This window comes from Hibiscus syriacus, unplaced genomic scaffold (genome assembly GCF_006381635.1).
Source record: "Hibiscus syriacus cultivar Baekdansim isolate YM2019G1 unplaced genomic scaffold, ASM638163v2 tig00110548_pilon, whole genome shotgun sequence".
NCBI lineage: Eukaryota > Viridiplantae > Streptophyta > Magnoliopsida > Malvales > Malvaceae > Hibiscus > Hibiscus syriacus.
The window spans coordinates 4990831-5107654 of NW_024062775.1; the positions used below are offsets into that span (position 1 = coordinate 4990831).

The following is a 116824-nucleotide window of genomic DNA, read 5'->3' on the forward strand; positions in this document are numbered from 1 at the left end:
AATAGCATTTGATCACTGCTTCTTCTATACATAATCTCTCCATCAAGAAAATATCCAGCATCCATTCTTCTCAAGGTTCTTTTATCAATTTCCGATGCATTTGGTGGATAACTTTGATTTTTGATATATTGCAAGATATCATGATACCATGGTTTACCATCTACTTCTTCTTCCACACTATAACAATGTGCAGGAATTTCATATACTTGCATTTTGATTGGCATCATATCAACTTTCTTAGTTGCCTGAAACATAGCAGCTAATGTAGCCAAAGCATCTGCCATTTGATTTTCTTCTCGAGGGAGATAATTGAAGGTAACTCTCTCAAATTCTTTCACTAATTCGAGGGTAAAATTTCGGTATTCCAACAATTTGGGATCTTTTGTTTCCCATTCTCCTCGCAATTGATACACCACTAACGATGAATCTCCATATATCTTGAGAAATTTGATTTTTCTTTCTATAGCTGCTTTCAATCCCATGACACAAGCTTCATATTCCGCCATGTTATTGGTGCAAAAGAACTCCAGTCTACTTGTAAAGGGATAATAAACATTTTCTGGAGAAATTAACACTGCCCCGATTCCTCGTCCCAAAGCATTAGATGCTCCGTCAAAATAAAGCTTCCAAGTTACAAATTCATCATTTGTTCTGACTTCTTCATTCATGGATATGCACAACAAATCTTCATCGGGAAAATTGAAGTTCAAAGGCTGATAATCATTTGATACACGACTGGCCAGAAAATCAGCTATTACACTTCCTTTTATCGCTTTTTGATTGACATATATAATATCAAACTCAGATAATAACATCTGCCATCTAGCCATTCTGCCTGTCAAAGCTGGTGATTCCATTAAGAATTTCAAAGGATCAAGTTTTGATATCAACCAAGTAGTATGGTATAACATATATTGTCTGAGTCTTCGAGTAGTCCACACCAAAGCACAACATAATTTTTGTATTGGTGGATATCGAATTTCACAATCAGTAAATTTCTTGCTCAGATAATAAATAGCTTTTTCTTTTCTTCCAGATTCATCATGCTGTCCTAGTACACATCCCATCGAATTTTCGAAGACCGTCAAATAGAGAATTAATGGTCTATCAGGCATCGGTGATACTAAAATTGGGGCATTGGATAAATATTTCTTAATAATATCCAAAGTTTCTTGACATTCTTCATTCCAGACTTCAGGATTGTTCTTTCGAAGTAATTTGAACACTGGATCACATTTGTCAGTTAATTGAGAAATGAACCGAGATATATAATTTAATCTTCCCAAAAAGCCTTAAACTTCTTTTTTTGTATTGGGTGGTGGAAGATCTTGAATTGCTTTTACTTTATCTGGATCAATCTCGATTCCTTTTTTGCTGACCACAAATCCCAAAAGTTTTCCGGAAGTTACCCCAAAAGTGCATTTTGCGGGGTTGAGCTTTAATTGATATTTCCTCAATCTCTGGAAAAGCTTTCTCAGATTTTGAATATGTTCTTCTTCAGTTCGGGATTTGGCAATCATGTCATCTACATATACTTCAATCTCTTTGTGCATCATGTCATGAAACAAAGTTACCATGGCTCTTTGATACGTTGCCCCTGCATTTTTCAATCCAAATGGCATCACTTTATAACAAAATGTGCCCCACATGGTTACAAATGTTGTTTTTTCCATGTCTTCAGGATTCATTTTTATCTGATTATATCCTGAAAATCCATCCATAAATGAAAACCATGCGTGCCCTGCAGTATTGTCCACCAATGTGTCTATGTGGGGTAATGGAAAACTATCTTTCGGACTAGCTCTGTTGAGATCTCTGTAATCCACACACATTCGGACTTTCCCATTTTTCTTTGGTACGGGAACAATGTTGGCTACCCATTCTGGGTATTTAGATGCCTGTAGGAAACCTGCATTGATCTGTTTCATTACTTCCTCTTTGATTTGCAACAACATTTCTGGCCTCATTCTTCTGAGCTTTTGTTGGACCGGTTTATATTCTGGATTGATTGGAAGCTTGTGTATCACTATATCTGTGCTTAAACCGGGCATATCTTGATAAGACCATGCAAAGATATCTTTGAACTCCTGAAGGAGATTTATCAATTCTTGTTTTATCTGGATTGTCAGAGTAGTACCAATTTTCACCTCTTTCATCTCTTCATCTGTTCCCAAATTCACAGTCTCAACCTCTTCCTTGTGGGGTAGAATTTGTTTGTCTTATTTTTCTACCAATCTTAATAGTTCAGTAGGAACATCACATTCCAGTTCATCCTCACAACCATTGATTTCTTCCAGACATATAGGATGCTCTAAATTTATCACCGGATTAAATTTAGGAATACACATGCTATTAACACGGTGACACCTGCAAATTTAAGTCGGACATATTTCCGAAAGAATATAGTAAATTTATGAAATATAAGAATGTAATAAAATGTAAAGAATGATTGCCATCCGAAAATTTTAAAGAAAATTTCTTATATTTAACATAATTTGTTTTACAAGATAACAAAAAGTTTTCATATTTTTGAACTAAACATAAAGATTAGTTCTGAATATTACTCTGCGTTAATATTAAAAACTATAGGAAGATCTTCAGTGGTCCAATTGTTGAGTGTTTCTCCAGGAAAACATGGGCGAATCCTATCCAAGTATTTGCCAGTCTTGTTGTCATTCATGATCATGTTGATAAATAATCCATTCATAGCTTCTTCAACTATGTCTTGATCTTTCGTCAACTTTTCTTCTTTAAAGGCTTCAACAAGCTGCTGTTCTACATTAATAGTTCCCCCTGATCTGAATGTAGTCTTTAACTGTGGAAAAAACATGTGTTCCCAGATGATTTCTTTCCCTTTCAATTTTGCCTTTCTGTCTTCACATCTTCTTTTCATCTCTTTGTTCTTTTGCTGAAAATTGGGCTTAAATCCAAGCCCAAAACGATCTTTCTTCATCTGTATATTGACAGGAACTGAAATCCCTTGAAGATTCTTTCCTAACCCTTTCCCAGTTTTAGCTCCGATGCCTAAAGTTTGTTGTACCGTCATCTTGGTGCAATCAGACAATCTGGGATATGGAATTTTGCTTCCTTCTGCAATAAAGGTTGCATTTACAAATTCAAGAGCTCGGAAAGAGCATTCAAGAGCATCATCATTGGTGTCAATATATGGAACATCACTTGTTACTGACGCAATGATTTCTTCTTCAGCTCCTACGCATATTAGTTGACCATCAACAACAAATTTCAATTTCTGATGTAATGAAGAAGGAACGGCTCCTGCTGAATGAATCCATGGCCTCCCTAATAGACAATTATATGTAGGGTGGATGTCCATCACCACAAAGTCAATATTATACACGACTGGACCAATTAACAATGGTATTTCCATTTTCCCAAGCACCTCTTTTTGAGTTCCATCAAATGCTCGCACTACATTCTGATAACTCTTCATGTGTGATTGATCCACAGGCATTCTTTGAAGTGTGACTAGAGGCATCAAGTTGAGAGCGGATCCATTGTCAATCAATACTCCTGGCAACACATGACCATGACAATGTGTTGTGATGTTCAAAGCTTTTACTGACCCCATTCCGCCTTCCGGTATTTCATCATCCGTGAACGTTATGTAATTGTCAGCGGCTATATGTCCCACAATTCTGTCAAGTTTATTGAGGGATATATCTTCGGGGATAAATGTTTGATTGAGAATTTTCATCAAAGCATTTCTATGTGCTTCTAAATTCATCAATAGATCAAGAATGGAAATTCTCGCTTGTTGTTTGTGTAGTTGTTCAACCACACTATACTCACTATGTTTCAGGAATTTCAAAAATTCTTGAGCTTGTTTTTCTGTCACAGGCTCATTAAATGCTGGAAGGGATTCATCTTCAAATACCTTCTGAGGTATTGCCATGGCTTTTCCTTTTGTTTTCACTTGTTCTGAAGCATTAGATGTTTCGGGAGAGTAACATCTCCCACTTCTTGTAAAGAAACCGACTTCGTTCACTGCTTCAGACTTCGATGTTGTACCCAAACTCTGTATTTTCTCTTCTGTTTTTTCTAGAGAAACATATCCTCCTACCATTGAAACATTGGTAGTATAATTCCAAGGTACCCTACGGGTATCTTTGTATGGAAATGGTATAGGAGTGGTGATAACTACTTTCAGCTTTATTGGTGCAGGAATCACCGTAGATGATTTCACATTAATGATCACAGGATCATTTATTCTTTGACTTGGTTTAGAATCCTCTGATGAGCAAACATCATCTTCTTTTTTTCCTGGTCCTTCTTCAAAGAATTCTATTTCTCTATTGTTCATCAATTTTTGCACCAAATCCCTAAACTCAGGACATAGTTGAATTTTATGCCCTTTCTCCTGATGATATTCACAATAATTCTTGCCCTCATTTTGCTTTGGCCTGAATTGTTGTGGAATTATACCGGCTAAAGAGAGTTGTTGGAATACCCAAACAAACGGAGATTTAATTTCAGAAATGTCAGTTTTTGCTTTCTTTCTGTTCTCTTCCTGAATTGCATTCACGTTTTTATCTCCATGATTTGGCAATGGATGATTTGATGCAGATGGTGTATTGAATTCCAACTTCCCAGTGTTGATCAAATTTTGAACCACCCTTTTGAATGCCAAACAATTTTCAATAGAATGACCCGTGATTCCTTCATGGTAAACACAGTGTGCCTTTATATCATACCAAGGAGGGAATGGTGGTTGCATGGGAACCAAAGGATAGGGTTGTATGACATCTGCTTTTAACAGTGAATCATAGATCTCAGCATATGGTACTGGTAAAGGTGTAAAAGAAAACCTTTCATTTTCCTTTCGAGATCCTCTGGAATCTGCTCGATTAGTGTTTGTTTCCTCTTTCTTAACCCTTGGCTGGGTTATTGTAACACTTTTCGATGAATCTTTGTTGTAAGAATTTGCATTGTTGACTTCATTCTCCTTTTTCTGGTACATAGGTCTTTTGGAACTAGACCCCTCATTTGATTCAATTTTGCCACTTTTTAAGACATTTTCAATGAGCTCTCCAGAAATAACCAAATCTGCAAAATTTCTAGTTGCATTCCCCATTAGATGATTTAAATAAGGAGCCTTCAATGTATGAACAAATATTACTGTGGCCTCTTTTTCTGACAAAGGTGGTTGAACTTGGGCTGCCGTGTCACGCCATCTTTGGGCATACTGTCTGAATGTTTCGTTAGTCTTTTTCTCCAAATTTTGGAGAGTCCATCTATCAGGAACCATGTCTGTTACGTGGCGATACTGCTCTAAAAATGCTTTAGCCAGATCTTTCCAGGATCTAATGTTGGCTTTGGTCAATTGAGTATACCATTTTAAAGCTGGTCCTGTCAAACTATCCTGGAAGCAGTGAATTAACAATTTCTCATCTTTCACATACCCTGCCATTCTGCGACAAAACATTGTAATGTGGGATGAAGGGCATGTAGTACCGTCATATTTATCAAATTCAGGAGCTTTGAACTTGATGGGGAGGATTAGGTCTGGAACCAAACTCAACTCACTAGAATCAAACCCATAGAATGATTCTGTTATTTCCACGGATTTCATTCGTTCTTCTAAGCTCTTGATCTGTCTGGTCAATTCTTCATTTACTTTTTGTTTCTCATTCAGCTCATTCAAATCTGGGATTAAATGCTCAGTATTAAGATCCCCTATTTTCACATCGGATATAAGCGGATTTTTGCTTGAAGATGCAGGATTCATTTGTTGATCTTCATGTAGTTTGGCTTCTTGTAATGCAGATGTACGAGCATTGATTTGTATAGGTGTAGTACCAGAATGATAAATTGGTTCTGGTGGAAAACCTAGAGGATATATGGGTTCTTGGTCTAAAGATACAGGATTTTCAGGCATTTTTCCAATGATAGCCTGCCTTTTAAACATGTCCTCTATTTTCTGCATCATACTGTTTTGTGAATTTGCAATACTGGCTTCAATTTTTTCCAGCTTCATTCTCATTTCTTCTTGTTCTTTATGATGCTGTTCCTCAATACGCTGTATTTTATCCTCCATAATTCTCTTAGTAGCTTGTCTAGTACCGTAGTGATGTTGTATTTCTCTTTTGGCCAGAATGACTGCGATTGAAAAATCTTTTATTATTTTTTTCAAATTTTAATTAATGAATTTTATCTTAATAATAAAAAATTATAAAATTATTCATAGAGAAAATTATGAAATGAATGATGAATGTATGCAAAATGTATGTATGCAAAAAGGTATTGATCCCAAAAAGTTAACTGTCATAGAACAACTTTCATCGGCATACAAAAGTTTCTTTATAATAGTTCAAAACTACAGATAAGGCGTAGCTTTCCTATTAAGCTCTATAATTTCTTTCATTAACCATGACACCTTCTTTCCGCACTTAGAAACTAGATCAACGTGATGCTCAATTATTTTGGCTTCAACAGCTAGTTCCCCAACATATCTAGCAACTTCGCTCATTTGTACCATGGCCTCGAACACCATATTACTTCTTTCTTCACTTCTTTCAACTTAGAACTCAGTTGACTTTTGCCATTGTTCATTTGTTCATTCAAGAGTTTGCTCTAACTCAGTGATTCTGACTTGACAATTGTGCAGAATTTTTTCAAGATCTCTAATGCGTCTTCGCAGTGAAGCATTTTCCTCATTACTTTCTTTGAGATCATTAGGCCCTAGACGAACCTTTTCTTGAAACAACGATTCCTCAAGTTGCAAAATGTAAGCATTAAACTCTGAGTTTTTGTTTCTAGACTGATCCAGATCTTCTTCAAGTTTTGTTCGTGCTTCTTGTGTTCTTTGATTAAGCTTCTGGATTTGAACATCTTTGTTTCTGCATCTTCGCATCCAATTTCTAGCCACTTCCTGCTCTACCTCAAGTCTGGTGTTGAAATTTTTTCTTTTCAGCTCCCATTTTTCTTTTTCAACATTGGATTCTTCCATCTTTTGGCCTCTGACTTCAAGTTCAGCAATCAACTGGTTCATTTCAGATTCAAATCCCTTGAACATGATATTTTTCTCACCTTCAAACTTATTAAAGATGTCATTCTTCATTTCTTCTAAATCTTTGGCTCGATCTCTTTCTCTTTGCATTTCATTCATGATCTCGCGATGCTCAGCCTTGTGTTTTATAATTCGCTCTCTTCTGTCGACCTCAAAATCTTCCATTTTTTGCTTTCCTTTCTCAAGGCTTTTGAGTAGACGGCTATTCTTTCCTTTCAGATCTTCGGCTCGTCTTTTCTCGATGTTCAATTCTCTGGTCATCTGTATTGTTGTTTGGCTTGATCCTGATGCTTTCCGGGATTTATATAACTCCTGATAATTTTTCTGTAATGCTCTGAATTCATCATCAACTTTTTCTTTATCTTTTCTCAACATTGCACATTGTGATGAATGAAAATCAATGTCAACACCTAACATAGCTTTATCTTGTCTCATTTGCTCTAATTCTTTCGACCAGCCTTCTCTTTCTGCTTCAAACTCAGCTCTCAAGATTTCAATCTCTGACGGAACCACCTTAATGCGATCTTCCATAGAGATATCCTCATTTTGATCTGGTAGAGGAATATTTTCGTTTTTTCTGATAGATCTCCATTCTTCATAATCAGGAGTTAGCATTTCTTTTGCTGCTTTAGCTCGGATACAAAAAGTTGTTTTCCAAGCTGTAACGGCTTCCATGATACTTCTTTTATAATTTTTGCTGTAGAATGCGAACTCAGATGACTGTAATCCAGCAGTGACAGGTACAAATTGACGACCTTCATACTGTCTTATAACCAGAAGTGGTGCATATCCAATTCCTCCCCATAATCCGAGCAGCATTATCCAGTTGTAATCTCCACATTTGTAAAAGAATTCCCTTTGGATTTGCCACGGGGCTCGCCAAATCACGTCATTGCTCTGTAGATTTCGAAAGGCATTAATCCACATATCTTTCTTAATTTCTTTCGGCCATTCCTGCTCCAGAAATTCTTTTAATGGTGAGTAATCCGTATTAAAGCGTCGGTATGACACTTTTTCTGTCCTCCAGAAATGACTACGGATCCAAACATATAACAACTGGGTACACCCTGAGAATCGTCCACCTCCTAACTTTCTACAAGCATTTAACGATCTGAAGGTCTCTGCTAGGATTGCAGAAGCAGGATTAATCTTTTTCGGTAGCTGTTCAAACAAATCTACCACTGCAGCTTCAACATATCCCAATACTTTTGGGAAGATGACCATACCATACATACCCAGAGCAAATAAATCGAATCGTACTTTAATATCTGGATGACTCTGAATAAGTTCTTTAATGTTGGTCCAAGCAATGCCTTCGCTTTCGCCTTTTTGTTTTGTACGGGATGCCACCCATTCTTCTCGTACCCCGGCAATCTTTGCTAATTTAACTCGAAAGGGTTGAGTTTTAATTGACTTTGAATAGATTCGATTCTCCAAAGCCCCATCTATATGTAGCAAAGTTGTGTATTCTTCAATAGTAGGGACCAAATCCTCTTTATTGAGAGTGAAGCAATTGTACCCTGGATTCCAGAATTGAATTAGGGCTCTGAGTAATTCATCATCAACTTCTACATAGAGCAAATATGGGATGTCTCCGTAAGTCTGATAAAACTGCAATTTTTTGTTTGAATCCCAACTTTCCCAAATGCTTCGCAAATCTTGCATATCATTTCTTTTTAGTGAAACTGGAGCATAACTGGCCAAGTCAGATACATAATCATCCTGCAGACTGTCTCCTTCTTGTCTTTGTAAATCCTCAGCCCACTGTCTTACTTCTGAGTTTAGAATTACTTGATTTGAACACTTTTTATCCATAGATGAAGGCTTTCCAATGAGACAATTAACACAAGGATCAATGTCTTTTATCCTGTATGATGCAATGCAAACAGAAAAATAAAGAACACACAAAAAGAAAATAAATTAGTTTACATAAAAAAAAATTCAATAATAACATTTACATAAATATTTTTTATTTAAACATGCTTTTTCTAAATTTAAATAATTTAAATATACATGTAATTTAATCATTAACGAAAATAAATAAACAAGAAAGTTTAAAATTCATTTCTCCTATGTGTACACCTATTTTAGACAAAATTTCGGCATGACTTCGGATTGGAAGAGTTTCTAAGGTTTTTTATATGCAGGGTTTCAGATCTAGGAGTAAAGGTACTCGAATTGTCCATGTTAGTGCCTCCTTAGGCTGCTAACCCTCAATCCTAGTCCATCACAGACTAAAGTGGATCGAGTTCAATTCGAGGGGATACATTTCTCTATGCCTGACACGGAGAATAAATTCTCACGAAGACATAGAGCATATGAACCCCGAAAGTTACTTGCTAGGTCTGACACGGAGAATAAATTCTCACGAAGACGTCGCTTTCACTCCCACTTAAAAGGGACAACTCAATTATAGAGCTTTATGTAATGCAATGCAAGTGTTGTGTGTGAGGAGAAATGTTCAAACCTTTGACAGAGAAATAAATAATGAAATAAAATATTTGCAAATAAAATAAAACATATAAATATTATGAAAATATAAAAATTTTGAAAAGAAAAAAAATTAAAAATTAAAAATATAAATTTTTAATTTTTAATTAATAGAGACAATTTATAATTGATTTTAAAGTTTGACTTGTCCCTAGCGGAGTCGCCAAGCTGTCGTAACCGGTTTTCGTCCGGGCACGAAATATTTATTTTGGCGAGAAAATCGATATGAATAAATGGTTTTGAAAATAATTTGGGGAGTCGCCATCGGCCTTTTGGGTCAGGTAGGTCGAATACCTAAAAATTATTTTTTTAAAAGAGTTTTAAGAAAACATCAATTAAAAAATTGAACTGATCTGCGTTTATAACCAAAAATTCATTCTTTTTAATAATAAAAAGGGATTCGTGGTCGGTTACGTTTAGGGAAGGATTAGCACCCCTACAACGCCCAAAATTGGTACTTTTTAATTATAAATTGTCTCTTATTATTAAAATTTAAAAATTCAAAATTATATAAAAAATATTTATTTATTTAAAAATATCAGAAAAGAACTTCTAGGTGCCTTAAGACAGCTCTTTTCTTTGATATTGATAAATATTAATTTAAATAATATTGTTTAATTTTTAATTTTAAAATATCAGAATAGGACATCCAGTTGTTTTAAGACTGTCCTTTTCTTTGATATTGAAAACTAAATATTAAAATAATTTATTTAAAATAAATATTTATTTATTATATACTTTTAACAATATTTAAATATATAACAAATAAAAATTAAAAAAATACGATTCTAACTATATATTTAAAAGCAATAAAAATACTTAAAATAAATAACTAAAATATAGTAAAATTAAAATCGAAAAACCTAATTCATAATTAATCAGAATTATAGGGATTAAACATGCTATTCTCTTATTTAATAATTTAGTGACTAAAATAAAATAATCTAAAATTCGGATATTAGAATAAAATAAATTAAAAATATAAACTAAGGATTAAAATATTATTTATTAAAATTAAAGGATTAAATCTGTTATTTATCCTAAATATATTATTTTAATATAAAGGACTAAAATAAAAGAAATTAAAATTAAAGATCTGAATTAAAAGTATTATAAAATCGATTTAGTGACTAGAATGTAAAAATTACAAATTGGAATGGCTTCGGACGGGGTTTACCCTTTGTGAAATTACAGAAATACCTTCCCCAAAACGACGTCGTTCGGGAGAGGGTATTTATAACCTAAACCGGCTAGCCCTACGGGCCAGCTTCTCATTTCCTTTTCTCTGTTCTCTCTCTAACAGAGAGAGAACAAATTTCTCTCTGCCCTCTCTCTAGCTTCCCTCATCGGAGGGAAGCCGGTCACCGGACGGCAACCGTGTGCCGCCGTGACTGTCACCGCCGGCCACCGCATCCGGTGGCCGGAAAAATTTATTTTTACACTAATAGATAGATCGGACCGTCCTAAGGACGGTTCCGGTGTTATTTTCTCCTAAAAAGCTCCCAATCGGAGCGAATCTACAAAAGTACCTTTGGTGTTTCGAAGGTTCCGGTGAGATCCGGTGGTCGGGGCTTCCTCGGTAAGTTTCTCTTCTTCCTTTTTCCTTCTTTTTTGTTTCTTTGCTGCTGAGATCGTTGGTAGTATCTTGTATATATATTTTTTTTCTCGGTTTTGTCTCTCTGGGATCTGTTTTCTGTCTTCTTCCTCCTCTTTTTTTTTTTCAGGTTCGGGTGGTGGCTTTTATAGCCACCACCAGTGTGGCCATCGAACCGGTCCGAAGAGGGGGTCTCGGTGAGTCACCGGACTACCAGTGGTGACTCACCCCGTAGCCATGGCGTGGACGGCTGGCGTTGGAGCTTCTGGAGCCTTCGGTTGGGACGTGGCAGCGGCGGAGGCGGCGAGAGTAGCAGCGGCGGCCGCGTGTCCCTAGGGTATCAGACCCTAGGGTTTCCATCTGGAGCAATCTGGACCGTTGGATCGTGCCAGATCCAACGGTCAGTCTGAGGCGGCTGGCTAGATTAGGGTTAGGAAACCCTAACTGAAACCCCCAAATGTTTAGGGTTTATGGTTGGTCTGGACCGGTTCTGGTTTGTTTGTAACTGGGCCGGTCCAGTTGTAATTGGGCCTGTAATTAATTATTTATATATGTATTTAATATATATTTAATAATAATAATAATGATAATAATAATAATAATAATAATAATAATAATAATAATATGGGTAAAAAATTAGTATCTTCACTTACCGTCAAAGAATTTGGTTAAATTTGGCATCAGACTTTCTTTTCTTCTTAATGATGAATGAATTTGATGAACTCTCAAGTATTGCAGGTGAGGCAGATTTACGGGGCTTTGCTCTTCGTGATGGGGTTGAATTGCCATTGCTTTTCGTGGATTTAACTCTAACCAAGGGTAATTGCACGTTTGGTGAATCCACATATTTCTTTGCTGAAAATGATACATCATTCTCCTCCTCTACTCTCAATTCTCAAAGCTCCCTATGAGCCATTTCGGTTTTCATCAATATCTCCCTCTCACTGGCCTTGAAAGCTTCGATCCATGCCTGAGCTGCAGCAACCTTTTTATCAGCGATCTCTTCAGCTCCAACTGCGTGTCCAGTTAAATACTCATACTCAAACCTTGAGACAGTGATTGTGGAACTATGGTTAGATGCTGAACCTCTAGATTGCATTGTGGTCTCTATGAGAGATCTTAACTTTTCTAGAGCTAAAGCTTCTGATGACTTAACCGCCTCAAGTTCTTGCACAGCTGCCTGCAATCTTTCTTGGTTACATCTGTTTCGCTCAGTTTTCTGGATTTCTGCCTCGATTGTTGCAATGTCTTCAGTGATAAGCATTTTCTCTTTCTTTGATGCCTCCAGTTCAAGGGTGAGGGAAAAGTTCATCTCGGTCGATTTAGCCTTTTCTTCAGCTGCAGTCACTGCTTCCAACTTGGATTTGGCTCTCACCAGCTTCGAATTGAGGCTTTTAACTTTCGAATCCGCCTTTTCTTCAGTTTTCTTCAACTTTGCTGTTTCTTCTGTAACATGTTTCAGCTCATTTCTTATGATATCCATGGAGGACATATACTGAAACCCTTCATCTTTGATGGAATCCAATTCTTTCTTAGCTGCCTCCAGTTCTTTCATGACCGACTCCAAGGAAACTGAAGGTTCCACTCTTTCAACACTATGAAAACTATCATCTTGTTGCTTCAAGTCATCGTCATCACCTCTCGGATACACACTGTCTAGTCCCTTAACTTGCTTCAGCTCATCTTGTAAAAGGCTAATGTCAGACAAAGTGGCACCAAATTTTGTTTCCAACTCTTTGGACTGATCAATCTCTTCAGTTATGTCCTTAACTTTCTTCTTTGTTTCCCCGGTCCAAAACGAGAACTCACCGGCTTCTTTCACTCTTTGAGCTTCAATTTCTCCAGCTTCTTTTTCGGCCTCAATCTGAGCCAATTCAACTAGCACATGTTCCTCTTTAGCTGCCTCAATTTGCTCCTTAAGTGCTTCGACAGTGGCACCATTAGACTTCATTTTAAACCTAGAGACTTCAAATTCCTTCTCTGCTCTTGCTTTCTCTTCCATAACAGATGCCATATAAAGCTTTAGTTGACTCAGTTCTTGCTTCACCAATTCCAATTCTCTCATTACTTCTTCATACTGATAACTTTCAATACTCATCTTGACAACTGATGCGTTTTTCTTAGCCTTAAAATTTGATTCCTCGACCATCAAAGCCGGATTGTTAACTGTTTCCCTTGGACCGAAAAGCTCGGATTCTGCCATAGCCTTTGCCGATTCTGCAGTTCTTCTACTCTCTTTGTACCTATCCGTGCCCCTTCTTGGCCTGTGAAGCTCTTTTACCCTTGAACCAGGCTTCTAAAACAAAAGTTACCCCAGAGATTGCAACTTTGTCAGTCAATTTGAAAACTATAAAATCCCAACAATTTACATATAAACAAAAGGGTTTTCACTAGTCACAGCTGTAGTAAAAATTATACCTCTGGAAAATCAACCGGGGGTTTCTTCAGTGAAGAATTTCCATCCAAAATCATATCTCCACATATATTAACAGAAGCTTTAACTGACCCAATTCTCCTTCTGTTTTCATACTTTTCCCTGTCCATTCTTAAACTGTTCCATTGACAAACCAAATCAGAAAGTTGAAATATATCGATAGAAAAACCTGAAATTCCCAATCCCATAAACCAAAAACAAAACTACACATCGGGAAATTCCCATGAACTGTAAACAGGTTTAAAAGAAAACGAAAATCGAAAGTGGATACTGTAGAGTGAGAACATACCAGGAAACTGTAGAGATGGGTGGAAATCAAGAGCAGAAATGGGAGAAGGAAGAGTTTATAAATACAAAGGTCGTTAAGTACTAAAAAAATGTCCTCAAATACCAAGGAAAAGGGATAAAGGAGAAAACAAAAACAAAATAATGAATCTTTTGATGATCGGCTAATAATTATATTATATTGCCTTTTGGACTGTCATTTTTGTTTGTGATGGAATTAAGCATGTTTAATCTTCTAATTTTAATTTTATTCTTAAATTTTACGATTTTTCTAGAGAATATATCTCTCTAACATTTTAAGCATGTCTAAGAGTGGTTACCTAAATCAAATATAGGCTCACTATTGGTGAGTGACATGCATAAGGGTAAACAATGAAGGAAATGATTCTTTTTGGCTCCTCTTGCATTCCATGAGGTTGGCCACCTTGCATGACCATGTCCATGCACAGATGAAATGTAGTTTTCTCCTAACCATCCTAGATATTCATACCAATGTTTGGGAATGACACCTCAGTTTGTGCATCAGTTGCTTTTAATTGGCAACTGTTTTGCAATACCTGGTGGGCTTTGTAGGATTTCAGGACGTAAATTGAGCATTGTAGGATTGTTCTATTTGTGCATGCTTTTATCATTAGTTAGCCACCATGCTTCTGGGACGAGTAATTTCCTTTTATGTTGTATGAATATGTAGAATCAAGTGTAATCAGTACTGTAAATCATGCACCGGAAATACATCGGCAAAAGCGAGATGCTCCCTTTACTGATTTAGGCCCATTGAAGGCAAATGAGCGTAAAGATGCTCCCAGGCCTTAGAAAGTTACAAAGAAGAAATAAAATCTTTGCAGATGGAAGTGGAAAGATTAAAGGCAGAGAAAACAAATATTTCGGATTTAGTTGATTCCAGCTCTGGTGAGAAAGAGTCAATACAGACAGAAGAGAAAGTCGTTGATATGGATGAAAATAGAACTCTAATCTCTGATCATACTGAACCAACATAAATTGTAGACAGAAATGCACTGTTAATGCCAATTCAAACATTTGACAGCAGTGTTCATAAGCCTGAAGAAAATTTGCCAGAATCGGTTATGAATCCTTCTAACATTACTGATGGTTTCCCAGATGGTAGAATCCCATCTCAACGAGATGAGAAACCACCATCAGAAGATGATGGGTTGCATTTAAATTCCGAAAACCTTGGTGGTGGAGCTCTTCCTGAAAATACGGTAAGTTTTTGAGATATTATATCGTTATCCTCAAGGGTGGTAACAGGGGTTTTTCTGTCTCTGGATTTAGTGGCTAGATTGAGGCTCTAATTCCATATGAGTTTCTTCACGTCTGTTTAAAATTTGAGTGGTTTTCCATTTGAATATCATAGTTTATCTTAAAACTATACTTTCCTCCCACTCCTCGTCCACCACCCTTGAGATTGTTCTCCATGTCTGCTCTATTCTTGTGCTTCCTATTGAAGAAATTCAAGTAAACCTATCATCTCTGATGCCAAGTTCTTTTATATAAATTAACAGGGTTTAGCGACGATTCAATTCCTTGCAGATTCCTTACCTAAGATTGTACCATATGTTTTGATCAATCATCGGGAGGTCAGTTTCTGACTATGTTAGGTGTTAGGTGCCTATCTTATTTATTTGGATCCCATATTTATTTTACTCATCTTCAGGAGCTTCTTCCGCTGATAATGTGTGCTACTGAGAGGAATCCAGATAGCAGCATATCGAGATTCATTTACACACACACTCTTCAATTTGATTAAACGTCCAGATGAACAGCAGAGGCGAATTATAATGGATGTATGTTGCAATTCAAAGAATCACATTTTAGTATCTGTTATAACCATTTTTTTTTGTAAAACAATTAAATATTATTTTAAAAACGATTATGACTTTAATTAAAAAAAAATTGGTGATTATGGATTAATTAAAATTAAATTGAAAATGAGTCACCATCGACCTTTGGGTTAGGTAGGTCGAATACCTAAAAACGTCTTTTAAAAACAATTTTAAGAAAAATAGTTTTATAAGACAAAAATTTGATCTACGTTACCAAAGATTCATTTAAAACAGGTTCGGGAGTCGGTTACGTGTGGGGAAGGATAAACACCCCTACAACGCCCAAAATTGGTACTGTGTCGCTTACACACCATCGTAAATGATGGAAATTATAAATCGTATATAAAGTTAAAAATGATCTATTTATCGAACATTGATTAATTTGCTTCGAATTAAATAACTAGAGAAAATTCTTTAACTCGAAAAGAAATATCAAAATTAGTAATCCTCCATCGGGAAAGCTAACTCAAATATTTCTTATCAGTTAAAGAATATTCCCTCCTAATTAATATTTAAAAACGTGAATCGAATACAAAATGAAAATTTAAAATTTACATTCACACAAAATAAAGTGAGTGTCACTTAAAATACCACACATTGCATCATTTTAATAAATTAATTAGTAAAATATAATCGACTTGTTGTAAGTTCCTATGTCGTTAAAATGCCGTATCGGATCGTACCACTTCGACCAAGTAGTACTTTCCACGCCCAATCTACGCATACGTGTTCTTGAAAATATAATCGAATATTTCATACATATATAAAAAATATAATGAAAATAAATGTAATTAGAAATACAAAGATTTACATTAAATTAAATTAAACACATTATTTACACAATACAAATAATTAACTAATGAGTAAAATACACATCCATACATAAATGACTAAAAATAAAAAATAAATAACATTACAAACCAAAATAAGATACCAAAAATAAGTAATTAAGGGATTAAAATATGATTAACAGAAATTCAAAGGACTGAATAGTAAATAAATAAAAAAAGTAACAGGACCAAAATAATAAAAAACAGAAACATAAAGAACTAAAAAGCTAAAACAGAAAGTTAGAGGACTAAAATGGAAAAATAGAAACTTAAAGGGCCAAATAGAAATTAAACCAAATACTAACAGTGACTAAAATAAAGACTTTACAAATGTCATGGCCAAATTAGGATGTCAATGAAAATGAACAATACACTAGCACAGTGACTAAAATGGAAGAATTAAAAATATCATGACCATATTCAAGCAATCACAGAAACATGTAAGATAAGTGACTAAAATAAAATTATTACAAATATGGTGACCAAATTCTAATAACGCAAATAATATAAAATACATGGAATCAGTGATTAAATTGAAATTTTTTTAATTTATTAAAACCATTATCAAATATAGACAAAAATGCCATAAAGCATGGATAGTGACTAATATGTAACAGTGAAAAGATAAAGGCTCAAAGTCAAATAAAATGAAACTTCATTCAATGGCTAAATCGTGAGATTACAAAGCTCAAGGACCTACAGAGTAGTTTACCCATATCACGAAAACACGGAATTCCTCCCCCTGTTAAACGTCGTCGTTTCGGTTTGGAGATATAAGCCCAAAACCGGCTTATTTCCTTCCCCATTTCTCATTTGGCTCATCTCAACAAAATAGGGAGAGAGAGAGAGAGCAGAGAACTCTCTCGCCCTTCCCTCATCAGGGAAGGAACAACCGCCCTACACCGGTGGTGGCCACGGCGGCTCACGGCGGAGCCCATGGTGGCCGGATAAAAAAAGGTCCCAAAAGACTCCCTCACTCAACCCCAACCCGAAAAACAACCCCACCTAGCCTAAAACCAAACCTAAACCTTTAGATTTAGGATAGATTACCTTCGAAACACCGAGACTCTGACGACCTCTCGGATTCCACGGTGACTTTGGGGCTCCCCGGCTTCGAACCTAGGTAAATCTCTCCACTCTCTTATTTTTTCGGTTGTGGTTTTTGTTTCTTTTTTTCTTTTTTTTCTCTCCTCTTTTCTGGAAACCCCAATGGTCCCCTCATCATCTCCTTCTCTTTTCTTTTATGTTGATCTTTGTGATTGGTGACTGATGGATGGCTGAGTTCGTAGGGAATGATATCCCTATATTAATGCTGATAACTCTTGGAATTGATGAGATTTGTTCCCATTTTTTATATATTTTTTTACTGTGATTTGTTTTGATTGATGACCTCTGTCACTGTTGGTACTGCTCAAGGAATGCTCGGCGTCGGCGAGGGGAAACTCGGCTCAAGCGATGGCTGATATGTCGGTGGAAGCTGAAAAGTCAAGCTGCGGCGGCTGGGAGACCAAGCGGCGGTGGCTTTGATATTTTTAGGGTTTAAAACCCTAACCTGGGGCGATCTGGGCCGTTCATTATCCTCCAGATCTGACGGTAGATGTTGGAGGCGGCTGGGGAGATAGGGTGAAACCCTAGCAATGTTGGGTCAACTGTTTGGGCCGGTTGTAATGGGCTTTGGCCTGCCAAAATATGTAAAAATATAATATTAATAAAATAATAATATAAATATAAAAATAATAATTAATAATAATAATTTAAAAAAGGCCCGGACAAAAATGGGTGTCTACAGCTGCCCCTCTTTGCGCATTCTTGTATTAACAAGAATAGGGCAAAGATAACAAGACAACACGTTTTTGTCTGGTTCTCTCCTTTTTGTCTATAAATTGGATATGTGGTTGTTGGGGACGACACTGCTCATACGTGATGAAGAGTTTGGGTCTTCTAAGGGTGACTCGGTTCCTACGTGATGAGGAGATTTGGTCGGGGATGACACTACTCATACGTGATAAAGAGTTATTGGCCATCTTTACGAAGGTGATAACACGGCTCATACGTGATGAAGAGTTCTGGTTATCAAAGGTTGACACGGCTCCCACGTGATGAGGAGATCAGGTCGAGTGATGAGACGGCTCATACGTGATGAAGAGTTCTGGCCATCTAAAGGTGATAACACGGTTCCTACGTGATGAGGACGACTGGTTATCTAAGGTTGACAAGGCTCCTACGTGATGAGAAGATCTGGTCAGGGGATGACACAGTTCCTACGTGGTGAGGACGACTGACCATCTTTAGGGATAATGGTTTCAAGGGAAACTGACTCAAAGATAAGATTTTGATAGAAACTGTCTCATGCGAGATAAAATTTGTTTTAATAGAAACGATCTCAAAGGTGGGTATTTTCAAAAGAAGTTGTCTCGAGAGACAAAATTTTGTTTCCAAAGAAACATGCTCAAAGATGGATTACGTCTTAAGTGAGACGAAATTTGTTTCAAAGGAAACAATCCCAAAGGTTATTTTTTCATTAGAAACTATCTCAAGAGAGACAAAATTTGTTTTTAAAGAAATATACTCAAAGATGATTTTCAAAAGAAATTGTCCCAAGAGAGACAAAATTTTGTTTCCAAAGAAACAGACTCAAATATTTTTTCAAAAGAAACAACTTAAAGATTTTTTTCACGAAATTGTCTCAAGAGAGACAAACTTTTTTTCAAAATAAATAGACTCAAAGATTTTTTTTACGAAATTGTCTCAAGAGAGACAAAACTTTGTTTTAACAGAAATAGACTCAAAGATATTTGTTTCAAAAGAAACAACTCAAAGATTTTTATTCAAAAGGAACAGACTCAAAGATTTATCTCAAGAGAAACTGTCTCAAGAGAGACAAAATTCGTTTTAAGAGAAAAAGATTCAAAGATTGTCGATATTGTTTCTAGGGAAACAATCTCAAAGGTGTTTATTTTTAAAGGGGAAACTGTTTCACGCGAGACGAATCGATTTTGAAAAACTCAAGTGATATTAATTTTGTTTCAAGTACAACAAATTTAAATTTGTATCTCAGAGAAAAAAATGTCTCAAGCGAAACAAAATTTGTTTCGAAATAAACAACAATCTCAAGTGAGGTTAATTTTGTTTCATGTGAAGCAAATTTGAAATTTGTATCTCAAAGGAAAAATATCTCAAGCGAGACGAAGTTTGTTTTAAAAGAAACAACAATCTCAAGTGATATTAACTTTGCTTAATGTGAAACAAATTCGAAATTTGTATATCCAAGGGAAAAGGTCTCAAGCGAGACGAAATTTGTTTTTTTAAAGAAATTATCTCAAGCGAGACAAAATTTGTTTTTTAAAAAACTGTCTCAAGCGAGACAAAATTTATTTTACAAAAGAAATTGCCTATAGTGAGACAACATTTTGTTTCGATAGAAACAATATCAAAGGATACTGATAGTCTGTTTGTTCCTGCTGGCGGATGAAATGTCCTAATTGTTGACTTCAGGAAGTCACATCTGTGGATGTCATTGTTTCTTCAAGTTAGAGACATATGGTCATTTTCAAGCTTTGATTTCCTAAGAGATCAAAATGATGCATTTTTGACTGACTATATTGGATGTTACGATGGATGTCAAGATGAAATTTATTTGATTTTTTTATTGAATTTGTCCTCAAGAGAAAAATGTCTTTAATGCACCTGATGATAAATGTTTAATGCAACTATGCAAAATCATGTAACATGCATGTATGTGTTGATGTATGTATATATGTATGTATGAGTTGATGTATGTTTCTCAATCTGTAAGGAGAATGGCTGCGAGAGCAGTCTTCACTCTATCTTTGATTCGGTTTGTCTTCATTTCCACCAGGGTGTACTCTTTCAAACCTTGACCCGAGACAATTTGTTTTCTTTGCCCCATCAAATTTTGCCCCAAAATAGCTTCTCTTGTCCAGCTTCGATTCTGAGCTTCGGAGATATATTTGTTGAATTCCAAGATATTTCCGGATAACTTATCTTGTTTGAAAATGTTTTTTTTGAATTTTCAAAATTTTGAAAAATATTACCTCCTAATTTTCACAATTGAAGCAAATCATAAAACATGAATTCATTGGATATCAAAAGAATCAAATACTATTTTAATCATTGATAGTTACAAATCTTTGACAAATACCAAGATTGACAGGTGGGTTTAGAGGTTGGCTACCTAAATTCTAAGGTGTGTTTCCTCTATTTGGTCATCGTGAAGATCGTGGCATGTCCTTTTTCGTGGTTTGACATTTTGATCAGAGGCGAACAAAATGACACAACTAGCATAATCAAATGCTAGACTCTTTAGAACACTTCTATTTCAGTTCTCTAAAATCTTTCATTTGTTCAGGCTTCGTAGGTTCACCTAGTCAAGGTAGTGCAGAAATATCGGTCTAAAAATAAGATTCCTGAGTGCTCGTGTGAGTTCGACTATAACAGGTGTTCCTCAACTCCCTTAGTCCATATTCACCGAAACTCCTTATTTTAGTAAATTTGATTTGATTTACCATTGTTTGGCTAGCTGAATTCAGCTTTACTGTACATATATATTTTATAATTGCCTTTGTTCGGCTAGCTGAATTATTCATGTCGTCACAAAGTCTTCGACTTGACAACCACAGTGGAGCATACACCAGATTGCCAAGTACCCGATCAATGTCATGGTTTGAATGTAATCTATTCATAAAGCCAGGGTTTTCGAGTTTCCTCTATAACCAATTGCTTTAGCGGAATAGCTCAGCTTTATTGTATACATAAATATGTTTTTTTTTGTTTACGGATTCCATTTCTTAAGCTCACTGAGGAAAACCTGTTATAGTCTCGGTGTTTGTTGAAGGTCAGAAAATCTCATCGTTAGAGTTCAATTCCCAAGCAACTGACCTAAACTAGATTCACCTACTTGACCATTCCATCTGAGAAGATCATGATCATCATTGAACGTCACTAACAGAAGTAAAAACTAATTTGCTTTGCAATTTCATGTGCTAGTTGCCCCATTTTGTCCGCTCCTAACACATACCTGAATGCCAAGATCGTTGATTGTTCATGCGAGGAGATGGTTAGATTGGTTCCTTCAAGGGAAGGGTATTTGCTTTGATGTATGATTGATTAGGATCAAAGGGTCTTTATTTTTCAAGGGTTCAATCTTGTCATTTGTCAAAGATTTACAACCTCAATTATTAAAATGCTTTTAATTAAAATGATATTCAAAGAATTCAAGATTAAAATTTGCTCATTGTTCATTTCCTAAGAAGGAAGCATTTTATTGAAATTGTTCAAAAGTCAAGTGATTTACAAACATTTAAACATAAGAAGAACAAAAGAAAAACAAATTCAAACAAGATGTCATGCATGAGAATGCAACAAAATCTACTGATGGATGCCCCCAGCCGACTCCCGATCAGAATGTCTCGTCATACATTGAACGTCAATGCCCCCTGAATCAATCAGATCTTGGACCTTGTGCTTCAACGCCCTACAATTCTCAGTGGTATGTCCTGAGATCCCAATGTGGTAGCTGCATATGGCGTTAATATCATGGCCTTCAGGATATGGGTCAGTTCTTGGTTTGGATTGAACTGGAATCACCAGGTTGTTCTCAATTAGCACTGGGAGCAATTCCTCATATGTCATCGGAATTGGATTGATGCATGTCTTTTTACGAAAAACATTATGAGACACGGTCCCCATACTAGCTAAATCCACTAGACTGACCTCAGCTCTTTCCTCAATGTCAATATGGCTAGTACCACATATCTGGCCATTCTTGATAGCTCTTTCAATCGTTTCTCCACACATGACGATGTCAGAGAAACTCTTAGTGGCAACCCCTATCATGTAATCAATATAAGGAGACTGTAATGTATCTATGAATAGAGTGATGAACTCTCTTTCAGTCATTGGTGGATGCACTTGAGATGCGACATCCCTCCATCGTTGAGCATATTGTCGGAAACTCTCATCACTCCTCATCTCCATATTCTGCAGCATTATTCGATCAGGGATCATATCAATCATGTGCTTGTATTGGTTCAGAAAGGTACTAGCCAAATCTTTCCAAGAGCGGACTTGAGCACGACTCAGTTGGTTATACCACCTAGAAGCAGGTCCAGTCAGACTGTTTTGGAAGCAGTGGATCAACATCCGATCATTTTTAGTGTATCCAGTCATCCTTCGAATAAACATCGTGAGATGGACATTAGGGCAACTGGTTCCATCGTACTTTTCAAACTCAGGCATCTTGAATTTGGGCGGGAGCACCAGGTCAGGAACTAGCACTAGTTCTATTGCATCCATCCCGTTGTGAGAGTTTTGTCCTCTCATTCCCTGGAATGTCTTTCTGCACCACTGTTTCAGATTCTCCGGGATCTCGTTATTGACTCTTTTCATTTGGCGGCTTGGAAGCTTATGGGGTGAAATAATTATTTGGGGACTAGCGTGGGCTATCACACATTCGGAGGTTCCTCCGGTCGAGGAAATCTTCTCTTTGCTTCTTCCTTGGTTGAGCTCAGCCATTTTTGTTACCATTTGGCCAACTAGGTCTTTTTGGTTTTGCAGGATACGATCCACAGTGGTCTTTTGCATCTGCTCCATTTTAACCTCCCACTCAACTTGCATCTTTTGCAAACTCTCGTTCAACTCTTTCTTTAATTCCTCAAATTTTGCATCCATTCTCAGTACTGTGTGAATGCAATTGCATAGTTAGAAGTGCTTCCTCAAAGTTTCCAGCAAGGTACGATTAATGCATGTAAACCTGCTTAAATGAATGTTGTGCAAAATGAAATGATGCAAATGCAAATGCATAAATGTTGATCCCAACGATGAATATCTTAGAATAATTTTCACCAGTGATGAAAGCCTTCACATCACAAGACAATCCACTTTACAGACATGCATTCGCTTAGATGCTGAGTCTGAAATAGATCGCTGCTTCGTCTCGGATCTTCGTCTTCGAAAACGATGCCCCTCAAGCGTTTCTGTAATATGACTCCGTTAATGCCCCGACGATGCGGAAGTCAGTGCGTCAATCCTTGATGACTAGAGATGAAATGATTGTAAATGAAAATCTACTACTGGAGTATTCTTTGGCTCAATTGATCATCATTTCAGTCTCGGATGCTGCACTATCTTCGAGCGAGTCTTATTCTTGTATTCTGGACTTCTTTTAGCCCTCAATGCATGTCTGTATATGCGACTACTTGATTGAAAACTTTCATCTCTTCTTGTGAAAATTTTCTCTCGAATATCCCCTTGCTGATCAACATTTTCGCATTATGTTATGATGATGCAATGCAGAGAAGAATGAAAAAAGACACAAACAGCATAAAATAGATAAGTTAGTGCACGCAAATAAAAGAAAAGAAATTAGTTAGTACATGTAAAATAATTGATACGGATAAAAATGTTATTCAGAGATAAATATAACACCTACCCCATCATGATATCTACCCGAACATGCCTTCAATAGATAGCAATCCTACCCGGACATGCTTTCTACCCACAATTATCTATTTTCAAGAAATTAGTCCTAACCGCATGATATCTAGTTCGCATACTTTTATTCAAAAAGAAAATAAATTCTACGAACTTAGCAAAAGATAAGGGTTTAGAAACGCTCCTCCTTGGTGTACACTTAGTTTGGGTACCTACTGACGGACATAGGTTCGATATAGCTATACCTAGGGTGACCGTTCTACAGTTCACTATATGCATGGTTTTGGCTCTAACGGGAAAAAGGGACTCGAATTGTCCTTGATGTCGGTGCCCCATTGGGCTGCCAAACCCTCTATCCTCACCCATTACAGGTTTCGAACGGAACGAGTTCAATTCGAGGGGATTCATTACCTTATACTCGTACGAGGAATAAATCCCTACGAAGGTATAAGTTATGTATCCCATGGGTTATTTGTTAAAACTCATACGAAGAATAAATTCTTACGAGAGTAAAGCATTCACCCCGACTAATTTGGATCGAAGCTCGTGTCTAGAGCTTATGTTATGCTAATGCGAGTGATGTATGTGAGGAGGAACATACCTACCTTCGACCCAAAAGGAAAACAAAACAAGGAAAAAAAATGATAAAATCTTGCCAAAGCTGAAAGCCAAAAATAAATGTTAGTATGACAAAAAACGAAGCAATTAAAAATTTCAATAAACGGATCATAAGTTAACTATGTACTCAAACTTATAATTTCCACTAAGACGACAATGTGTAAGCGACCTACAGCTTGACTCTCTAAAAAAGGTCCCCAGCGGAGTCGCCAAGCTGTTATAACCATTTTTTTTGTAAAACAATTAAATATTATTTTAAAAACGATTATGACTTTAATTAAAAAAAAAATTGGTGATTATGGATTAATTAAAATTAAATTAAAAATGAGTCGCCATCGACCTTTGGGTTAGGTAGGTCGAATACCTAAAAACGTCTTTTAAAAACAATTTTAAGAAAAATAGTTTTATAAGACAAAAATTTGATCTACGTTACCAAAGATTCATTTAAAACATGTTCGGGAGTCGGTTACGTGTGGGGAAGGATAAACACCCCTACAACGCCCAAAATTGGTACTGTGTCGCTTACACACCATCGTAAATGATGGAAATTATAAATCGTATATAAAGTTAAAAATGATCTATTTATCGAACATTGATTAATTTGCTTCGAATTAAATAACTAGAGAAAATTCTTTAACTCGAAAAGAAATATCAAAATTAGTAATCCTCCATCGGGAAAGCTAACTCAAATATTTCTTATCAGTTAAAGAATATTCCCTCCTAATTAATATTTAAAAACGTGAATCGAATACAAAATGAAAATTTAAAATTTACATTCACACAAAATAAAGTGAGTGTCACTTAAAATACCACACATTGCATCATTTTAATAAATTAATTAGTAAAATATACTCGACTTGTTGTAAGTTCCTATGTCGTTAAAATGCCGTATCGGATCGTACCACTTCGACCAAGTAGTACTTTCCACGCCCAATCTACGCATACGTGTTCTTGAAAATATAATCGAATATTTCATACATATATAAAAATATAATGAAAATAAATGTAATTAGAAATACAAAGATTTACATTAAATTAAATTAAACACATTATTTACACAATACAAATAATTAACTAATGAGTAAAATACACATCCATACATAAATGACTAAAAATAAAAAATAAATAACATTACAAACCAAAATAAGATACAAAAAATAAGTAATTAAGGGATTAAAATATGATTAACAGAAATTCAAAGGACTGAATAGTAAATAAATAAAAAAAGTTACAGGACCAAAATAATAAAAACAGAAACATAAAGAACTAAAAAGCTAAAACAGAAAGTTAGAGGACTAAAATGGAAAAACAGAAACTTAAAGGGCCAAATAGAAATTAAACCAAATACTAACAGTGACTAAAATAAAGACTTTACAAATGTCATGGCCAAATTAGGATGTCAATGAAAATGAACAATACACTAGCACAGTGACTAAAATGGAAGAATTAAAAATATCATGATCATATTCAAGCAATCACAGAAACATGTAAGATAAGTGACTAAAATAAAATTATTACAAATATGGTGACCAAATTCTAATAACGCAAATAATATAAAATACATGGAATCAGTGATTAAATTGAAATATTTTTAATTTATTAAAACCATTATCAAATATAGACAAAAATGCCATAAAGCATGGATAGTGACTAATATGTAACAGTGAAAAGATAAAGGCTCAAAGTCAAATAAAATGAAACTTCATTCAATGGCTAAATCGTGAGATTACAAAGCTCAAGGACCTACAGAGTAGTTTACCCATATCACGAAAACACGGAATTCCTCCCCCCTGTTAAAAGTCGTCGTTTCGGTTTGGAGATATAAGCCCAAAACCGGCTTATTTCCTTCCCCATTTCTCATTTGGCTCATCTCAACAAAATAGGGAGAGAGAGAGAGAGCAGAGAACTCTCTCGCCCTTCCCTCATCAGGGAAGGAACAACCGCCCTACACCGGTGGTGGCCACGGCGGAGCCCATGGTGGCCGGATAAAAAAAGGTCCCAAAAGACTCCCTCACTCAACCCCAACCCGAAAAACAACCCCACCTAGCCTAAAACCAAACCTAAACCTTTAGATTTAGGATAGATTACCTTCGAAACACCGAGACTCTGACGACCTCTCGGATTCCACGGTGACTTTGGGGCTCCCCGGCTTCGAACCTAGGTAAATCTCTCCACTCTCTTATTTTTTCGGTTGTGGTTTTTGTTTCTTTTTTTCTTTTTTTTTTTCACTCCTCTTTTCTGGAAACCCCAATGGTCCCCTCATCATCTCTTTCTCTTTTCTTTTATGTTGATCTTTGTGATTGGTGACTGATGGATGGCTGAGTTCGTAGGGAATGATATCCCTATATTAATGCTGATAACTCTTGGATTTGATGAGATTTGTTCCCATTTTTTATATATTTTTTTACTGTGATTTGTTTTGATTGATGACCTCTGTCACTGTTGGTACTGCTCAAGGAATGCTCGGCGTCGGCGAGGGGAAACTCGGCTCAAGCGATGGCTGATATGTCGGTGGAAGCTGAAAAGTCAAGCTGCGGCGGCTGGGAGACCAAGCGGCGGTGGCTTTGATATTTTTAGGGTTTAAAACCCTAACCTGGGGCGACCTGGGCCGTTCATTATCCTCCAGATCTGACGGTAGATGTTGGAGGCGGCTGGGGAGATAGGGTGAAACCCTAGCAATGTTGGGTCAACTGTTTGGGCCGGTTGTAATGGGCTTTGGCCTGCCAAAATATGTAAAAATATAATATTAATAAAATAATAATATAAATATAAAAATAATAATTAATAATAATAATTTAAAAAAGGCCCGGACAAAAATGGGTGTCTACAGTATCCAATAGCTAAGTTTTGTTATGGTACTAAATCCCTTCTGCTCGTTCAATGCATGTGTTAGCCTTGCTAAAAATGTCGGTGAGATGAGAACAGAAACAGAATTACTCCCCCAGTGCTGGGAACAAGTGAGTTTCTGTACTGCTTTTTTATTGTTTTTCTCAGTTATATCTGCCATAGCCTGATATCGGTCTTTTCCTTTCTGGTTTCCTAAATTCAGATAAATCACATGAATGAGGAGCGCAGATTGCTGGTTGCTCAATCATTTGGAGAGCATGCTGAATTTGTCCGACCTGAGATTCGTGATTCTCTTATTTTATCTATTGTGCAACAACTAGTAGAAGATCCTACAACGGTTATTCGAGAAGCTGGTGCACACAATCTGGTCTTGCTGCTTCCGCTCTTTCCGCATATGGATAAATATTTCAAGGTCAGCTTCATTAAATATGCTTCGAGGCAATCATGGAGAAGAAATTCTGACTTCACAGAATTGGCTGCAGTATAAGCTCTAGAACAGGTTGATGACCCATGGTCTAGAGAATGGAGCCTTTTGAGTTTTGCCCTTAGCATAATATCATATCATGACTTGAAAGAGAGAGTATAATGTATATAGAAAGGTTCTACAATGCCTTATTTGTTTATTGATAGGTTGAAGAGTTGATTTTCCAGTTGGACTATGATCCATCTGGAGGGCAAAACTCACGGTATAATGCTTTCAAAATAAATAATTTACGAGATAATGCACTCCCCATATTATTTGCTGAAATAGGGTGAAATCCACAGTTGGCCGTAGGTCGCCATGCCTTCCGGGCGACCTACTACGTCGCCATGGCTTCCCGGCGAGCTGCACACAGATAATGGACGTTTTAAACGTCTGCATGTGCCATGAACGTCCCCAACACATGGCCAACACAGGTCGCCATGCACTCCCAGCGACCTTGTAGGTCGCCATGGACGCCCGGCGACCAACGTTGTGATTCCAGCTGCTGCTCTGCTCCAAGCTCTGCTTTGGTGCTTTGCATGGGCCATGCGTGGCATGAGATAGGTCACCATGCATGCCTATGGTCTGCTCTCGCTGCGCCTCTGCTCCCATGCAGCGTGAATTCAGCTGCATTATTGCAGCACTTATTGCTGCATTATTGCAGTCCTTCAGCTCACGTGAATGACAATTTGAGGGTGAATAATTGAAGCAGACGAGGTGGGTGGTTGTATTATATATTGGATGGGGTTAATAAGTGAAATATAAAAGAAAGAAAGGGAGAAGAGAGCAAGGGAAAAGAGGAAGAAGAAGAAAGGGATAGCACAACATCGAGGTAAGTTTTTTAATTATTTAAATTAGTTTATTATTTTAAATTATTAGTTTGTTAGTTTATGGCTTAAGGTAAAACAAAATTTTAGTTAATTAGTTAGTTAGTTTAAGGTAAAACAAAATTTTAGTTAATTAGTTTGTTAGTTTAAGTTTTATTATTGTTAATTTAAGTTATATCATACATAAATATAAAATTATTTAATTAGTTTGTTTGATGGTTATATATTAAAAAAATAATTAATTAGTGTGTTAGTTAGTCTAATATTTAATTAGTTTGTAGTTAGTTAAATAGTTAAGTTATATATATTTTGGTTGTTGAATTTATATTATATAAAAAATTAGTTAATTAGTTTATTAGTAGTTTAAGTTTTATTATAATAAAAAAATAGTTTATTAGTTTAAGTTATATAAAAGAATAATTATTTAAATTAGTTTATTGTTATAAATTATTAGTTAATTAGTTTATTATTATAAATTAGGGTAAAACAAAAAATTAGATAATGAGTTTGTTAGTTTAAATTATATTATTATTAGTTTAAGTTAAATCATATATAAATAAAAAATTATTTAATTAATATGTTTGATAGTTACATATTAATAAAAATAATTAGTTAGTTTGTTAGTCGTTAGTTATATATAAAAAAATATGTAATTAGTTTGTGTTAGTTAAATAGTTAAGTTATATTTGTTTGTTGAATTTATATTATATAAAAAATTTAGTTAATTACTTTTTTAGTAGTAAATTATAATTAAAAATCATTTATTAGTTTAAGTTATATTAAAGAATAGTTTATTAGTTAAAGTTATATTAAAGAATAGTTAAAGTTATATTAAATAATAGTTTATTAGTTGTTTAAGGGAAAATTTACGTTTAACTTATATTTTAAAAAGTTTAGTTTGTTATTTTATTAGTTTAATATATTATAAGTTATTATATTAAATTTTTTTGTTGTGTTGTAAATTAGTTAGTTAGTTAGTTTATATTAGATTATATTAAATGATTTTTTAAATATAGTTGTTTAATTTTTTTATAGATTCATTCCAATGGTTGATCAAATTCCACTGCTGAGACTTGACAATGAACATATTTCAAGTCATTTGGGAATAATGGTGAATAAAATATTTGTTTAATGAATTATAATTAATAAATATTTGAATATTATTTTATGATTGTGATAAACTTTTTGAAATATTTAATTGCAGGAGGACGAGCAGCGAGTCCTTCGTCTTCGGTTACATAAAGTGCCCAAGCCACACCCATTGATTGAAGAAAACTTGCAAGAGGATGGATTTTGGTATGTAACATTTGTGCGAGATTACAAGTTGGTCCCAGGTTTGATCAGTGCGTTGATTGAACAATGGAGACCAGAAACGCACACGTTTCATTTGCCGTGTGGCGAATGTACGATAACTTTGGAGGATGTGACAATGCAACTCGGGGTCCAAACAAATGGGATGCCGGTGGTAATGTCACATGAGTTTAATAATGTGGCACAACTTTGCAGCTTGTTTCTTGGGAAAGCGCCCGTACCACCAGAGTGTAGAGGGTGGCGTGTGAGATTGTCATGGTTGAAGAATGAATTTCAGCTTCAACTAAATAGTACGGAGCACGAAATTATATATGCAACACGAGCATAAATATTATAGTTGATTGGGGGAATTTTAATGCCTGATAAATCTGGTAGTTATGTTCACACTCAGTATCTTCTTTTTTTTAAGAAATTTTGAGCATAGTAGGCAATATAGCTGGGAATCGGCGATATTAGCGTTCTTGTATCGTGAGATGTGCAAGGCGTCATTAGTCGTGAATGATAATAATACAGCAAAAATCGGTGGATGTCTGTTGCTGCTACAATCATGGGCTTGGCATAGAGTTCCGTTTTTGACACCGATTAGTCGGACTGCGGTTGACTTTCCACTTGCCGGAATGTAATATGGATCCTCTATTTTAATCTAAAATATTAATTATAAAATGTTTATTTTGATTAAAATTATTGAACAAAATGGCCATATTTTTGTTTTGATTGATATACAGATGGAGCTATAAAATTGAAGGCACGAGGTTGGTGCACAATAACATTAAAGAGTTCAGGCTGAAGATCGATATTAAGGCCAAAAAGGAGATATGTATAATATGTTATTTTTAATTATTATTTAAATTAACTATATTATTTGATTTAAATAAATTTTATTATTTTTGTAATTTTACAGTTTAATTGGAGACCATACATGAATGAAGAAATACTTGCGTTGATATCGCACGATATTTTAGATGGGTTTCAATATTAGTGTGATGTTACACCATTGATCAATTTTGTTTTTGTTGAGATTCAATTTGGGGATAGAGTGTTGAGGCAATTCCACTTCCACCAACCTATTCTGCGGAGTCCATGGGATCATGACCTCCTCCAAAACTTAGATGGTCGTCGTCAGGTGAATTGGGTTGAGACGCATGACGACCTGCACATATTTGATGGTCATCGTAAAGAAAATGTTAATTGGGTTGAGAAGCATGCAACCTACATTAATACTTGGAAAAATAGGGCTTCATTCATGCCAAATCTTGACGACATTCAAGACATCGACTTTAATTTTGAGACATCGGCTTACCTTGCTTATTTTTGGGATAATGGAAAGCCGTTCCTGACAACAATGGTAGAGAGGCGATAATTTTTGAGGTTTAAGAAAAGATTTGGTAAAGCTGAATACTCTCTACCGAGTGGGAGTGGGAGTTCATCTCAACAACCTGAAGAGGAAATGACCGATGTGAATAATAGCGCACCACAACCGTTCAACGATGCGGGATCGTTGCATCACGCAGTTGATGATTCTACTGTCTCGGCATACATACCAGAGTTTGTGCAGCCTGAGGCACCCATCTACTCTCCCATGTTTTCGTCGACGTATGACTTTGAACATATGACAGTTCAAATACCCCCAATGAATGTGGAGGATGAGTACCATACTCCTGAGCAACCGCAACGACCACAACATATCAGTCGTCCGCCCTGACATTATCATTCAACAACACCCCGACATCGACAACAATTGTAAACTCGTTTGCTATTTGTTACAAATTATATATTGAAATTAGACTAGTTTTTTTTTAACCTTAACAATGATTTTTAGTATCAAATCATTATTATAATTTCATTACTAGTAATCATTAGTAAATCATTAATATCAAATAATTAAATATTAATAATAAATCATTATTAATAATAATTAGTAAATCATTAGTATCAAATAATTAAATATGTAAAAATCATTAATAAATTCGACTATGTATTAATTTAAATTCGAGTAGTCCACACTAATACACTCATTTGTTATTATTCCATAATTATTAGTAATAATTATTAAATCATTACTAAATCATTATTAAATCATTACTATTAAATCATTATTATAATGATTATTATTAAATTATTATTATCATTATTATTAAATCATTATTATAATGATTATTATAAAATCATTACTAAATCATCAAATCATTAAATATTAAAGTCATTATTAAATCATTATTATAATGATTATTACTAAATCATTATTAAATCATAATATTAAAATCATTACTAAATCATCAAATCATCAAATAATAAAAATCATTACTAAATCATCAAATCATTAAATATTAAAATCAATATTAAATCATTCTTATGATTAATTATTAAATTATTATTAATCATTACTATCAAATCATTAAATATTAATAATAATTTCATTATTATTAATCATTACTACCAAATCATTAAATATTAATAATAATTTCATTATTACTAATCATTACTATCAAATCATTAAATATTATTAATAATAATTGCATTATTACTAAATAATTATTATAATTTTAAATATAAATTCATTATTAAATAATGATTAGTAAATCATTACTAAATCAAATCATATCATTATTACAAATCAAACAAGTGTTCAGTATTAGTTATGTAACGAAAATGGCGTTAATTGAACCACACGTCCATTCAAATTTGTTCAAGTCCTCGAATTATAAATCATTACAAAATTAAATCCGGATAAATACATAGAAATACATATATGATTACTAATGATGAGGCATATATCTTGATAAATTAGGACAATTATTTTTTGAATGGCCTTCACCCCTACATAATCCGCATCTCTTTGCTTGACCTCTCTCTAGCATGGAAATCCATACTGGTATGAATACGAGTGGACTCAGGTCGACCCTTTGGACTTCTGTGAAGCATTGGATTTGACAGCCATTCATCATGATCTTTTTTTGGGCCAATATGATTCATTCAGGATCTGTCTGGTATGCTTCTCGTCTCATACTCTGCTGTTACAGATGTCCCTCCGACTTCATTTACACTTTCCAATAGTGCCATAAAACTGTTCGGAAACCTGTATGTCGGCTCCTCAAACTGACTATATAAAGTCATTTCAGATGGATTTTGAGCCACACCTCTTGATGACCCAGGAACATCACATATGTTACGCACATCAACAAATAACTCAATAACTGTTATATTGGTTGACTCATGTAATCCAACCATGGTTCCAATATCATCATCTTCTTCGAGTGGAACTGCAACATATCTGACTGGGTTGAGGCATATCATAAACCTATACCTCAAACCATCAACTACAGCTCAAATTTTTCTTTCTATCTTATGCTTCATTTCTATAAATGTGATGTCTTTTTTTAACATCATATTTATTGGTTTTTCAGACTGAAAAACTACTCAGACCTCATTTTCCATAATCTGTCCATTATAATAGACAATCGTGAAAAAGTTGTTGCTCATTTTCTCTACAAATAAAAAAATCAATAAATTTAGATTAAAAAATTATATAAGATAATTACATAAATCATTAAATAATTAAATATAATATAATATACTATTATATTAACGATCAAATAAAATTTGTTATTTAACTTGATTGTTTGATTACTAATATTACTAATAATGATTTAATAATTATTATTAATCTAATGATTTGATATTTAATGATTTAATAATAATATGATTTAGTCATGATTACTAATAATTATTTATTATAAATATTTAATGATTTATATTTGATACTAATCACTTAATAATGATTACTAATAATAATAATATTAGTTTGATAATATTTTTTATTTTTTTAAAATATCAAACACATTTGTTAGGTAAAACTGTCGAGATAATATTCTCGAAAGAATTATTTCACGAGATAATCGATGGCTGGATTATTTCATTCAATTAATTTTTACTCCTTACTAATTTACACATATAATTTAAATTAAACAAAATATTTTTTAAAAAAAACTAAATATTTTTAAACACAATATTTTTTTAAACGGAAATTATCTCGCACAAATTATCTAATATAAACTTACTAACTAACTATTTTACACATACAGAACAACTAAAATGGACAAAAAAATAATAAATTACCCGCGTATTTGTGTCTTCTTCCTTTCTTTTCTTTTCCTTTCTTGTTTCTTTCTTCGAATCAATCTGTACATAGGCAAATGTTGTGGAATAATGTCTTGTATGTGTAAACAAAATATTTCTTTAAACAACAATAAATTAAACAATTTAATTTTATATAATCTAATATATTCTAATATAACTTAAACTAATAAATTATTTCTTTATTATAATATAACGTAGTTAAACTAACAAACTAATTAAGCACTAATTAATTTTTTTTATAATATAACTTCAACAAACAACCTAATATACGTTTAAAGATACTAACAAATTAATTAATTTTTTTATATTTAATAACTTAAACTAATAAACTAATTCACTAATTTTTTATATAATATAATATATAACTTAAAATAACAAACTAATATAATATAACTTAAACTAACAAACTAATAATTTATACTAACAAACTAATTAATTAAATTTTAGTTTTACCCTAAACCCTAAGCTAACAAACTAATAATTTCATATAATAAACTGAATTAAACAATAAAAAATTACCTCAAAAAAGAATGTTTAAGCCTTTATCTTCTTTTCTTCTTCTTCCTTTTCTTTCTCTCGGTAAAGTTTTTATATATGCTGCTTCTACTTCTGCTTTTACCCTAAACCCCCATATCCTCTATATAAAGAAAATGAGGGTTGGAGAATGTCATTAAATTTGACTGTTGAAACAAATAATATTGAGCATTGAATCGTGTAACTATTGAGCGTTGAAAGGCTGCAATTCAACAGCAATATTTGTTGTATTTAGCAGCTAAATTAACGCTGCAATAATGCAGCTATGGATGCAACACATGCATGAGGGAACAGAGGGTTAAAGCTTGGCTACAATCTCCCAGCTATGGATGCAGGAATCTCCCAACTATGGATGCAACGCATGCACGAGGGAGCAGGGTTAAGTTTGGTCGCCAGCTTGGTCGCCGGGCGTGCATGGCTACCTACCATGTCGCCGGGACTGCTTAGTGACCTACACAAAGAAAATTCGACGTGCATGGCCATGCACTGCTCCCTGGATAGCTCGCACTCACTCCTTGGTGCTCCATGGATAGCTCGTTGGGCGTGCATGGCGACCTACAAGGTCGCTGGGAGTGCATGGCGACCTACAAGGTCGTTGGGAGTGCATGGCGACCTACAATGTCGCTGGGAGTGCATGGTGACCTGTGTTGGCCATGTGTTGGGGACGTGCATGGCACATGCAGATGTTAAAACATCCATTATCTCTGTGCAGCTCGCCAGGAAGCCATGGCGACGTAGTAGGTCGCCCGGAAGGCATGGCGACGTAGTAGATCGTCCGGAAGGCATGACGACCTACGGCCAACACTGTAGATTTCACCCTATTTCAGTAAATAATATGGGGAGTGTATTATCTCGTGAATTATTTATTTTGAAAGTATTATATCGTGAGTTTTGCCCATCTGGAGTGGTGGTTGAAACAACACTAAAAGAACTACTTCCTGCAATAATAAATTGGGGTAACAAGTTAGACCATGTTTTGAGAGTTCTGCACTCCCATATCTTAGGCTCTGCTCAGGTAACATTTTGCCATTTTAAATCTCATTTATGATTTACCAGCCGATACCAGCACATTTCAAGTTTGCAGTGCCTCTATGTTTCAAGATCGTTCCTCCTAAATTTTCAGCGTTGCCCACCTCTTTCTGGTGTTGAAGGGTCTGTGGAGTCTCACCTTCTAGTTTTAGGTGAACAAGAGCGCTGGAATCTTGATGTTTTGTTAAGAATGCTGGCTGAGTTGCTTCCTTTTGTTCATCAAAAAGCAATTGAGACTTGCCCATTTTCCTCTGTTTCGGAGTCTAATGGGACAATATTTTCTAGCTCGGTACTTGAACTATATGCAGGGTAAACGCTTGCTCTCTCTTTGTTATTTTTACCAGGCTTGCGTTTCCTATCATATCTGACTTTTGGATGAGTATATGAATGATATTTTATGGCTTAGTAATGAGCAGATTTGATGTTCATAGATCTTAATATTCTACTAGGGGACATGTTGAATGGCCTGCATTTGAATGGGTGAATGTCGATTGCTTTTCTTGTTTGCTACTGCTGGCTTGCTTCTTACCCCAGAAAGAAGATAAATTAAGAAACCGAATTACACAGGTATTTTGTCAGTAATGCATTTTTAATGGGACCTTCTACTTTCCATTGCTTGTTTATTGAAAATAATGTCTTTGTTCTTGTTTCCAATCTATATCACTACATTGCAGTTTTTGTTGACCGTTTCTGAATGTTTTGGAGATTCTTATTTGACCCACATAATGCTACCTCTATTCTTGGTAGCAGTTGGGGGTCAAGCTGATTTGAAGTTCTTCCCTCCCAACGTTCATTCAAGAATCAAAGGTACTGGATCCATTGAATCTTGTTAACCTTAATCATTGCATGTTCTTTAATTGTTTCTTGGTTGCAGGTTTGAGACCAAGAACAGCTGTGGCTGAGAGACTTACTATTCTAGGCATCCTGCCGCTTCTCTTGGCGGGTGTTCTAGGATCTCCTGGTAAGCATCAAGAACTAGCTGATTACTTGAGAAAGCTTCTAGTGGAAGGTGCCACAAAAGAGAGCCGTTCTGCAACACACAACATGGATATTGTTGATGCTGTTCGCTTCCTTTGGTTTGTAATTGCAACAACTTTTGTCCTAATTTTCTTTGCAGCCATATTATTTCTGATTTCTTGTCTGTAAATTATGAAGATATTAATGCTGCTTGATGGAAACACATATTCTAATTGTCGCTTATTTTTATTTGAAACAGCCGACTGAGTGTAATACATATGCAGACATAGATGCAGCATACACGTGCCTTAAGGGACGGTATGGAGTCAAAGATGAAGATTTAATATTATATGGACAGTCTGTTGGTAGTGGACCTACCGTTGATCTTGCTTCTCGCTTGGCAAACTTGAGAGGCGTGGTTCTACATAGCCCGATTTTGTCTGGCATGAGAGTATTGTGCCCAGTCAAAAGGACCTACTGGTTTGACATTTATAAGGTAAGTCTCTCTTATTTACCCCTATTTCTATTTTCTTGGTTTTTTATCTTGTATGTTGCGGACCTTCATTATTTGGTTTTTTACCATTCTAATTTTCAGAATATTGACAAAATTGGAGCAGTGAACTGTCAAGTCTTGGTAATTCATGTAAGTGTTGTTCTTATTGTTATTACTATAATGAGCTAAAGCAACTTTCAGTCTCCCAACTCAGTCCTTGAACTTTGTTTCGGTCCATGTTAATTCATGAACTTGACAGATTTTCCATTTTAGTTCTTTTGATGATGTAACATTCTGAGGTTGTACCACATGGCAAACTCGCATTCTGCCACCTCATTAGAAGGACTAAGAATGGGTCAAAAATCCAAGTTCAATGACCAATGTGGACACGAAAATGTTCAGGGACCAAGTTGGGTAAAGTTGTCAAGTTCAGGGACCAAAAAAGTAGTGGCGAAGCTCATTTTTTTCTGTTGGCAGGGAACAGCAGACGAAGTTGTTCATCACTCCCACGGAAGCTTTGCAAGAATAAGTACGAGCCTCTGTGGGTAAATGGAGGAGGACATTGCAATCTGGAGATCTACCCAGGATTCATTACACATCTGAAGAAATTTGTACTATCTTTGAACAAATCAAAAGCATCAGCTGCTGCTGCAAATGGTTCTGAAAAAATAGTGGTATACCCTGAGAATCAGATCAAACCATCCAAGGGTGGGACTTCCGACACTTTCGAATTGAGCGCTGACCTTCCAGAAGTTTCGAGAAACAGTTTGGATAGCCGACTCGAGAAGTCTCGGATGAGCACCGATCGTGTCGACAGATTTAGGAGGAAAAAGGGCTTAGTTTGGTGATGAGTTTACAACTCGAATAAAAAGGATATGCGGATGTATTCCATAGTCCCAGTCCAGTTGGGGAGGTAATTGTACTTGTCTATTTGTAATGTTACTTCAGGGTCCGGCATAAGTCGTCAGATTTTTGTTATAAATATGATTTTTCTGTCTATATTTTAAGAAAACAAGTGAAAAAGTATTCTGGTGGTTTCTGCCATTGATATTGAAATCTTTAATTTTGCATTTCTCGTAAACCTGATATCATTTCATGCCAAGTTGAAAAGAAAAGACTTAATCTTGAAACAGTTCTAACTCAAAAAAGACCTAACAAATTTAAGATTTGAAATAATCCAACCCGAAACAAACTCAACCAACCTATTTGACAGTGTCTTTCTTTTGGCACAATCACTTCTGTTGTCGTCTTCTTTGATGCAATCAAAGCTTCTTCTAAAGAGACTTAAAAGGGTTAAGCCCAACTTCGTCTAGAAGCCCAGCGATTGGTGCTTAATAACTGGAAAATCATCCAAACCACCAATTCTAAAACAAAGCTTCAACTTCCTTCCCCATTCTTGTGTACCCTTATTGAATTGAAGCATCCAAAGTGAAACAGGTGAATCCCTTAATTTAAGTTGCTGTAAGTCTATCTTAGTTACTCTAAAGTATCCTCCTTTTTTTCCTGGGTATCTCATGTCTCTTTGCTTACGTTTCACTGTATTTTCTATTCCGTAGTAGTAACTGCTCAATCTAAATTGTGGGTTCTAGCTTAAGTTGGCCATGGATAGGAAATTATGTAGAAATCTGAATGAAATGTTTCAAAAAACTGAATTTTGTAAGTTCTCCTTTCTTAAATTATTCTCTTAAGAGAAAATTACACTAAAAAACTGAGTCTTTTACATAAAGGAACTATAGGTGACAGAGTCCCCACACGCTCTTCTTTATTTTATTATGAGTAAATATATTCTGCTACGTTTGTTCTAGGTCAATGTTGCATGCAATCTCTGTTCCAAACACTTGCACTTCGTATCCGAGAAGCTGGTGTTTGGGTCAAAGGAATCGAGGATCAAGAAGACTTTGTGTGCGAGCTTCTTTGCCGGATAATAATGGCGGATTTAAAGTGGAGTATACACCCTGGTTGATGGTTGGATTGGGTAACCAGGAATTAAGGTGGTGTTTGTTTTTGCAGAGGTAAAAAGTCTACAGTTTGCGGACTATATCTGTAGACATCTGCAGCAGAAGAGGTTGACTAAAAATCTGCAGTCTGCAAGAAGAAAATTGTTTGTTTTTTAACGTCTGCAGACTGCTAAAATGAACTGAAATATAAATAAATTGATTTTTTAAACTTAAAAGAGTTTTGTAATACTGAGATTTAAATAATTTTAGTTTTACAATACTGAAATTTAAATAATTCATACAACTACAATAATAAATTATTTAAAATAAATCAATCCATATTTTAAAATAAATCAATCTATACTAATACATTATTTAAAATAAATCAATCCATACAACTACAATAATAAATCAATCCATATTTTAAAATAAATCAATCCATACTAATAAATTATTTAAAATAAATCAATCTATATTTTAAAATAAATCAATCCAAACTAATAAATTATTTAAAATAAATCAATCTATATTTTAAAATAAATCAATCCATACTAATAAATTATTTAAAATAAATCAATCCATACTGATAAATTATTTAAAATAAATCGATCTATATTTTAAAATAAATCAATCCATACTAATAAATTATTTAAAATAAATCAATCCATATTTTAAAATAAATTAATTCATACTAATAAATTATTTAAAATAAATCAATCCATACAACTACAATAATAAACCAATCCATATTTTAAAATAAATCAATCAATCCATACAAATACATTATTTAAAATAAATCAATCCATATTTTAAAATAAATCAATTCATACTAATAAATTATTTAAAATAAATCAATCCATACAACTACAATAATAAATCAATCCATATTTTAAAATAAATCAAAATTTTTATTAGTTGACCCTTATTCCCATATGTAATGGGAATGGGGTAAGGGGAAGGTATGATAGTAGGCTACCCCCAACATCAGGTTGAGAGCAGCTTCCGTGGGAGACCTCCGAATTATGAATTGTCCACCGTGTGACACTAATAAATTATTTAAAATAAATCAATCTATATTTTAAAATAAATCAATCTATACTAATAAATTAATTAAAATATATTATTTTAAAATAAATAAATCCATATTTTATAATAAATTATTTTAAAATAAATCAATTCATATTTTATAATAAATTATTTTAAAATAAATAACTTTATTAAATTATTTAAAATTATTTTAATAAATAATCATATTTTATAATTGTTCTTGAAGAGGTTTGAAGACCTTTGAAGACATAAAACCATGTCTGCACCAAGAAGAGCTCGCGCAGACATTAGAAGAGCTTCTGTCTTCTAAAAATCAAACGGTCTGCGCGTGGTCTGCGCGGCACAAACATAAGAGATTTGAAGAGGTTGCACAGTTAAAACAAACTAAGCCTAATACCATGGAACTCGGCACAATGTAATAGTTTACAAATTATGGAGCTGAGAGCATATTTTTCTTGTGGTTTATATGGTATTTACGTTGTTCTATATATCAAGTTGGTTTCGAAATGATTGATCAAATTTCTCGATCGGAAGGATTCTGTTGAATACTATACAGTCAAAAGCTCTAATTGGAATAGGTATACATTTTGTATTTCCGTTGCTTAGGTCTTTCGTGATTCTCGGTTATGTTTGATGGTTTATGCAGATTTCTTTTCTGATCACTACAGGTGCCATTGGAGAAGTGCCAATTTTGTTGGCAAAACCTCAGGCATACATGAATTTCAGTGGGGAATAAGTCAGTCTTACATTTTATTTGTCCCTTTTCCCATCTCGATTCTACATAGCAGGCTCTCAGTTATGCATTCACATGTCCCTTCTCACATGTGGATGCATTTGCAACTAGCATGTAACTGGACACCTACAGCATAGGGTGTTTAATGTTTGTGTAGTTCATTGGCCATTAGGGCTCGTTGGTTTGACCTTTTCATCTTGTATACATTTCTTATCTCGTATCCTTTTCGTTATATTTTAAATATCATTTTGCTGAATCATTTATAGCCATTTTAATCTCTTAACGGTTCCAAACTTTTTGTTTTCGTTAAGGTCGGGCCTCTTGCTGCCTATTATCAAGTTCCCCTGCGCCACATTTTGTTGGTATGCACTCTTTTAACCGAAATTTTTGTTATTTCTGTTTTCTGTGTTGGGCACTTTGACTTTGAGCTTTCCAATGTAGGTATATGATGAGATGAGCTTGCCGAATGGTGTTTTGAGGCTTCAGCCGAAAGGAGGACATGGCCATCATAATGGGTATGTTCCATCGATATTACTAGTAGCATAATCTCTTAGTCTCCGACTCTCCGTTTGCACGAAGCTGGATTACTTAAGATTCATTAGCGATTTGAAAACATTGACTTATGCTTTCTTGTTGCAGAGTGAAGAGTGTGATGGGCCATTTGGATGGAAGTCGTGAGTTTCCTCGGTTATGCATAGGTGGGCTCCTCGAATCACATGGACTTTTGCTTAACCGTGAAACATTTGCAACATAAGCGCACATTCTTATGATATGGTGATTCTAAAAGAGCTATTTATGGTACAGGCATTGGAAATTCACCTGGTGCTATGGACATAAAAGCTTATCTTCTACAAAAGTTCAGTCCTGTGGAGCGGAATCAGGTAACGTTTGCTTCGGACATGGATACTCCAGACTAAATGAAGAGTCCTAGTAACACAGGGTAGTTTGAGAGATGAAAACAAAGTGTGTTAATGGGGTATTTCGACAGATCGATGAGGCGCTGGAGCAAGGAGTCGAGGCATTGAGGACACTGGTGCTGGGTGGGTTCAGCCAAAAGATCACAAGATTCAATTTAGGGCAGAAGTACAAGCATCACAAAGTTTGACCATATCCATATCAACCATTTCATTACACTACATTACATGTATGTTACCTAGCCATGGATGACATGGCTAGGATGTATAAACATATTTAATCAGCCTTTTCTATGACAAAGGTTTTAACAGTTTAGCAGGCGTCTGTTCACTTTTCGTTTCCGGCAAATCTTCGGAATCTGTGTAATGGAAATAGATATTCACGAGTTCCGGCGAGTCGGAACTCGATTACAAAGGATTTGTCGGAAAATAGTGTTGAAGTCTTTTTGTAGGAGACATGTCCATTAGCTTTTTGACCTATAAGAGTGGAAAGAATTGGAAAGAGCCTATATTCCATACCTTTTATCTTCCCCGCCATTTAAGTTCAAACGTACATGGTTAATTAATAAGTTGACTCCTAAACTATATTCGATTCACATTTAGGTGCTTAAAAATTTTGTTCTATTACAAGAATTCTTAAACTATCAAAACCGACAACGTTATAAAAAAATGATAATTAAAATGATTATTTATGTCGAATATTATTTATTAATTTTTTTGAATTAATTATTGGTATTTAGATCTATTGATCAACTAATCTAGATCGGGTATTACAGAGGTGAGGTGACTCTCCCAAACCAGATTTGCTCCATTCGCAAATGTCAGGATTAGAACCCCTGACCTTAATTGAGGGATCTAGTGCCTCATCCCAATAGATCAACTGGTTGTTAGTATTATTTTAATCAAAATAATTAAGTCAACTAATCGATTGAATTTGATGAATAAATCCTTTAAAGCGAAGTGATTCCCCAAACATTATGAATAAATCAGGACCCACTTCAAAATAAGAACGTTGGAAACATGTATGAACTCGATAATAATTAAAGCAAAAGACTATCTCCTTCAATTAGACCGTTGCAACTTTTAATGCCGAATCCAAAGCACACAACGTATTATAATATATCCCATTAATCTTACTCTTTTCTTTAATCAATTCCCTCTTCTTTGCTCATCAGAACAGAGCACAAAACAGAGTAAACCTTCTTCAAGTTCCATTAAAAATGGAAGAGACAAGTGAATGTCAGCCAAACCCAGATTTTTTTCAAGTTCTTGACCCAATTTCTCTTATTCTTTCTCAGAATTCAAGCCCCACCAGCCCATTTCCTTTAAGGCTAACAACAGAGAGTTCTGTAATGGAAAGGGGCCCCAGGTACGGAGCATACGCAGAGTTGAGAGAAACAAAGCTGAGGATGATGCAACGAGAAAAGGAACAAGTCGAAATCAAACAAACACCAACGAAGAAACAAGTGAAGTTCGGTTCGAGCGTGGGGATTTCCAGGAAAGGGTCTTCTTCTTTGGTGGCTCAATCGGTGCCCGATTTTTCAGCGACTTTAAGGAAAGAAAATCGAAGGCCCCCGGGGATTGAGTTGACGCCGCCGCCGACGGGGAAGAATTGGTCGAAAGGGAATGAGGGGTGGTCGTCGAATTCGAGGGGGAGTAAATCTGCAAATGCGGGGGAGAAAAAAGGGAGGATGACGATGATGAAAAAGAGTTTTGCATCCGTCGAAGATTTGAAAGGGATTTCATTAGCTGCAGCCAATGCTATTAATGGTGAAAACAGGGGAGGGAAGACTAATGGCCGAGGTTTCGCCGGTGCTAGTAATACTATTTTGAGGTATCGGCAGTTCTAGAATTCCTTTTGGTAATAAAAGGGGGCTTGAATATCAGGTTGGTTTTCTGGGTTTCTTGATTGGGTTTTGTTTACAGGGATCTGATTACATGGTACATAGATTTGGAGTTGTATTGTATGTATTGAGAGATTGTTCATCATCCTCTGAATTACTCCAATAAATTCAATATTAAAAATACCGGAAGTTATATCGCGCGGCACCTTAATATAATGTTAAAATAAAGTGATATCCATTTTATTATTGTTTAAATAATAAAATAGATAAAAAATTATCTAAAATATTATTATTATTACTTAAAATATTAATTTTTTGAACATTTTCGATAAAAGTAACTAATAATAATAAAATCGGTAGTGCCTAATAATATTTCTGGTCATTTTTATCAAATCCGGTAAAAAATTCAATAATAATAAAATCAACAGCACCTAATAATATTTTCATTTTTTATCAATTTTATTATTTAAACAATAATAAAATAAAACCGATAATACTTTTTTTAACCGTATATTAAATATTTAGCAGGTGAGCATTTCCTTGAAAATACAGAGACCAAAAGAAGGATTCGTTTTCTCCTATTTGGAAACCGAACTTAAATCATGGTAAATTACATCCATTGTCACTTAATTATGGGAATCACTTCTTTTTTCCCCATAGATCGTTTGACTAATAGCAGTTTTAATCCTTAAAACTTGTATAGTTTATTATTTTGGTCCTAATCTAAAATAATTCCATAAATTTAACTCTTTATATTTAAAAAATTTATCATTTTAATCTTTGTTCTTCTAAATTGTTTGTTCTCCCTCAAATATCATCTTTTTAAATGATTATAAGAAATTTTCTTAATTATATGTTTATTTTACGATTGTAATTTAAGATATTTATTATTTTGAATAAAATTAATTCATTCTATCAAGAAAATATAATAAAGGTACCAATAAAGCCAAATTCTTAACAAAAGAAAAAAATATCAGTGTCGGTAGGTCGCAGTTTTTGAAATTAAATTTTTAGAGATGAATTGGAGTGAATGGACATTCTGAGCTGTGACAGTGAAAGAGGAGGAGGAGGCAATTCTTATCAAAATTTCTATCTTTATTTTGGCTCCTCCATAAACGTAGCTTTCCTTATTTTGAAATAGAAAAATATAAACGGAAAATATAGTCCACTGATTATCATCCATTAGAAAAAAATTTAAAAAACTTGAAATGATTGAATTTTAAGGTCCATTTATTTCACGTAAAACGTTTTTCAGAAAAATATTTTCCTCATTTTTCATATTTGGTTGGAGAAAAATTAGTTGGTCAACGTAAAACATTTTCTTAATCAACATAATTTCCTTTGTGTTTTCTGGAAAATGACTTAGGATTTGATTTTCCGTAAGTCGTTTTCCGAACTTTTCACTTCAAAGAATAAATATTCAAAATAATTTTATTTTATTTTATGAATTTAATATTAATAAAATATTTTAATATCATTTTAATCAAAATATTAATTATTAAAATATTTAAAATATATTTATTATTAATATTTCTAATAATATAATATTATATTTTTAATATTATAATAAAACAATCAGTTATATTATAATAATATAATATAATATAATATATTTTTATTTTAATGATATATATAATAAATTATTAATAAAATTTATATTATTTATTAATTTCATAGAAATAATATTATTAAATTATTAATAATAAATAATATTATTTACATATTTAATATTAATATAATAATCTAATAATATTTTAATAAAGATATTTAAAATATACTAATTAATATTTTTAAAATATAATATAACTCTATTACTTTAATAAATAATTAATATAATTTATAATATTTTTATTTCAATAAAATATACCAATATTAATATTTTTATTAATAAAATTATAAAAATAATATTTTAATAATAAATAAATTATTTTAATATTTTAAAAATAATAATATTAAGTTTTATGATAAATAATATTATTTATTGTATTTAATATTTGTAATAAATAATTTTTAAAAAATTCATCAACTAGTGAAAAAAGCGTTTAAACAACATATTACAAACATAGTAAAACGGTTTCCAGAAAATGTAATTCATTTTACGGAAAACGTTTTTAGTGAAACATACGGACCCTTAGTACAGAATACCTACATTAGCGTTAGTGTTTATTCAACATTTTATGTTAATCAGATCATTAAGCTTTTTTTATTAATTTTTCTTCACCAAACCAATGCATACAAATCATGTTCTTCATAATTAATTATGTATGTTTAGATTCATAATTTTAAAAGTTAGTGTATAGAAGTATAGAAATTTTTATCATCTTACTTGAAACCAACACCACCCAGACCCAATTTATTTGTGTAGTGTTTTTTTAAACTTATTTTTATCATGAATTTCAAAGTATTTGAAATGGAGAAAGACCTTCATTTCATGAAATTAGGCAACAAACTGCATTTCATCCATATTAGTTCTCATGCCATTCAATCGGAAATACGAAAACGAAACAAAGAACCCAGAGCCAATGTCTCAAAGAAAATGACAAACAGGAAGTGAAATAAGTACAACTTTAAAAACAAATGGCATTCCCTACGAGGGAAGGAACTCGGACGTCAACAGCTTAATTAGAAGCCCTTGGGCTTGTGGGCGATGAAACTGATGCACTGCACTTGACGGACGTTGTCGAATCCGATGATTCTAACGAAAGAGTTGGGGTATTCCTTCTTGCACTCTTCCAGCTCAGTCAGGACCTGGGATGAATTTGTGCACCCGAACATGGGGAGCTTCCACATGGTCCAGTAGCGTCCGTCGTAGTACCCTGGCGACCTGTGGTTCTCACGGTACGGGAATCCATGCTGCACATATCACAACATAAACAAAGACGAACGCAGTTAAAGGCGAACCTAAAAGGAAACTCCCATTGGAAGTGATGCAGATAGTTGATGCAATGGAATAGTTTATAGAGAGTTTAGTGTTCGAAAACACCTCTAATTCGAATTCCAAGCAAGGAATCCATTTAGAACGGAGAAGGTAGTCGATTTCCTTAGCCAATTCTTCGGTTGTGAGATCGGGGAGGTATGAGAGAGTCTCGAACTTCTTCTTCCCAAGCGGAGGCCACACCTGTACTCAAAAAAAAAATCGATTCCATTCGATTCAAGTAATTTATGTTGGAACACAAGCTAATGACCAAGTACCTGCATGCATTGCACTCTGCCACCGTTGCTTGCAATGGAAGTGATGTCCTTGTTGGCCTTCCTGGTGCCGGGGAAAGCAGAGGAGGATTTGAGGCCGGTGAAGGGGGCGACCATGTTGGCCTGAGCTGGGGAGGAGCGGTTGACAGTGGCAATGGTTGCCGATGAGATCATTGAGGAAGCCATTGCTGGTTAGTAATGTAGTATGGTATAAGCTAGTGTTATTGCGTTGGTGCAATAACGTATGTATAGTGGATAAAAGAAATTATGGGTTTATGGTTCGTTACCAAAGGTAGGAAAGGGCATTTATAGGAGCTTTAAGGGCTACATGACCCTCTCAATCCACTAACTTACAAAACATTGCCCCTTTTTCTTTTTGTGTATTTGATTTCTTCCCTTAACCCGTAGATTGGAAATTTGAGGCTAAGACGTAAAACCTAAATGCAATGGTTGAGAATTTTCTCATATGTATATCCTATAGTTTTGAATAACTACCATCCAATTTAGTAGAATAGTTTTATAAGAGCCTGAAAGGTTATCTCACTGGATGATAATGGGAATTAGAAGAGGCTTTTAGCCCCAACTAATTGAAAAATTAACATTTAGTCTCTTAATATTTTTATAAATTTTAATTCGGTTTTCAAAGAATACCAAATGACCTTGGTGGTAAATGATTGTTGTTGTTACTTATGATCTCGAGTTTGAGTACTAAAAATATTAGAATATGAGCTTTTAATGTCAAATAATTGTTAGTTATATTTGAAAAAAAATATTACATTGTACTTACTCTATATTAATATAAAAACAAATCTCTTGGCTCCACATTTTGGACACCGTAAGAGCAAATGTGACACCCGTCGTTTTCTTACAAAATACTAATTTATTTTTCTCAATATTTCATTGGAGGAATTATTTTGGCTATTTTCTCTCAAACCTTTGAATTTTTATTTATATATATATGAAATATTTCACTAACCTACAAAATATTAGCTTTTTTTTTCTTTTCTTTTTTTCAATTTGATTCATTTTATTAATCTATAAATTGAAAATTTGAGGCTAAGACATAAAACCTAAATGTAATGGGTTGAGAATTTTCTCATGTATATCTTATAGTTTTGAATAACTACCATCCAATTTAATAGAATAAACATCTAAAATAAAAACATATTGCATTGTTACTTCTCTAGCATTTAACGTTAGAGAGATGAAGGATTTATTCAGATTTGTGATAAGTTTAGCGTTTTAGATTAATTATTAGTATTTGATCTATTAAACTGATAAATACGAATTGTTTATTCTAAAGATATATTGTAAGATAGTTTTTTTAATTTAATTTATTTTATTCATAACGTCAATATTTGAATATTTAATCTTATTCAAATAATCTAATATTTTATCGGGCTAAACCAGTTATTTATCAATGTGGTAAGTTTAGTTTTAATGAGATTAAAAAACAATTAAGTATTGACTCATCAAATACTCTTAATGATAAAAGAGAATATTGTTCTTCCCATAAATCTTGAGTTTGAGCAGTTGCGTAATCATCCCAAGCTACAAACATAATTACATGAATTTTGTTCATTTAATTAAAGAAATCTCGGCATTTTATTTAATTTCCTTTTTTTAGGGGTTCAAAATTATTATTTTTAGACATGCATTCCAGTGAATGGAAGCTTCAAAGTTGTGACTAGGGCCGTAAATGAGACGAGACAGATCGCGAGTTATTCGAGATCGATTCGATCAAGGCTCAATAAATACTCGGATCGATATTCGACTCGAAAAGCTCGTGAGCAGCTCAAAAATATAATATGTTAAGATTTTATTTTTTTTTAAAATAAATTATTAATAATATTAATATTTATGTATTGATTTTTTTAAATGCAGTAAGATTTCATATATTTAAGGTTCATGTTCGAGATTGAGGCTTCAATCGAGTTATGTTTAAGATTTTTTTTTTCATTTTGAGCCTTTTCGAGCTGTTCACGAGCTGTTCACGAGCTTCAGTTCAGGATTTCGAATTCGAGTCGAACTTGAAAATTTTAAGCTCGTGAGTTTTCGAGTCGAGTCGAGCTCAGCAATACTTGACTCGGCTTGTTTACACCCCTAGTTGTGACAGTGAAGAGAAGGAGAAGAAGATAATTCTTATCTAAATTTCTATCTATGTTTCGGTTCCTCCACAAATGTAGCTTTCCTTAACAACAATAATTATTTTTCAATATGTATATAAATGGAAAATACAGTCCACTAGTTAATAAGTAACACCATGCCATCTTTCATGTTGGGTTCATTTTCTTAAAGGAAACTAAAAAATTTTGTATAAAAAATAAATTAAAAAAAAAAAGACAATCGTAATGAATCAATATGGTATCATATATCGTTTTAAATTTATTATTATTTTTATGTAATATTATAATGTAAACCTAAAATATATTGAAACTAGTTGTTTGTGATTAGTTCGAACAGTATAAATACAGTAGCAGCTGCTGTGATTTTCAATATCATTTTGTGTTGTTGAAATATGTAGCTGTTGAATATTTATGTATTCTCCATAAATCTATGAAAGAATGTAGAATTATGAATCGTTGGACCTTCAAAATTATAAACCTTTCTTAAGGTGTGATCCAGTGATAAAGATAATGAGAGTATTGCTTGTCCACAAGAACTTTATCCCGTCTCCTTTTAAACCACCACCACACAATCGCCTTTTCTTTTATCCATACAATGTTAACATGAGTTTCGAAGCATCCGTCATGAAGAAGAAAATTGATTCATGAAACTTGGCAAGAAACTACAGTTTATTCATATCAGTTCTCATGCCATTCCATTGAAAATCCAAAAACAAAGCGAAGAAGCCATAGCCAAGACCTCGAAAAAGGACCAAAAGAAATAGAAAAAGTCTTTTTGAGAGCTTAATTTAAGTACAACTTTAGAAACAAATGGCATTCCCTACGAGGGAAGGAACTCAGACGTCAACAGCTTAATTAGAAGCCCTTGGGCTTGTGGGCGATGAAACTGATGCACTGCACTTGACGGACGTTGTCGAATCCGATGATTCTAACGAAAGAGTTGGGGTATTCCTTCTTGCACTCTTCCAGCTCAGTCAGAACCTGGGATGAATTGGTGCACCCGAACATGGGGAGCTTCCACATGGTCCAGTAGCGTCCGTCGTAGTACCCTGGCGACCTGTGGTTCTCACGGTACGGGAATCCATGCTGCACATATCACAACATAAACAGGGACGAACGCAGTTAAAGGCGAACCTAAAAGGAAACTCCCATTGGAAGTGATGCAGATAGTTGATGCAATGGAATAGTTTATAGAGAGTTTAGTATTCGAAAACACCTCTAATTCGAATTCCAAGCAAGGAATCCATTTAGAACGGAGAAGGTAGTCGATTTCCTTAGCCAATTCTTCGGTTGTGAGATCGGGGAGGTATGAGAGAGTCTCGAACTTCTTCTTCCCAAGTGGAGGCCACACCTGTACTCAAAAAAAAAAAAATTCGATTCCATTCGATTCAAGCAATTTATGTTGGAACACAAGCTAATAACCAAGTACCTGCATGCATTGCACTCTGCCACCGTTGCTTGCAATGGAAGTGATGTCGTTGTTGGCCTTCCTGGTGCCGGGGAAAGCAGAGGAGGATTTGAGGCCGGTGAAGGGGGCGACCATGTTGGCCTGAGCCGGGGAGGAGCGGTTGACGGTGGCAATGGTTGCCGATGAGATCATTGAGGAAGCCATTGCTGATACAGCCTGTTACTAGTAGTATACGCTAAGAGTTATATAAAAGACTTGGTAATCCCTTAGTAGTGTTATCTCCTCGGGGCAATGTCCCATATATAGTGATAAAATTTGGCATTCACATATCCTGAGGTCGCAAAATGATGAGATAGACTTGGGACTAAAGGTAACCGTTGGATTCAAAACCAGATAACGTAACACCATGATAACCACAAGAGGTGGAAAAAAGCTTTGAATGGTAGCCTCAATGCCTTATCTTGGGCAACATGCCACGTGGAAGAAGCACAATGATCTTATCTCATCTCAACCAATGGGAGCCCAAGATGGGTGATTTCTCGTTTGTCATCTTCTGCATTTTAAATAAAAAATATGTACGGTCCCATTTGGAGGTTTTCCCGTTGGAAAAAAATCTAAGACCACACCTTGTTTGCTTGGCCATGCTTTCCTTCTACGTTTTACTTGTCGCCTTATCTTCTTCAAAGATAGTTACTCGGTAATGAAATGTTACCTCTTTCGTGTGAATTTACAGGGATAGGTTGTTAAAATGAGAATATAATAGTGGATGCCATTGGAGAAGGGTAATTGAGTAGATATTATATGGCAATCAGTGTGTTGGGGGCATTAAATATACAGTTGCAGCAGATTTTGACCCAGCAAAGGTTAGGGCCCTGTATTCAATTCTAGTGGAAGAGTGAGCAATAGCAGGTTGTTTCTGCCCCATTTTAATAAATTGGATAAGACCCTTAAATCATTGAGTTGCCCTTATTATAGTTTGGTTAATGGGAATGAAACGGTTTCACTCACACTTTTAATGCAAGTGAAGAGCCGTGACCGATGAAAAAAATCAACCGTGGACCGGTATTTTTATGTTGCAGAGGTTTGATCATGAGGATGAGAAAGGAGGAATGAAGGTGATTGTAGAAGGTGTCATCCCCTCATCTGGTTCTGATTGGGGGTATTTTACAGCCTTTTTTAAATCTGTTTCATTATCTTCATCATTGAGCTTTAAAAGTTGGAAATCGTCTTCGATTTCTCTCTACTTGCCACACATAAGTAACCATAGGCCAACTTCAATACTGTTGAAAGCAAAGATTTCCTTTTTCAACTTATATTTTGTTCAATTCATAAAACTTTACGTAGTTGACAAGTTTACAAAACACACGAAGAAGTCTCACGTGCAGTAACCTTAATATACGGTTAAGGAAATATATTATCGGTTTTGTTATTATTACTTTAATAAAACTGGTAAAAAATTACAATAAACATTATTATTTTTACCGATTTTATTATTATTGGATTTTTTACCGGTTTTATTAACATATCCGGTAAAGCTCTACCTAAAATATTATTTTTTTCTACCAGTTTTGTTATTATTGGACACTTTACCGGAAATGTTAAAAAACATTAATGTTTTAGGTAAAATAATAATGTTTTAGGTAATTTTTACCGGTTTTATTTAAAAAAAACCGATAACGCATTTCCTTAGTCATATATTAAAGTTATCGCACGATAAAACTCTCCCAAAGCACACTTTCAAATTCGATTAAAGAAGTCACGTTGAAAAAATAATTGATCACCTGCCTTTAATCTCTCCGAACAAAAATTATATACTCTATCAATAGGCAAACAATAACCTTATTATTTAATTTAATTTACATTTACGGTGATGCTTATAAATCTTTATTATAATATTGAATATTTTCTATTTTTAATAAAACTAACTGCTTTCTATTGAAACAATAACCTTATTCTTTATTAGCGTAAAAAATATATATTCAAACAATTCAAATTGAACCATATAATAAGATATATGTTTTGATTAATATACAGTTATAATGGTAAAGTGAAAATAAAATATGATTATTGAAAAATGTTCTAAACTCGCCTATTAAAAGTTATAAAATGGTCCTCCGACTATAGAACATTGTTTTATTGAGTTGCCTGACTATTCATATGTTCACAACTCGCCCTTTTCCGTTAAAAAAGTAACATTCATCTAAGTTGGACATTAACATGTTAACTAGAATATGCCAAAATCGGTGTCTACCGACACCACTGTTTCTTTTCAGTATTGTGTCGACGACATAATGTTTCAAGCATTGGCTCGAGAACATAATGTAAATAGAAAATCAATCCACAAAATACAACTTAAACAATTTTAAGATTAGATTTTATTATTTCTCAGTGAATATGTTAACATCCAACTCAAATAACAGTCAATTTTTTAATAGAAAATGACGAGTTTAGAACATATGAATAGTCAAGTGACTATTTTGTAACTTTTAATTGTCGGGGGACTCGACAAAGCATTGTCTTATATTCGGAGATCATTTCGTAACTTTTAATAATCAGGCACTCAACAAAACATCACCCTATAATCAGGGGATCATTTGTGTATTTTACCCTAAATTACAAAACTTTTTAGAAGAATTATTTACCCCCACATTCCTAAATTATGATCCTCATTTTAAATTAATCATTAAATTTTTTAATATTTTAATTTCATCTCTAAATTGTGACTTTTCTTTTAAATTGGTCCTTGAACTTTGAATATTTTAATTTCATTCTCAAACTACGACTCCTAAATTACCCCTTAAACTTTTGAACAATCCAATTTCATCCCTAAATTATAACCCTTAATTTAAATTGATTCCTAAAATTTTAAATGTTCTAATTTCATTCTCAAACTATCTATGTTTGCTAAACATGTCCTCTAATAATAAAATTGTTAAAGAAGCTGATGAATGCCATGTCAATAATGATATGTATTTTGTAATAATATGTTGTGGTATAAACAATATTTAATATTGTATCACTTCCCTTGAAATCATTATTTATTTTGCCTGAAATAGTACTGATATTGTTCAAGGAAATCATACTATAGTGTAGCAAATTGCATACTTAAATCATTATTTTTTTGCCTTAAATAGTACCGATATTGTTAAGGATATATATATTGTAATTTTCCGATTTTGAGTAAATTTCGTAAAATATTAATTTGATGAGAAGAAAGAGAAGGAAAATGTGAACATTTTTATATCAATTTTGTCGCGAATGGTGAGCGATGATAGATGACAATTGAGAGCCAACAATTGAAAAGGCTCAATGTCTAAAATTGAACTAATTTTAAAATATAATCGCAAAATTGATACATTCATAAAGTTTATTGACAAGAACAACGTCATTTTAGACATCAAGAAACACACTAAAATGGTGTCGTTTTGTCTACATCCCCACAGTAACAGAAAAATCTATTCACATCGTTGTGTCGTTAAAATTTAAAGGTCAAGTGTTATAATTGAATCCAAAGTGTTGTAATTGAATAAATTAAAATTTTAATATTATTAATGATATATCGTCTAAAGTTTAATGATATCATGTGAAGTTTACCCTTTAATCTATAATTTTTTTTTGTTGCTAAAATAGTTAAAAGAAAACAGGTGTCACTCTCTAAAACTAATAATAATTTAAATTCTACACATTAACACAAACTAATATGATAAGATAGAGTTTAAACCGAAATATATTCATTAATTTACTGTAATAGGAGATAAAGCTCGAGCTTAGCTATCATCCCATTGGTTGAGGGTCTTGTAGTAGTGCGCCCACGGTCCCGTCTTCCCAAAACCGGAAACCAGTCACTGGTTTTCGCTTACCCTATCGAAAAGCGGTTTTTGAGCTCACACCAACTTACCGAAAACCAGGAGCTTTTTTTTTTAAATCACCAAGAGGTTCCCGTAGCCCATCATATCTCTCCCTTCCACTGATTTTATGTAGCGATTCGACAGCACTCTGGCACCGAACGTGCCTGTCACGCGCTGTTATCTTCCTTTCTCAACATTTGGAACTAGGGGTTCAATCGGATCAAATATTTTTTGATTTAACCCATTAACCAATCGAATAAAATTCAATTAATCATTCTATTAATACTAAAATTTAAACACTCTTAAGGCTAAGTAATATATTAATATTATGTGGGTACACTACGCGAATAATCTCTTTTATCTTGATACTGTCTGACTTTGGTTATTAATTTAAAATTTAAGAGTAAACGACCTCTAACATTATCGATTCGTTCAGTTTAAATTTCTTTACCGTTAACTCTTAACGAATATGTTACATAATTAAGAGACTAAAATCGAACGGATCAATAACGTTATGGATTATATACCCTTCATTTTTTAATTGGTGGCCAAAATCGATCAGATAAAAAACAAATAATACTATTCATATAATTTACTCATTATATATAATATATTAAATATTCAACATTCATACATTTGATATTCATATTATTCGAACCTAAGATCAACGATAATTTTTTTACCATTAAAATAATTTGATTTGTACGTGAAATCTCCGTTTTGTTATCGTAACTAGGATGTATTTTTTATAAACGATTGTAAATTAGATAAACAATTAGTGGTAATTTAGTGTACATAGTTGTTTTCCCCGAAGTGGGTGTTTCGTTTCTGGCATATTTTTTTGAGTGCCTGGAGAACTTCAGCAGGAGAAGTTGGTGAAAGGTTTGAGCACCTTGAGGAAGGTTCCACGCGAGTTTGCCAAAGCAATCAGCTACCCCATTACATTCACGAGGTGTATTGTTTGAGTTGTCGTACCCAGGAAGGGAGTACAAACTTTTAGTACGTATCCACGTCGATCCTTGAAGAGAGCGACTTACACGCGCGTTAACTGAAAGTGGTGAAAAATCAAAGTGTCTAGCTAGTGGCTCCTTGCATGTTGAAACCATGTTTTTGGAAATAAAAACAACTGCTGCATACCCTGAACCCTGAAAACCAAGCGGCCGCCGCCTACTTTTTTTTTAATTTTTTTCTTCCCTTAAATACTCTCTCACTTCTCTCTTTCGTTCAGTCTCCCAAATTTCCTTCTCTCTTGTCCAATTCACCTGCTTTCAATCTATTTTCTCGTAAACAAATCCAGACATCAATTACTCTGATTTGATATTAGTTTTGATCTTTTCTCCTGCATTCTGGGTTTTTTCGAACCATTTTCAAAATGCGATTGAGTTGCAATGGATGTCGGGTCCTGCGCAAAGGCTGCAGCGATAATTGTAGCATTAGGCCTTGTTTGCAATGGATCAAAAGCCCTGAATCCCAAGCAAACGCCACCTTTTTTCTCGCCAAATTCTACGGCCGTGCTGGCCTCTTTAATCTCATCAACGCCGGCCCCGAACACCTCCGTCCTGGTCAGTACTCTCAAATGTTTTCTATTTTTGCTTTTAGATTATGGAGTTTTATCATCTGTAGACTTACGGGGGGGTTTCTGGGGTTAATTTTCAGGGATTTTTAGGTCGTTATTATACGAGGCTTGTGGTCGGATTGTGAACCCAATTTATGGTTCGGTGGGGTTATTGTGGTCCGAAAGTTGGCAGCTTTGTGAAGCCGCCGTGGAAGCCGTGCTAAAAGGTGCTCCGATCAAGCCTATCGCCACGGAAGATGCGGCGGATGGTCGAGGGCCGCCTCTAAAAGCATTCGACATTCGTCATATTTCCAAAGAAGAGAATTCCGATGATGTTGATCGAGTAAAGAATCGGTGCCGAGTCAAGAGAACTGTGAAGCGGAAGGGGAATAATAAGAAGGTGGTAGAGGTAGAGAGCCGAAACGCGGAAGCCAAAAGGGAGCCGCGTTATTGTAGTGACGAGGGGAACCGATCGACCAGTCACGAGTCTTCACTGAGCCATCAGTCCGAGTTGGCAGTTATGGACGGGGAAAGTAAAGAAACCGAGAGCATGATCTCGGAAGAAACGACTCCGGCGTCGCGACTGTTTCCGGAGGAGCCGGAGTTCGGAGGAAAGGTTTCCGAGGAGGGAAGCGGTGAGCTTGGGCTGGAGTTGACGTTGGGGGTTCGATCGGCGATTTCACGTGCATGTCCTCTAGTGGTGCCGGCGAAGAAACGGAAATTGGAGGAATACGACACGGGTGAGAACGATGGCACGTGTATAGTAGAGCTGGGGCTTGCTTATCCGGCTTAAAAGATATCCTCCTTTGGTCCAGTTTTGGCGGCTCGGTTTCGGCTTCTTTCTGACTTTATACATAGATTAGTGAAAAAAATGTGAGATGTACAAACATGAATAGAAATTGTACATTTATTTATGGTTAATTAAAAATTAGTTTTCTAAACCATATTATTTTTTAGATGCGTTCAAAGTTTTTTTTTTAATTCAATATAGATATCTAATGTTTTTAATTTTAGTACGTGATTCATTAGTCATAAATTAACTATCAAACACTTAAAACATTACACGTGTTATGTCTATAATTTTTTTAGAAATTATTTTTTAAAAAAAAATCAAGATTTTCTTAAATCTAGAACACTTCAAAACCTTATAAATTCATAAAGTTTTAATTTCAATCCTTCTTACCATGGAAGAACTCCATTTTATCACACCCTTAATACACCTGCGCAGGAGAAATCATCGAACCCCGAATTTTATCGCCCTTGTCCCAGCGGGTGAAAGTGGCAGTGTTGACCGTAAAAGCCAAGGATTTCGATCGATGAGGATCGTATAACATTGAGATTCGATGATGTTGGTGGTAGTTAACTATGGTAAGAGGGATTAGATACAAGGATAAATTATGTATTTAGTATCTAAATTATTAATTTTGATATATTTTAATACTTAAACTTCTAATATTTTTAAAATTAAATCTAAGGTGTAGTTTTTGTTTCATTTTAATATCTCATTCAAAATTTAACGCTAAATTTTAAAAAAATAAAAAATTTAGACACTAAAACGGATCAAAACATATAGTTTAGGTAATAAATATGTTAATATTTTAATAGCGTGGTACTAAAATAAAACAAAAACTAAACATTAAGTATGATTTTAAAAAATTAAAAGTTTATATACTAAAACAAGTCAAAGACTTTTCAAGACTAAATGCATAATTTACCCTGAATTTAGTTATGGGAAGAAGGACTAAAATTAAGAATGTTAAAGAATTTTAGAGATTTAAGATATATTTTTATAATTTTAGAGAAATTTGAGATTTAAAAAAAATAATTTTAGTTTTTAATTACTTTTTGGAAAAAAATAAAAACACGACAAAGTCACTTTTCAAATAATTTACTGTTAAAAAAGGTGTAATTACAGAAAACGTGTTCCAACTATTTTATTTATCATATAATAAAGTTTACAAGACTAAATCCTTTATATACAGCCCATCAACAGTTACTAGCCTAACTAGCAATCTAATTAATTAATAACAAACTAACTAACCAAATAACTAAAAACTAATACTCCCCCTCAAGTTGGTGGTTAAAGATGTTGATTAACCCCAACTTGGAACTCAAATATTCATGCTGTTGAACTCCCAAAGCTTTTGTTAGAGTGTCTGCTTGCTGATCTGTTGTCTTCACATACTCTGTTTTAATTATTCCTTCTTGAATTTTTTCTCGAACAAAATGGCAATCAATTTCAATGTGCTTTGTTCTTTCGTGGAAAATTAGATTTGCTGTTATTTGAAGAGTTGCCTTGTTATCACACATCAACTTTGCTGGTCATGTGTTTTTAAACCTAAGTTCATTCAACAAGCCTGTTAACCACACTATTTCTACTGCAGTAATTGCCATGCTACGATATTCTTCCTCTGTAGATGATCTTGCAATTGTGTTTTGTTTCTTGGACTTCCAAGATAGCGAAGAGTCCCCCAGTTTCACACAAAAACCTGTTACTGACCTCCTAGTCATTGGGCAAGTTGCCCAATCTGAATCACAAAAAGCTTGAAGTTGACATTGACTTCCTGCACTTAACAACACTCCTTAACCTGGACTGCTTTTGATATACCTGACAACCCTCAAAGCTGCATCCAAGTATAATTTCCTTGGTTGTTGCATGAATTGACTCAACAATTGTACTGAATAAGCAATGTCAGGCCTTGTGTTGATGAGATAAATCAACTTCCCAATCAACCTTTGATAACTTGTCTTGTCCTTTAACAGCTTATCTTCTGAAATCAACCTCTTATTCTAAAGGAGTTACAATAGGCCTTGCACCCCCAATCTAGTTTCTTCAATTAACTCCAATGCATACTTCATTTGACTTATAATTATTCCTTTTTCTGATCTAAATATTTCTAAGCCAAGGAAATACCTTAATTCACCAAGATCTTTCATTTTGAAGCTTTTATTCAGAATTCCTTTGAGTTCTTTAATCAACCCACTGTCATTTCCAGTTATCAAAAGATCATCCACATATATGAGCAATATGACTACTTTGCTGCATTGTGACTTAGTAAACAAAGAGTAGTTAAACTTGATTTGAGAATATCCTACCAACATAAGAGCCTATATGAGTTTCATGTTCCACTGCCTTGAAGCCTGCTTTAATCCATATAAGGATTTTTGCAGTCTGTGTACCCTAGTCTCCCCCTGACAGCAAAATCCTTCAGGTAGGGACATGTATACCTCCTCAACTAAATCACCCTGGAGAAAAGTATTGTAGACATCCATCTGAAGAAGAGGCCATTGATGAATAAAAGCAAGAGCCATGACTGTTCTAACAGTAACCATCTTTGCCACATGAGAGAAGGTCTCAACATAATCAACTCATTCTCTTTGAGTGTATCCTTTAGCAACAAGACGAGCTTTAAACCTCTCCACTTCTCCATTCGAATTATATTTGATGTGATACACCCATTTACTTCCAATGGGAGTCTTATTAGAAGGCAAGGGTACCAATGACCAGGTATTATTAGATTCCAAAGCTAAAATCTCCTCATTCATGGCTTTAATCCATTCAGGATTTTGAATGGCTTCAGTATAGGTCTTAGGCTCAACTAAATGAGATATAGAAGAAAGGTAAATTTGAGTTTTAGCAGTAAGATGAGAATAAGAAAGAAAATTAAAGATTGGATAAGTACCTGGAAGAGAGGAAGATTGGTAGAATTGCACATAATCATGTAACCAAGCAGGCCGTTTTTTGACCCTAATAGACTGCTTAGGGGGGATAGAAATGCTACTTGATGAAGAGCCATCAGAAATAATTGGCTGAGGTGAAGGTTGAGGTAAAATGGAATCATCTGTTGAAGCTTGAGGTGATGCAGAATGAGGTGAAGACCCAGAAGGTATAAAAGATTGGGTGTGAGGGGGCATGACCAGAAAATCAGAATCAGAAATTTCTTGAATAGGAAAAAATAGAGAAGAAGAAGAAATGGGAAATTATAAGGGAAAAATATCCCCATGGAACTTAACATCTCTATTAAAAAAAGGTTTTTTTTCAAGATTGAAGAGGAGATATCCTTTTTTAGTGGCAGAATAACCCATGAAGACAGAAGGTATTTCTTTTGGGGAAAACTTATCCTTGTAATTTGGTTGGGTGGCATAACATAAATAACCAAAAACTCTCATATGAGACAAATTGGGGGATTTACCATAAAGAAGTTCAAAGGGGCTTTTACCAGCTAAAGAAGAAGAAGACAGCATGTTAATGATATAACAGGTTGTAGTGACACATTCCCCCCAAAACTTAAAAGGAACTTGAGAATGAAATTTGAGGGCTCTAGCTAACTCTAACAAATGTTTGTGTTTTCTTTTAGCAATGCCATTTTACCGAGGAGTATGAACACAGGAACTTTGATGAACAATACCCAATGAAGAAAAAAAAAGAACAATCATTAACAAAAAAACTCATAACTATTATCACTTCTAATGTACTTGATTGTGACTGAAAAATGATTTTTACATAGGCAAATAATTGTTTTAAAGAGAGGATTACATCACTCTTAAGCCTCAACAAAAAAATCCAAGACATCCTTGTGTGGTCATCAACAATGGTGAGAAAAGATCTATAACCACTATGAGTGAAAATCCTATAGGGTCCCCATAGGTCAATATGTACCAAATCAAAAGGCGCAGAAGCTCTAGAAACACTGTGTGGAAAAGGTAACCTAGATTGTTTAGCAAGAGAACAAATTGAGCATTTATGGATACTGTCAGCATGAAACTTATGAGATTGTAAATATGGAATTTTATGTAAACTAGAGAAAGAAGAGTTTCCTAAACGAGCATGCCAAAGCTTTGTGTATTATTGACAGTTGAAAGATTCATACAATTTGAAGAACCCAAGGCAGAACCACAAGAAAAAGAATTACAATGATTAACAGAAAAAATACCATAATCAAAAAGTTGAAGAATAAAAAAAATACAGCCCACGAGACTCCCTACCAATCCCCTTCATCTTTCCAGTGGAGAGATCCTGTAAAATGGAGAAGTCAGGGTAAAATGAAACGGTACAATTAAGCTCTTTGGTCAGCTTAGAAACAGACAAAAGGATATGTGCAAAATTTGGAATAAACAAGACATTCTTAAGGGAATTATTTTGGTCAAGAGAAAAAGAACCTATATATGTTATGGGGGTTGTTTGGCCATTAGGTAAGTATACAAATTTAGAGGATGATGTGCAAGGAACATGAGATACTAGTTTTTGAAAATCAGATAACATATGGTCAATGGCCCCTGAGTCTAATATCCAATTGAAAGAAAGACTAGTAGTGGCAGATTTAATACCTGCAGTATTTGCTACTGCAGTTGGCATTGTATCCTCAGAAGGTGCCTTGTTCAAGAGGCAAAGTATTTGATCATACTGAGCCTTTGTAAACACATGAACACTGGAGACAGTATCCGGCTGTGACTCAGAACTGGACTGGTTGTGAGAACCAAGAGGAGATCGAGTAGAGGCCATAACAACCTGGCCTCCTTTCTTCTTTGAGAATTTAAAATCGACAGGAAATCTAATCAACCGGTAGAAATTCTCTCATTTATGCCCTCGAGCTTTACAATAGTCACACACACCAGAAAATCTTTTTTTATCAACAGTCCCAGTAGAGGTAGAGTACAAAACCGAGACCTCAGAAATTGGAGAAAGGGCAGAAAAGTGAATCCTCTGTGATTTCTCCTGGACCAGCATCGAATACGCCATATTGACAGTCGACAATGGCTACATGAGTAGAATTTGGCTCAGAACAGCAGTGTATGTCTCGTTGAGACCCATGAGAAATTGAAATAATTTCTACTGTGCATAGTGAGCAATCGTTCGTTGTGAAAGAGCACAATCACAAGGGGAAATGGGAGCCAAGGCTTCATACTCATCACAAAGTGATTTAAGTCGAGTGAAATAGACTGAGATGGAGGAATCACCTTGATTCAGGAGTGCGATTTCTCGGTGAAGGAAAAAGGATCTAGAACCATCAACTTTGGCAAACCTTTCCCTCAAATCCTGCCAAACCGAGGCAGCACTGGATGCGAAAACAATCCCAGCGAAGAGCTCTTTGTTGATTGTGTTAAGAATCCAAGACAAGACGAGAGCGTTACACCTCTCCCATTGAGGACGTAGAAACTCATCGAAATCTTCTCGTCGGCAGTCACCAGTAACAAATCCCAATTTATTTTTCGCAAGTAGGGCAATCTTCATCGACCGACTCTACACACCGTAGTTCTCAATGCCGAGAAGCTGAAACGAACAAGAAGGAATCCCAGTGCATCGAAAGCATGCAGGAACAACGGGTGGTTGAAATCAAAGGCAGAATTCTCCATGGCTACGAAGGAGAGAAAAGAGAAGAGAAATCCCTAATTTTGACCAAACGAAGCAGAGTCAAGGGAAAAATTAGCTAACTTGTGATACCATGTTAAAAAAGGTATAATTACAGAAAACGTGCTCCAGCTATTTTATTTATCATATAATAAAGTTTACAAGACTAAATCCTTTATATACAACTCATCAGCAGTTACTAACCTAACTAACAATCTAACTAATTAATAACAAACTAACTAACCAAATAACTGAAAACTAACATTTACGATTTTTTAACAATTTATCTAGGTAACACATCAACATCTTAATGGTGAAAGGAACCTCACACCTATAATTATCCCAAACCTTCCCCACCACCTCCTACTTCCTTTAAACGAATCTTAAGCTTGTCCGATAACACGATCATCCCAATTCACATGAAAGTAAAAATATCTAGAAAAAAAGGTATCATAAACCAGTGGACTGTTTTCTGAACTTCAAAGCAACTACAGATGATCCCAAAGCAACAGCTTACTTGAATGCTATGCCAAATGTCCAGGCAAGAAAGCATCTATGCTTCGAATGCCGACACTGGTATATGCTCGCTTTCTTCACGCAGTTGAAGCATCGTATATTTGTATACCGTTCTCATGCGTGAACGAAGAGTTTGGAGATCATCGGTAAGCAAGCATTACATTAACAATGAAGCAAACTCACAGCATAGAGATATTCGTTGAATACGACAAAGTGAACAACAGAGATCATCATTAGCATTAATCATCATCCTCTACAACAACTTCAAATTCAAAAGAAAAGATTCGAAGCCTCTCAAGTACAACTACATTAGATTTTTCTACAAGAACACTTCAAGCTCACACACACAATTCTCACACCAACAAACACCCTGCAAATTTCACAACAAACAAACACGAGACGTAAAGTAAAATAGTAAGCACTACTACAAGTTAAAAGCCACTCTCAATGTTCAACGCTCACTTCAGTCAATGCTGAAGCCTTGACCTTAGGGGGACGTCCCCTCGGCCTTACGGCCAAGGTCGACATCATAGTCGTGGAGCTCCCACCTATTCCCCCCTCGGGTCGAGTCATCTTCCTCGGCCTTCCACGTGGTTTCCCACTCCCGGAAGGCTTGGGGGACCTAGGGGGAGCATTGGGGTCCTTAGGAGGGCGGCCCCGAGGCCTTCCGGAGCTTAAAACCATACCAGGTGGCAATGGGACCTTGGGTTTTGGAGGCCTACCACGGCCACGCTTTGGTGGGGCATTGGGATCGGCTTTCATGTAATTGTTTTTCCAAAACACAAGCTCTCCGGTTTCTTTCAATCTGTTAAGGTGGTGAGAAAGGAGAGTGGAATGGCCTGTGGGCAAATCTCCATACTTGGACTCTATGTATTTGGATATTGAAGTCTTGTTTGAACCATTCTTGTCGTCCAATGCTTCAATGGCGTTAATAATTAGCTGCATGATAAAACCTTAGACGAGTTATCAAGCGATTTTAAACTAGCATGTAAAATTACAAAAGAAAAATAAAATTCTCATGTGGTTGACAGAAACTTCGCTGATGAATATAAAAAACTGCAGTCAGGAACAAAGAAGAGATCAACATGAAAAACATACAGGAAATCCAAGTTTTATGACAATTCTGAAAGCAACTTGTCCTTTTTTCATATAAAAAAACATCAGAAGAAATCAGGGGAAAAATCAGTGAAATGAAGCAAATTTATACAAGTAAACTGAATTGAAGATGAGAAAACAAGAGAAAATCGCTTTTTTAGAAAGTTATTGTACTATACAAGTATTAAATCAGCAAAAATAACATGAAATTGCATCAAAATTCATGAACTTTGAGGTTGAATGAAAATGGGTTTCTTTCATATTCCATCAAAAATCAACTGTAAACTATAAAAAAAAGTTAAAGATCAAATTTTGATCATTAGTTAAAAAAAGGAGATTAATTTTGAGGAGAGAGTGGAGAGTAGATGCACCTGTGGGTAACAAGGAAGTGGAGGAGGCTTATTGGCCTCTTCAGTAGCCATTAAATTTTTGCACACCCAACAATAAAATCAGCGAAAACGAAAGATTCAATTCCTTCAACGAAGCTTTGAACTTCAACCTTTTCTCTTTGGTTTTCAAAAAATTTCCTCACAAATTAAGTCCCAAAGCCAAAACAGCTTTAGATACTGTTTGATAATCAGTTGCAAAAAAAGGATAAAAATGAACGGATATGATTCTATTGACGGATATAATCGGACGCTTAGAAAAGGGGTTCACTGGGATTGATGACGTGACGGTAGACATTTTAGGTTCTATTTTTTTTATTGTTTTTATAGGGGAATCACTAGGCCTATCCTTCATTCCATTGTCTCTGCTCTATAGACTCGTCCCACTTTGCAAGTTGTCTAATTTGGGTAAACTACATATTTAATATATAAATTATTAATTTTAATATGTTTTAATATTTAATTTTTTATTTTTTAAATCATATATAATATTTAATTTTTATTTCATTTTAATACTCGATATTAAAACTTAATGGAGGAGCTCGTCGATTGCGGCGTTTACAATCTTCTGTCGACGCATATGTCAGTTGATGTAGCTCAAACTTTCCAGTTTGCACTTTTTCGATCCCCTAAACGCGATTTCAATCTCCATATCACAGAAAACGTTTTAATATCTCCAAATCGATAATGGACTCTTCAATTTCTTCATCATCAGATCTTCATCGTCAATCATCTTGTGGGCCTGAAACTGACGATGAAGATGATTGACGATATCCCTATTCTCCATACCGACCATAACCTATTTATTTTTTCGTTCTTAGATGTTGGTTTAAGGGATTGGGTCCTGGATAATGGACCTTGGCATATTCAGAATAAACCATTGTTCTTGAGGAGCTGGTCACCTGGTATGCAAAAGCTTAGTTTTGATCTCACCTTTGTCCCAATTTGTGTTCAACTATACAATGTCCCATTAGAACTCTATTCCCAGAAGGGCTTAGTTATCTTGCTAGTGCTTTAGGTAACCCATTGTACATGGACACTATTACAACTTCAAGAGAGAGACTCGAATATGTTAAGGTGTGCGTGGAAATTGAAGCTGGTGTCACCATCCCAGAATCCATTCAGGTTATCTTAAAGGATGGCTCCTATGTGAATGTTAGAGTTCATGTTCCTTGGTTGCCCAAATTTTGTGCTAAGTGTAAAACATTTGGGCACCATGTCAATTCGTGTATTGATGTCAGGCAGCCCCATCAGAAATCAAAAGAGGTGCAAGTTTGGAGGAAGAAGGATAGTAAGGGCACAGAGACTGTTAGTAAGGGTAGCTTGCATGTTACTGTTATTACTGACACAGGGACTGCTAATGCACCAATTGAGATTTCTCAAAGCTCAACATTGCCTCCCGATTCTATCTGCAACCCTAAAGGATTACTTGTGGGAAATACTGTGGAGAGAATAGTGCTTGCTTTACAAGAGAACAATATGCCTAATTTGATGAGAGTTAGTAAGGATACTGCTAGTCTTCCACGAACTGCTACTGAGACATAGAAGTTATCAGATGCTTCTGTGTCACTGGAGCTGTCAGATTCTGTATCTACAGTACATGAGAGGGTACCTACTGATGGTTTCATTCATACACAGAGCACTGACCAATCTAGTGATTTCCCAACCTTACAGGATTCCTTGAAGAAGAAGCAAAAGGGAAGGAAAAAAAGAGGTTATTGGTTCTTCAAGTAAAGTCAAAGCTGTAGCTGAGGGCATTAGGAAAGCTCGTGTGGCTTCTTTGGGGGTTGTCATGCTGTTTAATGAAATAAAACCAAAAAGAAATATCACCTTGAGAAAGCTAGAAGTTTTATGGTGAATTCGAGCATAGGGATTAGTGCTCAGGTTGCTTCTTTTTTATGATTGTCAGCTTCTGGAACGTTAGGGGGATTAATAACCCCCGTAAACAACTGAAGGTGTTAAAGAGGTTATTTTCTTGTGAGGTTGATATATTTTGTTTGATGGAGTCTCGTATTCGTAGTGTGAATTCTGTTAGCTTTACTTCTGCTTTATCTGATGATTGGTATTTTGTTGGAAATTATGATTTTATTGAAGGAGGTAGATTGTGGGTCTTTTGGAGGAAGCACATCTCTTTCTCAGTTTTGAGATGATGTGACCAGTCCATATCTATCACTGGGTCTGTTGATGGGCATGTGACTACTATTACTGTTGTTTATGGCAGTAACCGTGGTGTTGCTAGAAGAAGACTTTGGGAACACTTGGGTATTGTTGAGAAGGATATTGGCCCCTCCTCTTGGCTGGTTGGGGGGACTTTAACATCATTGCCAAGGCTGAGGAGAGTTCTGATTTTGACATCATGGGGATTCACTGTACCCTTGATATGAAGGACTTTCAAGACTGTTTAGAAGACCTTGAGCTCATGGACCACCCTTTCCTTGGACCTTTATTCACTTGGTCCAATAAGCAAGAAGGATCCTTCCTGGCTCGAAAGTTGGACAGAATCCTTGTTAATGATCAATGGATGGTTGATTTCCCTGACTCGTTTGTTGAATTCAAGGCCGAGGGAGTATCTGACCATTGCCTTGGAATGTTGTGGACTCATAAGGGCATTATGGCTAAGAAGCCTCGACCATTCAAGTTTTATAATATTTGGTCTGGTCATGAAAAATTCCTTGATGTTGTTAGGGATTCTTGGCAGCACCAATATGGTGGGGATGTTATGTGCTGCTTGTTCAACAAGTTGAAAAGACTTAAGCATGTTCTTAAGCAATTTAATTCAAAATTTTTTGTTGATATCTCTGGTAGAGTCAAAGCCAAGAGGGCAAAATTGGAGCAGATTCGGATTTTCAATCTAGCTCAATTTAATCAGAGGAGGATTGAAGAAGAAATGAAGGTTCATACTGACTTAGTTGACTTGAAAGTTGCTGAAGCTGCTTTCTATAGGCAAAAAGCCAAGGTCCATTGGCTAAGAGAGGGTGACTTGAATACAAAGTTTTTTCATCAAAGGGTTCTCTCCAACAAGAAAAAGAATTCTATTAGGGTCATTAAGAGTGAGGATGGTCAATGCCATGATTCTTTTGAAGGAATATCCTCTGAGCTAGTGGGCTATTTCACTAACCTCATTGGCTCCCCTGATTTATCTTGTTAAAGGGTGTTCAGCTGTAGCTTTGAAGGACCTGTTGAACTACTCCTTGCCAGAAGATGCAGACACCTTACTAACAAAGGATGTGACTGATTTGGAGATTAAAGAAGCTCTTTTTAAGCAAGGTGTGTACAAAAGCCCATGTCCTAATGGTTATACTTCTGGCTTCTTTAAATCTGCCTGGAGCATTGTTGGCAGTGATTTCATTGCTGATGTAAGGTATTTTTTTCACTTTTCCTAATTGTTGCTTGCTTTTAATACTACTATCATAGTTCTGGTCCCAAAGTCCCTAAATGTATGTATGGCAAAAGAGTTTAGGCCTATTTCCTGTTGTTCAATTGTTTACAAAACAATCACCAGAATCTTGGTTAATAGGCTTACACCTTTTTTCCCTGGCATGATTTCCTACAACCAGTCAGCCTTTGTTAAGGGTAAGAGTATTGTTGATAACACCCTTTTAGCCCAGAATATTGTTAAAGATTACTCTAGGAAAGGACTTTCTCCTAGATGTGTTGTTAAAATTGATATACATAAGTATTTTGACTCAATTAACTGGGATTTTTTGCTGACTGTTTTTGAGGCTATGGGCTTTTCTGAGGTTTTCTGTCACTGGATCAGGGTTTGTATTACTACCCCAAAATATTATGTGTGCTTGAATGATAGTTTGGTGGGGTATTTCAAGGGGGCAAGGGGGATTAGACAAGGTGATCCATTGTTTCCTTATCTTTTTGTCATGGTGATGAATGTTCTTTCTGCTATGTTGAACAAAGCTGCTAAGCATGGAATTTTTAAATTTCATCTTAAATGTAGAAGAATCTCCCTAACTCACCTTAGTTTTGCTGATGATCTCCTTGTATTCTGTCATGGCTCTCTTGAATCTATTCTTGGTGTTCAATGTATTCTCGAAGGGTTTTAAGATATGTCAGGTCTCAAGCTTAATGCTCTGAAGACTGAACTTTTCGCCTGTGGGCTAAGTGGGAGTACCCTTGATCAGATTCAATCCGTTATCGGATTTAGAGTGGCTCAGTTACCTGTTAGATACCTTGGAGTGCCCCTGGTCACTCGGAAACTCACTAGTAAAGACTGTGCCGCTCTTTTAGGGAGAATCAAGGACAAGCTCTCTCAATGGTCTAGCAAGAAGCTTAGCTTTGAGGGCAGACTTCAGCTGATCAAGAAAGTGTTGCACAATATTTTTAATTATTGGAGCATGCAACTCATTCTCCCTAAGGGGATTGTTAGGGACATCGAGAGGCTATGCATGTGGTTTTTCTGGAAGGGCAGTGACTCCCCTGCTAAGGGAGCTCGTGTTGGATGTAATCACATTTGTTCCTTGAAGTTTGAGGGTGATCTGGGCCATAGAGACCTATCCTTGTGGAGTAAAGCATGTTGCTTACTGCTAATTAAAAATATTCTGGCTAATGAAGGTTCTATTTGGATAGTTTGGATTAAAGAATATTGTTTTAAAAATGTGAGTTATTGGGAAGTGATATGTAAAGGCCATTTCAGTTGGATTATTAAAAAATTGTTGAATCTCCGTGAGGTGGCTAGAACTTTGTTTCTTCTTAGTACTGATTGGAGTCTAATTTACAGCAAACAGATATGGGAAAATATTAGAACCAGCAGAGAGAAGGTTAGTTGGCACAAAATCATTTGGTTCCCTGTTCATATCCCGAAATGTTCTCTCATTTCGTTGATGGTCATCCTCAATAGACTGCCTACTAAGGACATGTTGATTCGTTTTGGTTTTGAAATGGATAATGGTTGTATTATGTGTGACAATGGGCTGGAAACACGTGACCACCTTTTTGCTAATTGTTTCTTTGCTAAGGAAGTTTGGGACGCTGCTCTTGTAGTGTGTGGGATTCGTTCTGGTCTGTACAGCTGGGATGAACGAATGAACTGGCTGGTTGAGAACTTGAGAGGTAAGTCCCTCCGAGTTCGATTTTTAAAGCTCGCATGGACTGCTTATTTGTACTACATCTGGGAGGAGCGTAACCACAGGATTTTTAGGAGATATTCGCGTTCAGTTGAAGCGATTGTTACATTGATCAAAGAAACAGTTCAATATAAATTGTATAGACACTCTACACATAGAAGAGATGATGTAAATATGCACTTGTATATGAGTTGGGGACTGATATAGTGTTTTCTGTTGTTTTGTAGCAGCTTTGTTGCTTTCTTTGGATGAATATAAGTTACTTATCAAAAAAATATGTGATTATACAAAAATATTTGATTTTTGTGGTGAGTAGTTACTTATCAAAAAAATATGTGATTATACAAAAATATTTGATTTTTGTGGTGAGTATATTTTAATTAAATAAAAAGGATAATGACTATATATTATATTCTTAAAATCAGTAAGAAAAAAAATAAAATACAAATATAACTGGTTAATCACATAGTTAACCCAAAAAGTAAACGACTATGTTGCTTCGGAACCATCTCCCTCCCTGTAGATCGGAAAAAGAAAAAAGAAAAGTAAGTGAAATCGAGAATATTAACCTTTTTCTTTTACACCACTCTAATCAACACTTTTCTTTTTCCCTTTTATATACAGATTATATTGTATTTCTCCTTGCCGGTAACATGTTTCAAGGACAGTCTTAAATCTAATATGTACTTTATTGTCTACTGATTAGATGACAACTAGGCCACTGCTTCTTGTATGATTACACAACTCCATGGACCATATATAATATGTTGGCTATCATTGTTTCATTCAAAATATTTTCTACCAAACAAAGTATATTTTTAAAAAATATTTTTCATTGTTTGAATATTACGATGTAAAATGTTTTTTTGCTGTTTAATTGATTTTTCTAAAAAAAAATTTCAAAATTTATTTTCAATAAACAAACATACATGTTTTATGAATTTTCTTATTCTTTAGTTTTATTGAATTGCTTTTATTATTATAAAATTATATTTTATAAATTTTTGAATATAAAGTATAATGCTTTAAAGTTTTGAATATGTATCGTATGTGGATAGTACCATAATAGGTGTATATGCTACTATTTTTTCTCATGACAAAATAACTTTTTGTTACTGTAATCGAGTATGGTTATAAGCCATTACAATCAAAACCAACAGTCTTGTCTTGTAGGACCTCAAAACACTAAGATCAGTTTAGATTCACACCCAACGAAACAAACAATTTTGTAAGCAAAAACTGAATCAAGGAAAAAAAAAACTACAAAGGAAACACCACCAATTGTTCTATCATCTCATTAACTCAATACTATGCTCTAAACGTTTCTTTCTTCGTCTTGTCCTTTTCTAAAAATTTCATGTTGTTGCAATGCCGAAGCTCGTAGATAAATCATAAGTTTCCCACCTGATTAACTATGCGTAAGTAAATACGTATATGCAACCAACTATATAGCACAACACAAGCAAATCAAATACATTGCAAAAATCTGCTTGAGCTAACAACATATGGCTGGATATTCTTGGACGCTAAAAGAAAGTTAGAGTGCGGATTGTAAAATGATTTACCAGATTTCAATCGGTAAGTCATTTTTACAGGAAAAATGGGTAACTAGGAAAATATTTTTCGTAAAGTGTTTTCCTTCAAACAAACACACCTTTTATTTATGTTATTTCCACTTTTTATTCTTAACAAGTGTCTACAATTAGGTCCGTTCCTTCTGTTTTGAATGAGAATTCCATCATTTTAGGTTACCCTACATGAACAAACCAGGTAATTAGTTTAGTGATACCTGTGTGAATGAAATAAATACATAAAATCAATTCCATCATTTTTGGTGACCAAATTATAAGAACTTAAAAGTTCAGAGAGTATTAGTGAAATTAATCCTAATTTCTTAGTTAACGTTGACTTTATCAACGCTCGTTTATGCTAAGCTAGAAAACATTTTCTGTCTCTTTCACAAAGTCAGAAACGGAAGTCATAAGTACGACGTGACAAAAGCAACGGTGGTTAGCGTCTGCTATTCTTTATTCTAATCACAATATGATTATGCGGCATAAGTAGAACGGAAAATATACATAAAGAACAAATTCGTGAGCATATAAAAGATAAATACAGAGTTATTTAAATATCACGGTTTTGTATTAATTATTGTTATAATTATGGATGTATGTTTTTCTATACATAGATACACCTCATTTTGAAAGGCATGGTTAACCAATACGAGTTGTTCAGGTCCAATTAATTTTTTATTTTAATTAAATATATAAATGAATTAACAATTCTGTACAATTACATCAGCAACATATGTAGCTGGTATGCAATCGTCTATAAAAACATGCCCCTCCGCCTACTAACGTCAACAAACGCAATTCGCTACACAAAATTGGTAGTTCCATGGAGTCCACCATGGATTCCAAGAGAAGCCAAAGCTCCCGCGGTGAAGAAGAAGAATTAATCTCAACCCTTCACAAACGACAAGGTTTGAATTCATTCAATTTGAATCTCGTTAAGTACCAAGGCTTTTGGTACGCGGACATGTCGTTGGTGGCCACAACCATCTCAGCTCAACGACACTTCCAAGCTCAACGTTCCGATATTTTCGTTTGCACCGCTCCGAAGACTGGCACAACTTGGCTGAAGGCACTCGCTTTCGCCATTGTCTCGAGAACAGCCGTCGACGGTGATTCCACCGCCGACCCTTTCGTTTCCAAGTCGCCGCATGAATGTCTTCCCGCCTTGGAGTATGCTGAAACTTTCGCCCCTTTCCATCGAGATCCTCGGAACCCTCTAATAGCCACCCATGTCCCCTTCTCTTCATTACCGAAATCTGCATCAGATTCCTCCGGTTGTAAAATTGTTTACATTTGCAGGGACCCCAAAGACACCTTCGTTTCCATGTACCACTTCTTTGCCAAACTGGCGGCGTCGAGGAACATGGAACCGGTCCCTCTCAATAAAGCTTTCGAGTTTTTCTGCGAAGGAGCATCAAGTTTCGGACCGTATTGGGACCATGTTTTAGGGTATTGGAAAGCAAGTTTGTATCAACCAGACAGAATCCTGTTCTTGAAATACGAAGACATGAAGGAAAACACAGCTTTCCACGTCAGGAAATTGGCCGAATTTATTGGATACGGATTCACGTTGGAAGAAGAAGGAAACAGGGTGGTGGAAAAGATTGTAAGAATGTGCAGTTTCGATCATCTAAGTAACCTCGAAGTGAATAAGAATGGAAAGATTGCAGAGAACACGCCATGGGAAATGGAAAATAAACTGTATTTTCGTAAAGGAACCGTGAATGATTGGGAAAATCATTTGACACCAGAGATGGCGGCTCATATGGATTTGATAACCGAGAAGAAGCTCAGTGGTTCGGGTTTAAATTTGATCTATGGTAAAAAATAATTACATTCATCTCTCGTTTAAATACTCAGAGATCATTTGAATAATCTCTCCCTCCATACCTATCTCCAGTTCCCCGGGACTGGTATTCTCTAAACTCTCATCTATACCATGTAATGCTTGAGTTTGGATTGGCATTCAAACATTCCAAACACATTTTGCTATTAATGTTTCGATCTCCTCTCATGAATTCTTTTATGAGATTGTTTATAAGTATATTGCTTATATTTTCGAATGAATGTTTCTTGTCATTCGAATTCTTGAACAAATATTTTTTAGCTCCTCAAATTTGAGAAAGCTCATAAACCATTACAGCAGGGATCGACGTTAAGATTTTATGTCAAAACTCAAAAGTATGAACTCAAGAAATTATATTAGAAATTTTAATGGTGCGAAAATATATTATCAATATTAAATATAAAATAAATATCTAAATTACGCGAAAGTTTAAAATTTTTAAGGGGTGTGATCCACCTCAACACACTCCCTGATCCGTGTATACCCAAAATGATATATTCAAATGGCTGTCCCTTGTTCCCATATATAATGGGGTAAGGGAATGTAAGATAGTAGGCTGCCCCCAACACTAGGTTGAGAGCAGCTTCCATAGGAGACCTTCAAATTATGAAATGCCCTCCATAGGACTCAATCCCACGACCTCAAGGTTAAGAAACCTTGTACTCTACCAACTGAGCTGGATGGTCATTTCACCCAAAATGATATATTATTGTATTTAATTTTATGAGATTTAAAAATATTTTTGAAAATTTTAAATGGATACAGTATTTGAAGATAATTAGATTAATTATCGGTATTTAAAGTAGCTGTGAAAGTGTTGAGAATGTCTATTTACAATGACTACTGAAAATGGATGGAAAAAACTCTAGTGCAAGTTATAGAATTTGTCACTTTCGTTTAAGTTTTGTATTTTTTTCTTATTGAATTCAAAAAACATAATATTTGATTATTTTTGTCTTTATTTCATTAAGATAGGGTCATGTTTGTATTCATTTAATTAAGACGTGATCATGTTTATTTTTATCTGATTAAAATGTCGTTACTTACATTATCGATTTTTATATGTTTCGTCATTAAAATTTTGACTATCGTTACTGAGAAAAGTTGAAGAAAATTAAACAAAAGTGAACACATCTTAATTAAATATAAATGAAAGTGATCAAATATTTTTTTAATTTAGTGAGGAAAAATGTACAAAACTAAAACAAAATTGATCAATCCCGTAGTTTACTCAAAACTCTATTAGCAGTTTCAATTTTAACATTTTTGGCGGCCGAAGTATAAGAGTCTTAGAAGTCCAAGGAGTACTAGTGTAGTTTACCCTAATTTGTAATAAATTTGAATATGTCAACGCTGTTATTCTAAGCTAGAAAACATTTTCCGTCTCTTTCACGAAGTCAGAAAACGAAAAATATATGTTTTTCTATACATAGATACACCTCATTTTGAAAGACAAGGCTAACCAATACGAGTTGATCAGGTCCAATGTAATTTTTTTTTATAATTAATTAAATATTTAAATGAATTCACAATTCCTTACAATTACATCAGCAGCATGTGTAGTTGATGTGCAAGTACGTATAAAACTATGTCCCTCCACAAAATTGATAGTTCCAGACTCAATTTGCTTTCCGTCCATGGAGTCCAAGAGAAATCAAAGTGCTCATGGTGATGAAAAGGAAGTAACCTCAACCCTTCCCAGACGAGCAGGCTTGAATTTATTCTACCAAGGCTTTTGGTACTCGGACGTGTCTTTGGTGGCCACAACCATCTCAGCTCAACGTTCCGATATTTTCCTTTGCAGCTTTCCGAAAACCAGCACGACTTGGCTGAAGGCACTCGCTTTTTCCATCGTCTCGAGAACCACCGTCATCGACTGTGATTCCACCGCCGACCCTTTCGCTTCCATGTCGCCGCATGAATGTCTTCCTGCCTTGGAGTACAGTGAAACTTTTACCCCTTTCGACCGAGATCCTCGGAGCCCTCTAATAGCCACACATATCCCCTTCTCTTCGTAACCGAAATCTGTATCAGGTTCCTCCGGTTGTAAAATTGTATACATTTGTAGGGTGTCGCAACCGTCTCTCGGTTGGGCATTAGAATTGGGCTTCGACTTGAAAAATATGGATTGGAGTCGCCACTGACCACTTTAAAACGAATTTAGGTGGGTCGAACACCATCTTATATGATCTGCGTTGTACCAGAAACGTGTCGGATTCGGGAGTCGGTTACGGCCAAGGAAGGATTAGCACCCTTGAACCGTCCTTTCGGTACCAATTAATTTATCGATTGTCTTAGTTGCGAAAATTAAAAATTAAAATTGAAATTTAAAAACCCGATTCGAATAGTTACCTTTGATCAATTAAAAAAACCTAAAAGTAAAAAATAAAAAAAATAAATAAACATTAAAAAAATCAAAGAGAAAATAAAATAAATTAAAAATTAAAAATTTTAAAAGTAGTAAGATAAATGAAATGAAAAAAAAAACTCAAAATAATTGAGGGACCATGGCGAGATTTTACCCAAAGTTTACAACCACTTCAGATTTTGTTTAATCTCACGCAATAGGAGACCAGAATAATGGCTTTCCTATTCATTTGCCTTATCTTTGAGATTTCGTTCTCTGAATTGGTTGGGAATATGGGGCCGAGAGAATGATTTTTCCAGACTTCTTCAAATTAAGTGGGTTACACCCTGGAATAGTTTGGCACGTTCAGTTGAGTGTGAGAACCAAAATTAAGAAAAATTGGTTCATTCATTCTCTTTCTCAAATCGTGTGTGTGAGAGAGAGAGCTTTCTCTACACTGGTCTGATTTTCGGAAGCTGGGGCTGGAGCTACCACGACGATCGATGTTGGTCCTGGTCCGCCGCTCATTGTCGACATCCGTCACCGCCGTACACTGATTGCCGTCGTCGGCCAAATGGGAAGACTCCTTCCCTTCTATTTGTTTCACGTTCTGTTCTTCTCTCCCTCACTAGGCTATTGCTTTTACATGTTGATCTTCACTATTATAAAAAAATATGCAAACCAAAATTGTACCAGAAGAAAGAGATTGAAAAAAAAGCTTTATTGATTCTTTATTTGTCGAAAATACAGCAGCGTTCTTCCTCTCTATTGTATAATACTCTCCCCTGTTTTATCTCGTATCGAATTGAATATTTCCTCCCCCTTCCCCCCTGTTTGTGTTCGAGATTTATAACAACGAAATAGGCTATTTTTGGTTCCGAATCTTCAGTATTTTATTTGGACTAAAATACTTTCGGTGGTTGTTTTGCTTGAGCCGAATGCTTCGGAGATAGAGTCGTGTTGCCGTGAAACTCGGATGCTAGGGTTGACTCCATGCGGCGCAGAGAGGAGCAGGGAGCATGCGGCGATAGGGTTTCTGTTGCTGGGTGGCACGGGCTGCTCTACTGGACTTGGTTCACTGTTGGGCTTGATACAAGAAATATAAAAAAATGTGTTAAACATACCATATAATATAATTATAATGAGATAAAACACTATATAAATATATTATACTAATATGATCGTAATAATATGAGGGCAAAATTAGGTGTCTACAGCTGCCCATCTTTGCTCATTTTTGTGTTAACAAGAATAGGGCAAAGATGAAAAAGACACAAATTTCGGCCATATCGAATATCCTCTGTCGTAGAGTTGAAATCCGATATTGAAATTGGTTTGTCAAATTGAACTGAAATATGGAGTGACTCCCTCGTCGTGAGGTCGAGTTGAACTGGAAGCTTCTGAGCACGATATCCTTCGTCGTGAAGTTGAAATTGAACTCAGAACTTTTGGCAAGTGGCCTCTAAATCGTTTTCTGGCTCAAGATACTTCATCGCGAATGTGAAACTTGACCTGAAGACTTTGGTGTTGTGGTGTTACAGATGACTCATTTGTCGCGAAGTTGGGTCAATCCGTTTGTGAAGTTGGAATTGTATATGGCTCCTTCGTCGTGAAGTTGAGCCTTGGATTTGGATATCCTTCGTCGTGAAGTTGAAATCCAATGTAAGTTAAGTTGTTTCGAGGCCAATATCTTTCGCTATGAAGTTGAAATTGGCTCCAAAATTGGGAAATTGTTTGTTGACAACCAGCAGTCCCTTCGTCGTGAAGTTGAACTTGCGTTGTCTGGAGTCCAATATCCTTCGTCGTGAAGTTGAAATTGGCTCTGAAATTGAGAAGTTGTTTGTTGACAACCAGCGGTCCCTTCATCGTGAAGTTGAACTTGCGTTGTCTGGAGTCCAATATCCTTCGCTGTGAAGTTGAAATTGGCTCCGAAATTGGGAAATTGTTTGTTGAAAACCAGCCGTCCCTTCGTTATGAAGTTGAACTTGTGTTGTCTAGAGTCCAATATCCTTCGCTGTGAAGTTGAAATTGGCTCTGAAATTGGGAAGTTGTTTGTTGACAACCAGCCGTCTCTTCGTTTGTGAAGTTGAACTTGTGCTGTCTCGAGTCTAATATCCTTCGCTGTGAAGTTGAAATTGACTCTGAAATTGGGAAATTATTTATTGACAACCAGCGGTCCCTTCGTTGTGAAGTTGAACTTGCGTTGTCTAGAGTCCAATATCCTTCGCTGTGAAGTTGAAATTGGCTCTAAAATTGAGAAGTTGTTTGTTGACAACCAGCGGTTCCTTCGTCGTGAAGTTGAACTTGCGTTGTCTGGAGTCCAATATCCTTCGCTGTGAAGTTGAAATTGGCTCTGAAATTGGGAAATTATTTGTTGACAACCAGCGGTCCCTTCGTCGTGAAGTTGAACTTGCGTTGTCTGGAGTCCAATATCCTTCACTATGAAGTTGAAATTGGCTCTGAAATTGGGAAATTGTTTATTGACAACCAGCAGTCCCTTCGTCGTGAAGTTGAACTTGCGTTGTCTGGAGTCCAATATCCTTCGCTGTGAAGTTGAAATTGGCTCTGAAATTGGGAAATTGTTTATTGACAACCAGCGGTCCCTTCGTCGTGAAGTTGAACTTGCGTTGTCTGGAGTCCAATATCCTTCGTTGTGAAGTTGAAATTGGCTCTCGAGCAAAATGTGATGTTTCGAGAGAAACTTTCAATCTGTCGAGTTGGTCGAAGTGTAGCTTCTTACTTCCGAGTTAATCAATCACCATCCTTCTTTGAAGGCGCTTGAGAATCGAGTATCCTTCATCCTGAAGTCAAAACTTGACTCTAAAAGCTGCAAAAACGTGTATGCTAAAATGATGAATGTGATGCACCTAAGTATGTTTAATATGCATGCAATATGAATGAATTATGTGTTATCTTCTGGATGGAGTTTCGTGCTTTGTCTGTCAATCAGGTCCTTGGAATGGATCGTGCCCCATTTGCTTCCCGAGCTTTGGCTTTACAGACCTTTCATATTTGAGACTGTTCTGCTTGAAAATGTTTTTCTCCTTTTTCTTGTTTTAGGAGAGAGACATGATAAAAATGTTGTAAAATATTGTTCGCAATTGAATCAAATTGTAAATGTGAGTTCAAAAAATATCAAAGGAATCAAGAGCTCTTTTAATGCTTTCAGAGTTACAAATCTTTGACAAATGTTCAAATGGATGAGTTGGCTTTAGGTTAGCCTCCTTTCTAAGGTTTTGGTAACCCAAAATGTCATTTTTTTTAAATATCGAAATATGCTTTGGCATTTCATTTGGGTGCGGACATAATGACGCAACTAGAATGACCAATTACTAGACATTTTATTTCGGTCCTCTGAAATCTTCCATTTGTTCAAGCTTTGTAGGCTCCTCCAACAAAGGCAGTGCGAAAAAATATCGGTCTAAAAATGAAATTCTTGAGTGCTCGTGTGTAGTCGACTATAACAGGTGTTCCTTAACTCCCTTAGTCTAACATTACCGAAAATTTCTTGCTCAGATAAATTTGATTTAATTTTCCATTGTCTGGCTAGCTGAATCCATAAAGTCGGGGCGTTTAACCAATTACTTTAGAGGGACAGCTTAACATTATAATCACTTTTATCAGGTTTAACTGAAGGGTTCATCTCATCACAAAGTCTTCGGCCTGACAAAAGCAGTGGAGCAAACACCGAATTGCCAAGTGTCCGAACAATGTCATGGTTTGAATACAATCTATTCATAAAGCCAGGGCTTTCGAGTTTCCTCTGTAACCAATTGCCTTAGTGGAATAGCTCAGTTTTACGGATTTAATTTCTTAAGATTGTCAAGAAGAACCTGTTATAGTCTAGGTGTTTGTTGAAAGTAAAAAAAATCATCTTTAAAGTTCAATTTTCAAGCAACTGACCTAAACTAGATTCACTTACTCGACTATTCCAACTGTGAAGATCATTATCATCACTGAACATCTTAAATAAAAAGTATAATAATGTCATATGCAAAAGGATGCCCCATGTTGTCCGCACCTTATGAAAGGAAAATGTTATATTGGTTAATTACAAGAGCAGGGTACGGTGTTTGAGTGTATATTCTGGGTAAAGTCAAATTCCTTGTTTTAAATCATGTTACTTCGTCAAAGATATGTAACTTTAAACCATTTCAGAGTTTCTTAATTCAGATGATATTCAAAGAATTGCAAGTTTGCAAATGTGATTCATTGTTTAACATCTTTAAAGTAACATAAATTTATTTAAAAGTCCTTACAAAAACTTGAGAAAAAAAATGAAAAAACAAATTCAAACAAAATGTCTCAAATGATGAAATGGTCTTCCTCACTTGGATGCCCCCAAGTTGTTGAAGTCGATCCGATTCTTGTTACGTATTTTATGTATGATTCTCTTGATTGTGGAGTAATTCTCGATAGTGCGCCCTGGGACTCCGCTATGATTTTCGCAATGAGCGTTCTCATCATACTACCTGGGGTACGGGGCTTCATGGATTTCTCTGGATATGGTGACACCACGTGTGCGTCAAACAACTGTTGGTAAAGCTCCTTATATGTCATAGGATCGAAATGTTCTCATTTTTTATGAGACATGTGAACATAATAAAAAGGAGAAATTAATGCGAAATATGCAGGAATGCATGATGCGCAATGTTCAAGGCATTGATCCAAAAAATATGTCTGTTATTAGAAATAATCCTTATTGGAGACAAAAGTGTTTTATCTTTTAAGAGACAAAAATATTCTGACAGCTTCTGATATGTTGAATAGTCTTCTGCCTTCGTCTGTGACCGGTTGAACAATCTGTCGAACCGCTCTGTTTTCTCTGGATGAACCGTGCAAATGACTAGTTTTTTGCCCCAAAAAAGTCTCGAAGGACTGTACCTCCGACATTTATCTTTTGTTGAGCCTGTTCCCAACGAATACGTCATTGGAGCCCTTAATTGATAGGAACTATGTGAAGTCCATTTGTATGTTTCTTAAATTCGTCAGCAATGGTCTCCAACTTCAGCTATCGTTTTGCCATTGTCGTCTTTGAAATGACTCCTAATATCAGTGGCCTTCATCTTGCCCCTGCAATCTCTGCCAATCAGTTCTTCAAAGATAGGATTTCATTGTGCTTGATGTAGACCTTGTTTATTCTGAGTTCTTTTATAATGCAGCAGAGCGATATACTCTTCAATTGTGGGCACCACGTCTTCTGGATTGAATGTGACACAAAGTCGACTTGTAGACTGTCCTATGTATTTGCGTCTCTTGTATTACAACCCTTTTGTCCATTAATGTAGATTATTCATGTTCAACAAACACGTTTTTGGTGGATCAACACCTCGTTTTAAATGATGCAAACGATGAAAACAAAATAAAAGAGAACCAAAATAAAAAATAGTTAGTGAGGTAAATCAAAAAAAAATGAAAAATCCTACCCCACATGATATCTACCCCACATACTTATTATTCCTACCTGGACATGATCTCTATCTCGCATGCTAATTTAAAATAAATCCTAACCACATATTTGTCTAGTTTGTATGCTTTGAACAGAAAATAAAACAGGAAACAAAGCAGCCTAGGGTTTGGAATGAGGTTTTGGGGTGGGCTCTAATTCCCTATACTTTCCCGGTTTAGGTTCTAAAAAAGGTACTCGAGTTCTCCTTGCCGGTGTTCCCTTGGGCTTACCAGACCCTTAGTCCTAAGCCCATCACAGGCTTGTGTGAATTAAGTTAAACTCGAGATGACACATTCCCTTATGCCCGCACGGTGAATAAATCCACACGAAGACATAAGGTATATGAATCCCGAAGGCTACTAATCATTAAAAATGTTAGTACAACTATTTATTTGAAAAATAATCAAAGGTAAATAACTGGAATCGAATAAATAAATTTAAATCTAAATTTACCATTTTCGCATAAAAAGACAACCGAAAATTAATTTCGGCCTGACTCACTTACCTGTCCCCAGCGGAGTCGCCAAGCTGTCGCAACCGTCTCTCGGTTGGGCCTCGGAATTGGGCTTCGACTTGAAAAATGTGGATTGGAGTCGCCACCGACCACTTTAAAACGAATTTAGGTGGGTCGGACACCATCTTACCTAATCTGCGTTGTACCAGAAACGTGTCGGGTTCGGGAGTCGGTTACTGCCAAGGAAGGATTAACACCCTTGAACCGTCCTTTCGGTACCAATTAATTTGTCGATTGTCTTAGTTGCGAAAATTAAAAATTAAAATTGAAATTTAAAAACCCGATTTGAATAGTTACCTTTGATCGATTAAAAAAACCTAAAAGTAAAAAAAAAAATAAACATTAAATAAATCAAAGAGAAAATAAAATAAAATAAAAAATAAAAATTTTAAAAGTAGTAAGATAAATGAAATGGAAAAAAAAACTCATAATAATTGAGGGACCATGGCGAGATTTTACCCAAAGTTTACAACCACTTGAGATTTTGTTTAATCTCACGCAATAGGAGACCAGAATAATGGCTTTCCTATTCATTTGCCTTATCTTTGAGATTCGTTCTCTGAATTGGTTGGGAATGGGGCCGAGAGAATGATTTTGGTCTGATTTTCGGAAGCTGGGGCTGGAGCTACCACGACGATCGATGTTGGTCCTGGTCCGCCGCTCATTGTCGACATCCGTCACCGCCGTACACTGATTGCCGTCGTCGGCCAAATGGGAAGACTCCTTCCCTTCTATTTGTTTCACGTTCTGTTCTTCTCTCCCTCACTAGGCTATTGCTTTTACATGTTGATCTTCACTATTATAAAAAAAATATGCAAACCAAAATTGTACCAGAAGAAAGAGATTGAAAAAAAATGCTTTATTGATTCTTTATTTGTCGAAAATACAGTGGCGTTCTTCCTCTCTATTGTATCATACTCTCCCCTGTTTTCTCTCGTATCGAACTGAATATTTCCTCCCCCTCCCCCCTGTTTGTGTTCGAGATTTATAACAACGAAATAAGCTATTTTTGGTTCCGAATCTTCAGTATTTTATTTGGACTAAAATACTTTCGGTGGTTGTTTTGCTTGAGCCGAATGCTTCGGAGATAGAGTCGTGTTGCCGTGAAACTCGGATGCTAGGGTTGACTCCATGCGGCGCAGAGAGGAGCAGGGAGCATGCGGCGCTAGGGTTTCTGTTGCTGGGTGGCACGGGCTGCTCTACTGGACTTGGTTCACTGTTGGGCTTGATACAAGAAATATAAAAAATTGTGTTAAACATACCATATAATATAATTATAATGAGATAAAACACTATATAAATATATTATAGTAATATGATCGTAATAATATGAGGGCGAAATTAGGTGTCTACAAGGGACCCCAAAGACACCTTCGTTTCCATGTACCACTTTTATGCCGAACTGGCCACGTCAAGGAACATGGAACGGATCCCCCTCGACCAAGCTTTCGAGTTCTTCTGCGACGGAGCATCAAGTTCCGGACCGTATTGGGACCATGTTTTGGGGTATTGGAAAGCAAGTTTGGATCAACCAGACAGAATCTTGTTCTTGAAATACGAAGACATGAAGGAAAACACAGCTTTTTACACCAGGAAACTGGCCGAATTCATTGGATATGGATTCACGTTGGAAGAAGAAGGAAAGGGGGTGGTGGGAAAGATTGTAAGAATGTGCAGTTTCGATTATCTACGCAACCTCGAAGTGAATAAAAGTGGAAAAGTTGGGGAGAACACACCATGGGAAATGGAAAATAAAGTATTTTATCGTAAATCGACTGTGAAGGATTGGGAAAATTATTTGACACCCGAGATGGCTGCTCATATGGATTTCATAACCCAGCAGAAGCTGAGTGACTCGGGTTTAAATTTGATCTATGGTAAAAAATAATTACATTCATCTCTCGAAAATTTCACCGTAAGATCATTGTATACCATGTTTTCTGTTAGCGTCTTCAGTTGTCGAGGTTTTGATCATTAGGGCTCTTAAATGGCATGGACAGGTGAAATTCACTCAAAGATCGTTAGAGATAAATGGAAAGCTATAAAGAAATCTCGAAAATTTCATGGGAGATCATCGCCCATGTAGTCTACAACAAGCCTAAGATTTTAGGGTAGAGATCGGATGAGCTTACAATTTTAAGGGATAAAAAGTAGATTTTCAATCGAAAATATAAAAAAATATATTTAAAATATTCCCATAAAGGTTATAAAAGGATGAGTGAAAATGAGGTGGTTGTTTCTATTGAGCGCCGCTATTAAAATATAAACTTATTGATAATCATATAAGAGAAATCATTAAACAACTAGAATCTTATGTTAAAGATTTGGAATTTTAGGTTAATTACTTGTTACGGACATAAAGATAAGTAACATGGCACATTTGCCAATAAACAACTAGAAAGGCCAGCTAATTAAGTATGTCCCCTAATAATCTTAAATTTAATATATTATTATATAAACTAATGGAATTCAATGATTAAATAAGTAATTGTTATTATTAGAGGTTCTATAACGTATCATTGTATGAATATTTAAGGGTCAGTTGTACTCAATTGTCTACAAAGCCATTAACGTGTAGAGAGGCAATTTGCTTCTCATGTTCATATTTCGAGGCTCAATTTGCTTCCCTCTCATGGCGTCCGGCATAGGTTCCAAGAGAGATCAAAGCTCTGATGGTGATGAAGAAGACGGCATTTTCTCTACCCTTCCCGGACGAGAGAAGGTTTGAGTGCATTCAAAAACAACCTCGTTCAGTGCCAAGGCTTTTGGTTCCAAGACACGTCGATGGTGGCCAGAATCTTCTCAGCTCAACGCCACTCCAAAGCTAGACCTTCCGATATTTTCCTTTGCAGCGCTCCGAAAACCGGCACAACCTGGCTGAAGGCCCTCGCTGTCGCCGTCGTCTCGAGAACCACCGTCGACGATGATTCCACTGCCGGCGCTTTCGTTTCCAAGTCGCCGCATGAATGTCTTCCTGCCTCGGAGTACAGTGAAACTTCTACCCCTTTCGACCGAGATACTCGGAACCCTCTCATATCCACACATATCCCTATCTACCCCATTTATTCTTTGTAAATATGTGAACTGGGTAAATAGTTATGTATGGTATTGCGTTGCCACCTACAAAAGTTGATACAAAATGTCAGCAAATTAGAAACGCCCGATAAATTAAGCGTGGATATAGAAATATTTTTAAGAGTAAATATATATATTTTAATAAATAAAATTTAAATGATATGTGTGCAAATAAAATTCTATAATATTATCAATAAAATAAATAATTAATCGAAATAAACTGAATAAACTACAATGAGGATCCAAATCAGTTCATCATAATGTACAATACATAAAATTTAGTAACAAAAAAGTTTTTAAAAATAGCGGCAGAAACGAACTCTCACATTTAAGGAAAAAGATGTGACGTGACCAATGCAATGCACTATACAAAGGGTCCGTTTAATAAAAAAAATTAAAACAATTTTCAATTTAAAAGTTTGATTTGATCATAAAATCAATGACAAACAAATAAAAAATAAAAGAATTATGATGAAAAAGTGGTTTCAAACTATTCGTAAAAATTAAGATTTTTAATTTTTTTAATTTTTAATTTTACGTTTAGAAACAAATTATAATTTTACATTTACTATTGTATACACTACACTCAATTATGTATTTACATTTTATTTTAATAATTTAATATTAACATCCTTAAAAAATAATTTATTACTATTAATAATTTACTTTAATTATTTAAAAATAAATAAAATTTATGATTTATATATTAAAATATTAATAGTGAGTTATATAAAATATATTTTATTGTACTTATATTTTTATTTGTATTTTTTATACTTTTTTTATAATTTAAATTGATATAATTCATATATAATAATATTTTTTTTGAATTTATTATAGTTTAAATTAATATGATTCATATATAATTGTAAGTATAATTTAATATTATATTTTTAATTTACAACATATTATCTATAATTGACATTTATCTTTTTAAACTCACTTTTTTACATTAATCCCGAATAATTAAATTTAAAACAGTATTTTTGTAAATTCAAAAAGCTACACCAAACAGTCCAAACTATATAAAATCTTCAGTTGCAATTACTGAAACTCTTTGCTCTCATTGAAAAAACGGTGTAAGAAGGAGAGATGCTTTCTTTTGATTCTTCTAATTTCATCTCTAAATTTATTTAAAAATATAATTAGTGTTGATTTCAATTTAAGTTGATTTTTTTCAAATATATAATAATATAGTTTGACTTAACCGTTTTATTAATATGAGATGTGATTAGCATATATCAATAGTTTGGAATGAAATTAAAATGTTCAAAAGTATGAGGATCAATTTATAATGGTAATCATAGTTTTGAGATAAAATTATAATATTTAAAAGTTTGAGGACTAATTTAAAATTTAAAATATAATTTAGATATGAAATTAAAATATTAAAAAAATTAGATATCAATTTAAAATAAAACCATATGTATGATGCAATTAACTCAAATAATATTTACCATTTAAGAGGAGTGTTAATCTTTGAGAGGTCATGGGTTAGAGCAGTTGCGTCTATAAGGTGTATGTGGTATTTTCGTGATTAAGAAGAATTCTGAAGATATATTACATTGTAATCACCCTAGACTATTAAAAAAATATTCAAATACATATGATATAATTCATGTTATTTATTAGGAAGCTGTGTATTTAGTTATCTAACTATTAATGCGGTTCTATTTTAGTTATTCAATTATTTTTTTCTTCAAAATCATACATAAGGTTACATTTTGATTTTATTTGTCACTCATCGATAAAAATTAACAAAATCAATGATAAAACATTTATATATATTTTTTTAAATGATAATGTGACATTAACTTATGACAATACATCAATATAATTATTAATTTTGTAATGACCAGTGATAAAAATGAAACTAAAATATATTATTATATATGATTTTATAAATAATAATTAAATAACTAAAATTTAATTATAATTAGATAGCGAAATACATAGTTTCCTTTAACTAAAACTTAAAGGACATGATTTATGGCAATTCGAGGCTGGAACAAATGTTAGTTGGGGATTCAAAAGAATTCTAAATTTGAGACCTACTGCTGCTCCTTTTTTGCTTCTGGTTTCATGCGTACTAAGGAAATATGCGAGCACATTCGACCGCAAGTGCAGAAGGTTATTTGGTAGCATCTAATATGGTATCCTTTGCATATTTCAAAGCATAGCTTGATTGCTTGGATGGCTATTTTGAGTAAATTACCAACCAGAGATCGTTTAGAAAGAATGAGAATTTGCACGGATGGACTATGTATAAACTGTAACACTCATCAAGAAACTAGAGATCATATTTTCTCTAATTGTTCCTTGGCTATTGGTATATGGAAATCCATCCTTAACATGAATGGGATGAACTTTTATGCTTTGACTTGGGATGAAATGGTAGCTCGTGCTTGCTCCTCTTGGAAAGGAAAGTCCCTCTTAATTGCCATTTTGAAGATCTCGTGGAATGCCTTCATTTACTTCTTGTGGCAGGAACGTAACCAGAGATTATTTCAGGGCCGTTTCCGATCTGCTGACGATATTCTTAAAGAAATTGTCGATGTGGTTGCAATTCGTCTAAGGGACAGATCCATAAATAGACTAGATAGTACTAACTTATCCCTTTGTAATGCTTGGGTATAGTATAACCAATCATTGTTGTGTAATTAGGCTATTCTGTTTTGTTGATTGGTTATTGGTTGTATCAAAACCTTACTGTTGTGGTAATAAAATGCTGAATTATCCAAAAAAAAAAAGCCTTTGTAATGCTTGGGGTATAATATAACCAATTATTGTTGTGTAATTAGGCTGTTCTATTTTGTTGATTAGTTATTGGTTGTATCAAAACCTGTTGTGGTAATAAAATGCTGAATTATCAAAAAAGAAAAAAAGAAAAAAAAAGAAATACATAGTTTATCTTATTTATTATTCCTAAAATGGAAACGCAACACATCCGACACACAACATGGGCGGTTGAAGCGAGAACTCAGAATCATATCTCTAATAAAATAATATATTTTCATTATCATTTGATTTTCTCAACGCTGACTTACTTTAGGATATCAATATCTTTTATCAAATTCATTTATAATTATTTATTAATAAATTATTATAATATATTTTAATATGAAATTATTAATTTAAATATTTTAAATTGTGATATAATCTAAGATAAATTATATATTTATTTATTAAACTTTTATTTTCTCTTTATTTTATACACCATACTTACAATTTTTTAATTTATTCATTAAACTTTATTAATCAATTAATATTTTTAATATTATATATATTTCATTATTCTCACCCTCACCCTCACCCTCACCCTCAAAGCTCTCTCAAGCATTTTCTCTTTTCTCTTCTAGTCTCTCCACCATCTTCTCTTTTCCGGTTCTCATTTATTTCTCAAGGTCGATTCTGTGATTGTTTTCTTCACTTCAATTCTCTTCTTTTTCAATTAAACATTGATTCTATTTGTGCTAATTTCATGATAAAATATGGCAATATTTATTTCAGTTTTCAGAGATAAACCATTGATTCTTCTTTTCTTTATTGTACTTTTTCCATATTAAAAGTCAAGGATTGTGAAAAATAAAATGAGTATTTGTCGTTTTGAAGAATATTTTTTTCATGGCTTTAATTTAATGTTCTATAATTTTCTTTCATATAGGATATTGATTATGTGCATAAACATCGAGAATGGAGAAAACTATAAAATGGGTATTCATTGTTTCTGGAAAAAAAAGAATTAAAAGGGGAAATATTTGTGACTCAAAGTATTGATCTTTGTGTAATTTTAGTCCAAAGGACTGATCTTTTGTGTGATTTTGGTTGACGTAAAAGCTTGATCTAGTGTATAAACAAAGTCTAGAATGAAGAAAAATAAAGTGGGTATTCATTGGTTACGAAGAAAAATGAGAAAATTTTGGTTCAAAGAGATTAGTAAATCTGAAGTTTTTTTTTTATGTAAAACCAGTGCACACCTTGGTTCTTGCATTTTCTGAGCCATCCGAGAATGTTCCATTTGTGAGCAGAGATGGTGGAGAGATTAGAAGGGAGAGCAGAAGATGGTGGAGAGAGTTTTGATGGCGAGGATGAGGAAAGTGATCAATTGGGTTGGGGATAATAAAAAATATATAAATAATATTAATAAAATGTTAATCGTTTAAAAAATTAATAAAAATACAAAGTCATGAGGGTGTTAATAAATAGACCGCCGAGTAATAAAAAAATTTCAATATCTAAAGTTTATTAAGTGTGTAATTTACCCTATAATCTAATATTAAATCAAATCCAAATATTTATTAAGCTATAATCATTCATTTAATAAATGTGTACAAATGTTTCTTAATTCAACCCATGTTTACCCATTATGAATGTGATACAATTGAGTATGAAATTAAATTGAAATGGTTATAAGAGGTGACATTTTATTTAATGTAGCCTAGTGAATAGTAAATTTTAAGAATTTATTTTCAGTAAACAGCTAAGGACCATGTTCACAGGGTGTTTGTGGATCATGTGATGGAAAAGACTTGATTTTGGGTATACTCTCCAGGTTTCCACCACGTTTCCTTTGCACCTTATGCGGACATACACTTCTCTCAAGTCTCAATCTCTCTCTACTAATTCCCTCAAAAGAAAAAGGCCGTCTTTCCTTTGTTTTATTGCAAAAACTTCAACACCACCATCCACTGTTTTTTTTATTAAAAAAAATTGTAGATTTTAGTTTTCTTCAGCTTTTGGAATTATAGGTAAGCATTAATTCTCTTTAGCTCCTTATCTTGTTTTATTTATTTTTATCCATCTTGTAATGCTGCATTTTGATTATTATCAGCAGTTGCTTGCGATTGGGAACTCAGTGTTGTGAATTGTGTGATATCTGAATTTGAGTTTGGTTATCTGGGTTTTGCTTTATGGATGATTTTGAGAATTGGGGTATTCTCATTTTGTTGTGAAGTTTGGATTTTTTTTTTGGAGCTTGCAATCTTGCTGATACCAAGTTAGTTGACTGGTTTGTTTTCCCAGGCCTGAGTTTTTGGATCATTTTTCTTTTGGGTTTATGGCGGTTGCTGTTGTCGATTCTTTGATGTTTTCTTTGTGTTTTAGCTTAGGTTCTTTGATAGACGTTTAATGGCTTGAATTTTGACATCTTGTACTGTGGAAAGTGGAAACCTTGTATAGATATGATTTTCAAGAACAATAGGAGATTTGGGTGTTTAGAATGTTCTAAATCGGATATGGGATTGTAGGGATATTGTAGAGAAATATGGCTTCAATTGTATCTTCTGTAATTTCATCAACTTCTGGTGATATACCTCCACAACCAGCACCTCCTAGCTCTTCCTCCCCTGATTCATCAAGCACTTCTCCATCCCCTGCATCATCTCAGCCAAGTCAACCTACCGATCCGCCAACATCGTCTCCACCGCCTCAATCACCTCCTCCAGATGTCCCTACAGCTCCTCCTCCATCGCCGCCTTTATCACCACCACCAGCTTCATCTCTACCTCCATCACTGCCAGCATCTCCTCCGCCTGCTGATGATTCACCACCCTCTCCAGTTTTATCTCCACCTCCAGTGCAATCAGGTGGCTCTCCTCCTCCACCAGCTGAACCGGCACCTCCAGTTGCAGCTTCACCTCCGCTGCATATAATCTTACCTTCCCCACCTCCTCCGGCTAATGTTCCAACTCCGCCTTCCCCAAAATCTCCACCTTCACTTCCACCTCAGATAGTTTTTAGTTCACCGCCTCCTCCAGCTTCTGTTCCAACGCCACCTTCCTCAAAGTCTCCACGTTCACCACCAGCAACACTACCGAGGATAATTTTTAGTTCCCCGCCTCCTCCAGCTAATGTTCCAACGCCACCTTCCTCAAAATCTCCACCTTCACCTCCAGCAACACCACCAACTGAAAGTTCTTCCTCACCTCTTACACTTACACCTCCACCATCTAATTCTTCTCCTCCACCTCCCACAGCTTCTCCCTCAACACCCACATTATCGTCCCCGCCGCCTTCAGTTCCCTCAACCTCCTCACCACCTACAGTTTCATCCCCAGCAACTCCAAGTACTCCGAAAACAACCTTAAGTCCTAGTTCACCACTTTTGCCCACAGTTCCAACAGAAAAAACAACTGCAAACTCAACTAATGGTGTATCAGCCAATGCAACATCCGCTGGTAAGAATGGTTTAAGCACTGGAGGGGCTGTGGGAATAGGCATTTTTGTTGGGTTTATTGTGCTCAGTCTTCTTGCAATGGCTGCTTGGTTTGTTCAGAAAAGAAAGAGGAAGAGGTCTGGACCAAAAACAGGGTACACTGTGCCTTCTCCATTTCCTTCATCTCATAATTCAGGTAAAAAAATTAAACAATGCTTAGGGAAGCAGCTTTTTATCTTCTTCTGTTGTTTGTGAATATCACTTAAATAATGTGGAACTTGCTCTGCAGATGCAGCACTTTTAAGGCCATGGTCTGCACAGCAACTAATGGGAAGTGGTTTTAATTCACCACCAGAGCCTGGTGGGGTCAATAATTCCCGGTCATGGTTCACATACGAAGAGCTAATCGAGGCAACGAGTGGCTTTTCCGAACATAATCTTTTGGGTGAAGGTGGATTTGGTTGTGTATACAAAGGTATGCTCGTTGATGGCAGAGAAGTGGCTGTCAAGCAGCTAAAGATTGGTGGTGGACAAGGGGAAAGAGAGTTCAGAGCAGAAGTTGATATTATTAGCCGAGTACATCATCGCCATTTGGTTTCATTGGTGGGGTATTGTATATCAGAGAATCAAAGATTGCTTGTCTATGATTATGTCCCGAACAACACCCTTCATTACCATCTCCATGGTAAGACTTCTTATCTTAAACTCCTAAAAACATCCGTCTACTTAACCATTCTCAGCTTATGAAAATATAAGATGTTAGATATAACTTTGAGATCAAAATTTGAATGACCTTGGATGAAATTTATGTATGATCCTCCTGATATGCGGCAATGTTCTAATTTAACGCTCTTCATGGAATTTTGCAGGTAGAGGCTGGCCAGTTATGGATTGGGAAGTACGAGTCAAGGTTGCTGCGGGTTCAGCACGGGGGATAGCTTACCTCCATGAAGACTGTAATCTACCTGTTCTTTATTCTCTTTTCCCCACTTTGATACTGACATATGCTGCAATTCCTCAAAATTTCTGAAGAAGAATAAAAGTAGAGTTTAAACAACATATAGATATTGATTTTTCATGCTCTTCCTACGATATGTTCCATCGTCACATCATTCCCATTGTAGCTTCGTATGTAAGATTTCTTAATTTTTATTTTTGCTTCAATCAGGCCATCCTCGCATCATTCACAGGGATATCAAGTCATCAAACATTCTTCTTCACAACAATTTCGACGCTCAGGTATGCCCATTCCACAGTCTAGATTTTGTGAACAACATTAGTTTGAAATTGGATTGTCTTGGGGGATTTTGAAGGTGCTTATGAGTTCCATATCATCTTTTGTTATCTATAAATCTTCTGCATTGAATTCAAATTATTGGCATTTTCTCACTGTTATATTCTTAGTACGCTTTGCATATATCAAGGTTTTCTTTTTTTCGCTCTCATAAATTCCCTTTTCACACTCTAATTTCTGCCTCAATTTGTGTGTCCATAATAGGTTTCGGATTTTGGACTTGCAAAGTTGGCATTGGATTCAAATACTCATGTAACCACTCGAGTGATGGGAACCTTTGGGTAAGATAATATGTTGGTTTGCGTGCTTCTGAATGATTTTTTTTTGTCCCTTTGTTGCTTGAGCATAATCCTGGTGTAGAGCTAGCACTTGAGGTCCGTATTTTAAGTGCATATGATCATTTTCTTGTATTTAAAGCACATTGTTGTGATTTGAAGCATTTAATATCCAATAATTTTGAGATGTGACACTGATGATTCGTTTTACCGTGCACTGCAGTTTTCATTTTCTGTTGTATTTGATCTGCAAACATGTAAAATGTGTCGTAATCGAATGATCATATCCAGTTTTTCTGATAAATGAATTTGTTCTTTTACAGATATATGGCTCCAGAGTATGCAACAAGTGGCAAGTTAACCGAAAAATCCGATGTTTACTCCTTTGGTGTTGTGCTCTTGGAGCTAATTACTGGGCGCAAGCCTGTTGATGATACTCAGCCCCTAGGCGATGAGAGCCTGGTTGAATGGGTAAGGCTACGCAACTAGGTTTCTGTTATCAAAAGGTTACACGCGCTTTGCTCTGACGAATAATCAAGAAATTTTTATTTTCTTAATAAAATCTGAAATCCAGTGTAGCGTCGAACAATGGTTTCCAAAAGTGCTATGCCTAATCGCTATTACATCGATCATTCTTTATCTAATGCAGTGGAACCCGTGGCAATGTTCCAATATCAAACATTTTAATACGGTTCAATCTTTTTTACTTAGGCTCGACCATTGCTCGCTGAAGCAATCGAACATGAAGTCTTCGAAGAGTTGGTGGATCCAAGACTGGGAAACAACTATGTTAAACATGAGATGTTTCGAATGGTTGAGGCAGCTGCTGCTTGTGTGCGGCATTCAGCTGCTAGAAGGCCAAGAATGAGCCAGGTAAATATGTTTCAGTTTTACAGAACCTCTTTTATTATATAACATTCGACTTCAAAACGGACTTTTTTCGACATTTACTTCTCAGGTAGTGAGAGCTCTAGACTCATTGGACGAGTCATCAGATATCACAAACGGAATGAGACCTGGCCAAAGTGAAGTTTTCGATTCGGCACAACAATCTGCAGAAATCAGGTTGTTTCAGAGGTTAGCATTTGGCAGTGAAGACTATAGTTCTAGTTACTTCAATCACACTCAAAGCAGTTGGAGAAGTCAATAATATGGTAGTCAGGGTAGTTGGAAGAGTCGAGAGCATGAAAATCCGAGTGGCCGGAGTCAAGAGCATAGGGACCTTAGCGCTTTAAACCCGTAGCCTGAAAATCCTAGCAGTGAGTTCAATGGTATCGGAACACAGTATTGAGAATTCAGATGGCATCAAAGTTTTAAAGGGAATAATGGGTTTGGCTTTGGATGAGACTTGAAGACTGAGAAACATCATGGAATGGTTTTGCTGCTCAGATGTGTAATATTTGATCATTCTTTTTTAATCATTCCTTTCATTTTTGTATCTATTAATTGAATTAAATTTTATATTTGGTATTTTTGGAGTCGAGAGGATGAATTATATATGTATATTTCATCTTATTATAAATCATGTAAAATTCAATTGTTAAGGAAAATTATCCATATGTCACTGCATGGGCCACATATTATCCGATCAAACCACCCAACCAATGCTTTAAGACCGTCAGATCTTTGGCCCAAGAACTTTGAATCTAAATACCAGCATATAAAAAGAGAAAATTGAAGATAAAGTAGCCTTCCTCTCATTGGTTTCATTCCTCAGTTCCATCCCCATGTATAATATATAGAAGCTCATATACCCAGGTAACGAGTAAAACTCTTGTATTGCTTGAAGTTACCGAATTTCTGATTCCTTTGCTTTGTAGCTTTGGTTGGTTTTCTCTTCCCACTTGGATGTTGTTGTCGATGTACAAAAACACGTGGCTTGCCTTAGTATTGTTTGCAATAATGGTTTCTTTGTTAGTAAAGGTAACTTGGTAATTGATAGTGAGAAAACCAAGTCTATCAGGAGATGCGCTAGCTTTTCTTATGCCATAAGAGAAAGAGAGATTTTCAGTAAGAAAAGGTTATTAATGAGAAGAAGGAAGAGACTTTCGGTTAGGTCGATGTTAAACAATGTGGCTGTGTTTTAAAGAAAGAATGTAAGAAGAGTTGGTCTTTACAGTACAATATCCCTAGTGCTGGGAATGTGTTATTTGTTCTTGAAATTAACTGTATTGCCATCTCCTAAAATTGTTCCCTACTCGGAGTCCATAACAAGCCTTCATAGTACTTCTGTGACTAAGGTTTTGCTTGAAGAGGGTTCTCGTCGTATATGTTTCAACGTGGATTCTAAAGTGTTGAGAATACTTAATCAGAGGAATCATCATCATCCGGGAATGATTCAACAGAAAACGTAAATGGTTTCGCTGAGAGGATAGAGTGGTGGATGGTAGAGAAACGCAAAAATAAGGTCTATTTAAGAATATTCAAGATCTAAGAGTTCTACTTCTGCATGGATGTATTTGACAAGGCAAATTGATCATGACGAAAAGTTTATTCTTAGTTTGATGCGAGAAAAGGGAACAACTTATAGCTCCGCCCCTCAGTCTGTTCTGATGTCAGTCAGGAGTACTTTAATAACAATAATATCCTTGTGGATTCCTGTAACGCCTTTGATGTGGCTGCTATATCGTCAACTTTCTGCTGCTAATAGTCCTGCAAGAAAGCGGCGTCTGAATAATCATGTTTTGGGTTTGATGATGTGGAGGGAGTTGATACTGCTAAGGTGGAGCTTATGGAGGTAAGCACTTCTCTATTCCCCCAAAATGAATATCATGGCTTTTTTTTCATATTTAATGTCAAGGCATTCAACATGGAATCAATTATGACGAACGAGGATGTAAGTTTGCTTCGTTTCTAGAATTTTTTCAAATTTATTCCGAGTGCAATGTAGTCTACAGAAGCTAGGAAATCTTCCATGGTATTACCACGTTGTGATTTCTTTTCGGACTGTCAATGATGTCGGTGATAATTTTTTGTATTTGTTTTACTTCTAAGGTGACTTTCTAGAGAATATTGCTGCAATTTTGTTTTTGTTGCCTTTATCAGTTTTAAACTCAGACTCTGAATATTTGTATCTGTTTTTAAAAAATATGTCAAATGCACTTAGATATGAATGTTAGGTTGAAGAGCTTCCTCCAGACTCATCTAGATGATCATGGAGTCTTTTTCCGGTATTGAAATAGCATGCGGAGGTATATTATTTACCTTTGAGCTCCTCACTTGGATTTATATGCTTTGGAAGGCATTTGAGAATTACTTGATATTGATGATGATATTGAGGCCTTAAATGTGTTGCTTTTGGGTAGCACAAAATCAAATTGGTTTAAGAGTTCTGCAAATCATGTTGTAGGTTTTCGAACAGGACAGGGTGTCGTGTACATGTCTGTGGTTTACTCATGTTTGTGTTTGTATATTGTCATGGAAACTTTTTAGCACTGTGTCGAAGCAGATTAATAAAAGAAATTTATGCAGATACATATGGATCATTTAGCTATTTGTAGCGCGACGCCACTACTAATTTGTCTGAGGTTTTTGTTTGTCGTCTTAGTAGAGATGATTTTTCCTGCCGGCTGTTATTACAGACTAGGTTTACTGAATTTGTCATGTATAATGAAGTAGTTTTCGGCTGGCTATCTCCGTTGACACAAACTCCTTTTGTAGATAGTTTCATGCCTTCAGGGTTCTGTAAACTACCAAAAACTGGAAGCAAAATAACCTAGACGTGTGTTGCTAGTGGGTCCACCAGGAACAGGGAAGACATTACTAGCTCGAGCAGTAGCTGGAGAAGCAGGAGTTCCTTTCTTCAGTGTATCAGCGAGTGAGTGAATTCGTGGAATTATTTGTTGGTAGAGGAGCAGCTCGAATTAGAGATCTTTTCAACGTGGCAAGGAAATCTGCATCATCTTGATGCAGTTGGAGGGAAGCGTAGTAGAAGTTTGAATGATGAACGAGACTAGACATTGAACCAGGCAATTTTACATTCAACACTATTTGCATTGCTTATCTGCTTTTCTTTTCCATTATTATGATCAAATTGGGACTTCAATGAACATTTTATCAGTTTATGTAAATATAGTCCTTTACAATCAAACCACCTTTTTTTTTCAAAGAAAAAAGAAGTCCTATGAATTCTTATGTAACCTTAAGGAGCTACCCACAGATTTTTCTCAAGTCTCATTCTTGCAGCTGCAGTTGCTGACCGAAATGGATGGATTCGAGTCAGGCATGAGAGTGGTTGTTATTGGGAAAACTAATAGGCCAGAAGCACTGGACCAAGCCCTCTGTCGCCCTGGTAGCTTCTCAAGGAAAGTATTGGTAGGAGAACCAAATGAGGAGGGACGGAGAAAGATTTTGTCTGTACATTTGAGAGGAGTTCCTCTAGAAGAAGACGCACAACTTATTTCCGAGTTGGTTGCTTCACTGACCCCAGGTTTTGTAGGTGCTGATCTTGCAGACATTGTCAACGAAGCTGCTTTACTCGCTGCTCGTAGAGGTAAGAAGCTGATGATACATAGCCCCATCTGGTTTCAGATTGCATTGCCTGCACTGCTAACTAGCAGTAGCAGAGACCCCCTTACCCCACTCCCGAAATTTCTAATTTCCAGATCGGTCACTGAACCAGTGACGGGCCTGGTTTTTGGTTTAATCAATTCAACAATTTCAATTGGTCTGTTAGATTAAAGCTGAATTTTTTGTCTGACCGTGTCTGGTTCTGTAGGTGGTGAAACAGTGTTAAGGGAAGATATAATGAAAGCTGTTGAGAGAGTTAAATTTGGGATTAATGATAGACAGCCTAGTGCAACAGGCAAGGAGCTTGGGAAACTTTTCCTATGGGTGCCCTCCTTAATGTGAATGAGTGATCCTAAACAGGAGGGTTTAAAAGAGCCTTTCCTAATGATTGGAATACTTTGGCTATAGTGTTCACTAAATCAAGAAAGATGATTTTGATAATGTTCGGACATATTTTAGTATAGAAGTGATGAAGCCATCAATAGTCCAAGTGACACATACGAGTGGTACGACCACTTGAAAGACAAAGGAACTAAGTAATGAAAAGATGTAAAAGACGTTTCTTAAAGGCAAGAAAGGTGAGATTATGATTGAGAACCAATTCAAAAGGAATAAAGTCTTCCTCGCGAAAAAGTTCATCAAAAGGAATTCTTAAATCCTTAGTAATGGACTAAGCTAAGTTTGACACCCATAAGGAAAGACGAAATGCCAAAAATCTTATTTCTTATCTTCCGATAAGATTTTTGACATTTCGTCTTTCCTTATGAATGTCGAACTTGAGCTTTCTCCCAAATCCGTTACTAAAGATTCTAGAATTCCTTTCAATGGTCCTTTTTACGAGGAATATTTTGTTCTTTTTACGAGGAATATTTTGTTCTTTTTGAATTGCTTCTCAATGATAATCTCACTTTTCTTGTCTTTGAGGAACGTCTGTTGCATCTTTTTATCATTTGATTCCTTCACCCTTTGAATAATCGCACTATTCGTATGCTTCACTTGGAATATTGACGGTTTCATCACTTTCGCACTAAAGAATGTTCAAACATTATCAAAATCATCTTTCTTGACTTAATCAACATTATAGCCGAAGTTTCCCAAGCTCTTTGTCTACTGTAATTCTGAGTTTAAATGATTCTGAAATCAGCTCTGTTTAATTAATTTTTTGTGTGGAAGAGAAGTATATCGGAAATGGTGGAATAGGTTCTCCTTCTCCTCTTATGATTTAGGTATTATTAATATCCTGATAACGACCCATAACTCATCGTCAATAGAAGTGTAAATGAATAGAACATGAACGAATAAAATTGTATTTATGGTTTTTTGTTTATTTTTTTAAAGCGTTAATGCTCCGTTCGTGTTTATTTAGTATTATATTCGTGTTCATTTATTTATTTTTAAAAGTGTTTGTGTTTATTTATTTAACGTTCGCGAACATATTTATTTAATGTTTGACAACCAACATTCTTTTTACCTTTTTATTTGCAGGCAAAGAAGTGAAATCGTGTCTCTAGTCCTTAATTTCCTTAGGTTTCACAATTTGAACTCTAAAGTTCACATTGTGTTTAATTTAGTCTCTATCTTCACTATTATTTAAAATGTAAAAAAAGAAAAGGAAAAGGAAAACCGAGTAAACAAACTTATAAACGATTCAAAAAATGAGTCAATAAACGAGTTTGTTTGTGACCATAAATGAATCAAACACACATATTTTCATGTTCTTCTATTTATTAAATAAACATAAAAAATTTATTCATACCCGTTTATTTAGTTCAATAAAGAAACATCAACAAACGTTATACGAACCATTCATAAATAATTGAACTTCATTTACACCTCTACTCAGCAATTAGATTTATTGATGTTTATTTGATAAATGGTTTTGATCACGCATATTTAGCTTGTGGAGATAATCCTAAAGTTCGATTATTAAGCTTGTTGGTTACTTTACCGAAACATGATAGTTAGTATTACAGGGTTTCAAATCGCGGTCGCGTTTTCAGACATTTCGGATTTCCCGTGATTGTGGCCGTCACGGATGCTATTGTAGTCGTCGCGGACGCTATTGCTGCTGTAGCAGGTAACTCGGACGGCAGTAGAATCGCTATATCACAGACTAAACCGCGGTCGCGGAACGTTTTTTGAAACCTTGGTTAGCAATGCCTTATGTCGTGCAATTACTATTAATAATTGTAATATCCAAATTAAAAAATTGAATTTGTTATATAAAAAAATGTTGAAGCAAATAGAAAAATACAAATTGCAACGGTGTCTTAGAAGCCAAGAAAAAAAAAACAATGATACTTTAAAATAAAATAAAAGATTGCGGACCAGCTAATGAAACGACCGAGTAAACCTGCTGGGAAGACCCATCATCGGCATCATTGATTTCATTTGTCTATGTTCTTCTGATTGCTTGAGCGGCAAAGCTCCTCGATTTGGCTCGTCACCTCTTCCATTGCCGGACGTTTATCGGGATATTGAGCAGTGCAGTTAATGGCAATCTGTAAGAGCTGGACCATATACTCCTCAACATTCTGGTATCTCAGGAGTTCGAGATCGAACACCTCGGCAGTCCACTCCTCTCGAACTACTGATTGGACCCATCTCGGAAGGTCTACTCCTTCGTCGTTCGTTAAGGCATGTGTGGGTGCCTTCCCTGTAAGCAATTCTAAAAGCAGTACACCAAAGCTGTAGACATCGGCTTTTTGGGAAATTTTACGAGCATCTGTTACTTCTGGTGCACGGTAGCCATCAACCCTGTTGGGAGTCGATGTTGGACCAGGTCTAGCAAGCTGAGCAAGACCGAAATCTGACACATGAGCTTCATAGGATGTAGTGAGAAGGATGTTGGAGGATTTGATGTTTCCATGGGAGAATCCGGGGGCCTTGGAATGGAGGTATGCAATGCCTCGGGCAGCTCCGAGGGCGATGTTGGACCTTGTGTCCCAATTCAATGGAGTCCTACCAGCTCCTCTGTTACCTGATCGAAAACGATAAGCATAACGTGAGAAAAGAAAACAAATATGTAGCAGATAAACAAGAAGGTAAATACTCACCATGCAAAAGTGCAGACAAGCTTCCCATTGGCATGTAATCATAGACAAGAAGCTTCTCATCCCTACTAAAGTAGTATGCCCTTACTGGTACCAAGTTCTGGTGATCCATGGCTCCCACAACCTCCATTTTCGCCCTGAATTCCTTCTCCGACACCGTCACATCCTTCAACCTCTTCACCACAACTGCCACCCTCTTATCTAAGGAGGCCTTATACGCCGTCCCAAATGTTCCCTTCCCCAAGACCTCAGCAGATGCCTTCAGTAGATGGTCGAGATCGAAAACCCTCGACGCCTTCCTGAAAATCACCATATTCTTATTTTCATTACTCTTGGCATCGTTTTTGGGTCCCCCAGATAAGCCATTACTTGTATTATCTCCTGAAATTTCAATCTCAGCCTGTTTTGCAGGGGCAATATCTCTTGCCTCTGTTTTCTTACCACTTCTCCTTGCACATAAACATATCAAAAGAATCAAAATCAATGAAGCAACTAGCACACACCCAATGACAATACCTGCAATTGCTCCACCTGACAATTTACTGTCACTATCCTTGCTTCCATCACAAGAAACCAAAGGCTTTCCACATAAAGAATTCCCTTGAAAAGCACTTCGTGGTTTCCCCGATAACGCTTTTGGGATCGACCCATTTAACTGGTTAAAAGAAACATTGAATTGCACAAGTGAAGCCAAACCAATATCTGGTATCGACCCAGATAATTTATTGTTCTCCAAATACAATGTACCCAACCGAGTTAAATTGTTAACACTTCCCGAGATGGAACCAGTGAAATTATTGTTTGCGAGATTTAGCCTGATCAGGTTTTGCAAAGTGAACAAGAACTCTGGAATCTCGCAGGAAAATGCATTCCCTTGTAAGTAGAGGTTTCGAAGAGATGAAAGGTTGGCAAAATCAGATGGAATTGGGCCAGAGAGAGCGTTGAAACGAAGAGAAAGAGTTTGGAGCTGAGTTAAGTTACCAATGGCGATGGGAAGCTGACCTGACAATCCCATTCCAGGGAGTCTTAACTCCACTACTCTGTTTTGAGAACAATTTACACCAGTCCAACTGCACGGGCTGCTTGAAAGATTCCATAAAAGTGAGCGTCCACCGACGGCTGATCGGAGCGCCACCAAGGCTGCCCTGTCGGAAGCTAGATCTGAGCTTACACTGACCAGCAATATCGTCAGTATAGACAAAGAAAAAATGATCAGCTTCATCGTTCTTGTTGCATGAAAATAAAAGTAAAGCAAACGATGGTCCGTTTGAGAAAGATTGCAATGGCAAATGCTCTGGGAGTTTTATGAACGTGAATCGTTGAAGCTGAAACTTGACAACTTCCTGGGATTTGAGCAATTAATTAAAACAAGAAAGAAGTTGATGAGCTCATTAACAACTAATATCATGGAGAAGAACGGCTAAATGAATTACCACCGAAATTGAGTTGGTTTGGCCGCCTACTGCTTCCCTGTTTCTCTTATTTGTTTATTGATTTTTCCACCTTTACATGATTCCCAATTAATACTATATTCCCAACCTTTTACCTTCTCCTACTTCAAAATTAATAAATTTAATTAGTTGTCCATCAGTAATAATATGAGAATTAGTTGTTAATTATTTTATTTTTATTTTTATTTTTCGAGACTGAATCTATTGCAAATTATGATTATCTTATTGTTAACTTATCTATATTTTAAATCTTAATATCGATTCTTCTATATTAATAGATACTCGTAATCATTCTAGATATATCGTTTTCGAATTGTAAAATCAATTTATTAATATACAATCTTTATTATAAGTTATAATTATTTTTAGATTAGTTTGATGTTATTTATTCCTCATTATTTATAGAAGTGTTTGTTTCTGTCTATTAATTTTTTAAAATAGTTTTGTTAAATTTTTAACCTTTTTTTATGTATGATATCGTTTATTCTTTAATAATTAATCTATATATTCTTATGAGATTATTTAAAAAATAATTAAATAATATGATTAATCTATTTTTATTTTTATACGTTGTCTTGGTAAAGTTATTATATTTTGCTTCATTTGATAAATCTAGGGTAAATTATGTGTTTAGTACTTAAACTGTTAGTTTTGGTCTGTCTTAGTATCTAAATTTTTAATTTTTTTCAAAATCATATCTAAAGTTTTGTTTTGTTTCATTTTAGTACCCTTGTTCAAAATTGAACGTTAAGTTTTGAAAACAAATGAAAGTTAAAGGTATTAAAATAGACTAAAACTAATAGTTTAGGTACTAAACGCATTAAATTTTTAATGACGAGTACTAAAATGAAATAAAAACTAAATGTTAGTATGTTTTTTGAAAAATTTAAAATTTATATATTAAAATGAAATAAAACTAATAGTTTAGGTACTAAATTCGTAGTTTACCCATAAAACTATAACCTTTTGTTAGTTATAAATATATATCAATAAACTTTCTTCCATTTATAATAACATTTCCCACGTCGTTTTTCTTTAGTTTTGATATTTCTCCTATTTTATTACAAATCCGTAGAATAATTTATATCATTTAAATACACCTAATAAATTTAACCCGTAATCGATTACTTGAATTAACTTATTTAAATTGAGATTCGATATATACTCCAATAAGATAGCCTAAAATTAATCCGAAATTTACAATAACTTGAATCGAATCGTAATCGACATGAATTTTAGTTGGATCAAAAGTAACCCGAACTGAAATTAATCTGAATTTATTTTACCCATAACCGAAGTGAACTTTGACCCAATTTTAACCCAATAATTGAGTATAATTGAATGAATAATTTATTTATTTATTTATTCTCATTTTATGTTATACTACTAGTTAGGCAACACTTTTAATAATAGTTTAATGGTTAAATAAAATCTTTTCTCAATTAAAATATCATCTCTATGTCTGATGCAATACTTTCTAATTTTGAATTTAGACTATGATAATATTTATTCACATTAAAAAAATTATTTTAAAGAAATTAGTTCGACTGATTTAAATTAAAATTTCTAACTCTGAATATGAGATGTGACAATATATATTCACATAAAATTCTTGAAATAAGTAGTAAAGAGCAACTTCAAAAGTTATGACGACAAAAAGTGACAATGATTGATATGAAAATATTGAGGTTGATCAAAAAATTTTAAGGTTTACCGAAAAATCTAAAGGTTGACTCGAATTGAAATCGACCCGAACTAATTCGAAAGTCTAATGGTTGATCCGAATCGAAATCAACTAATCTGATATTGACCCAATCCGAAGTCAACCGATCTGATATCAATCTGATCCAAAACTAAACCGAATCGATTTTAACTTGACCCAGTACTCAACACAAAATGAGTTTTTATTGATCCAAACTAAACTCAAATTAGATCTGATCTGATTCAAACTAAACTTAAATCGAGTGCAATCCAAACTTAAAATGACCCAACTCAAATCTAATCTTAATGATTCAATTGTCACCTCTCCGCGTAAACCCTTTCAATGTTCATATATTTTTAACAATGTTTTAAATTATTTTAGTTTGATTGATAATTTATAAATTATAATTTTCGACACACATAAATCGTTTTTTTCTTTAAAAAACTGTGTTTTTAGTTCGTTGTAAGTGGTTCCAACTGTATCAAACAAATTTATAATTCTCAAATGGACCGACCGGCCGACAAATAGCCGATATTTTCAATTGTGCTTGAAATCGTCAAGTTGCTAAATAAAAATGGGAGAGAAATCAAGTAGCGTACCACACCCACATGACGCCCACAGGGAATATAAATTTAAAAAATGTAAGTTTGATGATATTGATTTTCTTAATTAAATTTTAAGATAATTTAATATGATTATAAGGTGATTACAAACAATAAATTTATCTAATGGGATGAAGCATTAGATCCCTTTAGCATGTTAAGGACTCGAAGAATTACCTTGCCTCTGTAGTACTCGATCCGGATTAATCGATTAATAGATCGGATATCGATTGTTATATAAAAATATATGATTACAATGTAATATTTTTTTTATAATTTTTAATAATTGATAACGTATACAAATTTTATAAACATAATTTTTTTATTAAGCTAAGATGATTATCAAAGTAGTATATTCTCTAAACACTTTCTATTATTTGACAATAAATACTCAATCACACTGCGACAATCACTGATGGTCGAACACATGACCTCTAGGAACAACAATGAATCAATTAATCACCAAGATAATTCGTACTATAAACACAGTTGTTTGAACTTAAAATCTTAAGAAAGAATAACATCTCTTTAACCACTGAGATCACTAAACTGATTTTTAGGTAATTATTCTTAAATTCAAATATCGTAAAAATATGTCTTTATTTTATTACTCAAATAGATTTCTTATATCTTAATCGAATTATAAATTGAGTCATTGTGTCTGCAGAAAATCTCTATTGGGAGACTCACCCACTAAAATTAAGTGTGCGACGTGGGTCGGTACTGATTAGTCAGGACAAAACCTTAGAACGAGGAGAGTAACAAAAAATTATTAATAGGTATCGACAAATTTAAGACAAACGATTAAACTAAAAAATTGGATTATAATAAGTAAATTTAATTTGCCTGTAAAGAAACTAACGGGTCAAGTTATATTCAAAATATAAGGTTCAAGACTTCAAGTTAAAATTTAAAATATTTTTATTAACATGTCATGTCATTAAATTAACAAGAGTTAACGGTTTATTGAAGAAAGTAAGATGCATAGAAAATGATCAAGACATAATCGTTTCAAAATCAGTGATTAAAATAAAACATATCGAAAACAAAAAAGACCGCAAATATTAATCAACCATAATGTAAATAGGCTATGGAAGTAGCAAAAAGGTTGCATTGAAAGGTGACATCTCCCATTTTACCGTACGTCCGAACAAGATAAATTGTGATGTGGACGACTAGTATCTACTCTGACTATCTTCCTATCAATGTTAGGCAAACCTTGTGAGCATATATAATAAATTCTGATGATCACTATGTACTACCAAGAAAACTCAACCTTTAGCAAGATTCGAGCTTCGAAACCTTCGTCACATGGAGATTGTCTCAGGAAAAGCGAGTTAATATACGGTTAATATATAACGTTACTGAATATATTATGATATATTTAATAAATTCGGTTTAGCGCTACCGGAAATATTGAGTAATAATAATGTAGTAGGTCTAAATCGTAATGAAATATTAAAAAATTTGGCAACCGACAAACTTAGCTTTTCGGTTTGTGTCGATACAAATAGAAAATGTATCGCTCCATAGCAATATTACAGGTAAAAATATGAAAAAACCGGTCTCAAAATGAAAAAACCGGTAAAACGATATTGAATATGTTGAAAGTGTCGATAATTTAATATAAGTATCGACACTTTTGGAATTTAAAAGAGAAGAAGTTATAGCGCCTATAAAGTGTCGATACTTTAAAAAAATGTATTGATCCATAACAATATAACAACTAAAAATATGACAAAACAAGTCTCAAAAATGACAAAACCGATAAAAAATATCGGATATGTTGAAAGTGTCGATAATTTAATATAAGTATCGATTTTTTTTGGAATTTAAAAGAGAAGAAGTTATAGCGCCTATAAAGTGTTGATACTTTAAAAAAAATGTATCGATCCATAACAATATAACAGGTAAAAATATGACAAAACCGGTCCCAAAATGACAAATCCGGTAAAGCGCTATCGGATATGTTGAAAGTGTCAATAATTTAATATAAATATCGACACTTTCTGAATTTAAAAGAGAAGAAGTTATAGCGCCTAAAAAGTGTCGATACTTTATGAAAATGTATTGATCCATAACAATATAACAACTAAAAATATGACAAAATCAATCTCAAAATGACAAAACCGATAAAGAACTACCGGATATGTTGAAAGTGTCGATACTTTAATATAAGTATCGACACTTTTGGAATTTAAAAGAGAAGAAGTTATAGTGCCTATGAAGTATCGATACTCTTTAAATTTGTGTCGATATATTTGTCCAGACGAGGTGTACACATAAACTGTCGATACATTTATAAAAAGTATCGATCTCAATACATTGAAACCAATAATTATTAACAGGTTACAATGTAACCGGTAAAAATATATCGGTTAATTAGCAAATATGTCTACATTATGTATCGACACTCTTTAAATATGTGTCGATACTTTTTTTCCAAAATAAAAGCACAAACAAGTGCACGCATAAAGTGTCTGTTAGAGGAGAATCCGCTTCCCCTGATCGTGATCAAGAAATTAGTTGATTTTACATGATTCTTGCTCCTATTATTAATTCACCTTAATTCTAGCCAATTGCCTTTAATTATATATATTCCTTTTATTTCATTGTTTATACATGTACAATTGATTGTATAAATAAAGACCACCTCATAGCATTTAGGCTTGAGGCATTTCCTTTTCATGGTATCAGCCAGTTAGTGAAATCCTTGCCGTTTCAAGCTTTCATGACTGACTCTTCAACCAACCAGCTTCCGCTCAATACAATGGTTCACATGATGACCATCAAACTCACTCCCACAAATTACCTCTTGTGGCGTCGTCAATTTATTCCTTTACTGGAAAGTCAGGATTTAATGGGTTATCTGGATGGGTCTTTCTCGGCACCTTCTTCTCATATTTTCCAGGGTACTGATCTGGTTCCGAATCCTGCTTACAAAAAATGGCACGCACAAGATCGGTTAATACTCAGTCTTCTTTATGCCTCTATCACAGAGGAATGTATGGCTGAAGTTGTGGATTGCTCTACTTCTTGTGATGCTTGGCTAGCTCTTGAAGCTTCTTTCTCACACAGTTCTAAGACTCGGGAGATTCAATTAAAAGACGAACTCCAACTGATGCAACGAGGCTCTCGTGGTGTTGCTGAATATGCTCGTTCGTTTCGCTCTCTGTGTGATCAACTTAGTGCTATCGGCAAACCTGTTGATGACACGGATAAGGTACATTGGTTTCTTCGTGGTCTTGGATCTGATTTCAAAAAAATTTCTACGTCAATGTTGTCACAATTACCGCTTCCTTCCTTTGCCAACTTGGTACCGAAAGCCCTCAGCCATGAGCTTTTCTCTCGGTCCCTTCATGGTGACTCATCTTCCCAGTCAGCTCTTGTTGTCAAACGAGGTTCTTTTTCTGATCGACCAAAGCCTGCCTTCCCTTCATCTGCTTTTGGAAATATTTCCAAGACTCCAGGCGTTATCTGTCAGTGGTGTGGTAAAGAGGCACACTGCCAAGAAATGTCATAAACTTGGCAAGTTATTGAAGAAAGCCAAGGCAGATGGTTTGATTGAAGCCTTTGCTGCTACTTCGGTTGATGAATCGATTGATTCTGAGTGGTATACGGATACTGGGGCTACTTCGCATATGACGAATGATGTTGCTGCTCTTGACAATTCAGTTCCTTATACTGGTAATCAGCGGGTGTATGTTGGTAACGGTACTTCAATGCCTATTTCTTGCGTCGGTTCAATTTCATCCATTGTTGCCTCTCATCCTTTACCTTTGTCTGATGTTCTCCTTGTGCCTAATCTTACTAAAAATCTCTTGTCAATTAGCAAGCTTACTCGTGAGAACAATTGTTCAATAACTTTTTCTTCTTCTGGTTTTACCATACAGGATCTAGCAACAAGAACGGTGGTGGGAGTCAGACGATGTGAAAAAGGGCTCTATGTTCTTGACCGTGGCCATGCAAGTTTTTTATCTAGTCTTTCTAAATGTACCTCTCGTGCTTCATCTGTCACTTGGCATGCACGACTAGGACATCCATCTTTTCGCATTGTTTCTTCTTTAAATAAGCATGGTACTATTACCTTTTCTCATAATAATAAGATTGGTTCTAAACCTTGTTTTGGTTGTCAATTAGGCAAAAGTCATCGTTTACCTTTCTATAATTCAGATCAACGTTGTGCCTCTTTATTTGAAAGGATACATTGCGATTTATGGGGTCCTTCACCAGTTACTTCTCCTTCAGGATATAAGTACTATTGCGTTCTGATAGATGATTTTTCCCGCTTTAGTTGGTTTTATCCATTAAAGCTTAAGTCTGATTTTTTTGACATATTTGTTCAGTTTAATAAGTATGTCCAAATTCAATTTGACTGTAAAATCAAATCATTTTAATGCGACGGTGGTACTGAATTTACTAATCATCGTTTTACCTCTTTTCTTCGTGAAAATGGTATAATTCAGCGTATTGCTTGTCCTTATACACCAAATCAGAACGGTATCGCTGAGAGAAAGCATCGTCACATTACTGAAACTGGTCTCACCCTCATGTTTTGATGAGTGTTCAGAATAGTTAATATTTGCTCGTTATTTCTTCGGTTTTGTGGATTTATTGCTGTTGATTTGGTCGTGTTGTGCTTGTTTTCGTACAGGTCATTGTTTTTCAGAATTTGTGACAAAACGGGTGAATTCTGCAATTTTTTTATTATTTGGTCATGGCTAGAGACATGGGCACGACTCTGGGCACGACGCGGTCTGACGTGGCAGTTTCTAGAAGGTCCAGTCAGCGGCGGTTTCTAGAATACTTCTTCCGCACGCCTTCTGGAAGATTGACGAGTAGAGTTGCATTAGGAGACTAGTTTAAGTTTGAATTTAAATTTAAAAACAATTATCTTTTGTATTATTTTCTTTGCTTATCCTTTAGGCTTTGAGAGGCTATAAATACCCACTTGGGGTAAGCATAAAATAATCATTCAAAATACATTATTCTTTTCTCTCTAGTTTTTATAAAAGTTTTCTCTTTTCCTTTTCAAGTTCTTTTTATTTTTCTTTATTTTCAAGTTTTATTTTTATGCTAAGTATGACTTTTGTCATGCTTAGCTAAACTTTTCATAAGCCGAGAGCTGTCGCGATGATTCAATTCCAACGGGAGAATTAAAACGGTCCCTTAATATCTTCGAAATCTCTCTCTCAATCTCTGCGCTTATTTTTCAAAATCAAAACAGTTTTCAAAATCGAAGATTGACTTTGGTCAAGAAGTTGTTGCGATTAAACGTGTGGGAGGAAGATTCGGCTTATAGAAAGCAATTCGACTTCCTGGGAACACACTTGGCGAGATAGCTTCGCCAAGAGGGAATTGAGATCGGAATTGACGGTTATAGAAACAACAATCCGAGTCGGTCGCCACGAACTTAAACGGTATTTGATCTACGACAATAGATGTTGTTAGAATCAACTACCGAAGCCGGAATCAAAGATTGCCTTGGGTATTTGGTATACAAGATAGAGTCACAAGGATAGCCCTTGTAGACAAAGTAACCGACGTGAATCCCGAAGAGAAAATCTTATTCGATGATCTAAAGGAAATTGAATCAAAGCGAAGCTTGAGGCTACTTTTACCGTATTTATTCACAATCTTCACCTTCTTATTTTTACTTTAATTACTTTTATTTAATCACTTTATTATCTTTTATTAAAATCCCCCCAATTTTTACTGTTTCACGCCTGGCATAAATAATTCAGACAGAAATTTATAATTTTCTAAGTCCCTGTGGAATCGACCCTTACTTCTCCTTGCTACGCATTTCCTTAATTTATTGATTGAGAATAAGGAATTATTTTGACAACAAAACGACAGTTGTCAAATTGGCGCCGTTGCCGGGGACTTCGCCAAAGTTACTAATTTTTGTTTGTTTTTTATTTATGACCAGGACTAATCCGATCACATTAGTGGAGTACAACCCGGAGATCGAAGCTGAAGCTAGGAGACTCCACGCACAGACACTTCGGGAAAGAAGGAGACAATAATCAAATCCAGAAGAAGAATCAAATTCATGTAATACAAATCCGATGGCCGAACCTACTATTCGGGAGTTAGCCGCGGCACCCACTGAACAAGGGCCTATGTGCATTGATCTTCCCCAAGGCAAAACTCCATACCAATTGAAAACTGGCCTTATTCATCTCCTCCCTACATTCCGCGGATTGCCAAACGAGGATCCACACAAACATCTCAAAGAATTTCACATGGTCTGCTCTAGCATGACACCACAGGGAGTAACCGAGGACCAAATAAAACTTAGAGCTTTCCCTTTTTCCTTAGCCGAGTCGGCTAAGGAGTGGTTATTTTATCTTCCTCCTAATTCTGTTACTACATGGGCTAATATGACTCGTCTTTTTCTTGACAGGTTTTTCCCTACGGAAAAAGTAAGTGAACTACGAAGGAGAATACTTGGAATCAAGCAACTTGATGGAGAGTCGCTCTACGACTACTGGGAGCGGTTTAAGAAGTTGTGTTCTAGTTGCCCACAACATGGGCTAACCGAACAAACACTCATTCAATACTTCTATGAAGGATTATCTCCCCTGGAAATGAAGATGATCGATGCTTCTAGCGGTGGAGCCTTGGTGAATATGACTCCTACCGAGGCTAGAGACTTAATATCGACGATGGCTGCAAATTCCCAACAGTTCCGCGCAAATAATGAACCTTCTCGAAGGGTACATGAGATAAGTTCATCTTCCTTGGAAAGTAAAATAGATAAGTTAACTGAAGTCGTAAACTCTCTTGTTGCAGGAAAGACAGGACAAAACCGAGTATGTGGAATATGTGCATTGCCTGATCATCCAACAGACGGTTGTCCACTGATTCAAGACGATGCAACAACTCAAGTCAACGTAGTAGGAAACTTCCCGGGACCTCCCCAAAAAGCTTATAATTCTTACGGTAATACATACAACCCAACATGGAGGGATCACCCGAACTTCAGTTATGCGCAAAACCCGAGACCGAATCAAAGCTATCAAGCGAGACCTCCACCACAACAACAGCCGCAGAAGACATCACTAGAATCGATTGTCGAAAGGTTAGCATTATCCCAGGAGAAATTCTAGACCCAAACTGAAGCCCACTTCCAAGAGATGGACAAGTAATTGAGCCAACTGGCTCAAACTGTTGGGAGATTATAGTCACAAGGTAAACTTCCGTCTCAAACTGAAGTGAATCTGAGGGAAAACGTTAGCGCCATCACCCTTCGGAGTGGTACAGAAGTAGCGCCACTTATCCCATCGGACCAAGCAGTCCAAAAAGAAAAGAAAACCAATGACGCAGGATCCCAGAATAAGAATGAAGAAGAACAATTGGACGATTCGAAGCCATCTCTCTACGATGTACCACCACCTTTTCCATCAAGGTTAGTTAAAAAGGATAAAAAAGCTGAGGAAAAGGAAATATTAGACGTACTTCGGAAGGTGGAAGTTAACATACCTCTCCTCGAAGTTATCCAGAAAATTCCAAGGTATTGCCGATTTCTGAAGGATCTGTGTATGACTAAAAGGAAGCTTACCGGGGTCGAGAAAGTGGATTTAGGCGCGAACGTCTCAGCAGTTTTCCAACGACCGCTTCCACCGAAGTATAAAGACCAATGTATGTTTTCAATACCTTGTAAAATTGGTGAGGTTAAGATCAAGCGAGCTATGTACGATCTAGGTGCCTCTATCAATGTAATGCCCCTCTCCGTCTATAATTTAATTTCCACCAAGACTTTGAAAGAGACGAGAGTTACACTTCAGCTAGCCGACAAATCAATTATTTATCCTGAAGGACTCATAGAAAATGTTCTAGTGGAGGTAGAAAACTTAATTTTCCCTGCTGATTTTTATGTGATTGATATGGAAAATGATCGTAGCAACATTGGTTCTGAAATCCTCCTCGTTCGTCCTTTTCTAAGCACGTCAAATTCAAAAATTGATGTTCGAAGCGGTATTCTTACTATGGAGTTTGACGGTGAGATCTTAAAATTTGATGTTTATAAAGCAATGCGATATCCGGATAACATTCATAGTTTTAATTTTGTTGGTATTTTTGAACTTGTTGATGATGAATCTAACTTTGTTGATGATTTATGCAAGGAATCGGATGATAAAAAAGAAGACATAAGGGAGTTGAAAAATATTTCAGTTGTTGATTCAAATTTGATCTTAACTCCTTTAAAAACTAAAGATTTACCTTCCTTTTTGAAGGCACCAAAAATTAAGTCGAAATCATCAAGGAGTCGTTTGAAGAAATCATTTTTTGGTAAAAAAGATGTTTTGACGGCCATTCTTCTGGACAAGATTTTAAAATTGGGAAATATCCGAAGAAATCTTTATGAGAATTTTCAAATTTCTCATAAGGAATTTCTTAGTTGGAAAAAGCGACTAAAGTGAAAGTGTTTGTCACAAAACCTGTAGTCTGAACCAGGTCGTCGAGCTAATGACGTTAAATAAAGCGCTTCATGGGAGGCAACCCATTGTTTTCAATTCCGTTATATTTTTATTTTTATTTTTGCTTTTTTTTTTGAGTAAGCATATTTTATTTAATTTTATAGGAATTTCAAACTTAAACAACGAAGAATTGAGAGATTATCGTCCGAACAATGCCAATTCAACCCCTAGGAGCATGTAACGGTGCACGTTAGCACACTTCTAAGGAGACCGATCGACATTAAATCCAGGGAGTACTCTAGTCCTTCTCTTGCACTTTAATTTTTTCGTTTTGAGTCAAAACGCTTTAAGTGAGGGGGAGTAGAGTGTAGGATTGAATTTCACTTTGCTTATCTTTATGCTTTGAATCTAGTATGTGTTGGTTGAATTGGTCAGAAATTTCATTGATTGTCTTTGTCTTGTTGAAAATTTTTGGAATGCTATGCTTGTTTGGGAACACATGATTGTTTATGTTAGGATATTCTTGATATTGAATAGCATGAATTGTGATAAGTTGGTATTTTCTGTGATATTCCATGACTTTGTTAGTTGAAATGTGATTAGCTCAATGCATGAAACAATTTGGTGAGATTTGAGCCTTTACGAGCATATCAATTTCGCTCTCATTTTGTTTGATTGAGTGTGTTGAATTTGACATTGGCATTCTAGAACCTGCATGTTAAATACTGTCGAGATTACACATGAACATGATGCTTAAAAATGATTTGGGCACCTTGGGATTAACCATTCTGTTTCCCCACTAAATAGCCTACCCATGCATATTTTCCCTTAGTTAACCACTTTTGAGCCTATTTTAATTTCTTTGTTTCCACCATATTCATAAACCCGAGCCTTTTTATTTTATCCCTCTTTTCTACCTTTTTCAGGGCAAGTGAATAATTTTACCATTGTATTCTCCATCACAAAAAAATGTTGAAAAAAATAGCAGTTCGAAAAAAAACTATTCGAAAGAAAAAAAAAAGACATGAAAAAAAATAGAAAACAAAACAACAAAAGTGTGAAAAAGAAAAAATGCATTTCGACGAGAAAATTGTTGTTTGATATGTCGTCTTTTTATCTTGTTGTGCTTAATGTTTTGATGGAGTTGAGATTATTATTTGTTAGTTCCTTGCCTTGAATTTTAGCCATATATTTAGCCTTTTCCCCACCTTTACCTAAGCCACGTTACAACCAATAAAAGACCCTTTGATTTATGCATCTTGTTCTTATTAGTAGTGGAGATTTGATTTACTTACAGGCTTATGGTAATACCGTGTAAATTCTGACATTGAGCGTTTCTTTACCCCAAACACATTGAGTGATTTGAGTGAATCCCGATAAGGTATTGAGTTATGAGCATTGACATTAATGAATGAATGGATATTACAATTGCACTTGACTTGTTCCAATTGGTGATGTTCAATTGATTGATTTCTTGACTTGAATAGTTATTGTGGTCTCTACCTTGCTTCCCTAAATGTGAAACATGAGAAAGAACGTTTAATGAAGTTTTTGACTGATTTGGTTAATCATACTTGAGAACAAGCATGAGATAAGTGAGGGGGAATTTGATGAGTGTTCAGAATAGTTAATATTTGCTCGTTATTTCTTCGGTTTTGTGGATTTATTGCTGTTGATTTGGTCGTGTTGTGCTTGTTTTCGTACAGGTCATTGTTTTTCAGAATTTGTGACAAAACGGGCGAATTCTGCAATTTTTTTATTATTTGGTCACGGCTGGAGACATGGGCACGACTCTGGGCACGACGCGGTCTGACGTGGAAGTTTCTAGAAGGTCCAGTCACCGGCGGTTTCTAGAAGACTTCTTCCACACGCCTTCTGGAAGATTGACGAGTAGAGTTGCATTAGGAGACTAGTTTAAGTTTGAATTTAAATTTAAAAACAATTATCTTTTGTATTATTTTATTATTTTCTTTGCTTATCCTTTAGGCTTTGAGAGGCTATAAATACCCACTTGGGGTAAGCCTAAAATAATCATTCAGAATACATTATTTTTTTCTCTCTAGTTTTTATAAAAGTTTTCTCTTTTCCTTTTCAAGTTCTTTTTATTTTTCTTTATTTTCAAGTTTTATTTTTATGCTAAGTATGACTTTTGTCATGCTTAGCTAAACTTTTCATAAGCCGAGAGCTGTCGCGATGATTCAATTCCAACGGGAGAATTGAAACGGTCCCTTAATATCTTCGAAATCTCTCTCTCAATCTCTGAGCTTATTTTTCAAAATCAAAACAGTTTTCAAAATCGAAGATTGACTTTGGTCAAGAAGTTGTTGCGATTAAACGTGTGGGAGGAAGATTCGGCTTATAGAAAGTAATTCGACTTCCTGGGAACACACTTGGCGAGATAGCTTCGCCAAGAGGGAATTGAGATCGGAATTGACGGTTATAGAAACAACAATCCGAGTCAGTCGCCACGAACTTAAACGGTATTTGATCTACGACAATAGATGTTGTTAGAATCAACTACCGAAGCCGGAATCAAAGATTGCCTTAGGTATTCGGTATACAAGATAGAGTCACAAGGATAGCCCTTGTAGACAAAGTAACCGACGTGAATCCCGAAGAGAAAATCTTATTCGATGATCTAAAGGAAATTAAATCAAAGCGAAGCTTGAGGCTACTTTTACCGTATTTATTCACAATCTTCACCTTTTTATTTTTACTTTAATTACTTTTATTTAATCACTTTATTATCTTTTATTAAAATCCCCCCAATTTTTACTGTTTCACGCCTGGCATAAATAATTCAGATAGAAATTTATAATTTTCTAAGTCCCTGTGGAATCGACCCTTACTTCTCCTTGCTACGCATTTCCTTAATTTATTGATTGAGAATAAGGAATTATTTTGACAAAAAAACGACAATTGTCATGTTTCATTCTCATGTACTTTTACGTTTATGGGTTGAGTCATTTTCCACAGCTTGTTATCTCATTAATCGCCTCCCATCACCGGTTCTTCATGGTAAGTCCCCTTATGAAAATTTGTATGGTTATCTTCCTCCTTATTCCTTGTTACGTACTTTTGGCTGCCTTTGTTTTCCTTATCTACGTGATTATATGCCAAATAAATTATCTCCAAGGTCTCTTCCTTGTATTTTTATTGGCTATAGTCATCTTCACAAAGGTTTTCGTTGCTTGGATAAGAAAACTAACAGGGTCTATATTTCTCGTCATGTACAATTTTTTGAAGATTATTTTCCTTATGCTTCCAACTCGACTCTTCCTTCTTTGGATGGTGTTGATTATGTCACTTTTGATGACCCTTCTGATAGTTTTCTTCCTAATAATACTTCCTCAAGTATGACTTCAGCTCCTCGTCCGACCCCCACCTTGTGTGTTCCTTGTGCTGATTCAAGTATACTTTCACCACCTCCTGAAGATTCTCCTCAACCTTCATCATCGATGATAGTATTGGAAGTCATACCTCATGTTCCTTCTTCCTCTAGTCAATTGCCGACAACTACTCACCCTATGGTTACTCGTGCTAAGAACGATTTTGTTAAACCCCGCACTATTCATTCGTTACGTACTTTGTCTGCTCCCACGTGGTTTCAGGTACATCTTGCTGTTAAGGAGCCTCGTGGATTTACGTCAGCTGTCAAACATCCGGAGTGGCTTTCTGCCATGGATGATGAAATTGATGCTCTCAAGCACAATAACACATGGCGTTTGGTTTCACGTCCGACTGATCATAATGTTGTGGGTTGTCGGTGGATTTTTAAGACAAAGCTTTGAGCAGATGACTCTATAGAACGTCACAAAGCTTGTCTTGTGGCCCAAGGTTTTCCTCAAAAACATGGCATTGATTTCAATGACACATTCAGTCCAGTTGTTAGTCCTGTCACTGTTCGAATTATTTTATCCATAGCTGCTATGCATGGCTGGTCACTTCATCAGTTTGACGTTAAAAATGCTTTTCTCCATGGTTTTCTTACAGAGGAAGTATATATGGAACAACCACCAGGATACACTGATCCCAAATTCCCTTATCATGTTTGCCGCTAACAACATGCTCTTTATGGTCTGAAACAAGCCCCACGGGCATGGTTCCAGCGTTTCAGTCAGTTTTTGCTTGGACTTGGTTTTATTGCGAGTCTTGCTGATTCCTCACTTTTTGTGTATCATGGTCCTCATGGTGTTATTTATCTTCTCTTATATGTCGATGATATGGTTATTACAGGTAATAAGTAATCTATGCTTCGTACACTCATCGATCGATTGGCACGAGAATTTTCAATGAAGGATCTTGGTAATTTACACTATTTTTTGGGAATTGAGATTATTCGCAATGAAAAAGGAATTTTTCTCAGCCAAACCAAATATGCTCTTGATTTGCTGACTCGGGCAAACATAGTGGATTGCAAACCTATTTCTACTCCTTTTTTGGTGGGATCTCATCTAATTGAATCTGGAATTGCTTACTCTGATGCCACTCAGTTTCGGTCACTTGCAGGAGCTTTGCAATATTAGACTCTTACTCGACCTGATTTATCTTACAATGTTAACTCTATATGTCAATATATGCATGCTCCTACTACTGATCACTTTCGTGCCTTGAAGCGTATTTTACGATATGTTAAAGACACCTATCATTATGGCTTACAACTCTCGCGAGATTCTTCTTCGACTTTGCTTGGTTATTCTGATGCAGATTGGGCTAGCTGCCCTGTTACCCGACGCTCTACAATAGGCTATGTTGTTTACTTTGGTCAAAGTCTCATCTTGTGGTGTTCGAAAAAGCAAACTACTGTTGCTCTTTCAAGTGTTGAAGCCGAATATCGTGCTCTAGCTTCTGTTGCTGTTGAACTTTCCTGGACACTTCAGCTTCTTCGTGAGCTTCATATCACACTCCCCTCTCCTCCGAGATTGTTATGCGATAACCAAAGTGCTATCTTTATGGCCTCCAACCCAGTCACCAAGTCTCGTTCCAAGCACATTGACATCGATTATCATTTTGTTAGGGAACTTGTAGCTCGACGGGTCCTTAGTCTTGGGTTTGTCCCCTCTCATCTTCAATTGGCCGATGTTTTCACTAAAGGGGTGCCGAAATTACAGTTTTTGTTGGATTGTTCCAAGTTATGCGTTTTTCCCATTTCACCCACGCCAACTTTGAGGGGGATATTAGAGGAGAATCCGCTTCCCCTGATCGTGACCAAGAAATTAGTTGATTCTACATGATTCTTGCTCTTATTATTGATTCACCTTAATTCTAGTTAATTGCCTTTAATTGTATATATTCCTTTTATTTCATTTTTTATACATGTACAATTGATTGTATAAATAAAGATCACCTCATAGCA

At 35.3% G+C, this 116824-nt stretch overlaps 14 protein-coding genes, 1 long non-coding RNA gene and 4 pseudogenes across 15 annotated transcripts; 13 read left to right on the top strand and 6 right to left on the bottom strand.

Moving 5' to 3' along the window:
* Window positions 1-11756: 11756 nt before the first annotated feature.
* On the bottom strand, window positions 11757-13714 carry LOC120130645 (annotated as a pseudogene).
* An 812-nt stretch (window positions 13715-14526) lies between these two features.
* Window positions 14527-28077, top strand: LOC120130929 (RAB11-binding protein RELCH homolog). The gene is made up of 5 exons (XM_039148074.1): window positions 14527-15053; window positions 15354-15428; window positions 15506-15635; window positions 27457-27531; window positions 27624-28077. The coding sequence occupies exons 3-5, from the start codon at window positions 15630-15632 to the stop codon at window positions 27906-27908; spliced, it is 366 nt and encodes a 121-aa protein (XP_039004005.1). The 5' UTR covers window positions 14527-15053; window positions 15354-15428; window positions 15506-15629; the 3' UTR covers window positions 27909-28077.
* Window positions 28078-35363: 7286 nt separating this feature from the next.
* LOC120130646 lies at window positions 35364-36894 on the top strand. The gene is made up of 6 exons (XM_039147845.1): window positions 35364-35656; window positions 35750-36031; window positions 36172-36289; window positions 36397-36529; window positions 36597-36798; window positions 36840-36894. The coding sequence occupies exons 1-6, from the start codon at window positions 35364-35366 to the stop codon at window positions 36892-36894; spliced, it is 1083 nt and encodes a 360-aa protein (XP_039003776.1).
* Window positions 36834-38079, top strand: LOC120130925 (annotated as a pseudogene).
* Window positions 38080-38553: 474 nt separating this feature from the next.
* Window positions 38554-39025, top strand: LOC120130930. Its single transcript, XR_005516877.1, has 2 exons — window positions 38554-38609; window positions 38978-39025. It is a non-coding gene; the product is annotated as an uncharacterized LOC120130930 (long non-coding RNA).
* Window positions 39026-39099: 74 nt separating this feature from the next.
* LOC120130647 lies at window positions 39100-41682 on the top strand (annotated as a pseudogene).
* A 1266-nt stretch (window positions 41683-42948) lies between these two features.
* On the top strand, window positions 42949-43754 carry LOC120130927. The gene has a single exon (XM_039148072.1). The coding sequence runs from the start codon at window positions 43024-43026 to the stop codon at window positions 43651-43653; it is 630 nt and encodes a 209-aa protein (XP_039004003.1). The 5' UTR covers window positions 42949-43023; the 3' UTR covers window positions 43654-43754.
* Window positions 43755-46205: 2451 nt separating this feature from the next.
* On the bottom strand, window positions 46206-47125 carry LOC120130928 (ribulose bisphosphate carboxylase small chain, chloroplastic-like). Its single transcript, XM_039148073.1, has 3 exons — window positions 46840-47125; window positions 46631-46765; window positions 46206-46500 (listed from the first exon to the last, which is right to left on the bottom strand). Exons 1-3 carry the CDS (start codon window positions 47020-47022, stop codon window positions 46270-46272), a joined length of 549 nt encoding a protein of 182 aa, XP_039004004.1. The 5' UTR covers window positions 47023-47125; the 3' UTR covers window positions 46206-46269.
* Window positions 47126-49630: 2505 nt separating this feature from the next.
* On the bottom strand, window positions 49631-50589 carry LOC120130909 (ribulose bisphosphate carboxylase small chain, chloroplastic-like). The gene is made up of 3 exons (XM_039148058.1): window positions 50392-50589; window positions 50179-50313; window positions 49631-50048 (listed from the first exon to the last, which is right to left on the bottom strand). Exons 1-3 carry the CDS (start codon window positions 50572-50574, stop codon window positions 49818-49820), a joined length of 549 nt encoding a protein of 182 aa, XP_039003989.1. The 5' UTR covers window positions 50575-50589; the 3' UTR covers window positions 49631-49817.
* A 4840-nt stretch (window positions 50590-55429) lies between these two features.
* Window positions 55430-56711, top strand: LOC120130908 (LOB domain-containing protein 41-like). The gene is made up of 2 exons (XM_039148057.1): window positions 55430-55780; window positions 55875-56711. The coding sequence occupies exons 1-2, from the start codon at window positions 55591-55593 to the stop codon at window positions 56564-56566; spliced, it is 882 nt and encodes a 293-aa protein (XP_039003988.1). The 5' UTR covers window positions 55430-55590; the 3' UTR covers window positions 56567-56711.
* Window positions 56712-58095: 1384 nt separating this feature from the next.
* On the bottom strand, window positions 58096-59106 carry LOC120130648 (uncharacterized mitochondrial protein AtMg00810-like). The gene is made up of 3 exons (XM_039147846.1): window positions 59002-59106; window positions 58382-58563; window positions 58096-58276 (listed from the first exon to the last, which is right to left on the bottom strand). Exons 1-3 carry the CDS (start codon window positions 59104-59106, stop codon window positions 58096-58098), a joined length of 468 nt encoding a protein of 155 aa, XP_039003777.1.
* A 3746-nt stretch (window positions 59107-62852) lies between these two features.
* LOC120130776 (HMG-Y-related protein A-like) lies at window positions 62853-64268 on the bottom strand. Its single transcript, XM_039147934.1, has 2 exons — window positions 64105-64268; window positions 62853-63577 (listed from the first exon to the last, which is right to left on the bottom strand). Exons 1-2 carry the CDS (start codon window positions 64153-64155, stop codon window positions 63083-63085), a joined length of 546 nt encoding a protein of 181 aa, XP_039003865.1. The 5' UTR covers window positions 64156-64268; the 3' UTR covers window positions 62853-63082.
* A 538-nt stretch (window positions 64269-64806) lies between these two features.
* Window positions 64807-68177, top strand: LOC120130649. The gene is made up of 8 exons (XM_039147847.1): window positions 64807-64855; window positions 64941-65024; window positions 65108-65616; window positions 65665-65849; window positions 66029-66216; window positions 66396-67178; window positions 67270-67480; window positions 67622-68177. Exons 1-8 carry the CDS (start codon window positions 64807-64809, stop codon window positions 68175-68177), a joined length of 2565 nt encoding a protein of 854 aa, XP_039003778.1.
* A 3397-nt stretch (window positions 68178-71574) lies between these two features.
* Window positions 71575-72764, top strand: LOC120130588 (flavonol sulfotransferase-like). The gene has a single exon (XM_039147800.1). The coding sequence runs from the start codon at window positions 71595-71597 to the stop codon at window positions 72600-72602; it is 1008 nt and encodes a 335-aa protein (XP_039003731.1). The 5' UTR covers window positions 71575-71594; the 3' UTR covers window positions 72603-72764.
* Window positions 72765-74254: 1490 nt separating this feature from the next.
* Window positions 74255-74635, top strand: LOC120130651 (flavonol sulfotransferase-like). The gene has a single exon (XM_039147848.1). The coding sequence runs from the start codon at window positions 74255-74257 to the stop codon at window positions 74633-74635; it is 381 nt and encodes a 126-aa protein (XP_039003779.1).
* A 7712-nt stretch (window positions 74636-82347) lies between these two features.
* Window positions 82348-83655, top strand: LOC120130652 (cytosolic sulfotransferase 16-like). Its single transcript, XM_039147849.1, has 3 exons — window positions 82348-82786; window positions 82875-82927; window positions 83506-83655. The coding sequence occupies exons 1-3, from the start codon at window positions 82348-82350 to the stop codon at window positions 83653-83655; spliced, it is 642 nt and encodes a 213-aa protein (XP_039003780.1).
* Window positions 83656-88824: 5169 nt separating this feature from the next.
* On the top strand, window positions 88825-93201 carry LOC120130542 (proline-rich receptor-like protein kinase PERK8). The gene is made up of 8 exons (XM_039147764.1): window positions 88825-90352; window positions 90446-90841; window positions 91026-91112; window positions 91325-91395; window positions 91655-91731; window positions 92049-92196; window positions 92437-92598; window positions 92684-93201. Exons 1-8 carry the CDS (start codon window positions 89266-89268, stop codon window positions 92873-92875), a joined length of 2220 nt encoding a protein of 739 aa, XP_039003695.1. The 5' UTR covers window positions 88825-89265; the 3' UTR covers window positions 92876-93201.
* Window positions 93202-94098: 897 nt separating this feature from the next.
* Window positions 94099-96576, top strand: LOC120130653 (annotated as a pseudogene).
* A 1984-nt stretch (window positions 96577-98560) lies between these two features.
* LOC120130715 (probable inactive receptor kinase At5g16590) lies at window positions 98561-100549 on the bottom strand. Its single transcript, XM_039147887.1, has 2 exons — window positions 99291-100549; window positions 98561-99214 (listed from the first exon to the last, which is right to left on the bottom strand). Exons 1-2 carry the CDS (start codon window positions 100507-100509, stop codon window positions 98622-98624), a joined length of 1812 nt encoding a protein of 603 aa, XP_039003818.1. The 5' UTR covers window positions 100510-100549; the 3' UTR covers window positions 98561-98621.
* Window positions 100550-116824: the final 16275 nt, after the last annotated feature.

Excerpts from the sequence above, each read along its gene's own strand:
- LOC120130929 (XM_039148074.1), top strand. Across the intron at positions 27,532-27,623 it reads TCCCCCAGTGCTGGGAACAA|ATAAATCACATGAATGAGGA; the intron begins GTGAGTTTCTGT and ends TCCTAAATTCAG.
- LOC120130646 (XM_039147845.1), top strand. The coding sequence starts at position 35,364 with ATGGCACATGCAGATGTTAAAACATCCATTATCTCTGTGCAGCTCGCC. Across the intron at positions 35,657-35,749 it reads ATAATAAATTGGGGTAACAA|CCGATACCAGCACATTTCAA; the intron begins GTTAGACCATGT and ends ATGATTTACCAG. Across the intron at positions 36,290-36,396 it reads TAAGAAACCGAATTACACAG|TTTTTGTTGACCGTTTCTGA; the intron begins GTATTTTGTCAG and ends ACTACATTGCAG.
- LOC120130927 (XM_039148072.1), top strand. The coding sequence starts at position 43,024 with ATGGAAGAGACAAGTGAATGTCAGCCAAACCCAGATTTTTTTCAAGTT.
- LOC120130928 (XM_039148073.1), bottom strand. The coding sequence starts at position 47,022 with ATGGCTTCCTCAATGATCTCATCGGCAACCATTGCCACTGTCAACCGC. Across the intron at positions 46,766-46,839 it reads GCAGAGTGCAATGCATGCAG|GTGTGGCCTCCGCTTGGGAA; the intron begins GTACTTGGTCAT and ends TTTTGAGTACAG. Across the intron at positions 46,501-46,630 it reads GCTTGGAATTCGAATTAGAG|CATGGATTCCCGTACCGTGA; the intron begins GTGTTTTCGAAC and ends TGATATGTGCAG.
- LOC120130909 (XM_039148058.1), bottom strand. The coding sequence starts at position 50,574 with ATGGCTTCCTCAATGATCTCATCGGCAACCATTGCCACCGTCAACCGC. Across the intron at positions 50,314-50,391 it reads GCAGAGTGCAATGCATGCAG|GTGTGGCCTCCACTTGGGAA; the intron begins GTACTTGGTTAT and ends TTTTGAGTACAG. Across the intron at positions 50,049-50,178 it reads GCTTGGAATTCGAATTAGAG|CATGGATTCCCGTACCGTGA; the intron begins GTGTTTTCGAAT and ends TGATATGTGCAG.
- LOC120130908 (XM_039148057.1), top strand. The coding sequence starts at position 55,591 with ATGCGATTGAGTTGCAATGGATGTCGGGTCCTGCGCAAAGGCTGCAGC. Across the intron at positions 55,781-55,874 it reads CCCCGAACACCTCCGTCCTG|GGATTTTTAGGTCGTTATTA; the intron begins GTCAGTACTCTC and ends GTTAATTTTCAG.
- LOC120130648 (XM_039147846.1), bottom strand. The coding sequence starts at position 59,106 with ATGGTTACTGTTAGAACAGTCATGGCTCTTGCTTTTATTCATCAATGG. Across the intron at positions 58,564-59,001 it reads AGGGTGATTTAGTTGAGGAG|AATAAGAGGTTGATTTCAGA; the intron begins GTATACATGTCC and ends TAACTCCTTTAG. Across the intron at positions 58,277-58,381 it reads GCAGCTTTGAGGGTTGTCAG|GAGGTCAGTAACAGGTTTTT; the intron begins GTATATCAAAAG and ends CCCAATGACTAG.
- LOC120130776 (XM_039147934.1), bottom strand. The coding sequence starts at position 64,155 with ATGGCTACTGAAGAGGCCAATAAGCCTCCTCCACTTCCTTGTTACCCA. Across the intron at positions 63,578-64,104 it reads CACTTCCTTGTTACCCACAG|CTAATTATTAACGCCATTGA; the intron begins GTGCATCTACTC and ends TTTATCATGCAG.
- LOC120130649 (XM_039147847.1), top strand. The coding sequence starts at position 64,807 with ATGGACTCTTCAATTTCTTCATCATCAGATCTTCATCGTCAATCATCT. Across the intron at positions 65,025-65,107 it reads CTTGAGGAGCTGGTCACCTG|AAGGGCTTAGTTATCTTGCT; the intron begins GTATGCAAAAGC and ends CTCTATTCCCAG. Across the intron at positions 66,217-66,395 it reads TTATGATTTTATTGAAGGAG|GATATTGGCCCCTCCTCTTG; the intron begins GTAGATTGTGGG and ends ATTGTTGAGAAG.
- LOC120130588 (XM_039147800.1), top strand. The coding sequence starts at position 71,595 with ATGGAGTCCACCATGGATTCCAAGAGAAGCCAAAGCTCCCGCGGTGAA.
- LOC120130651 (XM_039147848.1), top strand. The coding sequence starts at position 74,255 with ATGGAGTCCAAGAGAAATCAAAGTGCTCATGGTGATGAAAAGGAAGTA.
- LOC120130652 (XM_039147849.1), top strand. The coding sequence starts at position 82,348 with ATGGAACGGATCCCCCTCGACCAAGCTTTCGAGTTCTTCTGCGACGGA. Across the intron at positions 82,787-82,874 it reads GCAGAAGCTGAGTGACTCGG|CGTCTTCAGTTGTCGAGGTT; the intron begins GTTTAAATTTGA and ends GTTTTCTGTTAG. Across the intron at positions 82,928-83,505 it reads CTCTTAAATGGCATGGACAG|AGAGGCAATTTGCTTCTCAT; the intron begins GTGAAATTCACT and ends ATTAACGTGTAG.
- LOC120130542 (XM_039147764.1), top strand. The coding sequence starts at position 89,266 with ATGGCTTCAATTGTATCTTCTGTAATTTCATCAACTTCTGGTGATATA. Across the intron at positions 90,353-90,445 it reads TCCTTCATCTCATAATTCAG|ATGCAGCACTTTTAAGGCCA; the intron begins GTAAAAAAATTA and ends CTTGCTCTGCAG. Across the intron at positions 90,842-91,025 it reads CCTTCATTACCATCTCCATG|GTAGAGGCTGGCCAGTTATG; the intron begins GTAAGACTTCTT and ends GGAATTTTGCAG.
- LOC120130715 (XM_039147887.1), bottom strand. The coding sequence starts at position 100,509 with ATGAAGCTGATCATTTTTTCTTTGTCTATACTGACGATATTGCTGGTC. Across the intron at positions 99,215-99,290 it reads CTTGTCTGCACTTTTGCATG|GTAACAGAGGAGCTGGTAGG; the intron begins GTGAGTATTTAC and ends GTTTTCGATCAG.